This window comes from Ornithodoros turicata, chromosome 6, assembly GCF_037126465.1.
Source record: "Ornithodoros turicata isolate Travis chromosome 6, ASM3712646v1, whole genome shotgun sequence".
In the NCBI taxonomy this organism is placed as follows: Eukaryota; Metazoa; Arthropoda; class Arachnida; order Ixodida; family Argasidae; genus Ornithodoros; species Ornithodoros turicata.
The window spans coordinates 16971056-17115234 of NC_088206.1; the positions used below are offsets into that span (position 1 = coordinate 16971056).

Here is a 144179-nt window from a genome sequence, read left to right on the forward strand (position 1 = left end):
CTTGTTCGTCGTAGCGAGCATGGCTTACTTCGAGTGGTTTCGGCAGGCGGTACGCGTCGACTCCCTCCCTTTCATTCCCTCTTTCACTCCCTTATCCACCAATGAATTACGTCCTTTTGCGCTTCGCCGCGACCAGCCGCGACAGAAATACGTAAACCGAAACCAATTAATTACTGCAACAAATGACCCGCTTCGGTGGCAGATTTTTCTCTAAAAGGTGTCCACTGAAGGTCCCAAAATGGGTAGTACCCATTTTAATGTGGACGGCGCCCTGCTTTAGAAGTTACGTTTTTTCACGAAACTCATTTGAATTTTTATTTTTATAATGAGCACCTCCCACTCATTCACACGCTGTGCAGCTTGTAGGTGGTATCAGACAGATACTCGTAAAAAAAGAAAGTTCTTCTATAGCTGCACCCGTTCGCGAATTATTTAGCCCGGGGATTTAACTGAAACACCCTGTATACGCTCAGGGTGCAATAAGAATTGCCCGAGAAAGCTTTGTGATTTATCTGCAATTCGTATAGGAGAGACATATCAACAATATAGTTACATGCTGCACCTGGAACCCCACCGTCAGGTTATCGTACACTCTTAAAAATGAACTTCACCGCCTAGCACGCTCCTAGCCAACCATAACCTCGAATGATATCGTTATCTGCCCTGATTTGTTGAAAATGGGCGGCGTACGCCTTTTTTGTGACACTTATGCTGTTCATAATTGTCACAAAAAAGGCGTACGCCTCCCGTTTTCAACAAATCAGGGCAGATAACGACATCACTCGAGATTATGATTGGCTAGGAGCGTGCTATGCGGTGAAGTTCATTTTTAAGAGTGTAGAAACCGTGAAATAAATTGCCTTCAAGAACGACAAGCATTTCAACGTTATCTTCTTTGAAAGCGAACAACTTATCTTCTTTCTCGCGAATTTGCGTAAGAATTGCATTGGCTAAGCACTCCGATATTATTGCTCAGACATGTAAGCGCTCCATATTGTTGACTGCCATGGTGCATGGCTTGGCCCTCAAACGTTGGCCGGCAGTACCTTTCAAACAGAAAAAAACAAACAAAAAAACAAATTTGTAATGTTGGATGGTCCAAAGGCAGTCATCGAAGGTATACCAACATACAAAACTTGTTTAGCCGGATAAACAAAGGAATTAGATAACAGTAGTTGTTCTTCCTGTTCTCCGCTATTTATAAACACCCAGCCGGATTGTTGCCAAGTGACATTTAAGTAGCGGAGGCTTTTAATGAGTATGCGATTAGTTTCACCGGAAGTATTGAACAAGAAAAAAATCAAACGTTGACCAAAGCGGTATAAGGGAAAGATTGCGCGCAACAGTTGAGCTACGGACGACAGTTTTAAAATACGCAAGCGAGGGTTGTAGGGGGCCTCCTAGCTTAAAAAAGGAAAATAAAAAACACTGAAAGCCGCGCTAAAAATACACGAGAGAGCAAGAAAAGTGATTCCCGATTACGCATAATCGCCACTCGCAACACCATGCTGACGTTAATTAAAAGGTGCAGGCTAATCTTACTCTCGCGCGCTATTCTTTTATTTTCTCTTTCTTTTTTAAGCGACGTTTAGCCTTGGTTTAAAAAGAAATACAGAAAGTATGAGGACGCGATAATAATGGTAAGTACCTCTTAACGCTGTACAGTTAATGCTAAACGACGCCCAGCAAATGTGTTTTCGCCAGTTATCTCCGCGTGACGCTGGCGTCTGTTGCCTGATTCACGTTAAAGCTCAGCTCCGCCGATTTTCGACTGCGACAGAATGGAGCCATGCTTGGGCTGTGCGTTCGTTTCCGCACAGGGAGCATACATGTGAAAATTTTTCACCCATTTGTTTGTAGTTTTTAAGAAAACAATTTTTTAAATTTCCCTGGCACGCCGGTCCTGTGGTCGGCAAACCCTGACCAATCCCGGCTTCGTCCTGGCTTAGCCGCGCTCGTGGCCTGGCTAGCGCCAAATCGTCGATGCGATGGCGGAGATCTATGGGCGAAGGTGAATGTTTTGGGTGTGTTCCGTGATAATTGCTGTCGTTAATAGCCTCAAAGATAGTTTTGCCGGTCTTCTTTAACAAGCTTTACAGGATGGCCTCGTTGTGCAACGACGGCCGTCGTGAGCGGACATTCTGTGCCCGCACTGTGCTTCATGCTACCAACAAGACCTAACACCTAACGTGTGACGTACACTTACGCATTCTCAATAGCTTTGGCAGCGCACTATGCGCGGACTTGCTGCGCGTGCAGAAAGCACCACCAAAGCTATTGAGAACGAGAACGTGCTCGAAGACGAAGTATTCCTTATAAGAAACATGATAAAACGGTGCGGTGGTCCCCGATAGCTCGTGACAGCTATTTCAGCACGATACAGCGGCCATGACGGCGTGTAAACACAAACTGGTTGCCAGGCAGAGCTGGCTAGGTGTGGCTATCCAATCCGCGCAGTTCCAAGTATGACGTCACAAGTGGAACCGCCGCCCGGTAGTTTTTCTCAAATTTCTCACGAAGGAGTATGGAAATTTGGAAAGCAATGTGCGTTTATGAATGAAGTTGGGACCACGGTTCTGAATATCACAACGTCTTCATACTTTCGGAACAGCAGCGGAGCTGCGTTCGTTTAGGCACGGCTCGTCATCCGAAGAAAGAAAGAATGCGCTTTCTAAAGCGGGTCCGTTCTGTACAATTTGTAGAGACAACTCTGCCGCTCTTGGTGCACCTAGGGACGAAGCGATTCTCAGCAGGCGACGATGACAAGGATGACAAATCCGTCGTCTGCTATTATACTGCTACTGTCGTCTGCAAGTGCGAGAGCACAGGCAGCCGCTTTCACGGCTTTGCCGAGCAAACGCGTCAATGCGGTGTCGTTACTGGTATTTTTCAGTGATATTGTCCGTAAAAACAGATGAGATCCGGAATTAAAGTGGTCCTCGTCACTTTCTGAAAAACGGTGCCATGCTTCAGCGCTCGAATGGAAGCAGAAGACACGTTCGTCTGCGAAGTGTGACCATCTCCGAGTTTATCAATAAGTTTCGTGGTTAAGAGGGCTGTGTGTTTCCGTATTGTCCTTCTCAGACTTGATGTTGCAATGTTCGTAATGAGCGAACTGCGAAATGGAATGCGCTCCCTTCAGATTTCGTTGATGCTCTTACAGTTGAGCCATTTGTATCAAAACTCTCGGCTCATGCACAGGCATAACTACACAATGTTTCCTTCTTGAGATTAGATTGTTGATTAGATTATCGTTGTTCCTGATGATTTTACGGTTGCCCTCTTTCACATTGTACTACCACTCCTACTTAGGCCACCTTAGGCCAGTTGTATGTCTGAAATAAAAATAAATAAATGAAATAAACTGCGAAGGGCACCTCGCGCTGCATCAAGCAGCCAGCTGGCTTAGTACAATGCTCCGGACAGCCATAGTGTCAAACACTTTTAAGCCGTATTCTATAGATGAATTATTGTGGTTCAAAAAAATACACCTAAACCAGTATTTTACTCGACTGTACGCTATTCCCCATTTCGCTGACCAGCTTCTTTTGTTCCGTTCTAGAGGACACATCCACAGAATGCTCGCGTTCCAACCCGATCAGGAAACGACAGAACGCGCTGTGAACAAAAATCCATCAGTTCGGAACACCACATGCGCGCGCAAAGCCGCACACGCGACAGATGCGCTGGACGCGCGGTCGGCCCGGCTGTAATTAAAATTAATGAGTCGAGTGCAACTCGTTACGCAGAGTTGGAGGGGGGCATAAAAGAGGGGACGAAGGGTGTCAGCAACAGTGGAACGAAATTTTTTGAAAAGGCAAAAGAGCGCCCAAAATGACCGCTGTTCCGTGGCCGCTCTGCGCTCTTTTCGCGGCCGAAAGAGTAAATACATATATCGTGGTAAGGACGCAAGAAGCGAGAAGGGAAAATGTAGCACATTTACAATATGTCTAAGCGAAATGACAGCATACAGATTGAAACAGCAACAAGGAAAGTATCGATTGATTTATGTGGTAAGTACAGCGTAAACAGAAACAGGCGACAGCACAACTGCGACTGATGAGCTGATTTGATTTGTTGCTTCGGGGAAAGTCACGTGGTGGGTTGACCCATAGATTGAGTGTGGTGTACACTGAACATTTTGTCTAGAAACGTTCAAGTCAGAGGTTTAAAGAGGATGGTGGAGGAGGGTATTTTTGTATACTTTAGAGCCCTTTAAGTTGTAATGCGAAAGATAGTGTTCCTCCGCTGTAGTCCTCATTGACTATGATGGAATGCTCTGGCGAGGTTTGCGTACTATCAAAGCGTGTACATTAAATCATAATGCAATAGGCCTCTACCGAAGGAACGTCACCGTGACGTAATCGTGACGTTGGTAGACATAGCGAAACCGAAACACCGCGGACGGAGAACACCGCTATTTCTCAAAGTCGTATTCCTTCACAAAGGTCAAGGGTCCCTTTTTTGCATTAGTGGTACACTCTAAGAAAAAAAGGAGTACTTTTACTCCTTTTGGGGAGTAATTGCATTGCCACAAAAAATAGTCCCTTTCGGAAGTAAATGCACAGGAGTAAATGAATGTCACAGAGTGAAGACCGCATTTCACGCGCTGTTGTAAGAGTCCCAGGTACATAATTGGTGCGCATGCATGAAAATACTTTGAAGCAAACCGTCAACGGTGATATATCGAGTCATATAAAATCTTGCGCCATACTAGGGCACAATTTGCGAAAAAAGATGCGCTAACTGTTTCTTACTGTGTGGCTGGAAAACTGCTACGTTGTCTGAGTTATACAGCCTTATGTCGTCCAAACTGACCAAGGGCACATATTTACGTAGACTGTTGCATTCAGGAGACCATTCGCGAAGTTTAGTGACAATTTGCAGTCCTGGGGAGTAAATGTCGGGACTAAATGTTGGGTCAGGGGACTAAAATGGGGAGTAATTGCAGACCAGGGGAGTGGAAGCTGCAATTACTCCCCGTTTTACTCATTTTTTTCTTAGAGTGTAGACACAAGTGAGGTCACGTTTTTAGTCGCTGTGGTGTCTTTATTCGCGTTCTCAGTCCACCGAGGAAAGAAAAGAGGTCTCCACCCAAGAGTTGGTTGCATCCTCTCGAAAGTGAACCTCGTAATCCTACGCGGAATGTGGTTTGTTATTATGACTTAGCTGGCGCTTACTTTGTATAGAGAAACCATGTGCAATCCGAGAAAAACTCGTGCCCTTCAGGCTCCTGAAGATGGAAGAGCCTGGTAGCCATTTTTAGAACGGGCTACCGAAAAGACAGGGTTACCGGTAAAATGGAGCAGAACAAGGCCATACAACTAATAATGCATCGCAAAAGAGGATATACTCTACCCCATTGCTGGTGGTGATGTGGGGAATGAAATAATGAGCCCCTTCACAATAAGGATCGAAGTCCGACTGTGTCCAGAACGGTCAAAAGAGCTTTAGGCGCAGAGCGTTGGTGGACTGGATTCGGCCAGGGACTAAGCAATTTTGGGAGAAGGGGAGAGAGTATACAGACCCGGAGAGTGCGGTTCGGGAAGGTTGGTAGTGTGGTCAATGGAGAAGAATGTGCTCCATATCCTCTACAGCACCGCAGTGACAGCATCTAGGAGAGTCATCTTGTCTCAAGCGGTAACGCCACTGAGCTGTAAAAGCCACATCGAGTCGCATTCGATGAATTAATGCAGCATCTTGACGAGAGGTGTTTCGTGGCGTGCGGAAAGCGAGCGTTGGATCAACTTAATAATAATAATTGGGTGTTTACGTCGCGAGACAACTGAGATCTAGAGCGACGCCACAGCGGTCGGTCTGTGGATTGCTTTTGCCCACCTGAGGGTTCTTTAACGTGCGACGAAAGCTCGTCACACGGCACCCCGTATTTAAAGGGACTATGAAACGATTTTTTTCTTCGGTTCGTTCGAAAGAAGACATTTTTCTGAGTCTAGAACCGAAATTTTACTTTCGTCGCGCGAGCGGACTTCTCGGGAGCGAATTTAAACGGAGCGGCGAAGGGAGGACAGCTAGCGCCGCGCCGTGACGAGCTGCCGAGCGGAGACACAACGGGTAACTTGACGCGACCACGGCCGGCTCAGCAACACGTCATCGTGACGTGCTGCCGAGCCGAGGAATCCCGCCAGGAGCATGCGCCGTAGGATCCCGCGTATGCGTTCATCGGGAGTGGAAATCTCCATGACAGCAGCTTTCGCGCGATCGGCAGATTTCGGCAGTGGCGGCAGCCACAGCGCGAGCTCGCGGCATTACTTGCCATTGTTACAGTGCCCTAGAAGATTGTAGTGGAAAATGCGACGGCTCCCTCTCTGAGGCTCTTGAGGCGGATGCCGCTGTGGGGCGCTGGCGTAGTTACCCGAGCAGAAACTGGCGCCGGCGTATTGGGTTATCGCACTTCCTAGGATTGTTATTTGTGTGTGCGTGTCTCTCTGTGAATTATTCCTTGTTACTTCTTTCAAAAACTTTTACTAAACGACACAGTCTACCGGCATATGCCACATAAAACAGGAAGCACACGCAATGAGGGAGACAGTTTTATGCTTTCAGGTATGGAACGAGCGCAGGCTATGACGATGTAAAGTTTGCTGATAAGTACAAGACACAAGATTATAACGACCACAGAGTATGAATATATAAAAAAACAATGAAACTGCAATTAAAGGCAACATTGGATGCACATAATGTGAAGAACAAAATTAATTACTGGCAGGTAAAAATGACAAGTTATGTGCAGTGACTGAGCTTCAGATATTTTGCACAGTCGCGTTTCTGTGCTTTGGCTCGATTCAGCGACTTAACAAAAAAAAAAAAAAAAAAATGAAGCCTAGTGGTGACATAAAATGCCATAACTTCAGCACTCAGTTGCTTGCTATGTTCAGTGCAACCAATGGCATCCTGTCGAGTTCTATGAAGAAGTGCAATGACGTCCATAATGCTTTCATGGTGAAGTTCCTGCGTACTGAAGCAGCTGGTAAACACGTTTTCCAAATTTTCCACGAACCTAAGCATAAAGCCTGATGGATACAACAGGCCCCCCTTATCTTTCAGCTGAGTCAGCTGAGCTGCCTGCAGGTTCTGTACATCATTCTTGTCACTAACTTTCTACACATGTCACACTTTGATTTAGACAGAAATTTTCTGGCAACATAGCCAGCTATATAAAAAATTAGTCTCTGGTCGCTTCTTGAGGATATGCGACATGGTCTGTTGACTTTTCAATTACAAGTTCGGCGCTGCTGAGGTCACCATCTCCAATGAACTTGTCTATCAGAGTCTGCTTTACGCATTTGTATTCCTCTATGCCGTTTGTACTGAGCAGAGCATCTAACAACCCAGGCTCCGCATTTCCATTTGCAACAGATTTTGCCATACTATAAAAGCTAAGGCAAGAAACAGTTATCAAAAACTGTTGTGGTGTTGGATGTGACAGCCTGAGGATTGCCTCACGATGCCAAAAACGTTGTCAAGCGGATCTTGACTTCGTGATGTCACGATGAACTTATACCCGACGTGCCTTGTTAAGTAGTCCATCAAGGATAGCGTGCTGGCAATGGTGACCCTTAAGCCCACAGCTGTTTTAAGCTAGACAGAAAGCCGCCTGGGTAGCCAGTCTTGCAACGGGGCGCGAAGCAATGTGTCTCTAACTTCTTTTTCTTCTTCTCCATCGAGGACTAGCACACTCAAATACCGGCAAAATTTACAGGAATCTTCACTATTTTGATGCGTCACACATCGCCTTCTTTCGGAGTCACCAAAGCATCACGCAAACCACTCAAAAACAGCAAAAACGCTGCAGCGGACATAGGCGCTTCACAGTTTCTCCTCGGGAATGCGACGGCAGCGCCAGGAGATCCAGCAGCGGCCGTCCGCTCGTCCTTCCTCAGCTATCGGGCTGAAACCGGTTCCGTTCTTTCCACTATACTCTTCTAGGGCACTGTACCATTGTGCAACACCGGTGACGTAACGGGGAACCGAAGTGCGGTCCGTACAGTTACACCATCGGCAGGGAAATATGCGCGGGAGAGGAGGAACGCGGAAGAGACATTTCCAGCGCGCGCTCCTCGCAGAGTGGAGCGATTTCGTCCGGAAAAATTTGTGGGATATTAGTTTCCCTGCGGGAAGAACAGTTTCCATCGAAAAACAGTATGGGGGTTCGGGAAATTTCATAGTCCCTTTAACGTCCCTCGCGGAAGACGCCGTGTCTAAGCAACTTGTACCCTGCCACCAAGTTGCTGGCGCCCTCGGCCGGGTTCGAACCCGCGATCTCGCGATCAGAAGGCGAACACGCTACCGACTGAGCCACCGAGGCCGGTCGTTGGATCAACTCTTCTCAGCATAGATGGGAGGAGAATATCGGTTGTCCATTGGCGGGAAGCCAGAGGTGTCACGAGGCGTCGCAGAATGGAACGACGGTCTCCTCTGAGCAGTGCAATACTCGTCCGCTTCCGCTACGAGAGAGCTGCTTCTGCGGCGCTGTCGGCCTGCTCATTCCCCACGACACCACAATGGGCTGGAACCCACTGGAGAACCCGTTGCATAAAAACCTTACAAAATGAAAAACTATATTTAAACGTATGTTTGTAAGTGTGCTCTACGTGCACTCTAATACACTTTACGTGGAGCCAAAGAGCTCCGGCTAATTTTTTCCCTTATATATTAAACCGTGGCTTTCTTGTGACTTATTGATTTTTTGCTATAGTAGTTCCAGTCTACCAAGTTGGCGGCGCTGTTGTACCATCTGACGTCATTTGTTTGTGAACAGGGAGAGGTCTATTGTATCGGTGCCGAGATTAACGTCAGGGGTTTCATGCTAATGTGTCGCGCTTTGAAAAATCGAACGCTTCATATAAAAAAAACGCTCTTATGCCTCACTGGGAAGGGACCAGTAATGAAAAGCTAGATAGACAAACACAGGCTATTGAGGTACCTTCATCACAGAATTTTACCTTTTCTGCAGTTCGGGATTCTCTCATGCTTCCGAGGCTACCTAGAAGAAGCACTCACGACAACACACATTTAGTCGTACGTGTGAAGGGAGCTGCCCCAGGACGAGAGCCGCGGTTCTGGTCCTGAGGCACTTCGCTTCATACTTCCTTACCGGTTCGCTGGATTTTCTACCCTTCTACGTTTAGTCATACAATATTTTACAACCCTATGCAACCCCCTCTTTTTTTTTTTTCTTTTAATCTCAAAATGGGCGCAAAATTTGATGTGGACATCGCTAAATTTTGCTACGCAAATGAGTCAAACCCGAAACCAAGCGCATCCGCACCGCAAAAAGGACGGTGGTGGTGGCGGTGAAACTGCTTGTCGTAGTGGGTCATGCTCAGGCTGGCAACGTCACGACTATCGTGGGACGTATTAAAGGAAGCTTCACTAGAGCGACGTCCGTCTTCGTTTGATCCACGAATGTGCTTAGGAAGCAGGGCCAGGGAAGACGCAGACAGTAACAACAAAGAAAGGGGGTGTGGGTGGGGATTCAGTGCCAGAAAGGAAGCAAGGGACAGATAGAACGGAGTGTAAAGGGAAAGTGGTTTAGAGCATTAAAAAAAAGAAGTGTTGAGTAAAGGTCAGTTCGTTTTGCCTGTCGTAGGCAGAGGTTGAGATTCGTGTCTCTTAGGATGGTCACGAGGCCGGTTGTACGTTGGCGTCGTTCAGCAGACGTCTTACCGCCAAATAGGACGTCGGAGAGCGACAAGGACCTATGAGGTCCTTGAGACATGAGCTTCAAACGCTAGAAGGGCACGACCATCGCCTCTTCGGCGGCTCCTACTCCAATCTCTCTCGTCACTCCAAAGCACGTGTCTTTGCGACGTGAAATGGGCGTTGTTCTCCCAGCGATCGAGACGCGCTCGTTTCGGTTTCGGCAAATTTGCAGAGCAAACTTTTGTGATGGATATCTCAACCTATTCGTTTTTTTTTTCTTCAGAGTTTTTAAAAACACAGGGTGGATTTGAATAATGACTGGCTCGAATTATGCTATCTCACATTTCCTCGAAAACCTCCGCTATCTCCTGCTGTCCTTTGCTTTACAGAAATGAGCCGTACTCTTACCTCTCTCGGACATTTCTCGGACATTTCCACGAAGACCTCCGCCATCTCTTGCTATCTTTTGCCTTACAGACATGAGCCGTGCTCTTACCTCTCTCGAGCATTCCCACGAAGACCTCCGCTATCTGTTGCTATCCTTTACTTTACAGAAATGAGCCGTGCTCTTACCTCTCTCGGACATTTCTCGTACATTTCCACGAAGACCTCCACCGTCCCTTGCTATCACTTGCTTTAGAGAAATGAGCCCTCCTCTTACCGGACTCAGACTTCCCAGATTTTACACTTTTCTTTGATGAGTACTCATTCTCACAGTATGCCTCTCCTTGTCGATCTCTTCCTCGCGCCACCCTGCGCATTGCAAAGTCCTGAGCAAGCTGTGCTGGTTTTTCTACTGTCTCCACGTCCATCTGTTCTGTCAAAAACCCAGACCCTCACTTTGTGAAGAATCCCTCGATAAAAACTGCTCCAGGCAGAAACACTCTAAAACCGTGTCTCAATCGTCATAGTTACAAAGCACTTATACTTTTCAGAGTATTACATTCTTAGCTTAGTTCCTTGAAGAAGGGCTTAATGTGCCACCGGCACTGGCTGTGGCTGCGAACACAACTGAGCGTTCGAGCCGTAGGCCCGCACTCTGTCAACCGATAGCCCTCTGGTGACACTCAAACACTCAAACATCAAAAGTCGACAAACATCACAAAAAGTTAATTATCAAATTGGTAACCTAGTAGAGAAATAACCTCTTCGACAGGATGTTCGCCTGAACGCATTATCGGCTTGCAAAACCGGCATCTGCGCTGCTCTCGTAGCTTTTTTTTTTTTTTTTGTTGTTGAAAATCTGTAACGAATAAAAAGAACTACTTTTGCGGCATAAACTAGCACGTTGACTTAGACAGCAAAACGTAGCCCTGCATGTTCAGTTTTTCTCTTTTTTTCTCTCTGCCCGTCGTTTGCTTTGATGACTCCACGCGCTCTCAACATCCATGTATTTGAACAGTACATTACGCAATACTACTTCTATCCTGAACATGCCTGCATAATTCAAGTCATAATGGGATAGCTCTTCTACCACTCTCTCTCTCTCTCTCTCTCTCTCTCTCTGCACGGACGTGGAAAATCCGATTATCAACCGACCTCAAATCGAGCTGAACGGCGTTGAACAATATTCATAAAATGTTCGTAGCTACCAGTTGTTTCGCGGCTCTAACACTCTGAATAAAAGATAATCATAAAACATGTACGTCGTGATTTTTCTCCTTGAATGACAACCGTTTATAAAATTTTACGATTGAAAGACGTCGGGGAAACGGCGGGCTTCTGTTTGGGCTTGAACCTTTTAGGCCAGAGCATAATGATCGCAGGTGTCAAATATCTGAAGGCAGACCAACAATTTATGAGGAGGGCAAATGTATACTGGGAAATCAGAAATTTATTTTCCAACTGCGAAAATGAGCCCGCCTGGGTCAATACTGCTAAATCTGAAACAAAAATCCTCAAAGCTGTTGCCTCCCCCCCCCCCATGTTACTTTGCCTCTATTCACTCTTAAAACGGAACTTCGGTACATCACAAGCTGAAGGTTAACCACTGAACCGAACGATACCGTTATCAGTCCGTGAAAAGCGCTTTTTGTGACAATTAACATTCCTGCATAAGTGTCACAAAAACGCGTACACTTTCCGTTTTCAACAAATCAGGGAGGGGAACGATGTCATTCGAGATTACTTATGTTTCGCTAGGAGCGTGTAATTCGGAGAAGTTCTGTTATAAAAGTCTATGAGTCACTACCAGTGGCGAAAATGAACTCGTGCACTTTGCTTCCAAGTAGGAATCGTTATCTGTAACTGTTACCTCTACCACTTTCACTTTGTCTTAGCTTCTCTTCCAGTACCTTCCAGGATATTCCAGGTTGATCTAGAATACGATATTCTACAAACGGTACCCCATATCCGTACCTTATTTATTTGCTTCACGCATACGATTTAGAACAACAGTTGCCCTTTTACTCTTTCTCAAGGCGCCTCTCCCTTTTCTCAATCCACTCCCGACAATCCACTCGAAGACGTACAACTTGTGCAAAGCTCACAGCTCCCCTGGCGGCCGGAGAAGGCAAACTGTGCTGCCCCGTGCCGGCATAATTAATCGACTTCATTAATTTCCCCCTTTGTCTTTCTCCCTTTGAAGTCTTACGCCTCGGGACCTTTCTATTTAAGGAGAGGTAGCACAAACACTCCCTTCTACCTTTTCGCTAACTGCGTCTGCTTCACGGTAAAAAGGCTGCGCGTGCTTTCGATTTCAGCCTCATTAGTCTAATGTTGTACTTCTCACACGCGCGATGTGTACGTGGTTTCGAACACTATGCTTAAAGCCTTTTGCCGCATCACATAGCGACAAAAGGAGCTAGTGAAATAATTCATACACGACGGCTTCATCTTCTAATGAACAAGTACACACACACACACTCATTTGACCCAGCGCGTCCCTCAGCGCTGTAGTTATCCCCCTGCTAGAGCCACGAAATAAGCTTCGCTTCCGCGCAACGATACTGAGTTCAAAGGGCGAGCAGGAGAGACAAGGGGAGGCCATTTTGTTTCCACGCAACGCTAGTATCACCTAAGGTAGGGTGCCTCAATACTAGCTCCCTCTGCCAAGGGTGAAGACAACCGGCGTCGTCTGCTACCAACATCCGCCATCTTGACTCCCACGCGCAGCCCGCGACTGGCTAACAAAAGTGTAGCTATACGCTTAGCGACACACTACATTTTGGAGTTGAGTAAATACGGGAGATTTTAAAAAAGTGGGTGAAATCGGTACACAGCATTCATGCGTGGTAAGCGTAGGAGTCAACATGGCGGCTTTGCGGCATTCGCTTCTACACAGGGTGACACCACCCTACACAGAGGGAGCTAGTAGTCAGGTGCCTTAACCTAACGGCGCTCACGGTGTCATCTATCGAGCACTTCAACAGAATGAACGCAGTCGAGGAAAAGGCTCCAGCTCCAGCAGTGGGATCTTGTGATATTTTCTTCAACTTTTTTTAAAATTCAGTGTTAGCGCCGCGAAGCAACGCTGGCTATGAGCGGCACACAGACGTGGACAGATTGAAACAGGACAGCAGGAAGGAAGGGGGGGTTAGTATGCGTCCTGGGCCGACTTCAGGGGGAACTGTGCCGACATTCGTCTGGAATGTCTTCGAAAAACCCAGGGAAAACCTCAGACAGCACAGCCGGTGACATGATTCGAACCCGTGTCAACTCCCAGTCTCGGCGTGGAAAGCGATCATCGTAACCACTATGCCACGGGAGCTGCTTTTTCTTCAACTGCCATCATTCAATTGAAGTATGCGACTGGGCGTTGTGGGGTTCGTGTTGTGTGTGTTCTATGTTTAACTGTCTCGTGCACTGCGACTATCGAGCACGCTCCCAAATGTTGTTCCTGCTGTAAGCAACCTACCACGGTAGATACCTTGAGCTCGCCTTGACGTCCTCTGGACGGTTTCTTGGACAATACATAGATAATGCCGCACGACAATCACACACGCTTCCCTAACTCACGGCATTTGTGAACATTTATGTGTGTTACACCTTGTAAGCAAGCTGTTTTAGATACATTCTTAACAACCATGCAATATGCACAATGAAGTACACGCAGTGAACCTTTCAACTGTTTATTGACACAAGCAACAACGACACCTTTATTTGATGATGATGATGATGATGACAGTCAATATGTAGCAGCGTGTAGCCACACGTGAGCGCTGTGGGAGAGAGTGGCCGGTAAACGCGCGTGCGTTTAAAAATAATATCTGTATTGACCGTACCGTTATATTTGCTTTTACACTTGATGACATCCAGTACACTGCATGAAAGCTTGTCCAATAAACAGTTGAAAGATTCATTGCGTGTGCTTCATTGTGCTTGTGCGTCTTGGACTATCCTCTGGAAATACCTCAACCATGCAATATGCATTTTTTTAAATCAACTAACATAAGCTATGATATTTTTAGTTTTAATCTATATCTATCTATCTACGTGGTTGGACGTTGTCCTCCATCAACATTATGTGTTCCAGGAAAAAGAAATGTTATGTAGATCGCGTATGATACAGCCGCTATCTTTGTTAAGAGAAGAAAAAAACTACGTGAGGAGACGAAAATTAGGTCCCGCAAAACCTGGAAAGCCCGCTCTGGAACCAGTGAAACACAGGCTGTGGTGTCCTTCAAGCCGAATGATCATTCGCGATCCAAGAAGTCGGTACTTCATACGAGAACATAACACACCACATTACACATCACCTGAATTGACAACCTCAAAAACCAGCAACATCGGTGATACATTACATTACGGCGCGTTATGATACATAGAACTCGTGCACAAGGTAGTTTAAGACGTCAGAACAAAAATACGCCGAACGAAGCTTGAACGTATGCTCCACTGCAGCGCTGCAAAGCTTGGCAGGCAGAGCACGCTTTACAGGACGGTAACGCTTCGATGAAACGCCCGCGCTTGTGCACCAAAATTTTCAACGGCCGTTCACATGGGGTTCGTAACACCAACTCCGTATCTTTCTTCACCAGCACCGACTTCAGTGCAAGTGGGAGGGTGGATGAGATGCTAAAAGTTTTTTTTTTCTTATTCTTCATTGTCGTTTCCTTTTTTTTCTTTCCGGGCGACCCACAAGAACGTGCAGCACATTTGTCCGTTCACGTCTCCAGCTATATACTTATAGATAACAACATTTCGACTCATTTGCTGGAAACACGTGAGAAGGGTGTGTCACGTGTTACACTTGGCCGACCACTACTGCACTTCCTTTGCGTTCCCAATATCCCAACACAAAGCCAGGATCAATATCAGAATGAAGCGGTTGATGTTGCTGCCGCAAAAATAGCCGCAAGGCCTCTCTGCCTCTCTGCACAGCGTGCAATATCACGCAGTTATCCTGCCGCTGAGACTGGAGTAAGACCTTCCGGCAACCAGCATATCATCATCAAGGAACAGTTCAAGCCACGGCTTCTTCCACCAGAACGTCAGCCATTGCCTGTCATGCTCGTATGACCGTCCAACAGCCACTGGTCTACACCTGTGCATATATGATTCCTAAAATACCTTGGCGACTGCGTCCATGCGGTAAACACTGCGTACTCTCGAACGTAATCACTGTGCCAGTCCGCTACCCAATCCCGCAGATTCAGAAATTGACAGCGCGTCTTCGCGAAACAACTATGCTTCGAGCAACTTTGTTTTCGTTGCTGCATCGTGTTTCGTTGCTGTTTCCGCCATGTTTCCGTGAAATCAGAACTAACTCGCACAGTATTCAGCATTCATAAATTCCAATTTGAGGCGTCCCTTCGGTATGATCGCGTTATTAGGAAACATGTAGTACGAGCGTAGGTTGGAAGAACCCTGCGGAAACTATACGGCGAAGGAAGACGTCAAATCAAAGATCAACAACGTGGTGTTAACCACTTCGAAGGAATAAGGCGCATGGCTTATGTTCTCGGAACTGTTACCGTGAACATTATGGGAACTACTTGAACTCCCTATTGTCGTCAAGATACGAATAAGCATTAAGAGGTAGTGTAACGCTAAAGAGGTTGCATCCAGAGGTCGGAACTGCCCATGCATAAGCTCGTCGAAGTTACATGTCTTGTCTGCGCTGATGTCTCATAGATAAATAATCTGCTTAATAAATAATAAATATAATGTAAATAATGTTAATAAGTAATATAAATAATCTTAATAAATAATAAATAAATAATCTGTTCCGCTCAGAAGGTATACACGCCAGTGTAGCCCGCCTTCTGGTCCAACTTTAAACCTACCACAGCATAGAAGTGAAAACACTTTCACTGACAAAATACGAAGAACCGAAATAGCTTTCATGGTTTTTCATACGACTTACATGAGACCGAAAGAGATTGGATAGCGAATGAGATTCGTTGGAAGAGTAGACTGGCAAACTAGAACAAACCAAAGCGGAGGGATTAGTAGTGTTCCGCCGACAGCTGCACGGAGCCGTCAAAAGTGGGGGGAAACATGTATTTCCTCCTTTCCTGCCGCTCTAGTATCACAAGGCAAAAAATAAAAATGTTGATATACTTTTTTGATCCAGTTTCGTAGCAGAACAGAAGCATCGCCCCTTACTTCACTGAATACGCGCGCTAAGTAGAACATAGACACTCCGAATACTGTTACGTGGGCTTGCGCGGATTTTGCCATTTAGACACACCGCGCCGTGAGACGCCGGAACACGTAGAATAAATAAAAAGTTGGTTACCGCGTCTTCTCTGCCTGCAAGGAACGAGTGTGAACTCATGTTTCGCGAGCTCAGATATTAGCCGGCATGTTTGTCAGGTACAACTGATGGGTGTTCCTACTCACAACACTAATCTGTGTAGCGCCTCTTTTATCAGGCCTGAAGGCTTGTCGAATTCGTGTACCATATGAGATGCATCAGACAAGGAGAAAAAAACTGACTTGTTCCATCGAAGACTTCCACCACGACGAAACTGAGAAAGTCTGTAGTGCAGACTTTCTCAGTTTACAGCTCTCGTATTTTCTAGTAGTACAAACTTTGTACTACTAGAAAATGTGTTATAGTGTAGTCTTAGACTAGTCTTAGGTGACTGTCTATATATGGAACGGTAAAACAAAGATTATGCACCCCACGACTACATTCAGAGTAAATTATTACAGGATTCAGGGCAAATTATATTAAATTATATTGCCCTCCCATCCGGTCTCACTATCTTACTCCGGTTGAGCAGGCACCACTGGAGCTTTCAAATTAACTCCAGAAGGCATATTTACAAGAAGCGAACTAAAGAAACGCACGGTATGCCATTGGAAACGTTAGAGGGCAGTGGTATTTTAATTTTCACGATTTATTGATAAATAATATGACTAAAGCGTAATTTCTACGTGCATTTTCAACATATATGTACTACGTTCTCCAATGCATATCACTCAAACATATTTTATTAATTTGTATTAGGTTTCAAGTCCCGACTTTGTCTTGAAGCCTTGTGTTATTCCTCCATATCATGCATTGTATACATCGAGTTCCCGGCAAGATACTTAATTGCTTCTTAAAACCATTTCAAGTGTTTCGAACAACGACACAGATCACTCAATCGGGCGTTCTAGCAAATCGGAAACATTCTAAGAAAACGATACGATATAAACGGTGCAGTCAATTCAAAGAACAGCCAAATTATGTCAGTCACTTCGCAGGTATAAGACGGGTGACTCATCGTAATTTGGGATCCGTTATCACGAACACCTTCCGATCTATCAAAAACTAGCTGATATCTAGCGCACAAGTCCCAGAGTAACGTTACCCCAGATGTCGTTTACAGCATCTGCAAAACACGAGCATATTTCGTTGCAATCCTTGGAACGAAAAGTTAACCACCTTGTGATACGAAACAATAGTTTCACGTAAGCAACGCGTAAGACATTATCTTAATATAACTACAGTTACCAAAAAATTGGCATTGCAGCACCACTTCCACGGCACACTTTTCAGCGACTTAAAATTCCATTTTGAGCGCAAGCCCAGTAAGGGAGAGTCAGAAAAATAAACACAAGGAAGAAACGCGAAACTTACTTCGGCACAGAAGTTTCCCAGATGATCGTCCTGGCCAGGAATTTGTCTTATATTCGTACAAAGAACATAATACACACACACTGAGCACTGCTGGAACGCCAGAAAGTCACGGTAAAAGACGCAAACAAACTTTGGACACCGAGTTATGGCAAGTGGCGGAAAGTTTTGTCGAAAACTTCCCGAGCGACCATATTGCTACCCCGATCCGACTGCGGGCCTATTTTTGCACGCTTCGGAGAGTAATGCTGAGCATGCGCAGCGCAGGCCGAGCACGAGGAGACCCGTGCTTTTTATAGTTCCGCTTCGTAATGAAGCTTACCGAATACGAGAGAATTTATTTTGATGGGCCGTAGGAAGACAACATTTTTGTCTACGTAACGCTGCTATGACGCGGAAGGTCCTTGGATGTCATTTCCGTATTTCCAGCCATACGGAGCTAGGACTCGGACGCGTAGGCATGTTCTGAAGTTCAAATACATGTTGGCGCTATATGGGATATAAGAGTTTCACCGCATCGGGTTCGTACAGAATAACACGGATTTCCCTACCCCCCCCCCCGCCCCTGCATTTTTGCAACACTCCACCTGAAATTTCTCAGGTGACCCCACCCAGCTCAGCCACCAACAAGTTCTGGTAGAGAGTCCGGCGCAGCGAATTACATCCTGTACTGTGGTGGTCAGGGGCGGATTCGGGGGGGGCGGGGGGGGGGGGTCCTGACCCCACCTCAATTCCAGACTTGAACATAGGGTTCAATGGACCAATCCCAGCATGCACCTGTCACTTGCCCATAGCGGACCCCTCCCCCCTCGGAAGAATCCTACATCCGTCCCTGGTGGTGGTGGTGGTGCTGTGATGTTATAAGGAAGAGGAGTGAGGTCTGCCTGCACAGACAAGGCGGCAAGTTTCACTCCTTTTTGAAAGGGGAGTAAAAGAGAAAGTATAGAGGGTCAGAAATTAGAAACATAGGGATAAAGAAATTAGTAAGAAGAAGGGGTAAGAATAAAGGGAGGGAGGAAGGGAGGAGAAGGAAAGCGTTCACGACAGTCCCACAGAGGAAGCGAAAGCTAGGAGCGCGCCTCGCGCTTTTCTACGGATCTGGGTGGGACCCTGCGGGTACAAAATCTCGTCTAGAGAGCCAAACTTGGTCTGTAGGACCACAGTCTTCTTTGTCGGTCGTGTGATTCCGTTCATAATGTATCTGTATTCTAATGCACTGTGTTCTAACGTAATAACATGTACCAAAAACAAAAAAAAAAAGAAAAAAAAGGGAAAGCTGTGCAGAGATCTCACCATTGTGCCACAATTCTTTCCGTGTCTAAGAAAAATTCCGTAAGTTCACCAAGCATAACCCCCCACCCCCACCCCAGCAGTGAATTCCTGGGGAAATCACTGCTAAACTATTCGGCTACCCCTAGGCCCCCCGCTCTTTCAGTACACTGCGCTGGATGAGGTTTAGGATGGACATGGCGATAGTGGCTCGTCTGTGGCGAGTTCCTGCAAGAAGTTTGTACCTTCTTGCGTTGTCCATTAAGGTGGTTTTGTCCTTGTCGAGAGCTATTAGTGAGAGGAGTGGGAGGAATCAATTTTACAAGATTTGTTTACAAAGCGTATACAGAACCTACGCGTTCAGCTCTGATGCCTGAATGCGAGCTAGATTTCGTTAGGGTGCATGATGGAAGAAGATCGTCTTCTGACAGACCGTCATCTCATCGAACGTATTCGACCGCAGCTTCCTTTCTCTCTCTTTCTCTCTTGCTGCAGTAGATAGCATCCATGAACCGTTCCTTCTAGCGACTAACCCGACCGGACCCGAAGGCAAGTCTCGTGCACTTCGTTCTGGTCTGCAGTGTGGCTGCAGTCCAGCAGACGTCATGTGCAAACATAACACCGCACTCTCAAGCGGGCATGCCGTCTCCTGGCAGTGGATGACGGCTGGTGTCGGCATTCACGGGATCTGGCGCAGGCAAAACGCTCGGCAAGGTGCATGATGCATAAATGTTCCTCGTTTTCCATGGCAAAACTATCCAAAGTCCACGTTAAAAGACTGGAAATTCCGCGTTTTTCGTGCGAAACATAACACCTATAATGGTAACAAGCTGGGTGGCACGGAGACTGCTGATGAACTCATCACGCACCGCAAGATGATCCGCCATGCTGATTGGTACATGCGCCTCAGCTACAAAGTCATGTTGGTCCTGTGCATATACCGTCAGAATTAGCTCCAGGATAGACCTGCTGTCGCATCATTCCTCTGGTTCCAATTGCGGTTCCTGTTTTGCTCCCGGAGATGGACCCGCTTCTCTGTTGTTCTTTACGCTTGGTTCACACTGCTCCTTCTCTACGTTATGGATACATACCGATATGCATATATATGGTCCCCCACACAGCTTACTGCGAAAACACGTTCTTCGATTTACGGCGAAATACGTGACACTACTCTCACTACCCGGCAAAAACAAAATTGAGGTCGTTCAGCATCCAAAAAATAAAATATGTGACTTTTCGTTTCGAAATCTAGAATTTTAAAGTTTCCATGACCAAGATTACAATCCACATCTTTCCGTGACAGATGGAATCCTGGGTTGCCTTGTGACGATCTGTGCAAACGCATGTAGTTGGCCTGGTGCAGATTCGCGTCCCCTGTACCCTGCAGAGTAGACCCTGCCTTATATTTTCACATTGTACTCTCGCGTGTCTTGTATGTCGGGCTTTTCTTTATATGATTGATAAAGTGATTTCGTCTTTTTTTTTCCCCTTTTTACAGCGATTGCGGCGTCGGCGGCGTCTGCAGAAGGAAGAGCGAAAAAAAAAACGTCGAGGAGGACACAAGAGCAGCATTCAGGGACACCCCCTCTGAAACCCGGCTTGACCTGATAGCAGAGGACTACGCAAGGAAGCTAAGTTTACAGGGTGGTGCGTGAGTACGTGAGGAGGAACAGATCTGGACAGGGAGAGGAGGACATATCTGAGGCGAACAATTCCCGTTTCGCGCCCCGACCTGATAACAACACCGATAACACGCCCGGGAGCATTCGCATAAGATAAAGAATAAGACGTGATGTATAACTGTGGGAACGAGCATGAGACTTTCCAGATATCGGGAGATTGCCGGATGAAATTGGCAGGTTGGCGCCTGTGATAGCCTTCTGGACGACAAATTCACTAAATGCGAGTTCTAAGAGTGCAGCAAGGACAGCAGCTACGGTCCGCAGACGATACACAGACTACGTAATTTTATGATGATACAATCAGTATGAAATTGGTATCAAGAGTTATTACGAGCTAAAATAGAGGAAACTGACAAATTGGTGCCAGTGAGTGCCTCTTGGGCGACGATTTGGCAAAATGTCTGAAGTATATAGATTGGGCTGGTTGGTGTAAATCCACAAGCGACCAAAGAACAAACACGAAACAACAACAGAGCGACTTGTGTCTGATCTTGTCTCCTGTTTGTTCTTTGGTCGCTTGAAAATGAATGATTTGACCAAACGCTACTTCGCGGGCTCTGGCAAGGGAATCAGGTATGGGCCGCGGACTCATAGCTATTAAGCATGGATACACAGACTACGTAATTAAGTGATGACATCTTCGATATCATGTTTATATCCAGAATTATTACTAAATGAAATGGAAGATACGGACAGTTTGGCGTCTGCGAGTGCTGTGGCGATGCGAGTGGCAATAGTTTGATCAAACGCGACTTCTTAGGACCAGATATTTTGGAGCAGAACTAAATACCAGATTTGGAGATAACACTAAACAAGTGCTACGCGCCCTCGAGTACATTATTTATTTGTCGCTTAAGATGAAGTAATGCTTAGATCAGGGCAAGCAGGGCTCTCACACACGCAGGCCGCATGTGCATGGCTTGCAGTCAGCTATTCTGTGTCCCGAAGGCTCTTGACCACTAAATAGAATAAAGCTGCCCCCCCCCCCCCCACACACACAGACGCACACCAATAATGAAGAAGTGGGAATGAAACCAGGTTTTCAGGCATTGTTTTTACCCTTGCTCGATGTAGTGTTGCTCCTGTCGACGTTAGGAAGGACATTCACATTCGAGCAGTTCTTGTGACTCATGAACCTCAGCTAGTAGTTATAGCGATTAGCGATCTGGTCTGAACGTGCATTTTGATAAGCTACACTGTAAGTAATATGATAATTGAGAAGTTATAGTGGAGACAAGTGCAGAGAATGACATCATCTTAATTATTACACTAAGTTTATGGGCTTACAGCATAGCAGCAGCCTCTCCGGATATCATGCGCGAAAAACTGTATACTGAGCACAGAGAGGCGCAGTGAAAAAATAGAAAGAAAAAATAGATGGAGTAGTTATGTTGGAGGGTCATTGTATGAATATTTTTAATTATTTCTCTTTCCCTGATTTCCTTTTTCTTTTTCACGTTGAAAATGCAAGCAAAATCAGCAATACAGTGTGTAAACCGACAATTTCAGTGCTCCTGGACGTTGGGATAATCGTTCGTGAAGAACTATGTACGAAGAACTTGCAACGCCTTTCAAATTTTCAATGTCTAATTTGGAAAAGAAGCTCATTTGTCTCTGCTGGTGTGTCAAGTGAAGTGTCTCATTGACGAATTGTATATGCGAATGCCTAATAACTATACCGCTCAGCTGTTTACTGTACTTTGCTATAATTGCGGTCCTTTCCAGGGTGATTACCCCCACCCCCCAGGGAGGTGTACGCTCCCTCTGAATTTTTCCAACCACTCCCCTGTAATTCATGAGATTTCCCGATACACCTTGGCCACCAATGCATATACGCATAGATATGTATCCATATAGATATACCACCCTATGGTTCTCTCCACTTGAAATCACGCAGACGTCTTATCACGCCGGGTACCGCATCTTGGCTTCTATGCGCATTGATGATAGTGCCAGCCGCAACAACAATGACAAAGAAGAAATTGTCGTTCCTCTTCGCTGCTGATACGAGTTGCCCAACGGACCAAAGGCTGATACCTTCCGTTTGAATTCAGCGTGAGAGAGCCGCGACGGCAAGGAAAAAAACTTGCCAAGATACGGGCACAAAACTGAACTTGCACAGCAAATCGCCGGCAGTCCGAACACACGGCAACAGACACCTACGAGCACTGGTGCTAAAGTCTGAGGAAAAGACATCATATATGAAAATACATATCCGTTACAACAACAACAACAACAAATAGTTCATGACTATGGCCTGGGGTGGTTCACCGCTTGAGAACATATCCGTTACGAAGCCGTTTGAATCTCACTGTTCATGGTAATCAACCAATTGTTCTCGAAGTGCAGCACGCATAAACAAGTCCATGGTATGCTTACACCTCGACCTGCAAGAAATGACCCACAGTGACCCTAGAAGTCTGCCCAGGACGCACATTTCCCCAGGGCGTCAGTCGTGACGTTGCCCATATACGTGAGGCCGACAACGGCAAGCCCTTTCACCATCACCACCACCACCACAGTATCCTTCTGAAACATTGCATCACTTGCCAACTTCTTTGAGAAAAGTAAAAAGTAACCTTTCTGCAACCCCGGTGATGGCAGGGGCACCCATGGAATACACCACAAAGAGTCACTGGTGTATTCTGCATAGCGAAGCCATTATCAACGACTTATACTAGGCCCTTGTACGGGGATTTTGACAGTGGTGACCGCAAAATTTGGAAGAGGCGCCGGCAGAGCCCTCTAAAACGGGCAAAACCCTTTGTATCATGGTGTCAAAGGCATATTCGAGACGGCTTATGCTATTGCCCTTCCCACTGGGATTGTAACGGAGGCGACCGCAAAATCCGTAAAAGGCCGCAGCAGAGCCCTTTAGAACGGGCAAAACCTCTTTAATCATGGTTCCAAACAGATATTATCAACGGCTTATGATGCTCTTCTACAGGGATCGCAACAGAAGAGACCACCAAATGTGGAAAAGGCAGCAACAGAGTCCTTTAAAACGTACGAAACCCCTTGTATCATGGTACCAAAGGCATATTAATGACGGCTTACGCTGTGCCTTTCTACCGGAATTGCGCAAGAGGAGACCGCATAATTTGGATACGGCAGCAGCAAGGCCTTATAAAACGGGCGAAACTCCCTGTATCATGGAGCGGAAGAAAGAGAGTTACCAGTGTCTTGTGCAATCCTATTCTGCTGGAGTTATAACACAGGCGATCGCCAAATTCGGCAAACGTGGCAGCAGAGCCCTCTTAAACGAGCAAAACCCCTTGTGTCATGCTGTCACAGTCATATTATCAACAACTTATACTATGTCATTCTACCGAGATCATAACACAGGCGACCGCAAATATCGGGAAAACGATGCAGCATAGCCCTTCAGAACGGGCGAGACTTCTTGTATCATGCTGCCGATGACATGTCATCAATGGCTTGTGCAATGCCGTTCTACTGGGATTGTAACAGAGACTACCGCAAAATACAGAAAATGCGGCAGCAGAGCCCTTTAAAACGGTCGATACCCCTTGTATCATAGTTCCAAAGTCATATAAGTATACGCAACGGGTTATGCATGCTATTGCCGTTCTACTGGAATTATAACAGATGCGGCCGCAAACTCCATAAAAGGCTACAGCAGAGCCCTTTAAAACGGACAAAAACCCATTTAATCATGGTGGCCGACATTTTACACACCTATAAAGACGCGACGGCTTACGTTATGCCCCTCTCCTGTGATTGCATCGGAAACCACCGCAAAATTTGGAAAAGGGCGGCAGCAGGGCCCTTTACAATGACTCAAATGACTTGTATCATTGTGCCAAAAAGATACTATGAACGGCTTGTACTGGGATTGTAACAGAGGATACCGCAACGCTCGGCAGCAGATCGAGCCCTTTAAAACGTGCGAAACCCCTTTAATCCTGGTGCCAAGCCGTACATGGAGAGGTCGCGTTTGAAGAAACTGCTTCCGAAACGACACTCCCTAAGCAAAAAGCGTCCTAAGCTGATTTTGTAGTATGTATATGAGAAAGTAAGATCACGGGGTTTGAACCCCGTATCTTGTTCCCCTGTTGCACCCTGAGAGGGCGCGTTTTAAAAATCGCCTCCAAAATGGCACTCGAAATGGCCAAATGGCCTATTTCATCAACTTCGGGGCTTAATATATTTTTATATAACAATAATATTAAAGATGTCCAAGGCTGATTTTCTAATGTGTATATCTCAAACTAAGATCATGGAGTTTGAACCACGTACCTTGTTCCCCTGTTGCACCATGGCAGGTCGAGTTTGACAAAATCGCTTCCAAACCGGCGCTCGAAATGGCCATTGGCCAATTTCATCCACTTCGGGACTTAATATCATTTGATATAACAATAATATTAAAGATGTCCTAAGCTTATTTTGTAGTATGTGTATGTGAGAGTAAGATCACGGGGTTTGAACCCCGTATCTTGTTCCCCTGTTGCACCCTGAGAGGTTGGGTTTTACAGAATGGCTTCCAAACCGGCAATCGAAATGGCAAAGTGGCGAATTTCGTCAACTTCGGGGCTTAATATCATTGGATATAAAAATAATATTAAAGATGTCCTAAGCTGATTCTGTAGTATGTATATGTGAAAGTAAGATCACGAGGTTTGAACCCCGTATCTGGTTCCCCTGTTGCACCCTGAGAGGTCGGGTTTGACAAAATCGCTTCCAAAACGGCACTCGAAATGGCCAAATGGCTAATTTCGTCAACTTCGGGGCTCAATATCATTGGATATAAAAATAATACTAAAGATGTCCTAAGTTAATTTCGTAATATGTATATGTGAAAGGAAGATCACGGGGTTTGAACCCCGTATCTTGTTCCCCTGTTGCACCCTGAGAGGTCGGGTTTGACAAAATGGCTTCCAAACCGGCACTCGAAATGACCAAATGGCCAATTTCCTCAACTTCGGGGCTTAATATCATTTGATATAAAAATAATATTAAAGATGTCCTAAACTAGTTTTGTAATATGTATATGTGAAAGTAAGATCACGGTGTTTAAACCCGGTACCTTGTTCCCCTGTTGCACCCTGAGAGGTCGCGTTTGACAAAATGGCTTCCAAACCGGCACTCGAAATGGCCAAATGGCCAATTTCGTCAACTTCGGGGCTTAATATCATTTGATATACAAATAATATTAGAGATGTCCTAAGCTAATTTTGTAATATGTATATGTGAAAGTAAGATCACAGGGTTTGAACACCGTATCTTGTTCCCCTGTTGCACCCTGAGAGGTTGTGTTTCACAAAATCGCTTCCTAAACGGCACTCGAAATGGCCAAGTGGCCAATTTCGTCAACTTTGAGACTTAATATCATTTGATATAAAACTAATACTAAAGATGTCCTAAGCTGATTTTGTAATATGTATATGTGAAAGTAAGATCACGGGGTTTGAACCCCGTATCTTGTTCCCCTGTTGCACCCTGAGAGGTCGGGTTTGACAAAATGGCTTCCAAAACGGCACTCGAAATGGCCAAATGGCCAATTTCGTCAACTTCGGGGCTTAATATCATTTGATATACAAATAATATTAGAGATGTCCTAAGCTAATTTTGTAATATGTATATGTGAAAGTAAGATCACAGGGTTTGAACACCGTATCTTGTTCCCCTGTTGCACCCTGAGAGGTTGTGTTTCACAAAATCGCTTCCTAAACGGCACTCGAAATGGCCAAGTGGCCAATTTCGTCAACTTTGAGACTTAATATCATTTGATATAAAACTAATACTAAAGATGTCCTAAGCTGATTTTGTAATATGTATATGTGAAAGTAAGATCACGGGGTTTGAACCCCGTATCTTGTTCCCCTGTTGCACCCTGAGAGGTCGGGTTTGACAAAATGGCTTCCAAAACGGCACTCGAAATGGCCAAATGGCCAATTTCGTCAACTTCGGGGCTTAATATCATTTGATATAAAAATAATATTAGAGATGTCCTAAGCTAATTTTGTAATATGTATATGTGAAAGTAAGATCACGGGGTTTGAACACCGTATCTTGTTCCCCTGTTGCACCCGGAGAGGTTGTGTTTCACAAAATCGCTTCCTAAACGGCACTCGAAATGGCCAAGTGGCCAATTTCGTCAACTTTGAGACTTAATATCATTTGATATAAAACTAATGCTAAAGATGTCCTAAGCTGATTTTGTAATATGTACATGTGAAAGTAAGATCACGGGGTTTGAACCCCGTATCTTGTTCCCCTGTTGCACCCTGAGAGGTCGGGTTTGACAAAATGGCTTCCAAACCGGCACTCGAAATGGCCAAATGGCCAATTTCGTCAATTTCGGGGCTTAATATCATTTGATATAAAAATAATATTAAATATGTCCTAAGCTGATTTTGTAGTATGTATATGTGAACATAAGATCACGGGGTTTGAGCCCCGTATCTTGTTCCCCTGTTGCACCCTGAGAGGTCGGGTTTGACAAAACCGCTTCCAAAACGGCACTCGAAATGGCAAAGTGGCGAATTTCGTCAACTTCGGGGCTTAATATCATTGTATATAAAAATAATATTAAAGATGTCCTAAGCTGATTCTGTAGTATGTATATGTGAAAGTAAGATCACGAGGTTTGAACCCCGTATCTTGTTCCCCTGTTGCACCCTGAGAGGTCGGGTTTGACAAAATGGCTTCCAAAACGGCACTCGAAACGGCCAAATGGCTAATTTCGTCAACTTCGGGGCTCAATATCATTCGATATAAAAATATTAAAAATGTCCTAAACTAATTTTGTAATATGTATACGTGAAAGTATGATCACGGTGTTTAAACCCGTGCGTTGTTTCCCTGTTGCACCCTGAGAGGTCGCGTTTGACAAAATCGTTTCCAAAGCGGCACTCGAAATGGCCAAGTGGACAATTTCGTAAACGTCGGGGCGTATTATCATTTGATATAAAATTAATATTAAAGATGTCCTAAGCTGATGTTATAATATGTATACGTGAAAGTAAGATCACGGGGTTAGAACCCCGTATCTTCCCCTGTTGCTCCCTTAGAGGTCGCGTTTGACAAAATCGCTTCCAAAAAGGCGAAATGGCGAATTTCATCATCCTAAGCTGATTATATAATGTAATGTATATGGGTATGTATATGAGAAAGTACGATCACGGGGTATGAGCCCCGTACCTTGTTCTCCTGTTGCACCCTGAAAGGTCGCGTTTGACAAAATCACTTCCAAAACGGCACTCGAAATGGACAGTTTTATCAAGTTGTATAGTTTAATATAAAAGCGATATAAAATACAAGACGGTATCATTTCTATATTACTCACTGAAAATAAGGTTGTCTGTTCTGTCAGCCACTTCGAGTTCTGGAAAACATGACAGTTCTCGTTTCGAACTCCTTCAGACCGGCCGTACAGTCTCAGCTCATGCCTATTACGATAATACTGGGACTTAGTCCGTCGAGCGCCTGGGAGGGGAACCCTGTCTGAGTCGCAACTTTGAAGGCCCTGGGTGCATCAGGATTAACACTCGCACATCGTGCCGTGGTTGGTATGTGGCCTGGAGGACGTACTGAACGAAAATAGGCGATGACATTTGCAGAATTTGACTGCCTTTGTCGAAAAATCGTAGTCTAAACATGGGCGATGTGCAAAAATCGACGGAATCCCCATAGGCGCAATGCATTAAAATTCATTTGGCCAGGGTGCACTAGGCTTATATTCTGCTGGTGCCTTTCATGTCTCCAGGGGTTCTTTACATGGTGTTCTTCTCTATTAGGCGATGACATCTTAAAAATTTTATTCTGTTTTGCTGTTAATTGGCATAAACGCTGTCTCCCATTGAATTAACATCCTGTAAGGCAGCTTCCCGCATAGCGGCTGAGTATAGTGACGGAGTGCGCCGGCTGGGGGTGACCGCGAATTTTGGGATTGATGGCTAAACGACACCCCTAGTGATTCTGCTTCAGACGCCATGGAGATATAGGGATCTGCTGACCCACAAGTTTTGCGGCGGGCACGAGAACGCGAACGGAAGCGCAGAGCTCGCGAAGATCCACCTCGTAGTGCAGTCGAGGCCTCAAACGAGAGAGCGCGACGTCAGGACCCCAACGTGCGTGCCGCAAAAGCCGAGGCAAAACACTGTAGACGCTAAGACCCTGCAGCGCGTGCCGCCGAAGCAGCGAGGCAAGGCGGACTCAGTGGCAAGACTCTGCCATACGTGCCGCCGAAGCGGAGGCAAAGAGGCAAGCGACAGCCAAAGGAGTGACGACACGAAAGGCTTCACTAGGCAATAGACCTCTACCCGAGAAACGTCATCATGACGTTGGTAGACAGACTGAAACAGAAACAAATAAGAAGAAGAGGGCTGGATTCTACGAATAGGCACTTGTTCGCTGCCTCCTACTGAAAGAAAAGTAGGACTGAAGGTCCCCTCCCCTCAAGACCGTGGCTTTCGGGCGCGAACTTGTTCGCCCCTAGCTTCGACCGTAGTTCAACTCTACCAAATTGGTGACGCTGTCGAACACTATGACGTCATTTGTTTACAAACAGGGTGAGATTTATTCAGGAAGAACCCGTTTGGGTACAGCTCGGTGTGCGATCGCTCGTGGTTCAAGAGTGACGTCACAGCGCTGCCGTTGACTTGCCATGCACTGCTTCGACTAGTATATTGGACGGTTAAAATGACGGCCCAAATGCCGACGGTGCTGGCGCTGAAATTCGCGTTACACAACCGCACCGCAACTGTCCTGTGATTGTTGTTGTTGTTGTTCTCGTTGTTCCGTGTTAATGCCGCGAAGCAACTGTGGTGATGAGCGGCGTACAGACGTGGACAGATGTAGAGAGGACAACAGAAAGGAGGGGGACAGGCGGGGTAGTATGCATCCTGGGCCGACATTCGTCTGGAAAGTCTGCCGGAAAACCCAGGCAAAAACCTCAGACAGGTTGGATTCGAACCCACCACCTTTTAAGCACGACCTTGGCTATCACCGACGAGCGGACGCTTTTCCCACTTGGCCTTTTTCTAGCGCGCCTTTGGTCCTGGGCAAGCTGGGAGGCCCCTTTTCTAACGCTGCTACGGGCCTTCGTTGCGAAGTGTAGCTTTTTTTTAAAATAAATAAAAGTCAAATAAAAATCAATCAAAATCAAAGCGTTAATGAATTTTAGGTAATTAGTCATGTAGTAGTTTCATCCTATCGATCCGCCTCGCCGTATAACTCAACAGCAAAAACGACAGCTATATGCTGATCTCGTGACTTTTTTTTTTAATCTGGCGCAGCTAAGAAAACACCCTGACTGTTCGTATTACATTTAACTACTGCAATAACTGCTATGAAACGTAAGTATGACCTGGAAAAATTGATCTCTACCCGAGAAACGTCATCATGGCGTCGGTAGACAGACTGAAACCGAAACAAATCGGAAGGGGGAGGGCTGGGTTCCACGAACGGACACTTGCTCGCTGCCTCCTATTGAAAGCAAAGTAGAATCGAAGGTCGCGTCCCTTTCAGGGGCCATGGTAATCCCCTCAAGACCGTGGCTTTCGGGCACGACCTTGTTCGCCTCTACACTCTTAGAAATGAACTTCACCGCATAGCACGCTCCTAGCCAACCATAATCTCGAATGATATCGTTATCTGCCCTGATTTGTTGAAAACGGGAGGCGTACGCCATTTTTGTGACAATTATGAACAGCATAAGTGTCACAAAAAGGCGTACGCCTCCCGTTTTCAACAAATCAGGGCAGATAACGATATCATTCGATATGATGGTTGGCTAAGAGCGTGCTATGCGGTGAAGTTCAGTTTTAAGAGTGTAGCTTAGAGCGTAGTTCAGCTCTACCAAATTGGTGGCGCTGTCGAACACTATGACGTCATTTGTTTACAAACAGGGAGAAGTCTATTATGTGCCTTTCAAACACAATGTTGTCTTCCTGTGGTTAAATATATTTTTTTTTAAAGTACCCGCAGCGCTGTTCTTATAGGTTGAACACGACTATAAAGCTTTCATCACGACAGCTACCTCAAAAAGTAAACTTATATATATTTGGGAGATGGCTGCTGCCACAAGCAACGTCACATCCGGTTACGCTACAGTTACGTCACAGTAAGTGACGTTGTTTGTGCTGCGGTAACCAGATGTGACGGTACTGCATTTCTGGCGCTTCCTCGATTCTTCTGCACAGAAACACAGTGATTTTTTTTTGTCTACCCATTTTGCTTTCATTCACTGTTGTAATAGATCTTCATTTTGATCAGGATTACAACTTCATCAGAACTTTCGAGTGTAGGCTAAATTATTTTTCTGTTCTTGCATTGACGCCACAAACATTGCCACTTCCGGTTACGTTGCAAAGCAGTAGTAAAGTACGCAGACAGGTAGTTTATGTTTGCGGACTTGTAAACCCAGCGAAACAAGTTACACATGTGACCAAGCACAACCCAACAGTGATCTATGCGTCAGGCAACCGTGATCGTCCGGCACCACTGAAGCAAGCAACGATTGTGATTCGTCAAGCAACGGTCATGATATGCGCACGATTGATTTGCCGCTCCTATAGTAGCTACGTTGCCATCCTCCGTGAGGCCGACAACGGCGAACCCTTTCACCAGCACCAGCCATAGGCGCCGACTACGGGGGGGCGCGGGGGCCCTTGCCCCCTCGGAACATGAACTAGGGGGGCGCCCCCCCCCCCCCCCCCCGGGAAGTCCCGCTAAGAGACTGACACCAACCTTTGGGGCTCGGCGCGCCCGGGTAAAAGAGCGAAGAGGCACCAACCCAACAATGCATCCTGCAATTTGTAAAATATGTATCCGCCCACCATACTCATTATCACAGTAGAAGGTGAGGCGAAGAAACACAGAGGATGACACAACACATTGCCTGAATTTCGGCTAAATCAATCAGATCAATGAAATGAAGCAGTCGAAAAGGTACCAGCAGCTGCCAGTGAGGTGTAACGGTAGGATCTTCGGAACGCATATTCGTTGGGAGCGGGCTCAACTCCCGCTGCTCCATTTCATTGACCATATTTATTATATTGCGCGCATTTCGTGTTAAACACCGAGGATTCAATACATATTGTTCTTTTTGCACTGAGTTTTCAAAGGCGTAATGCCTACAGTTGTGCACATGTTCACTGTTTACGTTCTCCCTGTTTTTTCTTTTGTTTTGTTTTTTTCTGTTCTACCTTCCTCTTACTTCTATTCCGGTTCTGCATACATCATAGGATCCCGCCAGAGTGTGTGATTCTTCAGCTTTAGTTCTGAGTTCTTCATTATTCTTTTCGTTTTCTTTCCTTCTTTTTGTTTTCTTGTTTTCTTTGCCTTTTTTGACTTCCCCTCTCACTTTTTTTTTGGAACAACAAGCCGACATCCATCTGGCTTACCTTTCCTTTCTTTTTTTGTTCTTAATAAACATACCCCCCCGCCACCAGAGTAGTTACATCGCGGTGCGCCCTTGCCCCCTCCGGGAAAATGAAAACTCTCCGCCTCTGAGCACCACCACCACTACGTTGCCATCACGTAACCGACTTTTGCTTTTTTGAGACCCAGAGTTATGCGCATGCAATGTAGTGTTGCCGCCGCTGTACTTGACGAGTAATGCGAATTTGGTGGCAACTTCGACACAATGTTGTCTGTAGTTTTCCATTTTAGACAAGTACAAAGTACATGCGCAGCCTGGACAAAAATTTTGTCGCGAGAGTGCTGAGGGACAGAGATTCTCCCCCCCCCCCCCCCCACCTTCCCTCCAAAAAAAGAAAAAGAAAAGAAAGAAGACCGCGACACTAGCGCCGCCTTTTCCCCCTGGTGATACAGGGAGGAAAAGTTTTAGAGTAGACTCGTTAGGCGAAGAATGTGATTACATGCGTTGGTGCACGATCTTCCACCTGTTTCCGTGCAAAGCCCGGGGAACGGGAAAAATAAAAGCCTGGACCACGTTACTGTTATAAAACGCACCGACTGTACGAAGAAAACCGGAGCGTACCTGTATCATATATGTTTTTCTTTTCTTTTTTTACATTCAAACTCAAGCTGGTAGCTGTGTGATCCTGCAAGCTTATAAATTTGAGCAGTTTGGCCTTTGTATCTTCTTCGTGCCCCACGCTCAGACATTTTTCATATTGAATTTCGTCCACCAGCTCGCCTGTGTCTACGCCACTCTGTCATAGACGTAGACTTATGTCTGGGGTTGCGTAGTACTATGTGGAAAATCATGAGTAATGTGGATTATGCATTTATTTATTTTTAATTCTTAGTTACATATTCTACAGATATAGGTGGAACAAATTCCCAGATAGCGAGCGCTTGTCAGACATAGGAGAAGTATGAGATGTCGCGAGTGCATGTGAATCCCAAAATCATCATACGTACGCAGGATCCACCGGGAGTTATTGCAATTGGTCCATGTATTATGAAAGTTGTGTTGTAGTCGCGACATGTCTCTCATTAATTTAGTTCTCATTCACAGTCAAGTGTCTCAAAGTCAGTAATCTCAGCCGCAAAGGCATCTAAATCCCTGTTCTGATGATTGTTCTGATCTGACACACCTCCTCTCTTCCGAAACAGTCAAGGATATGTGACAAGTGGTAGCTTGGGTTGAAGTAATCAAAGAGGGAAAAGAAAGAATGTAATGCTCATAAAAAGAGCCAACTTCTGGCTGCTGACAAACATTCGTAGCGCTCGCTCCATTCATTTCATAAATCATTACTCCACCGGTTTTCACACCCTCTTTGTAAACCTGAGTAAAACATTTGAAACCAGAGATATCCAGCTCTATGCATTCAGGCTTTATTCTTCAGTCAGGTTTTGCTCAGAGCTAGTAGATCTACGGCACCTGGGAGGCACATTTTACTCGAGCCAACTATTATTGTTTAGAGCCTGACCGATAATATTCTGCCATGCGCCGAAAACGCGCCGCTGTTGACGGTTTCCCTTCTTCCGACTTGACGGGGGAACAATCCTTTGTCCGTTTTGCCTTATTCAAAAGCGCAACACACCTTGGCCATTCTGACACAGCGCATATACCATGTGCTTGATGGTGATGAGAGAGCACGCCACTTTGGAAAACTTAGCACAATCGCCACAAGTGGCGCTGAATGCCGTAATGAGGAACGCCCTCTGGCCCAGCCGAACAGCCCTATGGGAATGACCGCAGCTCTTGTGCTTGACGAGTACGTATACGCGTGTTCAAAAGGTTTGTACCTTGCGAAGTGCGAGACGTAGAAAAATAATTCTTTATACTGTGATGCACTCTATGTACTGTATCATGACTTTGCAAACTGGTTTACCAAAACTCACTAATAGTGAGTTTTAACAGTGGTTGTAGCCAGAGTTCGAGGTAACTCGTTACAAGTAACTAGTTACTGTAACTAAGTTCCTTTTTTGGTAACTTGTAACTTAACTCGCTACTTTTGCGCCGTGGTAACTTTCAGAGGAACTCGTTCCTTTTTCAGGTAACTTTGCCAAAGTAACTTAAGTTACGTTCCAAGTTACTTTTAACTCGTTTTTCACTCACGTCCACATATTTTCTTGCTTTGTCTCCGGTTTCTTCATTGCATTTTTTGCCATAAAACGTGATATACAATCAATGACAGTATTTTATTCAGGAAGTAAGAACCGCTGCCATTGTAATGAAGCTGAACCATTGTGCGCCCACAGGGAGTACGACGCAAAGCGTTGGAATAGACCTCTACCAAAGAAACGTCATGATGACATTGGTAGACAGACTGAAACTGAAACAATTCGGGAAGAGAGGACTGGATTCCATTTACGGGCACTTGTTCGCTGCATGCCTCCCATTGAAAGAAAAGCAGGACCGAGGGTCGCGTGCCTGTAAGGGACCATATCGTAACCCTCTCAAGACCGTGACTTTCGGGCGCGACCTTGTTCACCTCTACCTTCGAGCGTACTTCAATTCTACCAAATTCGCTTGCGAACACTATGACGTCATTTTCTTAGAAACAGGGAGAGGTCTATTGTTAGACATAAACGAAAACGATCTAAGCGTGTTGCACTACTCCGCAGGCAACTCAAGGTCTAACTCAACTGCTCACGCGCGCTGCACCTGCGTAACGCTGTTTTGTGTCCGAAGTAACTTGGAAGTAACTCGTTCTTTTGTTTAAGTAACTCAGTAACTGCGAGTTACATTTTAGGCTGAATAACTCCGTTATTAACTTAGTTACATTTTTCACACGGTAACAGTTCTTTTTGACGGGTAACTTCTCAATCTATGGTTTTAGTAAACCAGTTGGCAACGTCCCGGTACAGTTTAACGGTACGATAATCCGAAACGATATCCCGGTACACGGGACTAACGCTGCTGCCGTTTTAGTACACCGTGGAAGAAGACGGTACGGTTACTTCTGGGTTACGCTGTAGCGCTCCCGCATGGCAAATCCCGAACCTTAAAGCCTTTCGATGGCGCTGTTCAGGAGTTTTGTTATTGCAATCCACTACGTTGTATCCACGAAAGGGATACTTGTAATCGCCTTGAGCAGCATGAAAATGCTACGGAAGTTCGCACCGCCACTCGCGTAGTTGGCCTAGTCTTCTTCTCCTCGAGAAGCGCCGCAACCCGCGTGACGTCTCCGATAACACGGCACGCTATTCCTCGAGGTGATTCGTACCGGCGATACGCTAGCGAAGCTCCGATAGCGTCGTGCATGCGCATGAGACCGACGCCGGTCTCCAAGAGTATCGTATCGGAGATGCAAAAACACTTTACTAAAAAAACTGTTATTTCAGAAGGCTTCGCCTCTTTGTTCGCTCGCAAGCTGCACAACACTGTTTAGCAGTTGTTGGTCAGGCACCAGCCGGACTTACACATGCGTTTGTTGAGGTGCTGCCGCGTCGTTCCAAACGCGAAGCGGATTTCGCAAGCTCTTCGACAACCGCAACGCGCTGCCGCCTCTGCCGCTTTTCATTCAGCCAGTCGGAGAGCTTGCTTGGGAGGCGGAAGTGGCGTTCACTATCACTTCCTTTGGCGCCGGCGGGCCTCCGAGCGAACATTCGAATCACGGCGCCACTGGGTAGTTTTCCGTTTTGTGTTTGATGCGATTGTCAAAGTGACTTCTTTCATAATCACCAAAATAAAGTGTTGCCGCTGTCTTCAAAGCCGTCAAGAACGAGCGCCTGTTTACGCGAGTCACAGATCAATCAACGAAAATAAATTCAACTTGAGTGTAGCTGCGTGTGTTAGTCGTCAGAAGGTAAGCTGGTTGCCTCGCTTCTTCTGCGCTTTCAAGCACGTGGATGGAACTGGGTAATCTGCCGAGATTTTACGGCAGTTTGCTCAAACTCTGCTTGTTACCGTGCAATGGCTCGTGCATAAACACCCCGATCTTGAGATTACACATTTGGTTCCCCTGACTGGGATGCCTCCCAGTCTAGTGACAGGTTCTATCTTTTCCGACTTATCCTGTTTAGTCTATTGTCTGTCTGTAACAGAGCCACCTCCTAACCCCAACATACTCACCCTAGGCCATGGCATCAGTCTCTTCCAACTCCCTGTAGCTCTGCAATTGCCGGAACAGTTCATTCGCACTTAAAATGAGAATTGCACTGACAATATCGGATGACCGAAGCATATTTTCTCAAGCATTGATCAAAGCTGCTCACAATTTTTTTTTTTTTTTTTTTTTTTTGCAGCTGACAATTCTACCACACTGATGATAAAAAAAATACTTTTTTTTTTTTTACCAGCGTAGCAATGAAAGAGATGAACAAAAATCTGAAACCGGCACTCATTTTGCTTCTTTTACGAGCCAGCATGCATGAAGGATGTGACCATGTTAGACTGCCTGATGGGGGTATGGTGTACCTATTCCATCCTCCAGCACACTGCAGCATTACGTTTAATCTGTAACAACCTCTTCTCATAATATCAGTACAGAAGTCTCGTCAACTGCGCAGAAATATAAAATATATTTTTCTAAATTTTGTATCCCTTTTGCTAGCATGAAATATGTGTGCGGCAACTTCGCAAATGCCTCAGGAACACCCGACACAGACAGATGTAAAACAAAATACACATCTTTATTTATTGTCCTCTTATTGCTTAATCAGACCGAAGCGCAGCTTCAAACTTCAAGTCTAGTCGTTTTAGGTCCCATATTATGCGGTCTTCCCTAAGTGACCGCTATTCCACGAGAGTCATACTTTAAAAAGTGATCTGGCCACCAGCATTCTCCATGACCGTGGAGACAAAGCTGTCAGGAATCTCCATCACTTAAAAGACTTTCAACTAGAATGACATTTCTAACCATTGTCAACCCCAGAATGTCACGTACAGGGTTCTTGTGACCTGCTGTACGCATGCAAGCACTCACACACACACACACACAAACACAGTGCAGTTTGGTCCCGTTTGTCTTTGGCACAGAAACGTTTTTTTTTTTTTTTTTTGTCACAAAGTCTTGTGTACAGCTGGGCACGGGCCAGAAGAAAGGAGTGGGATACTACAAAATGCAACACAAAGTTCCGTACGCACTGGGGTCAAAGTCCTCTTGTGAGTTTGTCGACGACAGTTCGCCCTATGGGAATTGATACGAAATCAGCAGTCACAATCGAAAATGACAATCGGCTAGCCCTAATATACATTACGGGTGTCTATCGTCTGCGCACTCGGAAAACATCTGGAGATTGAACAAAAGCGAAACAGGTCGTGTGTTGCAAGACCGTGGAAAACTGAATGAAAAATAGTTGTCTAACAAACATTTACAGCGTTTAGGAAGGTCGCATAATTTTATTAAAGTTTCTGCACCTACGTCGGTTCTTTTCGTGTCCTCTGTAGAGGCAATAAAGATTTGTACCTCTCTGGTTCTCTATAATTTCAGGAAACAAATGTTTTATTGTTTACCATTGGCGTTCGGGGTTGTGGAACTAAGAAAGACGGCGAGGTCCGAATAGACAAATATTTTTGCCCAAAAGTGGAGTTAGAGTCGTTTGACAGCCGTTTGACAGCCAGAACCGTGCCGTGTACTTATTAATGATTTGGTTTTCGTTCAGGGGAATACATAATTCATGCAGTGAATTTTCATTCACTTCAGGAGAATCCAGTGGTGATACAAAGGGGGACTGGGGGGTGGCTGTTAGCCCTTTCCTCAAACATCTGTCATGATGGGACTTTTTTGCTCTCACTCTTAACCACACCGCACACAGTAAGGCTAAGAATTTTTAGATAATCATGATACTTCCTCCAGTTTTGTTCCTGTATGTCACTAAATGCTCTGGTTCCCAAACTAAAAAAAAAAAGAAACTAAATTAACCTTAAACTTCTCATTTAATAAACTTCAATTTCCGAATGACAAGGCATGCTCTCAGAGTTTTAATAAGGGAGTCCTGACCTTCTTCCTACATTGACAGTATTAGCTGTGTTTTAGATTATGTGGGATTGAGTGAAACTGGAGAGGTCAGCGGTTGCGTCTGGTGCCTAAGCGAGTGGACCAGAAACTGAGAAGCTAGAGGACAGTGAAGATAGAGGTCCATAAGGGGTATGGAAGAAGAGATAACACTACCCGTAACCCATAAGAATGTGATACACATGAGGTAGTAGAAGTTACAGTGTTCAATATGGCCTAAGCAGAAACGTTTTACAAAATGTTTAAAAAAAAAAAAGAAAACAAAGAGACGAAACAAACCCTAGGCAATAAGCACGACACAATGCTCCACCACACCCATTACAGTCTGATTGGTGTCAGAGTCCAGTTTGCAATAGAGTAGTAAGTGGCATCATAAACAGAGGTAAAAAAACCATTCCATAACGATGTAAAAATGTAAATGAGGACAAAAACTGCACGTACACAGAAGCGATTGCACCCCAAGTGTGATACTGCAATTGTTGTCTCGCTTGTTAGCACAACGTTTGCAGAAGCCGCTTTGTCATGACATGCACACATGCCACTGCTGACACGTTAATGTTGCATTTTGTAGGCTTTAAAAAAAACTCAAGGCACAAAACAAGAAGAAGGAGGAAAAAACATGCAGAAAAATAATGTAGCAGCCAGCAAATAAATGCTGTTAGAGGCCATTTTTCTTTGTTTTTTGTCCCTAAAATTAGTGTAACGTATTTCATATTTTGTGTAGCTTGCGTAGTTCTTGTCTGGTGTCACTATTTCCAAACCAAACTCTATAACTTATTTTAACTGCTCTCCCCAAATGCAAAAGGTACTATCATCTCTTCAAAAATGACTATGCCTACAGAATAGTAGAAGGAAACTAACAGTAGACTATGTGGAATGATGATCTATCACAGTCAACTACAAAGTACAAAAGCTAAGAAGAGACAGAAACAACAGTGTGGAACTATTATACACATAAAAATGCATACTAAATACAACCATACACGACGGGATAGAAGACAAAACTCATCCGCAGCTGTGTGCACAATGTGAAAGCACTTTCGGCATTATAAAAAACTGCATGCAACTTGGAATGCTTGTTTCTTGATAGGGGCGCTGGTTTCTTCAGCAGAAAAAAAAGAAAAGAAAAAAAATCTAATGAAAACCTTAGTGTCCTCTTAGAGATGTGCACGAGATCCACTTACCCGGGTTACTTTTAGAGGGGCCAAATATTTCTTTTCTCAGTTCACTTTTTCTTCAAAGTTAATTCACATTTAAAACATATGCTGCTCAATGGCTAGACAGTACACATCATTATGATTTCTTCACAAGTTTAAGGACAGCTACTCATGGACAGTTATCCTCACTCAGCATTATTTACATCACCATGTGACAAGTAGTTGCTTAGGCATTGCATCACGTAATAATCGTTGTGCGTCAGTCCAGATTGTGGTTGTTGTCATTCTGCCTGGGTCATATCAACGATGACACTACAAGCATACTGGAATGCAGGCAGGTTGTTGCCCAAACGTCCTAAGCCAGAGCATTTCCAACATGGGTACGATTCAGGTGGCTCCCCCGGGAACCTTCCCCAGATGGGGTGCTGGACAGTAGGGGTCCCCGAAGCTCATAATGTTGGGTAACAAAACAGGGACAGAGAATTTTTAATCTAATTTTTTCCAATTCACTTTTATCGTTTCACTTCTTTCAGCTAGAATTTTTCTGTAGAAACTTGAAGTGTGGAACAATTATGTAACAGAATAAATTAGCAGTTACATGTGCAACTAAAAATAGAAAGCACATACGGAAATTCTGTGCTTCGTTTCTTTCTGGCTATTACGCGATCTTTAGACCTTGATATATGGTTCACACATAATGATTCAGTGATAATCGAGGAAAGGGGGAAAATACTGATAAAAAGAGAGAGAGAGACCACACAGCATGAACGAATGAATTCCGTGACACCCGTGCATTGTAATTCACAGGAGTAGTCATCATGCAAGTATGATGGGGCTCAATGAAAAACAGAAAGCAAGTCTCCAGGGATCTCATCCATTGGCCGATTCATTTGTTTGGGCAGTCCTTGGTGGCGACTCGTAGGGCATGTTCATGAAAATCAAGCTACCGCTATAGTCTGCCATTTTGTAGATACTGGCCAACTGGAATAGAATGCCAGTGGCAAAGACAGTGTTACACTGGGTCCATCCTTCTACTTACTGCATTCTTTCTTTCACTATGCGTAATGTTGGATGAAATCAAATCCGATTGGAGGAAATCAATTTAGAGCCCAGTGTAGATACCAATTCAGTGTTTTGGTACCCAGTGGATACCAATTTGATTGCTCTACTAGAGCCCGATCTGCTTCTGTCATGTAGGCAGTTTCAAGAACGCAAGGCGTGCAGTAAAAGCCAAAGCAGGCTAGTTACACTTTTTGGGAGTAATGCCAATGTTTACTCCCCTAATGCAGTAGAGCGTCATAAGCAAATTTGAATAGGCTGCAACATTGAAAATGGGCTGAGAAATGAAAAAGTACTTTTTATGCACACTCTTATGGTATAAAAACACTGCACTAGCATCATGATTAAGTTGTCCATACTTGCAATCTTGTATCAATAAGCACACACTGCTTAAACTTGATTGACGTTCAGGATCTTACAAATGCATGCAGTAATTGCAGGGCTCTAAATAAATTCACCTCCTTGTAAGCACCAAGATCAGTTATGTTGCATTGTAGGTTATGATGGCTCATACCATAAATACCCAAATGATGTACACATGGTAGTTTGTGCAGCGAGAAGTGTGGTGAAAATAAAATAAAACAATATTTGTTCTAATGTGCCAACTGGCTGGCGATGCTTCTGAAACATACTTACTGAAAATATAAATGTGTATGCACATGAGGGGAACAGGGGTATGAGGAATACATATAAACACTAGTGATCTAGTATACTAGTAAGTACTCTGGAGTAATCGTGTCCATACATACTTCATTCCCGGTGACCCCAGGGCATATCATAATAACATCTATCAGAATAAATAAGTTGAATACTTAAACTATGAAATATCTGAACTAATAATAGATGCCAGAAAGAATACTAAAAAGCAAGAAAATATGGTTTGTGTGATATGATTTGTCTAATGACTGTACTCTTTACACACATGCGGAGGGCAACCAATAAGCATGTAACAACATCACTAAACCTCCAAGCCCTTTTTTACACACTGCATCCATGCTGGGGACAATGTTGAGTGAATAAAAAGTTTATAGAAAATTATATAATCATGCATTTTACAACAAATTGCCTGCACAGCCACTTAAGTAGCATCACAAACGCACTAGCAACCATAGCACAGAAAAAAAATTAATGGCTGGACAGTGACATCAAAGCGTATTGAAGCATTTATTCATCTCGATAGGGGGAGATTTGAGCTGAAGTAACAATTCCTTATGCTAATCTCATCATAATCGCATTATATCAGCTAAACAGCATGAAGCTCTTTGAGAAAAAAATGCACTGCCTTACCAAGCACAGCAAAAGCAAAATAGATAAAAACACAAGAGGACATTCTGATGAGCAAAAGTTTACTAGACTAGCAGATGCACTTGATAGCATAAATACTGAACAGAGCACAGGCATTCTAGACACACATGCTACACATGAGTCACACTTTTTCAATGAGATGATTAAGAAGAAATGTGAATGAATTACATGATATGGACTCCACACTATGCAAAAGACAATAGTGATTACCACAGTCACATACTGAAAGAAGCATCCTGTTACACAATATTAGTAGCACGTTGAATATGACAAGCACATGCTGAATACACTATCCTTAAGATGACAGTATCCAATGCAACACACAACATAAATGAATGATCCACTAAAGAACCCAAGTCACGTGCTCAAAGCCAGAATGTATTGTCACAATCTGCTATCAGGAAGGGGAGGGGAAACCTAATGTTTCACCTAATATGATTGAGGGGAAGGGGGGTGCAAGTTTCATCTCCTAGCAGCATCTGGCACCATCGTTACATATTCGTTGTGTTATATGGGTTAAGCACTGATATCTTTGTTTCACTAGCCCCATGGAATGTTCTCGTTCATCAGTTGAATCAAAACAACTTTTTTTTCCTTTCAGCACATTTGTTTTGCTGCACTTGTAGACTTGTAGACTTTGCAAACGCAAAACAGGAACATTTTATGCATGCCTCAAGATATCAGCGATTACTACAAATGTTTGTTCGAGAGTGCTGAGAGATGTGGAGCAACACTAATCATCTCAAATACACACAGCGGGCACATTACGAGCTAGATACGTATAAACTCTAACGCTTGAGGATCACGAATAACTTAAACATTTATCCTCACTAACGTTCAAGTGGAGGTGAAACGTGATGACCACAGACATGCTAAGCTTCCACGTATTGTGTCATTAAACGTGTGAACACCAACTGCATTTGTTAATTAATTGGCATTTGTAGTACCTTTTGGTGTGAAAGAAATCTCGATTAGCTCCTCCTAAAATCTTCCTCCTAAATTCGTTGTATGGGCACCTCCCCAAAATTGTATTGTTTGTTGCATGGTTTTGCACAGGTTTTGAGTAACGCATTTTAGGCTTGCAGCAAAAGTCACCTCAACAGTCACGGATGATCAGGAGAGTACTACTAATTACTATTGTGTTGAAGTTCAGTGTTTGTTTCATTGTGTCTTTTTCGTCTGGTCCTATTCTTACCCAGCACTGGAGGTTTTAACGATTTTAATCATTACTATTGTTTCAGGGCCTCTTCTGGGATAAAATTTCTTATTGACGTTACTGTAAGAGCTGATTAATACTCCTCATGCTGTGTAATGTCGCATGCAAACAGTTTCTTTGCTTTGAGTACTTTTCGAAGCAAAAGTACTCAAAAACTCCCATCAGCAAATATATTATTTGGAAATTATTTTCCTCCAAAAATGAAGGTACTGCAGATTTTATGCATAATGACACCTTCCTTACAAAACAGTTCATCAGATGGACAGTGAACAGGATGCTTCTCCTTACACCAAATACTCTTAGAGCAAAGACAAACATGCGTACAAAACATAATCCTGTCACACACTCACATACAGATAGCAGCAAGCTCCACTTGCAACTAGGAATGTGTTTAAGTTAGATGCCCCAGTGACAGCGCTGAACAAGGCAGAGCAAAAAAGCTGTCCAGCTACCAATTGTTTATGGTCACTTCGCTCACAGACGCTAGGGGTGCAGAATAAAGAGGATGCCTCTTTACCATGTCCTGCTGAGATCCACTATTCTTTCTTGGAGTCCCTGCTTCCAGTTCTTCGTCACCGGGATCCATGTCATTCATCTCCTAAATTGATGCGATAAAATGTGAGTGATGTTGTTGCTGTGCAATGTCGGATGAGGTTTTTCTGAGGTGAATTGATTGTGCAGTGACATGATAATCACGTGGTTGCACTACTCTGGTACAAGACACAGCTGGTAGAAAACAAAGAACCCAACAGCATACACTTTGTGGCTGTGCAGCCTGTAACTTCTAGTTAAGTAATCAGAAAGGACGTGCAGAAGCAATTTCAAGAAAATTTCAAACAATCAAATCTGTATATTTGTACAGTCACAGATAAGGTGTAATGCCAGTTGGCAATAAATTTGAAGTGCAGTGTTTTGCATTGTCATTGAGAGAACATTCCAAAGATGACATCTTTCTGATGTTTGTTCTTCTTTTCCCTCTCTCTCTGTGCTTTCTTTGTGAATAATGTGCAAAGTGTCAGTGACTCACCCAGTGCAGGAACTAGTGGCAATCAAGTGCTAATAAGCAAACTACAGAGTGCAAAGTGCAACTGAAGCATTCTACATTGGAGACTGGAGGACACTCACCACGTCTTCCCCACGCTACAAAAGAGAGAAAGGAAATGTGGGAAAGAGTGAAGAAGGAACAGTGCACATGGGTGCTCATGAGAGTGAAGACAAAAGAAAATACATTAGCAGCAGCCGTAAAAAAAACGTGCCAATCATTAAATCTGGTTCTAAACCACCACAATCAAGGTGAGCCAGCTAGAGATTATTCAACATACAGGGTGTCCCAAAGAACATGCACTGAAGTTTCAAACCCTATGTGAACAACACAGAGTGAATATTGCTAGCAGTTGTGTGCAGTAGTCACTAGGGCTTTGTTTTGTTTTGTTTTGTTTTTGTTGGGCATAATTAATTAACTATCTATTGAATATTGGTTTGAGGGCCAAAGTGTTAATTGGAAAGTTGTACAGTGTACCTTGAAAAACACCCAACCGGGGTGTTTCTATTGAGAACACCTCGGACGAGTGTTCCTCAAGGTGCTCCACAACCTCCCAATTGGCACCTTGGCCCTTAAACAAATATCTTCGAAGTTAGCTGATTAATCTTATCTGATTAATTAACTAGATAAATTAAGTTTTCTAATTATGACTACTATTAATTTTAGTTCATTAATTAGGCACAATGCATTTTTCTGTCGGCCAAGATACGTGAGTGCTAACAACATTCAGTTGGCTTCATTTGCATACACCACTCCGCCGTTGTTTCAATCTTGGTATATGTCAGTTGGGACTTCCGTATGTCAGCATGTTTGAACGAATTGAAAACCTTATTAATTGCATGATTTACAGCTATTTATGCAAAGCAGTGAAAAACACTTAATCCAACAGATAACACATTCGAGGCTTTTTGGAACAGAGGCTTTGTGGAGCAACGTGAGCGTTGACATTCCAAAAGAGGGAGGGCATAAAAAAACAGCAGACGACTCGCTTGACACACAAAACGGCTTGTCCGTGTCGTCTACTGTTTTTTATGCTCTCCCACTTTTCATGGAACATGGACCCATACCAAAACGCCCGTCTTTGAACTCTCAATGTGAGCATTGCAGGTAAAGCAGTAAATGAATTACCCGTGACACGCCGGTGTCTGCCGCAGGGTCCCACTCCAATTCCTGCGATGTTGTTGAAACTGGACGATAGGGAGCTGTCTTGCGTGGTTTCTCCTTGAAAGGGCGGTCAGGAACGTCTGCACCACATCACAAAACAAGAGTCACAAATCGGAAAACCAGACATCCAGCAAAGGTCGCAATATAAACTAACCCCTTCCATTGGTAATAGGTGACACAACACGAGGACTAGAGTTCCTGTTGTTTAAAATAGGCTTTGCAGGAGTCGCGTTGAACGAAGGTGGAACACACGGTCCGCTGGATGGACGACGAGGTGCGGACGATATGGTGTCAGCGTTGCTTTGAGGAATTGGTCGATAGTCGCTGTTACGACTGCTAAAGCTTACCGCTGTAATGAATAGAAAGCGAAGGATACCATTTGAGGTTTAATGCCCTCACACTGCTGCTGCTGTTGTACTGCTCGCGACATGGTTGTCTGAAATCGCCTGTCAGTAGTTCTGCAGCCTATATTTCCTTGATTGCCCTCGAAAATGTAGTTCCAGTATTGTATTTAAAGGTGGACCATATGCTGCACGTGCTTCTTACTCGAAATAAATGATCTTGCAACACCTCGAGATTTGAGATGGGATAAACCACGGGGAGCTGATTTTAGACAACCGTGTCGCAAGCAGTATATAAATGGGCAATAATACTGCAGTAATTTTTTGCATTTTCCAGTTTACTTGGTATTATTTTCAAGGTGTCTGGAACAGGGATCGGAACCTGAACTGAACCCGAACCGAAAACCGGAAAAAAACTTTTCCATCGAACTCGAACTGAACCTGAACAATTTTTTTGGTTGTCCTGATTTGGTTGCCCTGGCCAATTCCTCGGAACTGAACCGAAAAAATTTGATACGGTTACCGGTTCGGGAATCAGTTTAGAGGTGGAATACCTAATTGTTCTATCGACAGACTTTTTTTTTTTTCGATTATTTTTTGTACGATGCCAGATGAGAGTAAAAGTTTGTGACTGTATTGCCAGTTTTTTGCCGGAACAAATGAGGCCCCGACCGGGCTCTGCCAAAATGCTTCCAGCACTTCGCTTTTCGTTTTCAGCACATGACCACGGGAGTGCAATACAATAAAATATCAGAGCCCTGCTGCTACTCCCTGCGGATGTCCTGACAGTCTTGTGCAACGAAAAGGCAGAGAGTGAAACTGAAACTAGGCAAAACTTTGTGCGTTTCCCTAAGAACGCTTCGTCTTGTGAAGCAAGTGGTCGTGGCGAGGCAGCAGTAGACGCTTCCTGAAGCGTTTATCTCACAGCTTTCTCTTTCAGCCGTGTGCGGCGAGGGTAAGCTCCCTTTCATGTAGCAAAATTACTGCCGATGAACCGGTTAAACCAGAACCGAAAAAGGAAATGGTTCGAATCCCTGTAAGTGTCCCGACTGTTGACAGCTTTTTCTTTTTTTTTGTTTCTCCCGCAGCCGAACCTGAACCGGTTCAAGCTGATAATTTCGGTTCAGCGGACTGAACCAATATACCTGAACCCGAACCGGACCAAAAAAAATACCGGTTCCGATCCCTGGTTTGGAAATGATTGTTCCTGTGTTGTGGCTGTGTGCGAGCAATGGGCACGAATATGCGCATGGTTTCAAAAGGAAACTAGCATTCTCTCACGTATCTTGCAGTAAAAGTTGTCTAGTTGTGCATGGACAAGATACAATGTGCACAGAGTGCTGGCAAAAATGTAAAAAGCATTATGTGTTGCATAAGATAGATAAACACTTTGCACACTAGCGCATAGGAACTCTTGTACCTTTCACAGGTGAACTACTGCTCTTTCGCTTGAGAGCACGTGTTGCACTGTAGGAACCATGTCGAATGAATGACATATCCTCCTGAAGTTTTTTGTGCTTGTGCTTTTTCTGCAAACGCCAGGCGTATAAGAATACACCAATCAGCACGACGATGAGAACAATCGCCATGATGACTGCCACACCTGCCCACAGAAAGCATAGAAGTAGAATCAATTACAAACTGGCAGTGTGCGCAGTAGCTACAAAATAAACTTACGTGTACTAGTGGCCTTTGCATAGAGAAGCTTGGCTGCTTGCGGGTGAACAAAGTTGCTCTTGTACGGCACGAGGACCGGATTCACTTTGTGCCATTCTGGAACATTAACCTGGAAATGATAATTTGATCAATAAAAGTGGGGCAAAAATACAGAAAACAATAGTACACAGTTTCCAACACTCAAATCATACAGGATACATTAGTAGTCAAAATGGGATTTACTGGATTTGACCCTAGAGCACAAGGTTATATTTGTACTTTACCGCTAGACCTATCTATACTTGAAAGGTCGAAGTTTACCATCATGCTCCTTACTCATTGAACACTGCTCATAGTACCTTTTCAGCTCTCTCTCTGTTAAATTATACTCTCAATGATTATTCACTTGCCAGTTACACTTGCATCAGTGGTTTCCTATTGAGCTGCAGATGCACAAAATGGCATCCATAAATAAATGTACCGCAGAAAGAACAGAGACTATAGGGTGTCCATGTTGAGAAGTGAAACGGGGTGAATTGGGGTGGGTATGGTGGTTACACCAGGGTGGAGCCATCAACTCAAGTGCCTTCCCTAGTCTCACAGTACCTCAAAGCCCACGGTTGATTTCAAGTATACAGCATAACTTTTAAGTCTACCGACACGTAAAAATATTGCACTGACACATTACTATCACAACGGATGGAATGGGCTTTCAAGTTCACAATACTTGAGCCTTACCGCAGGTGGTTTGAAGATGACTTCTTGGTTGTCACCAATGATTGCCGCAAATTCGGCGCAGCGGCCCTCACGCAGAGTTCCGTGAACTTTCACCTTTTCCAGAGCCCCCTTCTGGTAACCAAAGTACGTCTCCAGAGGACGAATGTTTAGAGTACGCAACTCAACGACCACATCTGCGGAGAAGAAGTTTAAGATCACACAAAGACTTGTGTAGTGTGGCAGAGAGCACATAAATCTTCATGGCAGAAATCTTCGTGGAATGTTTAGGGCTATGCAAATAGTGATTTTCGAGTTCGAATGAAATACGAATCGAATAGTAAAATCTCAGTTGTAGTTTGTAAGAACTCTGACTGCTGCAAACTACTATGTCCTGGCTAGCTTTGCTACACCAGGAAACTCGAACTTGCCATCACTTGTAAAAGCGAAAGTTTGCACACCCCCTCTAAATGTTATCTTTAATTTGTGTTTCGCATATTTCATTGATGAATACATTTGTGCTAGAATTGTCTCGAAAATTGTAATTCTGGATGGAATTTAGTACCCAGACATAACGTAGTCATAACACGTAGTCAACCGTGCGATGCTGTCATTTTTCTATGCTGTCTTAGCTGGTCCAGCTAATGCTCAAAATAATTGAACTAACTGAAACTTCCCTGCCAACATATGCTAAAATATTTCTCAAAAGTGGCAATTTTCAGTGATCCCTCAAACCGCACTTTTAAACCATGCCTGCAACCCGGCAGCACTGGCAGAAGTGTAAACTAGGCTTCGCCTGATGCTCGGAGACATGAGGCGAAGCCAAATTGCAGGGTATATATTCAAGTGTGCACACGCAAAAGTGTAAAGTAAGCTTCGCCTAACACTCAGAGGCATGTGTTGAAGCCAGCTTACGGAATTTCGAACCTATTCGAGCGTTCGATAAAATGTTATTCGGTTCCAATACGAGTAGCGCGGTACCGTTATTCGGTACAGATATTGAATATTTCGAATATTCGCACAGCCCTGCTAATGTTGCTGATGTCATTTGAACCCCCTCAGTAGAAAGTGGTAAGGTGACAGACATGGGACATACTGGAGACACAGCCTTGGAAGTCACCGTAGTCTCCGAACCTCGGATCACGTTTCGTCCCTCCAACGATAACGAGACTTGAACTGATGTCCAGTCTAGGTCCAGATGTGTCCGGCGTGGTACTGGTCAGTACGTACTCCTTGCCGTCAACCTTCCTCATTGGAAACGAAGAAGGCTACTCAGTGGAAGTAACATCAAAATGTACAAATATCTGAATATGGTGAGCGTGGGTTGATAGAAGTTCACACATGGGACAACTAAGAAGACGGGATACATATAGTAGCCCTGCGCATTACGTTCTTCTTGCAGGGTCAGTAAGTTACGGCACTACACTTGTGAACAAGATCAGGTGCGATTCTGTGAGCAACATGTCATGTATGGGAAAGACGAGAACAGGTCAGCAAAAACAGAAGCTTTACAATCTTACCACTACTCGTGCATCATTTTCGACTCGTCGATACATAACCCAATGTCTGAAGCCATCAGCAAAGTTTCCTGTCTGCTTTCCAAATACTATGAATAAAAGTTTTAAAAATTGTATCAGTGCTCCAAAAAGCAAACAGAAAGTCAGAGACAAGACAAGAAGAATATTGTGAAGTTTAGGCACATGTTACCTTTTGCTGTTGCGTGATTTTCTTGTATTTGTAGTGCTCCTTCCGGAGTGACGGCAACTAAGATGTAGTGTTGGCTACAAAGAAGGAAAAAAAAAAACATTGTTTTCTGAAGGTTATAGAATCTAAAGGCGTTTCATGCATACTACTTGGCTGCATACTTGTTCTGATTTCATTTTTTCTATGCTATTTTCCTATCAAATTCTCATTCTTTGGCATGCTTACCTTTATGCTGGGATCACTGTAGAAGTGGTCAAGCCATAAATTCAGCGAATCAAGAGAGGCAAAAGTGAAAGACTGAAGAGGTGCACACATGCATACAGTTGCACAGATTCGTAAACTGGAAACTAGCCATGAAGTAACACGCTAGCTACTTAGTCAGTATGAAAAGAACCACGTGAACAGAAATAAAGAAGTGTATAGAGCAGGTAAGCCAAAGAGCATCAGCATGATAGAGTGACAAATTAGTGGTCTCTACCTTTGTGCATATTGCACGAGTAGAATCGCTTGTCGAACGCTCGCTTTTGCTTCTGTCGAGAATGCCAGCACAACGGCAACTCTATCCTGCCCCGTCGTCTCAGGCGTAAATATGTACTCTATCCATGCTTTGCCATCAAATTCAGCTCCAATGTCTGGTACGAGAACCAATTATGTCAGGTTCAGCAAATGCAATGTACAAGACACTCAAGGCATGATCATTGCGATATAACCTCACCTGTTTGGCATATATCTCCTTGGTATGATGTCATAGCACAGTCGCAGCTGGTGAGGTTGTTCTTCCAGTCCTCAACGCAAAGGCCGTTGTGTTGGCATGGCTTGGAATCGCACATCATCTTGCAACCAGGCCGAATTTGACCTGGGAGTGTGAAATATTTATAAACATTCTGAAACGCATTCACGTGAGAAAAGTAATAAATTCGGAAGCTATGGTAAGAAGAGAGAGGGTGCAGGCAAGCTGGTATAGATTCATGGTAGGGTACCGAGAGAGAGAATTTGTCGTCCGTCCTTCTTGTTCAGTGTCTCTCGGCCCCCTACCATGAGGAAGCTATGGTGCCAAGCTAACAGTGAATTCGGTGGAGTACCTTTCGTGACGTTCTGATCTGCTACGCCCTTGATCAAATCCACTTGTTCCATCCCAATGCGTAGCCCCTGAAGGCACCCAACGAGTCCAGGGAGGTTAGTGGTAGCACCCATGAAATCAACACCACCAAGATACATCTGGCTGTTGGGTACACTCTCAAAGGTACCACGAGCTGGTTTGACAAGTTCTATGAGAGACATGCGTATTAGTGACTGCGGTCGAGCTCGACTGGGGAAGGTGTCACAGAGAAAGACAGTATATGTGAGAACTCTGATGTGTACTATTCCATTCTGCCCTATAAGCTTTGCTCCATATTTGCACTTATTATGACTTGACTTATTCTTCAGGAAACCCCATTTCTTCGCAATAACGTGATATGTTTTTGCATTGCTGTTGCTAGATAATGCGAAAAGTGGATGGCACTACTGGCCCTACTACGCCCCTACTACGCCCCTACTACGCCCCTACTACGCCCCTACTATGCCCCTACTATGCCCCTACTATGCCCCTACTATGTCTCTACTATGTCTCTACTATGTCTCTACATCTACTTTTGAATGATTACAAAGACACATGCACTAAGACATAAAAAAAGAGAAGAGTGCTCTACGTGAACTCAATGCTGTTAGCATTCATGCATTGTAGTTGCCCGTATGTTTTATTGTGCATGTTTAATTAATTACATGATATTAATTAGTTACTTTTAGAACACTGGTTTAAGGGCCGGTCTGTCAATTGTTTTCAACAAGGTAAACTTTGTGAGGTTTTTTTTTTTTTTTTTGCCATAAAAGAATGCCAGCAAAGTACAAAAAACAACACACCCTGCAATCACAGCATGCAGTATTTTTTTTTTTTTGCGCATCTCCGCGTTCTTTTCTACATCCAAATTTCACATCAAGGGTACATGCAAGCATGGGCGTCGGCAGGGGGGTGCAAAAGGGGCAGTTGCCCCTCTCAAGGCACGCATATCACAACAGCCACTGATATGTACGCTGACTTTCGCTTCATACTGTTCTTTCGCACGTCACATGTACCTAGAAGTGCTGCTATCGTGTTGTGCTTGTTGGAGACTTTGTTTTATGATTTTCGCATCCCTAGCTTTAGACCCACATAGCCCCAACGGCCAGTTCCGATGCTGCGGTTTGACTTCCTGTTCGCCACCCCTCAAGTCAAATCTTACAAACCCTGAAGAGGGCCGCGAAAGAAGAATTCGGTGAACGAAGAAAATAGGGCCATAAAACATCTGTGTCCTTCTCGATTACACAAGAGGTGCAAAGAGGGAAAGAGAGAAAACACGAATAGAAATGATGCCACACTGGTGGCCTTCGAGCATTCGTGCACTGCAGCCGTAACGGAGAAGAGGGGGGGGGGGGATTCAGGTCCACACGAGCTCGTATCTTTGGTAGTGTGTTTGGAAGGAGAAAAACGAGAGAGAGTGAAATCCTCCTCCTAAGTGTAAGTTTCCAGAGAACCCCTCCCGTAGTATTTTGTATTTTTCTTCCTTTCGTCAAAAGAAAATACACAATAAAAATGCTTAGAGTTCTTCAATTCGGCGATCTCTCGCGCCAGAAATGACAGTTATCGAGGAGGCATTGGAAATGCAGCAGAGCCTTTATCGTTGTTTGTCAAATTGTTAATTGTCCCAATTGTTGTATCGCACTGTCTCTATCGCTTATACGTCCATGCCTCAGAAAGGATAAGCAGTTTCTTCGTTACGGTGTCCAAGCGTGTGTGTCTGTCTGCCAATGTTGAAGGTAAACATTGCCGTATTTCTTCTTGCTCTTGGCTGCTTGCACGAAACGAAAAAATTCATAACTAGATCCAGCAGCTATGCACATAATTCGATTTGTCGACTTTTAATACCACACTTCAACTCCGCAGAATTCGTTTTCTTGCATGCTTGATGCAGCCACCTCGACGAGTGCTGCTTCCATCCTCTGATGAACAGTAAGCATTAAAGTCCATGCAGTGATGATGCAAAGCCATAGTGCCCTCCGCAGTATGGTGGTAAACATTTCAGCCTACCAGTGCAAAGATGGAGATTGACAGAATGGCGTAAATGCAGGCTAGCTGGTGGATAAATTCCATGATAGGAAAGCCTGAGCGATGGGCAAGACACGTAAACGAACACGTGTTTGTGTTCGTTTACGTGTCTTGCCCGTCGCTCAGGCTTGCCTATCATGAAAGATGGAGATCCGTAAAATGCGGCCTTGCTTGAAAGACAGGTCAGAGCTTATTTTAAAGTAAATATATTGCAGGTAGGTATGCTGTGTAACAGTCAGGAGTGTTGAACATGTACATTAAACTGCAATCGTTCAGTTTCCGGATTTTCTCACTCAAAATGTCCTCTCCCAAAATCCTCTCCTTCTTCACTCATTTCTTGCACTGCCCCCCTCAAGACAAAATCCTGCCGACACCCATGCATGCAAGAGTAAAATTTGAGTAAATAATGACATTTATACATGTTTGTCCATCTGACAATATTTATGAAAAAGCTAAATGTCACGACAATATTTCTTACCTAGTTCTTCACCTTCAATCCAGGGATCCTTGTAGTACTTAGCCAGAAAGGATATTGGATATGGAATAGTAACGTTCACACCATTGGCATAAAGTATGGTGCTGTTTGCTCTCCTATCTACGAATACTTGTATGATTTTTCCTGTGGCCAGATCTGGAAGACGAACATACACGCAATGAGCTTAGAGGTGCTTCGGCTGCAACAGGAAGAGCCTGCAGTATACCTGGTGCCTCAACAAAGCCTTGAACAATCTGACGCTGAGAGTTGAAAGTGAACACAATTCGTTTCCTCTTCTCGAAATGCAGTTGGACGAAGTTGTTGAGGTGATTGAAAGAGTATAGTAGAAGCGCCTCCGACTGGTAGGTGCGGAAACTGAGCAGAATGTCTTCCTTGAGCACCGGGTCGGAAATATTGCCCCTGGTGGCTCGGTGGTAACACGAGCTTGACGTTATGAATGTCATGGAATTCTGGTTCAAGTCTGTGGGGAGAAATGCGCGGCATTATCAGACCTCAGCGAGTCTGAAAATTTACACATGTTCATAGGCCACATTCATGTTTGCTAACAATTGGGGAGGGGGGCAAAAAGTATTTTTCTTTCTGGGGTTCTAATATAGGGTAAAATAGGGAGATATGCAGTGGAAAATATCTAGTATACAATATGTAGTATAATAGTAGTAGTATAGGTAATATAGTAGTATAAAAGTGGAAAATAGCAGAAACAACATGAGACGTCGAGCAGCTGTGCTGTGCCCGTATGGTGGCTGAGTTTGCACTTTAGCAAATTGGTGTTTGGGATTTTCAATGTGTTGTAACAATGGTCCAAATGAGGGGGGTACAAGCAGGTTTTATGGGGTTAATGCATAGTTTATGTCATCTCCCCTTTTTGTGTTTCCCGTGATTGATTGGTTTTCATATTTAATTTTTGCTGCTTCATGTCTAATATGTTTGATCTTTCTTTGTATTTTTCTTGTATTTCGGCGCACCATTTCCCAGACCCTCAGGTTGTTTAAGGGCACTAATCAAAAATCAAATTAATCATCATCAACATCATCCTTCTCCTCCTGTAAAACATGGGGCTCTGCGTATTCATCGAGATGCTCCATTTTCGTGCAGACGCCTCCTGGGCAAGTGTTGTTATCTGCTTGTCTGCACTCTGCCATGACACATTTGAGTTGTAAGCATAAGTGATGATGCTAAGTCAATGATGAATGATATAAGTATCTTATGATGATATAAGATGAAGAGATAAGTCAAGATGCTAACAAGCCCCTATTAACTCAACTATTCTCGCAGTTGGTGCCGCTGTGAGCCAGCTTGTTCTCGCATTCACAGTTGTAGGAACCCCAGTTCTCATGGCACGTGGCTCCGTTCTGGCAAGGATTGGAAGAACACGAAGGTTGGCAGTCCATCACGATGTCGGGCACCCTGCACCAATTTGGGAAATAGAAAAACACACAGAAATCGTGTAAAGTCTGTTCCCCCACATGACTCGTATGCTCAAGAACAAAGAACATTTCTCATTGCGTTTAGACAATGCGCAATTACAATCACAGTTCACCAGGTTGTTTAGAAGTGCCCACTGCATGAACAGATTAGCTGGGTTAGATGAGCGTCACATGCGAAACCATGTAAGTTATGCAAACATGCACAACAAAAGGACACTTACCTCTTGAAGCTGCTATGGAAGGAACAACCAGAAATTCTTGATTAATTAGCCAATCGGCTGCTTACAATTAAGCTATTTCTTCATACTTCCAATAATTTTCAACATAGTATCCGTGCTATGGAATAATAATTTGTGGCTTTACGTTGCGAGACAACTATAATCTTGTATTATCGAGGCACAACAAATGGAAAACTATGTATTGCAAGTAACGCTGCAGTAACGTTGATGACCAATACAGAATTGAGTGCTTTAACAACATTAACTTCTGCTGTGCGGAACTATAGCTGTGTGGAAAGGAGATAACGTGAAATTATTTGAAGTGGTTGCAGTTTCCAGTCTATGCACAGCACAGTCTACAGCTAACGATACTTATGGTAATAGACTGTAAGTAAGTCTTTTTACATTACTGCACATAACACACACCTGAAGACAAGTGTTAACCCACCTTCTGCTCAAGTAGTTGTACAGATTAACAACGTGGTTATTGATTATCAATCCTCTGAAGCAACCAATGAAGCCTTCCTTGATGTCTGGATGTGTAAGAAGTCCCCTGAAAATATTTTTTATTTGCGTTTATAACACTGCAGAAGTGTGTCCTGCTTGGCTGGCATTCACCAAGAACAATTACAATCAACCACTAGCTTGCCCGCGTCTACACGTCTGCAGATATCCCAGTAAACCACGAATATCCTGGAGACGTCCAAAATGTGCCGCAGACGTCCAAGACGTCGAGACATGCTATGTACGTCCCATGGATGTCCGTGATTGGATCCAAACTATATATGTCGCAGATGTCACAACTGTAGCTATGTTCCATGGACGTCACATGGACGTCCAGTCTGTCTCCTCAAAATATTTTAGATGTTGGGGATATACAATTCTGTACATCCCCTGTACATCCCAAGCCGAATATCTTGGGTACATCGAGATTTGGATATTCTGAGGTGATCGCATCACGAACCAAAAAGTATGTGCAAACAGGGGCTGAATGACGTTTCTCAGAAACAAAGGGCGGTCCTGTGCAAGATTGCAAGATTTTGCTCCTCCCAAAACTGACTGTCTATGTTACGCTGAGCACATTGAGCGAAAGAGGCAGAGATGCGGAATTCTGTGGCACTTCGATGAACGTACTGAGTGTCTCAGACCAAGAGTAGTAAGAAACACAGGCGTTACCTTGTTGCAGAGTTGACACACCATGCAACCCCTCACATGACTGTTGTTTTTGTGCATAATCGAATTATACTTAGACAGCTCACCCTCAGTTTTGTTTCGGACGCGAGCAGTATCCTCGAATTCGCGGAAGCTCGCGCGACAAGCAATATATAGTATTTGTTTTCTCTTGGAAAGGGAATGCTAGTACCTTTCGAAGCTTTCTTGACTGTGAGCTTTTCCATTTCTCTGTTTGCTTTATTTAAACCGCCGCGCTCTGTGTCTGTTATGGGAAATACCAGAAACGGGCACAGAGGAGAATCAGGGAACGAAATAGTTATGTGGTGGCCACTCTCTATAGTTACGGGTCCGTTACTGGTGCCGACACCAGCCCCCCCCAACAACTCTCGCAAAAGGTTTCAAAATATGTGTCCGTGCACACGGATCGCAAGGTGGCGCCAATATCATTTGAATGTCCGAATGTCCATTAGTTGAGTTAGTGGGACGTCCCGTGGATGTGAAAAAAGCGGGGAAAATGGGCATCCACTGGACGTACAAAAGACGTCTATAGGCTCTGTGCGAACCTCCCTGGAATATCCGAATGTCACGCTCAGTATGTTACATGGACGTCGCTGGGATGTAGATGGTTTACTGGGATGTATACAATGAATGATGCTAAGATATCCCAACGTTTACATGGGCATGCCATCTACACAAAGAAGTTTTCATGCTAACAAACAAACAACTGGCTTTAGCCAATGGGCCACATGTTTCCAGCAACTGAGCACTGTAAAAATTTCTTGAGGAGTGCAGCATCTTACTTGGGAGCTCCACCAATGTACAGAGGTCCTTCAAAAGGTCCCACCCCCTCGTCTTTTGCCAGATCCACCATGACCGAATCCAAGTTAACGGTGAAGCGCATGTGGTGGACGTCGTGGTCGAGCCAAACCTGCTGCCACTCCCCGGTGTTCAGCCGACTTCGTGACAAGAGCTTCACCACACGAGCTTCTTTCTTCACGGTGTACTCAAAAGATAGTTCATAATCTACAAAATCAGTAGGATGGCATAAGATTGATCTCTGCCTGAAAGGCCAGGCCATTCACACTGACTGCTTACACAGACATTGTTGTAAAACCATTGTGTCATTTGATTTGCTATGGCGAGAGTAGCCACATTTCATCATGAAAAATACTGCCCTAGTGAGTGAGACCAAAAGGGAGAGGAGGGAATGGGGGTTGGGCAGGAGAAGTACAGGGGAGTTGGAGAGAGTGAAAGAGGAGCACAGAAATAGAGGTGTGCGCAGGTATACCCACGTAGTTTTGAGATATGCTGGTGTAAATTCAGCAGGACTGCGGGTAAAATACGAGTGTATCCGCAATGCATCCACGGATAGTGCGGGTAAACCCACAACTACTAAACCCTTAAACTAACTTTTTGTGACCCTAACTCGTTAATTAATCTTGGCATTTTCCCAGGTTTCACCTAGAAAAATACCCGAATAAGTAAACTTTTTTCACATAACACATGGTGATTTGACCCTTCACTGGAGCATCTATGTGGCTTTAAGCCAATTTGTCAGCTTAAATAGCTGACCAATTTGACACCAAAAAACAAGCAAAACTGCATGCATTCGTGTTCGGAAATGTGTTCTCTTTTCTGATGAATGTTGCGGTTTTGTGATGTGAGAGTAGAAAATCGGTGCCTCTGCAGGTTGTGGGTGATTGCGAGTGTACCCACACTGCATCTGCAGGTAGTGCAGGTATACCTGCATCAAACGACGACATCAGTTGCGGGTGAGGGAGGCACGTCTGCGGGTGCGGTGCAGGTGTGGGTACGAATTTACTCACCTGCGCACAGCTCTACACATAACGGTGACATAGCACTGACATCAGTGTGCAGGAAAACATAATGTTTATTCTATTTAAGCTGTTGGTGGCATGGTCCAGATTGTCTCTCCTCTGCAGTTGATTAGTCTCACTCTCTACCAACGTCAGTCAGCCACTGCATGTTCATGTTCTATTTTCCTATTCGTAACTGTGCAATTAGACCCAGTCCAAATCCTTTCAAGGGAACCAGGAATTTTGCTGACACATCTCGATGAAACGCCTTCTCTGGTAAAATACTGGCAAAACGCTGCCGGTAGGGCCTTTCAACCAGCCTGGTGGCAGCCCTAACTATATCTGCCATTTGGAAGCATATCAGTCCCTAAGTTTCCTCACCGCTTGTGATCATGGCTAGAAGGTAACCATGTTTCTCGTGCAGGGCAGCCTGGTACAGCACCACAGCCCGCTTGCTTGACGTACGGAAGCTGAAAGCCAGATCTCCTCTTCTCCAACCAGTCTGCACTTCCAGGTATGACGGGGCAGTCTTGAACGTGATCACATACTGCTGAGTATCTAAGATCAAGGAAGACGCTGAATATCAACCAAATCTACACTCAGCAATCAGAAAATTCACTGGCGATTTAGTGGTAAATGCGAGAGAAATGTGTTAGCATTAACCGCCTTTTCCGGTCTAACCTGACTTCTGGTTGTCCACCTCCAGTCAATGCTTGATTTCCGGTTCGACACTTTCAATTACTATAGGTAGGTCCATTTAGTTAACCTTTAATTAGCCTCAATTACTTTAAATTACCCTGTAACTATGTAATTGCCTTAGGTAACCACAGGTTCACAGGTTCATTACTTGAGGTAATCTTGAAGTTCCTTAATTACCTTGAATTACATTTACTTGCCTTAATTACTCTCAGTTCCTCCTTAATTGACATTAATTACATTTAATTACCTCCGGTATAACCTGCAGTTACCTTCATTTTCATTTAATCTTTCTCTTAATTACATATATTTCACATTCACTACCTTTAAACTCAACTTTCTCGCATTGATTACCTTCAATTACTCTTACCTCTTACTCTTAATTTCAAACTACTACAAACTACAAAGACTACTTCAGTTTCAAATCATTTGCCTCCATTTACATTTACCCTCTTATATATCCCCTTTGCATGTCCACTTATACCGCTGTCTACGTGAGGCTTCATCATCTTGCACACGGACACACACACACACACCCATAACTACGTACAGCTTTTCCCATTTTGACACTCCTAATGCTAACGCATTAATAATATAATTCACTTCCACATAATGCACTCATGTACCAGTAACCTGCAAAAGTGCTACAGCAGCCTTACTTGTGTCCGTGCACTCGAGAGGTCCAAGTGTCATGCGTGCCTCGGCATCGTGAGCCAAACCCTTAGGCTGCAGCATGTAGATACGTACAATGCCTAGGTCTTTCAGTCGGTGATAGGTGCCTTCATCCAGACGCCATCGACCGTCTGCAATGTCGCAGTTGCAGCGGCGTGACATGTTGGCGCAGTTGTTGCTCTCGGCGCACTGGCACCAACCAGGATGTTCACTGCCAACGCTCGACACGTAGTGACGGTTGGCTGAGGACTCCATCCATGTGTAAGACTGAAGCCTGTACATGATGCATTAAGTGGGTTAAGTTTCTTAGTGTGTGAGACATTATTAACAAAGGGTCCCACACAAGCTTCAACAAAGGACAAAATCAAGATCCCCCCCCCCCCCCCATGGACATCTCTGTCTTTGAAGTACCAGAGACTTATGTGTAATAGCTTTCCACTTGTGCATGCAGTAAATCAGGGGGGCTACATAGGTGTTATCATCCTTTATCACACCCTGCTTAATCTAATGTGATTGCAAGCAGGACATTAAAACGTTGCCTGCTGTTATGAGCTTATTGTACTAAGTTTGAATAAAACAGTGCCTTTACCCTAACGGAGCCTTGAAGCACTCGTAAGAAATATGTTGGTAGCACTGCTTAGAAGCGAGAATGAGTGACTGGAGCATTTCTGACGTGAACTCTCTGTATGTGATGTCCATGTAGAATCCTTCCAACCCGTACTTTCTGACAACCTAAAAAGAGTAATACATAAATAGTATCACAAGCCATATCACACAGCTTTATCACGCAGCAGAACATAACCTTACTTCTACTGCATGAAGTAACAAAAGCAACTTTCATGAAGTGTCCACGTTCATGATGATGTGAGAAATATTGGGCTCACCATTTCTCGTTGCATGTTGTGGTTGACCTTGGTAGCAATTGAGCCATCCGCTCGTTGCATATCGCATTCTACATGGGCAGGTGGGAGAGGTCCATTTCGGTCGATGTCAATCTTGTACGTTCCTGACTTGCGATACCCCACCAAGAAGAGCTCTTGGCAAGTGCGTTTGTATGTAGCTGCAGAGAAATCTCTCTCACTTTACGTGTCTTTTCAAACACAATTTACTTATGACGAATGTGACTAGTCGATCTGAAGCATCCACCTGAATCTGCTACCGCATCTTTCCCACCGAATATCATTCCCCCCTGCTACAAAGCAGCACAGTCCAGCACGGAAGGTCCGAATCCACGACAGAAAATCAACGACTCTTCTACCAAGAGCGTGGTGAAAGCTGTCATCGATCGTCAACATCTGACAGCCTCAGCAAGTCAGCCCAATGCTCGCTGTTGCCCAGCCTCACAAGATCCAGAAGCAACGACAGTGAGTCATCAGGGTTCCGGCTAAGTCTGAGCTACCCCAGTAGAGCAGGAACAGGCGCTCTGTCGCGGAGCTACTTGATCTCAAATGACAAGTGAAACAAGTCTTCTCTGCCACTGACCAAAGAAAGGCGCCCCATATCGACCAGTCTAATCGCCATTAAAGGAGCACTGAAGTGCAGAAAATTCTCCTCATGGAATTGCAGATACCGTTACCTTGACATCAAAACAAAAGGAACGGGATTCGTTGCGTCGTTTGGGATTTATGAGTCAACGAAAGTGCAGTGTTCATATTCCCTGTCCTCCTCAAGAAGGTCAACAATGTGAAGTGCGTTCCCATTGGTCCCTGCAAACTATTTGTCCAATCATTGTGGGAGATCATTTGAGCAGACCCAATCCAAGGCCTCTCCACATCGTCGGGCTCCTTGAGAGAGAGAGAGAGAGAGGGAAAGCATACATGTGCTTTCTTTCACTCATAAATCCCAAACGATACAATGAATCGATCCCATTCCTGCTGTGTTGCTGTCAAAGTAATGGGCATCTCTCATTTTGCGAAGATAAGTTTTTGCACTGTAGTACCTTTTAACTATTTAACTTTGTACTTACAGAAATGGCACGTCTTGCCCGTGTATCCTGTGCCATTACAGTTGCACTTGTACTGAGATCCCTCAAGGTAGCATTCTCCTCCGTGCTCACAGGCATTGGGGTTATTGCAAGGGTTGATGAGACGGCAGTTGTCCAGTGACACTTCGCCATGGGCGTATTCAGTGCCAACCACTTTGCGAGGGTCCACCCATTCTTTGGCCACGTATATATCGCGGATGCAACCAATAAAACCTGCACAGGGACTCGCCTTGATTTACCACCTACTTAAAGGGACAGTCGCATCCATTCCAGTCGATTTCGAAGCTATGGTGTCATTTTATCCCTCGTGGACCACTGAGCATGGTACCAGAAATCCCACTCAAAATAGCGGCGTAGTTTGACTGTTATTCGATAGAATTCATGACAAGAGCAGACGCCGGGTGTTGAGAGTATGCAAGAATTCACCCTGGAAAAAACGAGGGTGCGACCTCGAGAAAAGGAATGCCACGGCTGTGCTGGCGTCTCAGAGAGTTACGAGGCATCATTCTCCTCTGAGTGCCGCCCTCTCGCTCTTCTGCTTAGTGAGTGACGTCACGCCACCGGGCGGAAGCAGCACTGACCTTTAAAGGAGTACAGAAGGCCATCGAAAATATTTTGAGTTTAAGATATCTCATGAAAGTATGTCCGTCAATTTGCCGAACAGCACAAAAGGTTTTGATGCATGCAGTTTTTTCCCCAGAAAAAAAAAAAAGACGTACAGAAACGCAGCAGCGCTCGTTCACTCACGACTCCCCCCCCAACCCCGGGATGTAACAAGGAGGAGAGGGACGACCTATGACGTCGTAACGTCTACGCGGTCAGTGGAGGTCGGCGCCTGTCTTTATCCTTTTGGGCGTGTGGGCTTCCTTCTTTTCTGTAGTCGGTAAAAACCTGTTCCTTCGGTGGGGGATTAGGAATTGAAAGGGTGGCCCCGGGCAGGGAAGATTTCATTGTCCCGCGGGAGTTTCCCTGGCGGAAATGCTTCTTCAGAGCCCTGAACAGCTGACTAGCAGACGATACTCTGAACCAATCAGCGAGCGCGGACAGTGCAGTGTCAGCGCAAGGTCACAGGCTGGTACTGCTCTCCACCATGGTTGCGCACGCTCACTTTTTGTGGCATACTTCATTTTCTGCGGTAGTTATGACTCTGTGGGGTGAATTACTTCTCATGCTACATTTTACTGGACTGCTTAACAGTCGTATAGAAAGAAAACAGGGTGTTAAAAATGACTTCTGTGCTACTTCAAAATTTGTTTATTTAATATCTAAGCACTTTTCGGACAAAAAAAAATAGCCAGGTAGATCATCTGCCAATGCCGAACATAGTGGTATCACTTTCATAGATGGGTTTCTGGATGCGACCTCCCTTTAAACATAGTCAGTTATGTCCACAGAACTGCACTCAATATCCTTTCTCTACCTAGGGTGCATAAATCTTACCCATCACGTGTTCTCTTGGAAAGCCTCCAATGACTAGAGGGCCAATGAATTCTAGTGGACGCGGGTAGGTGTCCTTCAGTTTGCGTGTGTAGTCAATAGTCAGTTCCACGTTCCTGGAGACGATAACCGTTTGCTGTACGACGAACTAGCGTGAGCGAGACTACGTACCCATTATCGAAGACCACGCCTACTTGGTGCCACTGCCCGTCTGTTAGCTGCTTCCCTTTACTGAGGAACCAGTAATGGGATGGGTTTAGTTCATCGGGAACAATGGTGAAGATCGCTGTTCCCTTCTTGAGACGGATCTGGAACATTGGAGGTGTGACCGTAACCAGGTTAATGGCTGCAAAAGCGTGATTATAGTAATGGTTCTGAAAACAGGAACTATTATGTATAATAAAGTGGATAACGGAAATACCAGTTGATAGGTGCTCACGTACAAGTTTGAATTCATGGGGTCACAAGAAGTGCCATTTCTGGTCCTTCCCCTAGTCACTGGATGCTTACGTCATCTTCCACATCTTATCTCCCTCCCTTAAAGGGGTTGTGAAACAATTCTTCGACTTTCAGAGGAACATGTTGATGATGTGTAGATTTGTCTTTCAAATATAGTAAACAAAGTCCTATGTCAATGTAATACCCCTATGGAAGTTATATCTGAAAAATGTGGCACTGGAAGGGAGGTGCCTTCGCTGTCTCCTTCAGTCCCCACGAACACAATACGGTACATATTAAGGGAGCAAATCGCGCACACGCCTCTTCATGTGAAGGTGCGAGGCATACCTGTTTCCATGGAAACTGCCTGCTCCTCCACAGGAAAACTCTCCGTTTGGTGTCTCGCTCTGTCTATCAAACTTTGGAAAGTGCGTTATGTAAATGTTATTATAGAAGCAGTGTGCTTCAGAAACAGGTTAGACTTTGTGCATTGAACATGTGGACTACAGTATGTATTACAAATGGTGCATTAAACACATGCAGTCAGGGATGGATTCTCAGTCCCTTTAAGATATAAATGTGTGTGTGTTCAGCAATTCTGTGATCCCAGCTCCTCATTCAGTGGATCATTCGTTTTACTGGCAACCTTCCTGAAGAACCTTATGGTGCATGTTCGTACCTCCCAAAAACCTTGGCCCTTTTCAGTTCGCAGTAGGCTAGAGGCAATGACTGTTTCATTCTGATGAGTCTTGAAGTCAACTGAGATGTCCAGCCTGCGGTTGCTTGGAAGATTCAGCTTGAGCCGTGACTCGGCAAAAGGAAATGTCAGAGGAATGGTGTCCACAAGGGCACAGCCATATTCGACTGGAAATACACCACGGTATATGGCGTGTGGTTGACCCTTGCGCAAGGACTGCAGGATGTTGTCTCTGTTGAAGTACACTTCTTTTATGCAGCCCACTGTCATCAAGTCAGTCACCAACCCTAAGCAAGCAAGAAAGATGGTTGGGATGAGATTGTGCTTTATCAGGATAAGACATTGCAGCTTGACAGTGTTCAAATCTCGATTGAATGCCGAGCCTCGTGTTTTAGGCTCAAACCATTTAGAATCGGCTACAGAAGAAATGCAGCCAGAGACAAAGGACGACAGACTTAATGCAACAACTGCTTACTAACAACTGACAGAATTTAATGCGACAGAAAACAAGGAAAACATAAGGGGAAATGACGGGAAAAACTGGCTTGTTAGTCATTAATTATCTTCCTGTCCAGTGGTCTAACAGTGTGTGTCTCTTGCAGTGATAAGTCAATTGAAGGCTGGCTCACGCAAACGTCCTTTCTATGCGATTTGATATGACGCAAGCCTCCACTATCTCACGCGTACTTTGTTTTGCAAGCATTGCTTGTAGAGTGCAGTTCTGAACCCGTCTTTGGCTGCGTTTCTTCTGCAGAGAATATGTGCCAACTACCCCACATGAACTCGTTAATCCATTTAGAATTCGTTTTGACAAGAGCTCCTTTTCCTCCTCTCTCTCCCCCAAAGTAACGTGCTCTGGTCACTCGCCCGCGCTTGCTGCAATGGTTGCAGTTGAGTATGAGCTACTCAACTCAACTACACACTCAACTGTGACGTCATTCAAGAAACCTACATAAGCCATAGCACAAAGTCGTTTACTTTTATCCTGAAGAAGGAGGAGCTTCCTCCGAAACGTCGACCATCTGTACTTTGGTAACCTTTTAAATCTAGGAGTTAATTATTTCTGTTAACTAATGCATTAAACTACTAACTGTTTTACCTCCTTTCATGTAACTCCCATCTCCGGCTCATTTGATTTTTATATTTCATTATATATTCATTATATTATATTATATATATTATATATTCATTATTATATATATATATATACACACATCATGTATATCACATACTGCAAGCGTATTTTTATTCGCGATGTATTAATTTTCGTGAATCACGCATTCAGTCATTTGCGAAATTATTCGCGAGTATTTAATTTCGTGATTCCAGGGCTGTTTCCTATAGCGGGATAAACATCAAGCTGTGTTCGCGTGTACAATCTTTCGTGATTTTTTAGCGGTCGCAAAATTTGCGAAAATTAATACAACGCGAATAAAAATATGTTTACAGTATATAGTCGCCATGACTACATGACTCATTCAAAAGTAACTCGAAACATCAACCATCATCTTAAATCTCGTGTTTTTGCATCTTGTTTATGTTGTTGTTGGTTAGACACTGTGTGTATGGTTGTTTCTTACGCCTGCGATATCCCACTCCACCCATGTAACGTCCTCTACAGGGATTTTTGGGTGCCAATAAATTTAAAAAAAAAGAATTGAATTGAATGTCTGGCAAATATGTTTATCACTTGTCTTGTCTACTGTACTTGTGTACGTTTTTTTATAATTTTTTAAATTCCCTGTTAATGCTGTGATGTGACTGTGTCTATGAATGAAGGGAGTTGCCTCAGGACAGAAGCCGCCGATATTTCGAACAGAGACTGTTCTTCTTCTGGGCACCGTCCTCATCATTGGCATGGTATTTAAAGGGTTAGGTGTGACGTGTTTAAAGGTTCATGCGAATTGTGGGTCAACAGCCCGGAGGGAAGAAAGGTTCCGTACGGGTTTTTACGGCCGGAGTGAATGGCTGTTTTGTTAGAGACTCTAACAAAACAGCCATTCACTCCGGCCGTAAAAACCGGTACGGAACCTTTCTTCCCTCCGGGCTGTTGACCCACAATTCGCATGAACCTTTAAACACGTCACACCTAACCCTTTAAATACCATGCCAATGATGAGGACGGTGCCCAGAAGAAGAACAGTCTCTGTTCGAAATATCGGCGGCTTCTGTCCTGAGGCAACTCCCTTCCTACATTCTACCGGTTCGCTGGATTTCTACCCATCTGTGTCTATGAATGGCATACAGACGTAGACAGTTGGAGAGTAGACAGCAGTGTTAGTATGTGTCTTGGGCAGACTTCAGGTGGAATTGTCCGGACATTTATTTAGAAAGTCTGCCGGCAAGTAATGCAATTAAGGCATGTCTGATACCGTGTATTCACACTAGCGACATTCCCCGCAGGAGCGGAAAGCGCAAAAGACGTCATAGCTTTTTGAGCGCGAGCGCTCAACGTCCAGTGTTCACGTACACTGATAACCGTGGGGAATATCCTGCGACACAGCCACAAGATATTCCGTAGCAGATGACAGGAAAGACGCTGACGGTGTCATCTGCTAAGTGTCGTCTGCTAAGTGCGCAGTACGCCACTCCCAATATTCCGCACTGTGTGAATACTCAACATAACACGGGACAGAACTTAGTCTCTGTGCGCAGTGTTTTCGCTTTTTCTGCTAAGTGTCATCTGCTAAGTGTCGTCTGTTAAGTGCGCAGTACGCCACTCCCGATATTCCGCACCGTGTGAATACTGAACATAACACGGGACGGAAATTCGTCTCTGTGCTCGGTGTTTTCGCTTTTTCTTCCGCCGGAATATTCCTTGAGCACGTTGCTCGTGTGAACACATAGATCTAGACCAGCGCAAAGTATCCAACCTTTGGTAGGCTGTGGAACGCCTCCTATGTAAAAGTCGGGGTCGAGGTGCAAATGGTGGTGAGTTCCATTGATTCGAACTGTCTGATGTACACGGTCCAAGTACAGGGTGACCACGTTCACATTATGAATCATGGTGAAGTTGTGCCACCTGCAAACGATGAAGCCGATGTTAAGAAATCGTCGGAATGTACCTTAAGCCTTACATCTCATCGTGCAGAGCAGATCCCATTTTCACTTGGAAGGCTCCATCACCAAAGTCGAGCTCAAAATAAAGGCTTCCGCCTTTGACGCTAGCTGCAACGTGATTCTTTGGTTCATGTTCGCCGTTGCCGGAGAATAAAACCACTTCTGGAACATACAACTGTAAAGGATACGTAATTTCAATAACAAAAAAAATTAGCTGGCCTTGATAAATTCTGACCAAAATCCATATATGTAGAACACATTTCCTTTTTCTTTTTTCCTTTGCGTAAAATTGTCTAGGGTATTTTGAACGACACCATATGCCATAAAAAATGTTTATTCAATGTGCATGTTCTTGCTGTGATCTACCTCAGTCGGGTTGTCATTGTTCCTGGTGACAACACTCAGTAATGGAGGCATGGTTGGGCCCCCTAAGTGTATTTCCTCGAAATGAACAGCAAATTTAAAGAGGCACTAATATGCAAAACCAACGTGCTCTCAAATGAAAGTCTGTGTTTCAATTCGTACTATGCAAGCAAAATTTGTTCACACAGCACTGCCGTTTAGACGAAAAACGCAATGAAAACAGAGCTGTCTTTGATGGCAACGAATGGGATCCTCAGGAATCAAAGGTTGAATGCATCCAATCAGGCGGCAGGAGAAGTGCGAGCATGCCTATCGTGTGTGTGTGTGTGTGGATTTCGAACTGGTCCTGTCATAGTGTTGCGTACATGCGCGGCATGATGAGCATTGCTGCATTTTTTAATGCTGATTTACTGAATTGTAGCCCACAACAGTAAGCACAAATGTTTAGTGACAACGAATATCTTCACGTCCGTGACACAGCCCAGTTTGTATTTCGCACTATGTTTTTCACTGGAACTGCTCCATGGCCTGGCACAGCGGGGACTGAAAGCACCCGATGTGTACCCGATGCACAAGCTGGAGCAACGTTCACTGTGTAGTGCCGAGGGAAGAAAAAGTCTGGTATGATTCTGATTGTAGCTTCGTAACGGAATCGAAGTTTTGAATTGCGACAAGTGTGAAATTAACATAGTGTGTAACAAAATTTGAAGTGAATGTGTGGTGGCATTTTAGTGCCTCTTTAAGCTTATAGACTGGTTGATAACTATATTCATAACCACAAACACTCTCACTCTAACATCCAGCTTCAAACATTAGCCTCCAACCTTTACAGTAATGACACATCAGCACGTGGAGCCTGAAGTTGTGGGTTTAACCCCCATTCTTCCCTGAATTTGCACCCTGTATTGAAGGTTGCCTCTTTAGGGTGAAAACAGATTTTTTACCTGGCAAATTGCCCTCACTGAGACGTCTGCGGGAATGCACACTAACTCGTTTGGCAGAAAATGCAGTTACGTCCCCGTTTGTATCAACCCAGTATACTTTCGGTTTCAGTAACGGAGCCTGATTTCTCCCCGAATATAGCATACTGGAAGTTTTTCCACCCAAATTCGCATGAATTTAGAGTACATGTTTATTTACCTGGTTTTTTTGTCCCCCGAATTTAGAAAAAAAAAATATTTCCTGAAAACTTAAGGCTCTAAGTATAAACACAATATGAAAGATTTGCAGAGGAAGGCACACTGCCATGTGGTCTAGGAGGGAATTTTTTTAAACGTTTTTTAGAAAACGAAGTGCATGTCATATGGCACATAAAAACGTATTCTACATAAACAACGTGCAGTAAGATCATCAGATGTGCTGAGGTATGCGGACTGGACACTGAAGCGATATAAAATAGCAATGTACCCTGAACAGAATGCTTATCCTGTTGACGTCAGAGTGGACACGATCTTTCCAGTCGTAGATTCGGTAGGTCACGTAAGAGCTGCCGCGAAGAGTTATCGTGGTTAGATCTGTGAAGAACAAAAAAGTGTGTGTTCCAAGCGGTGTATTAAAGTAGCACAGAAGTTATTTTTAACACCCTGTTTTCTTCCTATAAAACTGTTAAGTAGGCCAGTAAAATGCACCATGAGCAGTAATTCACACCACAGAGTCGTAATTATAGCAGAAATTGAATTTAAAGTACGCCGCAAAAAGAGACTGTGCGCAACGGCGGTGGAGAGCAGTACAAGCCTGTGATCTGCCCGGGAACTCGCGCTGACGCTACAGGGGCCACGCTCGCTGATTGGTCCAGAGAAATCTTGTCTGCTACTCCTCTGTCGTCTGCTACTCCGCTGTTCGGGGTTCTGCTCCTGGCTCGGTCATGATTTGGCCGCTCCTTCCATCCCCAATTCTCCGGGAGAACTGGCAAAACTGGTGTACGTCGGCAAAGGGACAGGGCGCTGACCCCCACTGACCAGCGAACCAGAACGAGTAGCCCCTGTAACGTCATCGATGACGTGGCATCATACCTTCTCCTCATACCCGGAGTGGCGAGTTAAGTGTGAACGCGCGGAGCTATGTTTATGTGAGTTTTTTTGTGGGAAACAAATTGCACACATCAAAACCTTTCGCGCTATTCGGTAAAATGATACACACACTTTCGCCAGACGTCTTTAATCTGAAAATTTTTTGGATGGCCCTCTGTACTCCTTCAACGGACAATGACCTTCTAAGTTCGAGTTTTGCTACCCTCTATGCTGCCGTAAATGTAACAGTCCTGGATCAGATGCTGTTGATTCTCTGATGGACAGGGACCCAAAATACTTTGTATCAGTCATAGCAACGTTCAAGTCTTCACGCGGAGATAAAAATGTGGTGCTTACTGTCATAGCCGCACATGTGATCTTCATACAGGGTTCCGAAACAGTCGCAGCCGTAGTAGCTATAGTGGTTGACACAACGGCCACCGTTCAAACAGTAGTCATACTTCCGACACAGATCAACGCAACCAAGGGTCACATCGCCCTTTGCCGTCAGTTGGGCTTCCACTAGCCTTTCACCTAGGCGAAACACGATGTTGCCCATGCAGCCGAAGAAGCTGTCCGCGTTGTAGTGTAGGTCCATCGAAGAATTTCTTGGATCGATTGCTAAGAAAGCAACGCGGTATCGTTATAAATACTGTACAGCCGAAGCTTAAGCTTTGGATAAAATATGTGCGCAAACAGAAAAGCAACCCAACAGCTATGTATACTGCATTTTAGCAACGTAGCAGCTGAGAAGGAACTGTGAACACTCAAAAACACACCATAACTCACATCCAAAGTAGAGGTAGGACATAGCATCGTCAGGAACCCCGTAGTTTTTCTTTCGTGCCAGTGACGACAATGTCACAGTGATCTTCTCATCATCGACCCCTATCGTCATCTCTCCTGTGCTTGAAGCTGCACTGACATATACACTATGCCACTTGTCTTGATTAAGACCTGGGTGACAACAACTATGTTAGTAGATGTTGTAGCATGAACTGGTTGGTGTCGTACCTTTTCCAACATAGAACATTTCATTTCCTTCCGCGCCTAAAATGTGAATAATTTTTAACTTTCCATTCTCAAGAAGCACGTAAAGTTCATAAGTTGGCACCAAGTCCTCTTCCGAGGTCTCATACAGTCGGTGGTAGAACAGCAAGCCGTGCGGCTTCTCTGTCCTGAGAAGGAGAAGACGATACAGTAAAGCGCTGACATCAATCAGGTCATAGTATAAACCTTTTTTTTCTGCAAAAAGTGAAGAGTCAACAACTCACCAAAGCATCTAATCCTGTAGAAGACCACATTTCAACCTGATATGCTTTGTCCGCGAATCATTAGAACCAGGAAGATTAGGCTATTTACTGTCTATTCACACAAGCAACATTCCCCAGAATACTCCAGTTGAAGATGCAGAAAACATCATAGCTTTCTACTGCCACATGAGTATAAGCACTCAACGTCACCATGTCCTCTTCTTCACCATGAGCAATATCCTGCAGCTCTGCCGCAAGATATTCCGCGACACACAACAGTGCCGACGGTGTCGTCTGGTATGTGCGTAGTTCGCCACGTGATATTCTGCTGTCATACGAATGCTAACCATCAGATGTGGTGGAACTTCATCACCGTGAGCAATTTTTTCTTTTTCTTCTACTAGAACATTCCTTGGGGATGTCGCTCGTATGAGTACATGGTTACAGTGGCATTCCTCCGGGAGCACTTTGTGCCTATCCTGGTCTATTGGTCAATCAGGAGTGAGCACCTGAACCCTCTACAGAACAACAAAATCGTCACCGAGGGACCAAATCTGAATCCACTAGCGAAAAACAATCTCGCTCCAGTCCAATAGTCCAGCCAAGAGCTTCGCAGAAGTTTGCTTCACAAGATTCCGGAAGTGGCAAGAGTGATTTGTGTTCCAGCTGAATCCTAGCTTCTTTGGTAGAACAAGATAGAGCACCAATCTGAAACGACCAGCAGAACACGTAGATACGATCTGGATCGACCAGTGAGAATTCGCTGGTCGATCTGGAGCTGCCTTTTTTAAATTTCAATTTACAAATTTATATCAAAATTTGGAATCAAATTTTCAACAAACAAACAAAAAAAGCTGCTTTGGATCAGCCCGTGAAATTCGGCATGGCGAATTCACTGGTCGATTTGGAGCGTTTTTTTTTTAAGTCTCCCCAGAGAAGGGGTGTTTCACTTGATGATCCGGATTGGATTCACATATTTCGCTGTCCGTTGCAGATCTCGCTCCGTGACCGAGTGCTCTTTGTTGCTCGCAGAATTTACTGGATGCGCGCAATGACTTCCAGCAAGCTTTTGGCTGGAGCGTGATTGTTTTTCGCTGGTAGATTCGAATTTGTCCGTTTGTGCTGGATTTTGTTGCTCTGCAGTGGATTCAGGTGCTCGCTTCCGATCGACCGTACGTTGGGCATGGTGTTAAGCAATCCCGGTGGAATGCAACAGATAAAATAGTCAAATCTTCTTTCACACCCCACCCCACCTCGCCTTTCTTTTTCTTTTTGATGTGTTCGCACCCCTATATGCAAGACCCAATAGCGTGCTGGCACCCTTCGGCGTGTCCAATACTGCTTCCCTCGTTTCCCCACCGGTTGGCTGCTTGTTACACCATGAACTAGGGTAGCTGAATACTAGCTCCCTCTTGTGTACAGAGGAAGCTAGTATTCAGGCACCCTACGAAGAACCTATTCCACATTCTTCGGGATCAGTCTTTAATGCCAAGTTGTTTGCAAAAGCTTGCCTTTAATTTTGTCAGTGTCAACCCAATCACTTGATATGTGATGTCACATGTCTGTATCAGCACAGCGTCAGCAGCAGACGTTCCAGTAAATATTCTTGAGGTAAAAACAAGGTAGCGCTTACTTGAACCTAAAGGAGACAACCCTGGGCTGCTGCAGGAACCAGGACTCCGGTTCGATACGAAGAAAAGAAGACTCTTTGAGGAAAGTGAACACATGACTAGAGTTGAGCAACCTTGATGAGTTATCTGTGACAAAAGTAGCTGCTGTAGTGTGCAGGGCAGCTGCAACCCAGAACAGCAGCCATGGCCATGCTATGGACACCTGCCACCTCATTCTGGCAGAGACGCCTGTCAGAAAATAAAAACACTGCTGTAGTAGCTAACGTAAAGACAAGATGAAGGTAGGGCAAAGTATAGGGACCATTTCAGCAGCAGGGATACAGTTTTACTAGGTGGACTGCAGCGCCAGGCGGACATTTTCTCGGAGAGAGTAGGCAACTACTGCATGACTACCTAAAGTAATTAACTCTTTAGCTTGGGGCTTTCTGGCAAAAGTGAGGCAGCAGAATGGGAGATTGTCCTCTTTCAAAGCCGTTCTGTTTTGCAAAAATCCTGAAACTAGCACGTGCGTTGAAATATCTCTCACCAAATTTTGCTATGCAAATGAGCCGAAAGGGCGTGCATCAGAGGCACAGGGAGGATTGCGGTCATTCCCTGTCGGACGGCCACGTGCTTTGCAGCGATGGAGATGGGTGGAGTAGGTGTTGGTCTGCTGACCGGATCAACTGCGTTGCAGCCCAGAGAAGCCACCGGTGGCGAAGGTAATACGCTCCTTAGGCGCCCGGTCTTGGTTTCGGCTTATTTGCATGGCAAAATTTGGCAATGGGTATTTCAACGCATGTGCCCATTTCAGGATCTAAAAAAAAAAGGAGAATGGTTTTCAATGAGGATTGCCTCCCATTCTCCTGTCTCACTTTCGACCGAAAACCCCTAATTAAAGAGTTAATTGATGAATTTTAGGTAATCAGTCATCTAGTAGTTTCCACTCTCTTTGAGAGGATGTTCGCCTGGCCGAAAACTCAACTGCACAAGCGGTACCCAAGTTGCTCTCATAGCTTCCTTTTTTAAATCTGTTGTAGATTTGTAGAGGGGGTTTTACGGCTTGTTCTGCGGCATCATAAACAAAATATTTGTCGTATTTATTATAGGAGCACTGGTGTGACATGTGCTACGTTTTAATAACCAGGATCTGTCTTACAAAGTGTAAGATGTTTCCACATGTAGCGCCACCTACCGATAAGGTACTGCACTTACCTAAAAGGCGGCGACTCTTCTCCCTCGAGTGGCAATGTGGACTTGGTTATGTCATTCGAGCCATCTGAAACACATAATGAGATATGAACACTATGAAATGTTTATTATAAAGCAGTTCTGCTACATACAGGGTTTTCATTTTCCTTTTTTTGCAGAAACAGAATGTGCATGCCGGTTTACCCCATTCTATTGGAAAATACATTTACTAATACAACGGTAACAGCCTTTTAAAAAAATGCGAAAACCGTCATTTGGAGATGCGCAAATTGCCGACCGCGCTCAGACCTCCGAAATGAGCGCGGAGGCCCATTCACTGCCCACTCACTTTCCCTTATCCAAGCTTCTGCTGATAACGCAAGGTTATCTGAAAGAAGAGCGAGAAAGAAACGGGAAGGGGCGGGTGACCATCTTATAGTTGAGTGGGGTAAATCCGACGTGGGCTTCTACTGGGCTGTTTCTGTCATGAAAACCGTGTGGTTGACTTGACAAATTTCGAAGATCAATTGGGAAAATTCAATTTCACACGAATTAAATTTGATAAAAGCATTCAGAAGTAATGGCAAAATCCCCCTCGAGATATACAGCGCTTTATCGTTCAGACAAATAAATTTTGATTTTTTCTCTTTTTTTTAACGTTAGGTGAAACACTCGTAGTGCAGGAATGACATCGCATCCTTACTGCGCTTTGCTGCCTAAGGACTATAAGGAGACGCAACAGCGCGCCAGGAGAAATACTGCAGCGCCATCACGCAGCGTAGTAGCAATACGGAAGCAGAGTGAGTATGATGGGTTACATTATCTGGCGGAGGAGTGAGCGTGACCTCTCTGTATTCAACCATACTATCTTCGGCGCAGTAATATTTTGAGAGCTAACGGACTAGATTTCTTTTCCTAAGTTTAACTCAACTATAAATGCGCACAACGCAAAGAAAAAGAAAAGAAAACACTGGCGACTACGATGCACGACTACGAACACCGTTCAGTTGGATTCATTCGATGGCGTCATCCACTTCGAAGGAATAAGGCAGTGAGTTACCTTATCTTATATTACCAGTGAGTTACGCCTCGCGCGATCTATCAAAGGAGCATTGGAGTGACATTTAACGTGGCTCGAAACCGTGCCTCATTCGTCAAGCTACCCATCAGGAGCCATCATGCAAAATATTTTTGCTCTGCGGTGTATTATAACCGCACAATCAAATTTACGAAAACCGTCAGAGAACATGAGTCCTACAGCTGGCTAACCCTTTCAGTGGCTTCCATCTTTCATCGTCAGAGGAAGCAGCCGCGGACGGCCGACACGATCTCCGCGTGACGTAGGGAAGTCCCCGTGCTTTTTCCCCTTTCTTCCTTCTTAGCTGAGCTTTGCCGCTCTACGTCACGAGTCACGTGCGCGGGGACCAGGTTACGTCACGACGTTCCCTCGTTCTCTGATACGCTCTTGTCACGAGTGGGGGATTTTTTTTTTTAAAGGTGTGCGGGACAGAGGCCTCGCTCGCGCTCTGTAAGTCACCTACATTCGTCGTCCTTTCGCGGGAGCTCATTTTATTCGCGAAGCGACCCGGGTTGGAATCCTGACGCAGGCTGTGCTGTCTGGGTGCTTTCCCTGGGGTTTCCCCAGACGGCTTTAAGACAAATGTCGGCATAGTTCTCTGTGAAGTCGGCCCAGGACGCACGATCCCCCACCCCGTGCGAGAGTCGTCACGTGGCCCACTACGGCAAGCAGTTCCGCCATCACCACAGTTCGTTGCAGAACGCGCCGCAGCGATCCAAGGTCATCGGCGCCACAGTGCATGCGCATAAGCAGTTGTGAAAAAGAGGCTCAATAGACCTCTCCTTGTTTGTAAATAAATGACGTCATAGTGTTCGACAGCGCCACCACTTTGGTAGAGTTGAACTACTGTCGAAATTAGGGAGGAACAAGGTCACGCTCGAAAGCCACGGTCTTGAGGGGATTACGATGGTCCCTGAAAGGGACGCGACCTTCGGTCCTACTTTTGTTTCAGGCAGCGAACAAGTGCCCATTCATTGAACCCAGCCCTCCCCTTCCGATTTGTTTTGGTTTCAATCTGTCTACCAACGTCATGATGGCGTTTCTCGGATAGAAGTCTATTGCACATGCCATAGCCATATATCGTGCGGTATGTAAAAGTTGACAATTTACCTTGGTTTACCTTGGTACTTGATAGAAACGATGGCTTACAAAGAGAAAAGGAAGAAAAAGTGTTTCCAAATCGCCTGCCCGTGAGGTCGCGAGCACACTAAGTAGTCATCCCTTGTATTCGGAAACACCGGTCGCCGCTTTTCGAGCATAGCACGACATCTTGGTACATTTAGGTAAGGTTTTGAAATTTTTCGACCATTCTATACTAGTACAGAGGAGAAGGCTCCAATTTTAGCGCAAGCGCCCATCATAATTTTTCGGTTTTGGTTGCAGCGTGTTTTGCGGAAAATAGCTGATGCTTTTTTTTTCTAAGTAACAAGACGTAAAGTCAGAAAATGGGACTCGTACGGATATCCTCCAAAATATTTGTGGCAAATAGACCGAAATGAGCAATTTTTACGACAATTTTTAAAGTTAAATACGAAAATAACATATCTCGCAAGACATGCAAAGATATGCTATGAATCAGATAGTTTGATGCCGACACGGCGGCACAGTGTTCTGCTGGCACAGTTTCCCTAAGGCACTATAGACGAACCTCACCTACACTAACCTGTCCTATGCTTATCTAAACCGGCAAGAACCTCCGCCACCCCAGCACCCTCTGGAGCAGTTTCATTGCAGGGTTTGGGCGTACTCGAACCCAATAGTATGGCCAAAAGTAACACGTTCTTGCACAAGACAAAAAATCCTAACTGGCCTGTAGCGCGCGAGAGAGATGTATAAAACATGCGTGTCCTAGGGAAACCCCTCAACTCCTTCAGAGAGCCCCTAAGTGAAAATAACGAGGTCACTCCGTGACGTATGGAGCTCCCCGCAAGCAGCCGCAAGTAGCAGCGTCCGTAACAGACGAATTTTCAGTCGCAAACTACGTCACACGGACCTGAGTACGTCACGCCAGCTGATCGGGCCTGGGGGCTTAATCGCTTCATCGCCGTTACGGTCATTACAAGCTAACGAGTGGCGGGAAATTCAAAAAGGTGGGCACGTGACATATTGCGCGTGACGTATACCACGGCCTTCACGTATCGCGCGAAGAGCGCCGTGCACGTGTTTTATCACGTGCCCACCTTTTTAAATTTCCCGTCCGCCTTTTTGAATTTCCCGCCACTCGTTAGCTTGTAACGACCGTAACGACGATGAAGCGATTAAGCCCCCTGGCCTCCCAGGTCACATCTCTCTGCTCGTGACAGATTCAGGGTCGTATTCGTAACATGTCGTTTCGTTTCATTGCATTGCACAATGTCAAGACACCATTTAGCGGATTGGATTGGATTAGATACGAAAGAAAAATATGGAGAGGTTAGTCCCGACCCAGTCGGGACTGGCTACTCCAAAACGCGTTTGTGACCATTCAGCGGAAGTATTTTGTAAAATGTAAACAACAATGTAAAAACAAACGCCGAAGTATCATAAAATTAATTTATAGTTTTGAGAAGTGTGACGTCATGGGATTTCCCAATCTACCAACGCACTGGCAACATTACGCCTCGAAAGTAGCATAAATAGTTACCCGTCTCCTCACTGAAAAAGTGAGGAGACAGCCGCGCCCACAGCTGCTGGCAGTCTTCCAACGTGGGACGCAGCGTGGAGATCTGTTGCTAGGAGACAGATCCCAGAACTAACGTTGACGTCACTTGTTCTTGGAGCATCCCAAACTATAAAGTTTCGCGACTTCTTTCAAAAATGTGTGGAAGCGCGTAGTGTTCACTGACGGCATCTATATTTTGCGTACTGAGTCTACCAGTTGATTTAGAATAGGAATGGCTAAACGACACTTCGTTGCACCTTTAGGGTTGCAGTTCCACGGCTTACAACATGACTACTGCACAGATGCCGCGTTGGTCGAGGTACATCAACGTTCTGTTCTTTGGCGGTTTGTCCACCATATTCCTCATGGCAGGCATTCCCTATGGCATACGGTAACCTCTAGTCGGCTCTTTTGCGAAAAGTCACTATATCGAGCACTGTTTGCAAGGCACCTGATTGGATGCATGGCTCCCGACTGCGGGAATTACACGGAAGACTTGGCTTTCGTCATGGATACTTCCAAGGACCCCTGTACGGACTTCTACGACTATGTATGCGGCAACTGGAACAGAAGTCAGGTAAAATACCAGTGTGTATCCAGTGACGCTTCCTGCGGTGGTCGCTGAAACAACTACTTACTTTATGCCCTAGTGTTTTACTGTAATAGACAGAGCCACAGACCAACAAGTCCTCTTACTTCCAGATGGTACCACTCCCTAATCAGTTCGTCAAGCTCCAATCCCGTGTTGCCCTCACCGTTCTCAGAGACCTGATGTTAATCGACGAGACCGCCGAACCCCAGACCGCCGTTGTCAAAGCCGGCCTCATGTTCCAGCGGTGCGCTCAAAACGCCTTCAATCAACTCGACCATCTCGGTGAGATCAAGAATTTCATGGCGCAGTTCGACCTATCCTGGCCCCCTGAAAGTCCGAAGACCCGCTTCAACGTTCTGGACATCCTCGTCGAACTGACCTTCAATCGTGGCATCCCCATCTTCTTCTCGCTTGGTCCAAGCACGTATTTCAAAAAACGTGGTTCTTACAACCTGCATCTTACTCCCAATCTGTACCTTCTGGAATGGGCTGCGTTTCGAAAAATGCTTCGCAACGCCGGGGTTTTAATGCGGTATTACGAATTCACGGCGTACGTTCTTTCGCGCAAGCACCTGGAATCCAACTTGGCTGAACGACTGGCGCTCCTGGACAACAACCTAATCACTGCCATCGGCGTCGTGACTGGATCACGTCCAGACATATTTGTCAACTACGCAACTTTCGCGGAGCTTGAGAACGTGACCGGACCAGCATTCACTGGGGGCGAACTCATGAGAGCGGTTAACAAGAGACTGAGTAGAGACCGCCAGCTAACGCTCGATGACGAGCTAACCCTCGTCGGACAGACCATGGTACGAATCACCTGCCGCGTTATTGGGCACAGTATGGGATCGGAAACTCTCCGCGCCTACGTCGCACTGCAGCTGATGCGCCAGCTCGCCGCGACGTCGTCCTTCACGTTGTCGAGCGCGCTGTTCCCAGACTCTTCCAACAATGCAATGCTGGCGGTCACGTACATGATAGGACATTGCTTCGCCGACGTGCTCTCGATTCTTCCGTATGTGGCAGACGGGTTGTTCGTCAAGCACTGGGTGCCGGCAGGCAACATCGAAGCTGTACGGAGCATTGTGAAGACAATGCGTAATGTGACGGAAGATGGGTTCCTGAAGCTGTCCTGGATGGATGGTCCCACGCGCAGCAAATCCATGAGTCGCATCCACACTCTGCACGAATTGATAGGGTACCCGAAAGAGATGATGAGAGCGAAGGCAAGTGAAACTGAATATGCCCACATACCGCATCTGGGAGGAACGTACTTCCAGATGTCTACCGTAGCGCGGGAAGCGACGCAAGCCTTGCTCAACAGTTTCATCAAGTCGCCGCAACGGGTTGTCCGCGCTATGGAATTTGGCTTGCCAATGATCATGGTCAACGCCTTTTACATGCCAATCTATCATTTCATGGTTATCCCAGCCGCCATCATGTTCCCCCCGTTCTTCTCCAAACAGCAGCCGTCTGCTGTCAATTACGGTAGCTTAGGCCACGTGATCGGTCACGAGATCACGCACGCGTTTGATCCAGAGATGGGACTCTACAACGAACTGGGCCTCAAAGAAAACTGGTGGACAGCAACGTCACGGAAGAGCTTCGAAGACCGCGTCCGCTGCCTTGCGGAGTTCTACAACAATGTCGGTGACAGAGTGGCCAACGACGTCAGGTTCGGCGACACGGCACTCTCGGAGAACTTCGCCGATTGTGGAGGGCTGGACAAGTCTTATCGGGCGTTTAAGAGGTACTCCGACAAGCAGCTGTACAGTGTTGGCGACGTTCAGCTGACGGCGGACCAGTTGTTCTTCGTGAGCACCTGCTACAAGTGGTGCTCGGATGACAGTTACACGCAAAGGGAAGTAAGCATGTACTCGCCCCTGCGCATGCGCTGTAATGTGCCCCTGATGAACATGCCAGAGTTTGCTGACGCTTTCCAGTGCGCCAGCGATACGGCTATGAATCCTAGGAAACGGTGTGACCTTCTGTGAAGTCCGCACGAGCAGTGCTTCCGTACGGCGGCCGGATTCAAATTAGCTTATAATTATCGACTATTTGTGTTCTCGCTCACAGATAAATACGTGTCTGCCGACTATTAAAATGGTCTTGTATTGTGTAGCCTCCAATTCAGGTTGTCATCTTTGGGACGTGGTCCACACGGTGCGGTCCTTCATCGCAGTAAAATTTCTGGCGTAGGTAATATGACGTAGGTAAAGTGGCATGAGTGATTGAGTATTCAGGTTACTCGATTACTGTTTTCGTTGGAAGACTAATGCTTGCCACTTCCACCGTTCCACATTCTCGCTGCGCCTGAAACACGTGAAGAGCTCGGTGACTCACAGGTCACTAACCTCAAGGGCGCGGTCGAGTATGAAAGCTCAAAACATCGCGTATGTGTGGCTCGCAAACATAATCCTTCACTGCATCCTCGACGATTTACTTCACGGCCCTTCCTCTCGCATTTACATAACGCCTGGTGATACACGAGCGCTCGCGCGAGGTCAAATCGCGCCCTTTTGGAAATGTTTTGACTGTGGCGGTTCTGGTGGGTTAGATATGGGGATCAAAGAAAAATAGAAGTGAACCGTCGGTAGGCGCTGGAGGCGGCTTCAAGGAAGCACTTGCATTTACCTTGGCGCTTGTTCGCAGGTGCAGTAACGGAGCGGCACCCTCGTCTTAGACTTGCATCCTTCGACAAGTTCTCGTCCTCTGGATCTGAGCGGACAGTTGAGGAAAAGACAGCTAGTGCCAGTGGCTTGAATAGAGAGAGGCTTGTGTTCCATTCTCGCCAATGACACTGGCTGACTTTCCTGTCACCCTTGAATCATTCCTTTGGGCGTTTGTGAGGTTAAATGTTGTGGTTGTCATAATTGCTTATGCAGTGTCTGCAATTTACGTCTCTGGATCTTTCTCGTGGTTCTGGGACAAAGAGTCTTCGATGTCGGTGCTACAGTTCAATGTCCCGGCTGAAACCAGGTGCAGCAAGTAAGAGGTTCTGTTCGCCTCCGGCCTTCTCCACTGGAGCCTTTCTACCACGCCCTCTCTTATCTCGCGGAGCTGACCCTATATACCCCAGGTATACCATCCCGAAACCAATGGACGAACCCTCATTAAAATATGTCATATTAGCCTTGTGTACACCGGCCCACAGATATGAGGGGCGGCCCACCTCAAGGGTGGGCCAATCCTTATCGACCCTGTCACATTCACAAACGTTATCGTTTTGGAACAGTTACCCAACTGCATATGATTGAGTGTCAGGAGAGGCTTCACATAAGGCTATTTGAGGGCATTTTATTCACAATCTTTTATTTTTTTGCGAGAGAGACCATTCCAACAGCTGCGCCTTCGATTTTGCATACGGGATGGGTGCTGGTATGAGCACTAACACTGGCAGATGATCGGCGCAAGATAACGACTCCGAACTAAACCACCTGCGGTACGCGATAGGATAGCAAGCTAACCAAAACATCTGGGAGGATGAAAAAAAAAAAAAGGCTCAGGAATACGAAAAACGATACTGGCTCAATTTTGCGCTCTAGAAACAGAGCTTCACACAACTTCACAGAACTTCAGCGACAACTGTCGCTTCCGATCATTTGAGGAGAGAGCAGGGCTTTCCTCTGACTGCATCATTCGGTGCAGTGGTTGAAAGAAAGGGTGTTATGCGGTGAAGTTCTGTTTTTAGACTGTATGGAGACAAGTAAATAGTACACGCACACGAACATAACGCGTGAGTAGTGAACAACTATTAATTGTCCTGGAAGAGTTTACAGAGCGTTTACTGGATCTACTTCGAGGACTGAAGTGTCTGTCACTTTGTTGGTCTTTGATCAGCACGCGCTCTGCAATCCGTGCTTTTGAGAACACCATCGGAATGAGACAGGTGGTTGACATCACTTCCCGACTATGTGGGCCATGCCAATGAAGAGGTCCGTGGCTTGATGTCCACCGGCTAGGCCGCGCTGTGACCAGGCATAGTGACCAGTCACGACTGACGCCCTGGGGAAATGTGCGTCCTGGGCCGACTTCTAACGGAACTGTGCCGACATATATCTGAAAGCTCCTGAGGAACAGAACAGAACTTCACCACATAGCACGGTGAAGGCCAGCCATTGTACAGAGTGACACCTCTATCACTCATGATTTGTGAAAAGCGTGTGGCGTACGCCTTTTTGTGACAATTAACATTTCTGCACAAGTGTCACGAAAACGCGTACGCCTCCCGATTTCAACAAATCAGGGGAGAGAACGATGTCATTCGGGATGATGGTTGGCTAGCTGCGTGCTATGCGGTGAAGTCCTGTTTTAAGAGCGAGTCACCTGTTTGCAAGTCCGTACGGTATAGCATTCGCTGCTAGCGTGTCACTCAGAGGAAAGAATGATCGCGCAGGAGCGTGTTCCGTGAACTTTTTATCCAGCACTGTACCATAATATGGTTAACATTATTCCGCAGTCTATTTGGCCTATCTTGTCTCCCGGAAAGTGCATACATATTAAATAAACGTGTTTTGTAGGTTGGCATAGCCTCTGCCGCTGGGGGCAGCCGCAGCGGAGAAAACATCATTGTGAATTCTGTACGCCAATCAGAAGGGCGGCGCGCAGCCGACTGGCTTCGCAGACGAATGTTTGTGAGTTGGTCTGCTCCGCGCCCTCCAGCGACAGCCGCTGAGGCGGTTCACCTTTGTCAATGGCGTGCCATCATTGGTCGGTTACAGTATGACGTTTTCTCGTTTTTCCAGAGAGGGAATTCCGCCATAGTCTCAACATCTGGCGTCCGCTCTCGCCGTGTATTTCATCGAATTGCACAAAAATTACGCCAGTAGTCCGCATGGGATTTTCGGTACCCTGAGGAATAAAATGTCACCATAGTTTTAGAATCAATTGGGACAAAGACGTCCGTCCATTTTATTTACATTTATTTATTTATATTTATTTTACCCTCAGGACATACACAAAATGCCGTTATCACCGTCTGCGAACCATTTTGTCCTGGAGACGTGTGACCTGACGCGAAGTGGTCGCTCTGCAATCTCTATTGTCGCCCTCTGAATAAACATCTAAGTGGTATAGCGATTCAGGAACGTATCTCTTGAGATATGCGACATTTCCTGTACTTTGCAGATCTCGCACGCGCATAGAAGGGAGTGCAGAAGTACTCTACTCCCATTCGGTGTATTCCAGTTTCATGGGTAGCTAAGCGAAGTAATTGTAGCCCAGTGCTATAGAACAGCGTATTCAGACGGGAAGAGTGCGAAATCCGGTGAAGGTAAGTGTATGAAGAAGCATCCGGCAGAGTCAACATTTCGAACGCGAGACTGTTTTGCTAGGCCCATACTAGCGATCATAGTTCAGACTCAAGAACATCCGGGAGACAGCTTTTGACCAGCCAACAAGTAATGTAGTGAGGTGCATGGCGAAGAAATCTCCCACAACGTTCCTAAACGTTCCGCTGACGTACAAAAAAAAAAAAGATGTCGTTACCTAGACATCAATTAACACAAACGGAATTCGTCAGTCGCGTCGTTCTTGACTTATGAGCGAAAGAAACCGTAATTTACGCTTTCCTTCCTCTCCTTCTCAAGGCCAAAAATGAGGAACGGGCTCTAACTGGTCAGTCTCTGCAAACGATTTGTCCAATCATCGCAGGAGATCGTTTGAGGCAACCAATCCGAGGCATGTGCTCGTCGTCGCGCTTCTTGAGAAGGAGAGGGAAAACGTAACTTGCGTTTTTTTCTATCGATCATAAATCGATTTATATCTATTTATCGATTCCTGGGTTGCGTCGTTCGTGATCACGAACGACGCAACCCAGGAATCCCGTTCCTTTTGTGTTGATGTCTAGGTAACAACATCTCCCATTCCGCCAAGAGAAATGTTTGCACTTTATTTATTTGCTTATTTATCTATCAGAGTACCCGAAGTGCCCGCAAGGGCATTACACAATGGGAGGGAACAATGTTATATAAATATGCCACTGAAAAAGTCTGCATACATATACACATGATACAAAAGAAAACGAGAAACAACAACAACAAAAAAAAAGATGGTCCGCGGAAAGAATGGCTGAGAGAACTGTGACGTGTTGAAAGGGGCACATTGGTGAACCTTTAACGCCTTGTAAAAACAAGGTTGCAGTAACGCAATCTTGTACGCGTGCCCCAAGAAGCTTGCTTAGTGCTTCATCCTCCGAAAATTCCGCAAAGATTTCTGGGAACGAAATTTTAGAGTACGATGGAAAGCAAACACAAACACACGAACACGATACAAGCCTCAAGGTGCTAAGAACACAAACAATCGAAAATTTTAATGTTGAACATTTTCAATTGAAATTTTAGAGACTCGTCCTTGCACCGACGAGTCCGATGCGTATACATTCACAGCGAACATACGCAACATCGTCGAGAGCCACTTGGGATGTACTCGTGTTGCGTGTCTTGTTTCGCCGCTAAAAATAAAACGGACATGTATACTGTTGCAGTTACACATGCCTGTGCAAACGTGACGCTCTTAAAGCAGTACCTCACTGCATAGCACGCTCCTGTAGCCAACCCGAATGACATCGTTCTCACCCCTGATTTGTTGTGAAAGTGTGACGGTCTGGACTTCGCGATAAAACCGTTTTCAGAAACTTTTTCCAATTTTCTAACATCAAAGAGTCAGCGCGTCCTGTTACTTTCAAACGGTCGCAAGAGCTCGTGTTCCCCAACAGTTGAAAGTCATAAAACGTTATTTGACATGTAAGCAGTGTCTCTCGGTGGGAAGGGTGACATCTGCTCCCTCTTCGACAGTGTTGCTTTCCCGTAGAGGCAGCCTTTTGTGAAGGGAGCATACCTGTTTGTTACCGGAAGCGGTGGCAATTACAGCGTTCTTGGAATGCAGTGTTGGACGCACATATGTGCTTGGTTTGGCGTACGTGGCTGGCCCGGGCTGTGACATGGCGCAGGAAGTTTATACATATAAACCATGAATGACGTCGAGAAGGAGGAGAGAGTGGGGCAGTCGAACAGTCGGTCGTAGGAGTTGTCGAGAGTCGAAACCAGTGAAGAGTCATCGATATGTGATCGAGAGGGGAAGCCCGGACGGATTCTCGGAGGGGGATAGACGACGGCGGCGCCTTGATGCCTGGAAGCCACCTTCGACCTGAGGGTTCGTCCCCGAAGTCTCCTTCCACCAGCGCTGACGTCCGGCAACCGAAGTTACGACCAAGGGGCCCAGCTGGAGGCGACTGACCGGAACGAGGTGCACCCGACGACGATGTGGTGAGCGAAGAGACGGATCGACGAGGGCGGTAGCCGAGCCTCCAAGTGGGACAGTAGGCTAGCTGCCGCCAAGTCGCCGTCTTCGTTCGTTCATTCGTTATGGGGTGGGGAAGGTTAGCCATCCTGGTGGAGGCTTGCTATCTCCGCTATTGTTTGACCCGGCCGTGGACCAAGAATGGAGACCAGAGCGGATGAAGATCGACGGAAGCAGCAACCGAAAGCCATAGCACGGAAATAAATAAATAAATAATAAATAATTGGGGGTGTCGCGAGACAACTGAGATCATGAGCGACGCCACAGCGGCCGGTCTGTGGATTGTTTTTGCCCACCTGAAGGTTCTTCAGCGTGCGATGAAAGCTCACCACACGGCACCCCGTATTTAACGTCCCTCGCAGAAGACGACGTGTCTATGCAACTTGTACCCTGCCACCAAGTTGCTGGCGTCCTCGGCCGGGTTCGAACCCGCGATCTCGGGATCAGAAGGCGAAGACGCTACCGACTGAGCCACCGAGGCCGGTCCACAGCATGGAAAGCCGGCCGCGTAGGTGACTGCCGAAGTCGTCTTCAGAGCTCCTCTGCCCCGCCATCGTCCATGGCCTGGTAAAGATGTGGTGTCGTCGGGGTGCGCAAAATCTTGGTCAGTCACTCTTGCCGCGTTGCTGTGTCTCCCGTTTTTGCACACGGTTCTCGAGTTTTGTTTGTGTCGCGATTTACGTAACCATTCGTTTAAAGCATGTCATGTCATATACAGTATTTAAGTTGTGTTCGCTTTATATCATGTGTGTTGTTGCCGCGATTTGTGTTATCCATCTAATGGCGCAGAGTTTAGCTTTGTTCATGTTTTGTTGTTGTTAACGAAGTGTTATTGTTATTCCTTGTCGCCTCTGCGGGTGCCCACGCTGAGTGTATCCCCTCTTCTTCGTTAATTTTGTGCTCCATCCCCTTCGCCTACGAGGGTCGTCACAAAAGCAAGAGTCGTACGCCTCTTTGTGACACTTATGAAATTACGTTAATAGTGACAGCAAGGCTACGTCCCGCTCTGGCCTCAAATCAAGAGAGATAACGGTACTATTCGGTGCACTGTTTTGCATTGAGCGGGTTATTTGGTAAAGATCCTGTTCTTTTTTTGTTTTTTTAACTTTATTCAATAAAGAATGTGGGGAATCCAAGGCGAGAAAGCCAAGGAGGGTTGACAAGGCCCAAGGTCCCCTACATTTAAAGCAGCGACTTCGCATATTGAGGGTCATAAAAAGACGTATGTCCAGCGCTCTTGCGAGAACTTACAGCAGGAGCCGACCTGTGTTCGCCTGATAGTATATAGCACCGAACGCTGTCCGGCGCCCCTGTTGTATGTTTTTTGCAAGATCAACGGTATAGCAGCTTGCTACCCATGACCCTATGGTTAATGTCCAACAACAACAACAAATAAGTTAATGATAATGAATGGGGAAATTCGCCATGTAAGGTGCGGCCCACTACCCCAAGGCACAATGGGGCAGGATGTGATGTGTCCTGATGATGAGGTGATGAACGATGCTAAATAGGGATAGTCAGTGGAGTCAGTAAGACATCAGAACGGTAGGCAAAACCACAGCACACAAAAACACACACAGCACACAGGTACGCAGACAGACCATAGGAGACCAGTGTCCCGGAGAAAAATCTTGAAATACTCAAGAACTTGACGATGGTCAGTCTGGTTAGACCAAGGGCCGAGAATGGTTGCCAATGTGAATGGTGCGGCCGTGATCGACTGCAGGTGACACTGTAGAGCTGCTCTTTGGGAGGTGTATAGATGGCAGTCGAGAAGCACATGCTTAGTATCCGCCAAAACAGCACAGCGAGAGCAGAGCATCGAGTCAGAATGTCCAAGAAACGTTTGTCCTACGAAAAGTGGAAGATCTAGCGATACAGTGAAGGCAGATGGATGGAGACACAAAATGGCAGGCTAGCTAGTGATTGGGTGGTTGATTGATTGGTAAAAGAAAAAAGTGGAGATGTTAGTCCTAAAACACTCAGGACTGGCTACTCCAGGCCGCGTTATTTAGGGCTAGCTAGGGCTAGGGCTATGTTAGCTAGTGAACCATGGTGGAAACAACAACAATTTGCAGTGGATGAGGCAATTAAACATAGAAGGACAAATACAACATAAGCCTCACAAGGCCCAGTTGCATATACTTCAATTGAATGGTAACAGTTGAAGAAAAGGCACCAGCATCACAGGATGTGGGTTCGAATCCCACTGCCTGTGCCATTTTTCAACTGCCATTATTCAATGGAAACAAAATAATGAGACGGAGGAACACAAAAGAGCGACACAACAGATTCTCGATGCAAGAGGTTCCCTTGCGCGAGTCTGTTGTGTCTTCTTTTTAAGTGATGAGAGAGGTCAGCCAATATTTGGCTTGCTACTCTTAAAAAAATTCGCCTGGACGAAAAAACCCCGAAAATAAAAAGTTGCGTCGTCCCTGAGTGTTACCCAATATGGTTTTCGTTTCTGTCAAAGTACAGATCGAAGCAAGAGCCTCAGTTGTGGATTTCAGATATATGCTGTCCTTCCGCCGAGCCAAAGTCTTATCCTATGTTTTCTAATGTGCCCTATTTGCTGTATATGTTACGTAACGACAGACGGCTACTCGCGACTTCAACCAGAAGCCACAAAATAAGCCTCTGACTATACTGTACGTTGACAAGGCGGCTTGCTACCACTGCCTCCATAAAACAGAAGAATGAAGCAAGAAAACGAATGCAGCGCAATCTGAAGACGTCATCCTCAGCTGGAAAAATAAAGAAGACTTTAGCGTGGGTGACAAGTAATTACGCGGCGGCTAATTACTTTCGAACGTTCGTTCCCACGTTCGAGAGAGAGAGAGAGAGAAATACATGATGACGATGACGTTCGAGCTTTCTTCATCTTTACCAGCTTGCCTGCATTCGCGTTATTTTATCCCCGCATCATGCCCGTGGTATCTCTTTCTCGTTTGAATGAAACACGCAAAATGTTTCGTTTCGTTTTATATTTCAAGATAGTTTGGCGATTGAAGGAGAGAGACAAACGAAGCATGTTCACACTATTAATGAAAAATGTACCAAACTCTTAAAACCTTCAGCACATAGCACGGTGAAGGTCCACCATTGCACAGAATGATACCGTCACTCCTGATTGAAAATGGGAGACTGTTGCAAATTAAAACGGTTATCAAGTGATGTTCGGTAAACGTACCTTTACTTTTAGTTATTTATGTTTCGTGATAGTCAGAGCAGGGGAGGTGCACCCTTCCCCTGCTAAACTGCTAAAACAGAACAACAACAACTACATGAATGATTATGGGATGAGGCGATTCACCTCAACAATTGCGGTACCATACCTCAGTGCCTGTGGGTTAGTACTAAAACAACTCCGCCACATAACACCGCCAAGAGCGAATCGTCATTCAGAATGACGCCCTTCTTGTTTCCCAACTTCTTGGAGACAGGAAGTGTACGCTCTTTTGTGACACTTAATGCAATTGTGTTAATTGTCACACAAAGGCGCACGCCCCGCGCCTTCAACAAATGAGCAGTGATAACGGTACATGTGCAATGTAACTGTATCGTAACGGTTGTATAACGGTATCGTACATGTGCAATGGATGGCCTTCAGTGTGCTATGTGGTGAAGTTCACATAAGTGAGGCTAACAACGACAAGCCAGTCTCGTCACTACCACTACCACCGCTTGCAACCGCGTGCGATCGAAAACTTCTCCTGAACTTGAACGACTCGTCGTGAACACAACATTACACTGGCTATTTGTAACACAGAGTCCGTAAAAGGAAATAGACTGAACTAGACCTTCAATATCCTTGATTTCCTTTTTTTTTTTTTTTTCGATTTGTTCGTTGCTAACACTATGCATTGTTCTTTCAGTGCGAATGTGGAACTACGCGCTGAATTTGATCCAACAAAATCCAACGCAGCTGTCGTTGACACAACAAATATACTTTTCCAGCTATAGTCTATTGACAATCCACTTTCCCCAAGCACTCTTCTGACGACTTCACGCTGTCACAACGTCAACTGCGAACGCGAAGGTTTCTAACTTACGGCCACACCATGTCACGACTCCTGACTGAGAGTAGAAAAGACAAAGCTAGCAACGACCCGTTGAACTCATAACTCAGCACCAAAGGAGACAGATGACTTGACAAGAAACCGTTGGGTCTACGCTCGCCGCCATCATTCATCATTCAGGGATGTTTATCACGCATGAACACCTCGTCACAAAAGACGCGGCATCGGTGTCACCCCCAACACCCCCGACGGGGCTGGTCCCCGAAACCAATCTGCCAAACCGGCGGATCGTAAAAAGCAAACAAAGTCGCCACTCAACAACACCTGGCGGAAGCGCAGGGATTTTGAGATCAGGGTTGGACCATTCTCTCTTCCCGAAGAGGACCAGGTGGTACATGGATTGCCGGCTGCTTCGCGTTTGGCCCCGCGGCTGGGTGGTCCTTATAGTGCAGCTCTTGTAGAATTTAAAATCCGTTCATCCTTCCATGAACTGTTGAGTTTAAATTTGTTTTCGGGTCTCACGTTTTTCTTTCATCTCGGGTAAAAAATTAGGTTTTATTTCGTGACTTGTGAAATAGGGCGGAACAGGGCGATGTCGGGTGGGAAATAAACGCAAAAGAAAATGAAACGCTTCTCGACATTCAGATGAACACGTATGCAAAGCGGCTGTAGCGTTTCCCAGTGCCCGTACTCGAAAGTTCGTTTTCGGGTTTTTTCGGGTTTTACCTCAAGTAACGATGACGCAAACGGGGAAAGTAAAACTGGTTTAACCCTAGTACAGGGCTCTATTCAGGCTCTCCCTCCATATACTGGCCATGCAAGTAGACATCACGCAAATCCACAAATTTGATACAATGCTGCAGAACGCCTTCATTTTCGTGAGCCCCACGTTAACAATTCGTATTCAAGTACCTCCCTTTAGGCACTTCCGCGCGAACGACATCGCACGCAAAGATGTTCGAGCACACACTCAGAGAAACACTACCACGAAAATTACCTTTCTTTCCGAATAATTGTGATTGTGCAGATATATTTTGTCAGAATCCATCACCAACGAGCCCATGTATTGATTTAAAGGAGCAGTGAAGTGCAAGAATTTATCATTCATTCGTCGAGGAGAAACCCTTGAACGTGCACTCTAAAAAATAGACATTTTAGAATTATATCGTTTTCTTTCCCCATGTGTTAAAAACGGGAGCCGTACGCCTTTTGTGGCAATTCGTATAGCATATGCTAATTGCCACGAAAGGGCGTACGCCCCGCTCTCACCTCAGGTCGGAAGCGATAATTCGCCGTAATGGTTGGCATATAACGTGTTACACTTTGAAGTTATGTTCTTAGAGTCTACCGTTCTTGCTTAAGGAGATACTTAGAGTATACGTCAGTGCTTTCCTGATGGAAATGAGATGCGACCTCGACATGTGCGTGAATATAACAGGTGGTTTAACAGGAATGCACGCACGAGCGATTGAGCTGTTGCTATTTCGACATCGACCGACCTCATTCAACCTTCACTGGCTTCACTGGAACCTGCAGGGAAATCATGAATCGCGTGTGTTGCTCGGCATGACTTCGCATAACGACACATGCGATGCGACAACTGCACGTACCTTCTAGATACTAGCCACTGTGCCGTTCCCATGCACTGCTTCTGCGCATACACTCTTAAAAATGAACTTCACCGCATACCACGCTCCTAGCCAACCGTCATCTCGAATGATATCGTTATCTGCCCTGATTTGCGGAAAACGGGAGGCGTACGCCTTTTTTGTGACACTTATGCTGTTCATAATTGTCACAGAAAAGGCGTACGCCTCCTGTTTTCAACAAATCGGGGCAGATAACGATATCATTCGAGATGATTGTTTGCTACGAGCGTGCTATGTGGTGAAGTTCATTTTTAAGAGTGTACCTGTCACTATCCTCCATGTGCACCCCACACTCTTAAGACTGAACTTCACCGCTCCTACCCAACCACCATCCCGAATGATATCGCCCTGCCCCCTGGTTTGCTGAAAACGGGAGGCGTACGCCTTTTTGTTGTTTGTAAATTTGCTGTTTTGTTATTCTTTGAGCGCACATGTCACATCTCATTCCGTCCATTGCGCCTTGGGGTAGTGTGCCGTACCTCATGTGGCTAATTTCCCCATTCAATTTATCTGTGTTGTTGTTGAGCGTACGGTGTCAATATAGAACAAGTCACCGATCAGAAAGCCTTCATCCGGAACTTAATCATAATCGGTTGACTGGCCTTCGTGAATCAACAGTGAACCTAGCTTTACACACGCGTTCGAACCCGGCCGAGCATGTAAGCAATTCATGTGTGTGGCACACTGCGCGAGGGATGCTGCGTACACACTCTAAAATTAGAACTTGACCGGATAGCACTCTGTGCGTCAACCATTATCACGAGTGATAGGGTTATCGCTTCTGATTCGAAGAGAGAAGCGGGCGTAGGCCTCTGTCAGTTATCCTATAAGTATCCAAATTGACACAAAAAGGCAATTGCATAGTCGCACAGTCGACTCGTCACATAAAACCTCGGTGAATCAAGCAAGCCGTGTGATTGAATATCTGGTCCGAAATGTCGAAACGTCCACAACGGGTAATCAGTGCGCATTTGTGAAAACGTCGAACAGAAGCCATTTTACAGTGTTTAACTATGGCGATGTTAGATTCAATGCTGTGCTTCGTGCTTACCGATTCAATTATGGACTCCTGTCGCGTTCCTGGATGAATTTACTCCGTTCTACTGAGTACATTTTCCACTCTTATCCAATTACTGTTTGTAAATTTTGTTACATTGCAAAAAATTTGCAAAATTTTGTAAATTTTGTTGTTTGGTTACATCACTCTTTGCAGTTTTGGAAAGCAATGCATTGCATTACTCATTACCTTTTCATGCTTAGTAATGCATTACAAATGCCATTACTTACATCAAGTAATGACGTTACTTTTGCTACATTTTGCGAGAAGTCCCTAACACATTCCTCATTGGTGGCAGCACGTATTGTAAAGATACAATGAAAAAGGGTTAAAACTTTGGCTGGTTGGTGATTCATAGTTAATCATCCTTTTTAACTGTAAAGGTACGTGGTTCGACTTTTACTTCATTACACGTTACCGATGACAGTAATTAGAGTTTCTACAAAACAGCTACGTATGAATAATGTCGCCAACAGATAAGAGCTGTATGTATAATATAAATGAGCAACTAATAGATAAGAGAAATTGCAGATTATAGAAGGACTTGGTGTGCAGAGAGACTCTGGTCCTCCATTCTTCACAGAACTTCACCGCATAGCAAGCCAACCATCGCCACGGCTTATCGCCTCTGAGAGGGGGAAGCGTACGCCTTCTTGTGTCAATTTGGACATAAAAAGGCGTACGCCCCCTTCTCTCTTCGAATCAGAAGCAATAACCCTATCATTCGTGGCAATGGGTGGCGCTGAGAGCGCTATGCGGTGAAGCCATGTTCAGGTGGCTGGGAGAAACCTGCTTGGGGACTTTCCCCGGCTTTAGATGTTGCGTGAATTTTCAACCAAAACAATTAGTGACCTCATTGCACGTTACTGGCCGAAAATGTAATGGCATTGCATTACCCACTACTCTCCTTCCAAATTTCTCAAGGGGGTCGCACGTTCAAGTCACCGCTATGCAAAGGAATGGAGCTGCAGGCGCATGCCCGGGATGCCACATAGCCCCACCCCATCCTGATATTAGAACTACACTCTTAAAAATGAACTTCACCACATAGCACGCTCCTAGCCAACCATTATCTCGAATGATATCGTTATCTGCCTTGATTTGTTGAAAACACGGCGCGTACACCTTTTCTGTGACAATTATGAACTGCATAAGTGTCACAGAAATGGCGTACGCCCCCCGTTTTCAACAAATCAGGGCAGATAACGATATCATTCGAGATAATGGTTGGCTAGGAGCGTGCTATGAGGTGAAGTTCATTTTTAAGAGTGTAGTTCTACTTTTCAGAGTGTACAGGTACAGTGCACTCTGGAAACAGAATTTCACCGCACAGCACGCTCCTAGCCAACCATCATATCGAATGATATCGTTATCTGCCTTGATTTGTTAAAAACGAGTGGCGTACGCCTTTTTTCTGACACTTATGTTGTTCATAATTGTCACAAAAAAAGTCGTACGCCTCCCGTTTTCAACGAATCAGTGCAGATAACGATATCATACGAGACTATGGTTGGCTAGGAGCGTGCTATGCGGTGAAGATCATTTCTAAGAGTGTAACCAACCATATAATCCCGAATGGCATCGTTCTCACCCCCGATTTGTTGACAACGGGAGGTGTACGCCTTTTATTGTGACATTTACGTACACTGTTAAAACAGAACTTCACCACACAGCGTGCTCCTAGCCAACCATCATACCGAATGATATCATTCTGTGTCATGATTTGTTCAAAACAGGGGGGAGGCGCCTATCTGGGACAAGATAATCTGTCCCAGATAGGCGCTTCCTCCCATTTTCAACAAATCAATGCACATAATGATATGATTCAGAATCATGGTTGGCTAGGAGCGTGCTATGTGGTGAAGTTCTGTTTTAACAGTGTACACTCTTAAAAATGAACTTCACCGCATAGCACGCTCCTAGCCAACCATCACCTCGAATGATATCGTTATCTGCCCTGATTTGTTGAAAACGGGAGGCGTACGCCATTTTTGTGACAATTATGAACCGCATAAGTGTCACAGAAAAGGCGTACGCCTACCACTTTGAACAAATCAGGGCATATAGCGATATCATTCGAGATAATGGTTGGCTAAGAGCGTGCTATGAGGTGAAGTTCATTTTTAAGAGTGTAGAAGTCGGCACTTGTGCCTGTTACCGGTTTGTATGCTTAAGTCTGCTTCTACTTTTTCAACAAAACACTTCAGTTGTGAGTGACGCCTGTCCTGTCTGGTTCCTTCTGTCCTCATCCGTTAGCGTTCCTAAATTGCACAGTATGCATTTCCACCAACTAGCCCAACTTTCTGGACTTATGTGGTACGTAATTGTCACAAAAAGGCGTGCGCCTCCTGTTTTCACCAAATCAGAGGACAACACGATGTCATTCGGGATGGTGGTTGCCTAGGAGCGCGCTATGCGGTGAAGTTTTGCTTCAAGGGTGTGGGAAAACATTGACATCAGTGAGCGCAGAAACCGTGTAAATGCATTTTCCACCGTACAGAGGCTTTGCTATCAGTCGCAGCATATTCGCAGAGTTTGCGTAACATTTATTCCTCGTTTGCACCCCGCGGCCAGAACGTATGTTTTAGCACGTGAAACGTCGAGTTCACATAAAAGAGTTAATGAAGCCCGCAATTACCTCGGAAGAAAAAATAAATAAATAAGAAGAAGAAAAGCAGCCTCGCGATCCTCAAAGACCGGAGCAGTAAAAAAAGAAGAAGAAACAAAAACACGTCAGATTATCTTTCAATGGGATCGTGCTGGCGAGCGGCGGTAAATTATTGGCGAAGAATAAATAATGATAATAAAAAAAGACAAAAACCGAGCCAGTGTAGAATATTACGTGAAAGGTTGGACGTATAGTTTGCCTGCGGCTGCTAATAGCACTGTCATTATCGAGCGGACTGCGCCTCCTTATTTTTTTTCTTCAATATGAGTGATATCTTGTTGATTCACAAAGGTTGGGCAGGTGTTGCAGGTAACAAGCGATAGGCTTAACCGAGAAAAGGAGAAGAGCATGAATGGTTCAAGAGCACACCCCTTTCGCGCCTGCAGCGACTACATGTGCAGTGAAGAGACCGTGACTCCGGAAAGAACGGAAGGGTTTCAGCAGATATGCAATAAACTACTCCGGCAGAAGGTCACGTGGGAAGTGAGACAGACACGTACAAGATACCATAAAAATTACATAAAATACGACACTAAACATTCAAGGTAAAATGTAATTAAGGTACACAACAAATGCTCGCGAAATAAAAGTAATTAGAGCAGCGTACAAAATACTTCAAACCGTATTTAAAGGCTGTTCCAGATACTTGAGCATGGGTCGTCAAACAATTATATATATTTGTTTTTGTTTTTTTATGTAAATGTACTAATCCAACCTACTGTGAGGGGCACTGCTACGGAGATTATCCGTGTTTTGTCTTCCGAAACAGAAATTGTGAACAAAGCTAACACTGCTCACTTGACTATTCAGCCAAACGTTAGTTACTCATATAACCATTACAGTCCCGTGTCTTCAAGTGGAAGGCCCCGACTTCGCTTCGTGGATAAACACTTCAGAGGAAAACTTTTGGGAAGTGAATATCAAGTTTGTGGCGAGAACTCATTAAGAGAACACGGATTCCGTATAGCAAAGGTAAAGTGGAACGCATCTCTATTTGTGCTGAATGTCATGCTCCATGAGCCGGAGCCACCCCTGCTTGGACATATCCAGATCGAATCGTATTTTCGCGTTCAGCTACTTCTTCGAAAGCCTATATTAACCACGCGGCGTGGTTGGGTTTGATGGCGGCAGCCCGGAGGTTCACCTTCATACCAAAGGCGGATCCAGACACTAGTCTTTCCTTTTTTTTTTTCTTTTTTTTTTTGTGGTGGGGTTCTTTGCGCGTAGTTGGGAGGGATGGTAATCCAATTTATAAACTGACGTTTTGGGGGGCCATCGCCCCCCCCCCCCCCCCCTCCCTGGATCCGCCACTGTTTCCTATCGGAAAGCGAACAGCCATTGTCCATCATTGCTTTTACACGCGTGGTGTACCATTTCATGAGCTTGTCCCGATCAACGATTTTCGACAACGAACTAGCTCCCTTTGTGACATCGCGGTCTCGACAGAAATAACTTGGTGGCACTTTGCACGTAGAAACACCTCCCCAATCGTGAAATCAAGTACTCGCGAATGTCTTTAAAAAGAGACAGTTTGAAGATTCGCGAAAAATAGCCCACAGAAAGAAGAAAAAAATACTTTTATAGTATGCGGACCTTCGCAGCGGATTCTTGGAGGTAACAGATGAAGCGTTACGCTGGGTACATGTGAACTGCCTTTCGCCCGCGGCAATTCCACAGGAAGAAATTTGTATTTTAGTGGTGCCGTGTAATTCCCCGGTAGACCGATCTATTGATTATGCTCGAGAACAATTGAAGCCTAAAATGTCTGTACATTGTGAGTGAAGCTGTCTTTTGTTGGCAAAGAAGGCGGTTATTGTTTTGACAGCTGTTGTCGCCGGCGGAAATCTGGACAGGTTGAAATCTCAAGTTGGCAGCGAGTCCTTGAAAAGTCAATCCTGATGGTAAACGCCCTGTAGCCGCCGTTAGAACCTCCTTTTCTTTTTTCTTTTATATATATATATATATATATATCAGAGCGATATGGAGTATATAAGACACGCCTTCAGAGAGAAACTTCTGATGCGCTCTACCCCTCACCAGGCCTCACCCGTAGACATGTGCGAATATTCGAATGTTTCGAACACCGAATCCAATACGGAATTCTGTATTCGAATCGAATCAATGTTTTTGTATTTCTTTAACCGTATATATTGGAATAGTTCCGAAGCCGCACACGTAAGGCCGAAAGCGGCACAAGAGAAGGTATAAAACAAAGTAAGCGCCATACTTCATATTCTGATCCGCGTGAATTTTTTGCGTATGCTGTACACATGTTTATATCCGTACATGTGCTGCATGTGTGTATGTCCGGTCCGGTTATACAACTATAGCTTCGTATTCGATTTGGAATATTTATTCGCGCATGCCTACACTCTAGAAACGGTTACATCCCACTTCGCCTATTCCCATTTCGCCTAATCCGGATTATCGGATTAAAGAGGTCGGAGAGGTGACAGGCGTTAGGCGGAATGGGTTAAGGCTCATATCCTCCAAATGCCCATTTCCACCGACGTTCCAAATCAACCAAAATCTCGTTTCATACGAAAAAATGTTTGGAGGTTCTTGGCTTTCGGTTGATCTGGGCCCGTGGGTGGCAGTGACCCATATCCCCCAAATGCTCTTTTCATCCGAGCGCCCAGAACCACCGAAAGCGGGATACTGGAAAGGACACGCTTCTCCCGTTTGTCAGGGAGAGGAGGAAAGGTGAGCGGTTCTTGGGTTTGCGGGAATCCAATGTGCTTCCTGCAACTGACTCAGAAGTGAAGTTTGCCAAGGAAAGATATTGTTGGTGTCGATCGCGTTCAAGAAGTGATCCGATCCGAATAGAGAGATATTTTCTCTATGAGTGACTGGAGTCCAGGCACTGTGTAGGTCATGATAGTGGAAAACGAATAGTAACAAAGCGCTCACGGCACGGCTCTATGCGCTCGGAAAGCGCCACGCGATCATGCGAGATTGCTTTGATTCGACCAAGCGACCATGACTGTTCGGGATCTGGAAAAAAAAGTTGCCACGAAATGACCACCCGAATTCGCCATTGTGCTGCGAGGGTGTCCGCCTTGGCAAGAGTTGTGGACTCGGCATTACCATCAACTGTGGTTATCATCGCGACGTTTGTTTGGGTTTGAGGCGATTATGTAAAGGTGTATGCTGACCGATATCACTCGGATGCGATGCTGCTATCTCACTAACACACAAAGGTGGACACCAAATCCAATAAACTTGCCTCTAGACTCCGCGCATCCTGATTTGTTTCATCAGAAATTTGAAAATGCCCCACTGAGCGAACGCGACCACCTTCGCGTGTATCAATGAGATAAAGTCATCGCGTCCGTGTGATTCAGCCGACATACACCTTCACATAATCTCCGCAAACACAAACAAACATCGCGATGATAACCACAGCTGAGGGTAATGCTGAGACAACAGCTAATGGCAAGTGGAACGCAGTGCATCGACAACCGCCTGGAAAGTGTTTTCAGAAAAACCAGTGGAAACATTTCGGGCGTATAATTTACTTTGGTGATTTTAAATTTAGTTACCACTTGTATTTTACGAAATAAAAGTTTTTAAATAGAAGTGGATTAATGGATGTTAATTAATTTAACCCTACACCAAAGCGTTACGCGAAATTTCTTGTGTCACGCGCATAATCGATCAGAAAGACTGAATTCCACTTCAAAAACGCAGACAGCACAGTCTTGCGGTGGCATTCGAACCCACCACCTCCCAATTTTCAGCGTGGCCCTTGAGCTACCACTAACTGGCGGATGCTGTACACACTCATCCACGTATATGCAGGGCCGGCGAGAGAAATTACGGGCCCCAGGGGCGTGTCATGCCCGGGCCCCCCTCTTCGCGTCTCGATAACATAGTCTATTTCTACTTTATATTTTATTTATTTATTTATTTATTTATTTATTTGCAGATACTATACTAACGTCCTCTGGACGTCATGGTAGGAGTGAATGACAACACGTTGACAAACAACATGTATCATCAAAAAAGGGAAAAAAGAGAGAAAGATAAACAACAACAACACACGACATCAAAATATATACATTATACTTGGCTAAGATGGTCATTCACAGATTACACAAATATGATTTGAGCTTTGAAACAAAAGCTGACGCCGTTCGGGACGTGACAATACTGTCCGGTGATTCATTCCATTCAGTAATAACCCGTACAAAGTAAGAGTACCTGAAGCAGTCGTTATATGATTACGACGGGCCTTTGGGTCGTGCGGGTCCCTGAAGAGGCCCGGGCCCTGGGGCACCATCCCCGGCTTCCCCCCCCCCCCCCTCGCACGCCGGCCCTGCGTATACGCGAGTAATTTGTTTGTTGCTGCAGGTATACACTTCAGGAACAAATACTTACATCCTGGGCGTGCATGTGTACCGTGAGCCCGGGCGCCATTTCCGGTTTCCTGTATCTTTTCTTCTCACTCTCTCACTCTGTCTCTCCTGTTTTCGTGCGTATATGTTTACGCCGGTGTCAGTCCATTTGCCCCTCCCGGCACGTTCCTACGCAGCTGACGTCTATAAAGATAGACAGCCTCTCTTTCTCCCCCCCCCCCCCACCCCTCCGCCCGTCTTTATCGGGACAAATATGCGACAAAATGTGGGCCATGCTATACATGCCCCAGCCTTGGAGACGAATTGCTCAAGCAGTGCTGCCTCCGGGCGGAAGCACCTCAACGTGAGCAAATATACTGGCCGATAGCTGTCGCTGGAAAGATGATAAATCCCTCCCATTTGAAAGGTTATTACTCGAGGCTCGGACTTTTTCGGGTTAAATGCCTTTCACCGATTCGGGGAGGGGGAAGGGGGGTTCGGGTGCTATTTCTTTAAATTTAATTCGGGTATACTTTTGATACATTAGTTGTTGTTGTTTTTTAAATCCGTGTTAGCACCACGAAGCAGCTGTAGCTATGAGCGGCTTATACAGACGGGGACAGAGGACAGCAGGAAGGAGTGTGGGGACACAGGGGATTAGTATGGGTCCGGGGCCGACTTCAGGGGGATCTGTAGAGACAATCGTCTGGAAAGTGTGCAGGAAAACCCAGAGAAAACCTCAGACAGCACAGCAGGCGCCGGGATATGAACCCGCGTCAACCTGTCCCAGTCTCGGCGTGAAAGGCGATCCGTGCTAACCACTACCCGCGTGAGCTGGTCCGAATGTTATCGGTATTTTTTAAAATATATTGGTCATACATACATATCGCGCATGCTATAACATGAGATGGTGCTCCGCATAGTTTATTGTTGCATTCAAATAACGACTGTGAAGTAAGACCCGAGACAAGGAGTTCAGATAGATTCTCGTTACACAGCAAAAGTTTATTCGAAAACAGCCTCGATGTATTCAAAAACCTCCGGAGGGGAGGCAAAATAATGAATAAATAATGAATAATGAATATATAGAGGCTGTTCACAGTCATGCACCACCAGCTTGTCAGCGCCATTTCGCTTCTGTCACTCAAATAATAGTTGCATAAGACGTACGTGCGCGCAAATTACTACTAAATAGTGCACACGATACCGGGCTTGTTACACGAGATGGTAGCAGGTGGCAGGTACAGCTTACTCTTCCGAGGTACGAGTGCGTCGGCTGATGAGTCGGCGCCGTTATCGCATCTTTGGGAATGGTGAGCAGTAAGAGGCATGATTTGCAAATCGACGCGTTTTACTGCGACGATATAAGATAAAACTAGTTATTGCATGGGGACGAAAGAAGCCAGAAAACGAAGCAGAGAGACAGCAGAAACGGACTGGACGCCGTTCATAGGCGCCGCCATTTTTATTGTCACGTGTATGTCGACCGCCTATAGGCATGCTATAGCATGTTCTGGACTGTGAGCTGATATATGGTAGGGTGTATACCCTTGTGGGTATTCCGTAGCAAACGATGAATGCACCACTTCCCCAGTGAATCTCCAGGAGCTCCGCGCCGAAGGCCAGTAGCAATGTTAATTCAAAATCCTGAAACACGCAAAAATGTTTCCACGTGCTGTTTCGTGTGGATTGAAACGTGACTAACGACTCGCAAGTAAAACATATACTATATATTGCTTGTCTTGCGAACTCCCGCACCTAGCATCTCAGTCAAAACGAAGTGTGAGGTACCTAATTCAATTTCATGTATAAGCAACACTGCAGTAACGAATTCCTCGGAGTATTAGGTTACAACCAAGGTAACGTCAGTGTTTTCTACTTAGTTGATTTAAAACATGAATCGAAAGTCAAGCACGCGCTCTAATATGCCATCACTTTTCTGTATCTTCTACGGAAATGCTCCGTGTAGCATCCTTGCATCCTCAGGGGCCTTGCTCGGATGTTCAATGCAACAACATCACAATGAAAGACCTAGCAAGCTATATTTTATCGCGCGTTGAACCCAGTGCATGCAGTATCCATTGAAACATTCAATTTGTACTGTATTTGTATCCCTGTATTTTTTGTATTTTCTCTTTGTCACTGCTGGTTCGGTTGAATCTGGTTATGAAAAACAAGCCGGAATACTAATTATTCGGTGGAGGCATTGAAATGCACAACGCGGTATTAGACTAATTTACTTCTCCTATATATATCCTCCGGCTGACGGCCGCAGGACGTACACAAATGACTATCAGTGGAAGATCCTATGATGACACTCTCTGGATCTCCTCCTGACATCCCATCACGGACGAGGACGCAATGACGCTTTGAGGACGTCCTGAGGATCGCGAGTGTTCTTGGGGAATGGCCGCAGAGTCCCTTTTAATATACGGCTCTGATGGGGTGGTATCGACCCCTGGCGATGGAACTTCCCACTCATCATCATTTAAATAAAGTTCGTTCGTGTTCATGTTCGTTCTCCGGCAACTGTTGAGAACGTACATTACGTGCCATAGCATCCATACGCCAGACGCACGAACATCCACAAGTGCGATACGAAGAGCCCATGAGAGAAGGGTGTGCTATGCGTACAGGCAGTGTCATATTACCGCACATGTCCCGATAGAGAACACGATACGAAGCTACGTTTACAATACTACGGACTCTCAACACGACGTGGAATGAAAGGCTGCGCCAGCTTCCCAGCAGTTGCAACAAGACGAGGTCACAGCACGACTTTGTTTGCATCATGCGAGTAGTTACATGAGTCCCGAAGTTTCCTGTGTGGCAGCCGCACGCACACGAAAAGAGCAGTGGTATTTCGGTGTCAATGAAGCAATGCACGCGAGGATAAAAAATTCTTGTTCTTTTTGTGCGTCTTTTACTCCATGAAGGATTTTCTGCAGACGACAGAACAGACGGCCATACTTTGTCGTCTGCTCCGTGAACTGTTGGGTGATCGCGAGAAGGTGCGTTTGTGCATTTTCATTGTTTCCGAGGAAACGTGTTAGGATGACGCCGCGGCTGACAGATGATTCCGGTAGACATGAGTGCACGGAATCTTCAACCATCTGGAGTAATGACCCTAGACTACTTTATGCTTTCGTATCAGAAGGCTTTCATCGACGTGTTCTTGCAAATCTACGACTAACGTTCTGACAATCAGCACGTTTACGTCCACCAGCAGCCAGTTGTTTTTAGACGAACTCTAGCGAGCTTTTTTTTAGTTCCTGGAAATATGCATGACCCCGTCTGCCTGATGCCAAACACCACACGCACATTTTGCCACATACGCCACATACGCAGGACGACATTACCAAAAAGCACATTTTGAATGCTGGGAAACACGATTAACCATCGTGATACGACATGTTATGACGGTTAATGTTAGGTTAGGCTAAGTTGATTAGGTAAAAGGATTACGGCGCGCTAACGTTTTACGCACCATAACATTCAACTTCGGCAGCGTTTAGTACAGTGATAGTACAAGCGTCACGTGAGCATTTCGAAGTGATGTGGGAAATTTTAATAAACTACATTTGAGAAGATGGGAAAGATGGCAGAAAGGACACGAAGAAATTGTATGAAGGAGTGATAATCCAAAGAAAGTAACTATTATTATTCGCAATAACAATAATTATGTCCCAGCATGTGTGTGGTAACATGACGTCGACCGCGATCGCAGTGCTGGATCTGTGAATTCATTTCGACCACGTGAAGGCTCGAAGTTCGAAGTGCGCTCAAATCCTCGTCTCTCTCACGGAACAACGTGTCTGAGCAACTCTCTTCCAGAGCTCTGCCTCTGCTCTCTTCTAAGGAGCCTCCATGGGTTGCTGCGGCTTCATGGAGGCACATGGAGGCTCCCTACTCTTTTCTAGCAACTAGCGCCACCAAGCATGAAAAGTGTCAACTTCTCAAAGAGCACAATAGGAACAATCCGGGGTAGTTATAGTATGGGTTCATAATGGCGAATAGCATCAACAAGACCTTGCTACCTATGTCCTTGTCTTCTTGCTGCTATTCGCCATCATAAACTTCTCAAAAATCATTGGATCCAGTGCTCTTTGATAAGCTGGCACGCTTCACGCATGGTGGTGGTACGCACGTGTTCAATGGCCATTGGCTTCAATGATCACTGAGGACTGCTCTTGTGACAGTGGTATTACTAAGAAGACGAAAACCGTTTCTTCAGAATTCGCAAGAATCATCTCCTTATTCAGATAACAGAGTATGACGCTCGAACCATTATCCAGAAGTACGAACTTTGACTCGCCTCAACAACTTGCCGTACGCACGAATTTATCAAGATGTCTTTTACGCAACAGCGTCGAAGCAGTTATTTACGTTATCAGGCAAGAGACACGTTTCCGTACCTCACGTGACGACTTACTACTCGGATAAGGCCCGCGGGACGGTAACCCAAATCCGCCCGCAGAAAGCGGTAGAAGAGTTGGAATATTCCAGAGAAATCTTCGTTATCGATTCCATCAGGTGTTATACTCTCGCGCAGCTTCCAGACACCAAGCACTTAGCAGCGTGCGTCTGCAGATTTTAGCGCACGCAGTTTACGGAGTCGTGGAGGAGACGACGCTTGAGTAACTGTCAACAGGGCGACTAGTTTTTGTGCTTGATAAGGGAACTCGGAATACATGGGCACACACGCAGCCTTCATAGAATCCATTTTGCGATAAGATAAGTGGCGTCCGCTTTGGCATGAGTTTAGAAAGAAAGCCTTCTGTGATTCAGTCTGCGTGTAGTTTGGCTTTTGTTTATTATGAAATACTTGGCTGTAATGTTTTTCGGGGGGAGGGTGGTGAGGCGGGTATGGGGAGCAGCTATGAGAGCAATTGGAATTGAAGATGATCTCCAGGCGCATCTATACATGAATGTTAAGGAAATGAAAGGTGTGGGAAGGAAAAAAATCTCATATATCTTCGCTTTTTCCCCCTTTATGTCCTGTATTTTTTCTATTCTATAGAATGTACCAAAATTTGTTGCGGAAATACTTTTTATGCACCGGTATCGCTGCTCAGCTACTCAAGAAAGTAGCGAATACGGTACCGGCACCATTAGCGCTACTGGGCCACATCGACGGTTAAAAGTGTCCGGTAGATTTGCAATCGAGTCCGGGGAAGCGCGTACGAGAGATTAGAGCACTAAGGAAAATCAATAGCATATCTCCATCTAAAAACACCTTAAGACGTTTCTTCTGCGTAATCAATAATCAATAGTTTTGCTTTTGTAATACATGATATTGTGTACATGTAGTCATTTAATAAAACACAACCCAGCGGTCGCAAAGCGCTCTGGAGTAGCAATTATTATTCGTCTTTCTATCGTTTTTTTCTCTCTCTGTTGTTGCTGTTCGTTACGTATGATGGAGTAGCTTCGATAGATTGTTAGTCAACCTGAACCCGCAAGATAACCGCATACTGACTCTCCCGTACATACGTAAACGACGTCACAAGGGCAAGGAGTGTACATCTCATGATAGGAAGTGAGTCTTCACGCTCCGCTATTATATGCAACGCCCAATGTGCGTGGTCCCGCATAATAATGAGTACACATACAACGGACGCCACGAGTCAGGATGAACGTGGAAGCAGAAGCATCCCAAACGGAAATGAGGGGTACTGTAATATGAGCACTGTAAAGGTGCTCACAGTCACAAGGGACTCCACAAGCTGCATGCTCCCGCTGAAATGGTGCTAACAAAAGCTTTCCTTGTAAAAAGCTAGGAAGGATAAACTGGCATTATGGCTTGCTGCTTACACATACAGTTAGCCAGAGAAGTAGGAATATGTATAGAAATATGCCATGGAAGATAAGGTTACCGGAATAAGGCAGGTAAAAGCATATCTGTCAGTCGAGACCCAACAGTTAAACTTGAAATAATCGATGAAGAACTAAGTGCCGGTGAGACATTAATATTAGTCGTCTCGTTAATATGGACTCCGCTAATATGTGGACGAGTCGAAATATAGACGCTTTTTATGGACGATTTCAGTGTATTCATGTCTCGTTATGAAAACGAGCTTTTCGGAGAACTGACAGTGCAGTAAGGTACAAGACCTATAGAGCCCTATAGGAAGGAAGTTGTCTCAGGACAGAAGCCGCCGATATTTCGAACAGAGACTGTTCTTCTTCTGGGCACCGTCCTCATCATTGGCATGGTATTTAAAGGGTTAGGTGTGACGTGTTTAAAGGTTCATGCGAATTGTGGGTCAACAGCCCGGAGGGAAGAAAGGATCCCTGCGGGCTTCTACGGCCGGAGTGAATGGCTGCTTTGTTAGGGTGTGGAGGGGATTATGTGAACGTAGTGATCTAGGCTACAGACCGGTTACAGAAAATGGAAGGTTCACGAACACGTGGACGAAACGGGACAACAGGCAAGAATTGGCAAGCATAGCGAAAGACAAGGAGGTTAGTGGTTACGTGGGTTACAATTCGCGTGAACCTTTAAACACGTCACACCTAACCCTTTAAATACCATGCCAATGATGAGGACGGTGCCCAGAAGAAGAACAGTCTCTGTTCGAAATATCGGCGGCTTCTGTCCTGAGGCAACTTCCTTCCTACATCTCTACCGGTTCGCTGGATTTCTACCCATCTACTATAGAGCTCTATGTATTTCTGCATCATCATCGTGGACGGCATCACAGAGGGAACTTCGCCCATCACAAAACAATCATTTAGCTGCATGAACTTTCTCGGAATGTTTTAGCGACAGTTATGGCCATTTCATTTGCCCGAAGAATTGATAGTTCAACTACATTGAGTGCACAGACGTCTCAAGATCACCATCACGGGTGTCATGGCTCATGAGCCGCTGGAAACACCCTTAATTTTGTTTAGGACAATGGCTAACGGCACCGCGGACTCAGTGTTGCCGAGATTGTCTTCATACTTTGGGTTGCACACCATTATGCGTGTGAGCAAAACCACATTACTGCTTTCCTTCCTCAATAGATTTTTTTTTTTTTGCTTTTCTCAAATCCTCGATAATATAGACGACCCGCTTTATGGACAGTTTTTATTTATTTATTTTTTTTTTTGTCGCGCACAAAAGTGTCCATAATAATGGGGCATGACTGCTATAGCGGGCTTTCGCGCAAAATAGGCACTTCGTCCGGTTACGCACTCTGAGAAAAAAGGGAGTAACGAGTGAGTAACTTCCCACTTTTAATCCATTTTAACTCCCCTGTCAGTGAGATACTCCCTCTTGCTCACAGCATTTGCCAGGTAACACCCTCACTGTAACTAGTTAATCCCCATCCATGTCGAAATTTTAATCAACAAATTGCGAGTGACAACGCCCTGCTTCTCGTGCGGAGATTTTCGACTACCACATTCCAGCTATTCAGTCGTTGTTGTATCGTTTCGGTTATTTAATCGTTAGTTTTGCACTAAGTTGTCAGTTGGTGAGGACTTCACCCTTACGGGAGGACATCGCGTGGCATGTGACCTCTGACAAGCCAATTTCTTTATTTATTTCGGCATTTACCGCGTTCGAGGGAACTGCCGAATGAACGCCACTGAGGGCACATCGAATGTTTTCTTTTATAGGTAGTTCTTTGGGACTACCTAAATTCCCATCCTCCAGGTGGCAGTGCATGACTTCACATCCCTCCCTCTTCTGTACCACCATAACGCTTCCCTTTCCCTCGCATCGAGTGAAGTACATTTGTGCATACGCACGCATCACACACAAGAAAAAGCAAAACGAAAACACAACAAATACCGTGGAAGATTCCAGAGCATGTGCAGAACTTTCGGTGGCATGAACACTTTTAATGGTGTCAGCGTGATACCTGTAACTGGTGTCATAGTTACTCCTTGAGAATGGAGTAAGTATGGAACTCCATTTGGAGGGTATACATTTCACTCCCAAAGAGAGTGTTCTAAGGGACAAACTACTTACTCCCCTAAAGGAGTTGTGACGCCACCTTTTTTTTTTTTTCGCAGTGCGGGGTTACTGTTGCAGCATCTGGTACATACATAGTTGAAGCACAAATGAGCACCACAGAAGGGTGAAAATGCTTCATCAACTTCTTCATCTTCGATCAAGTACTGCGTGTTCCTCGCAGGCTGACCGCTCATGAATAGCACGCCGCCACCACTACTATACCACTACACCCTTCGTTAGTCATCTTTTTTGTCATCTTTGTCTTTAATCTACCTCATCCTTCTTTTATCATCTGGTAGTTTTTCGTTTTTTCCTACTTCTTTTTCTTTATTTCTTATTTCGTAATTTTCTTTATTTATTTATTTATTTATTTTTCTTACTTTTTTTCCTTTTCTTTATTTCTTTTTTCTTAATTTTCTTTCTTTATTTATTTCCTTTTCTTACTTCTTTATTTCTTATTTCTTTATTTTCTTTATTTATTTATTTATTTCTTATTCCTTCTTATTTCTTTCTTTCTTTCTTTCTTTCTTTCTTTAATTATTCTCTTTTCCTTTTATTTATTTATTATTATTTCTTATTTCTGGAATAGCAAGCCGACGTCCCGTTTGGCTGACCTTTCCCCGTTTTTTTTCCCTTTTTGTCTAATAAACATATCCCCCCCCCCTTCGTGTCACCTTCTTCAGCTTCGTCATTCTCTTCTTCATCATTCTCGTCCTTCTGTGATGCTTATTTGTGTTTGGCTGTTCTCCTCCCTCCTCGATGCAGTAAGGATCATCTACAATCTAGAATCTGTACGCAGTCGGCATACTTTAGTACATCGACATTTGCGCAGGTATATAACGTTATATGCCTGCGCAAATGTCGATGTACAACATCTTGACCCAATATTGGACCAACATTGGCAATACCGGCCCAATGTTGGGCTAAACTTAGAAACAGTACGTTCACCCTGCAAAAAGAAAAGAAAATAGGTCAGACAACACACAACGGCTCCTCGTTCGGATCACCGACAAAACAAAAAAGAAAACAATCATTCGCCGCCAGAGGACACGACAGCCGACACGCGAGCAGGACAATCCGCGGAATGCGAGAAAAATAAGAGAAAAAGAAAACAGACAATGGGGCGCTCGATTGCGCAAGAATTTCTGATTCGCGAGCGCGCCTTTTCTTCAAGGCCGCCCGCGGAACAGCTCCGGGCTAGCTGATTAGAGCATGTACCGCCTCTCGGGTGCATTGAAGCTGATGCTGGCTCTTGTACACTGTAAAGCATTGGGTCTCGTCTCTTGTGTTGATTCCTTCCGACTGAATGGTCACACAGAGACAGACAGGCAAGCAGACGAAGGAAGGATGAACAGAAGACGTCATAATTTCAAGGACAAGAGGGGGGAGGGAGTATATAAAAGGTTATCAATGATTTTGCAGGGAAATGGAACTTTCGTAGCTTGTCAGTACGATTTGAAGAGGAGCATAAAAAGTGATTTATTCGGCTGTTTATGTAGATGGCGCAAAACAAATTTCAAGTTACGTTGTGGCGTAAGGTCAAATCAACTTCTATTAATGATTAATTTAGGTAGCTTATTTTAGCTAATCTTATTTTATTACATCTTACACCATACTTCATTGATTAGTGAAATAAAAAGTCTACGCCCAAAACCACACGGACTTCTCCCAACGGAGCCTCCCTAAATTTCAACTCTACGTTACCACCGCGAGGCGTCTGTGGCTATGAGTGATGTGCAGACGTGGACAGATGACGGACAGAAGGCTGCAGGAAGGAGTGGGGGAGACAGAAGGGGGTTAGTCCGCGCCCTGGGCCGACTTCAGGGGAAACTGTGCCCAGGGCTCGAACTTATTTTTTTAATCAACGTCAAATTAAAGTCTCTCAGCGTTTCAAAGAGAAGCTATATAAAACTCAAAAAGAGCTCTAAAGAGCATCCTGTGGTGTTCCTCACAGAGCTATTTGTCAACCACATGGCATCCCGAACAGACTTTGCCTAACAGCGTCCGAAGAGCACCCACGGAAAACACCCAGAAAACACAACCGGTCGAATCCATCACCTTCTATGCAAGTCTCGGCCTACCCCGCGACGGACTGGGGCTGGCTACCCCTACACAACAATTTATTGTCTGATTCACTGACACACATGTTCACTTGCGAAACTGCCATGGTGATTAAGTTATTTTATGCCTTTATTTTCCTGTGTTCCCATCGTTCCTTTAACGACACGTATTTGCGCGTAGCGGGAAAAACTATATGTGAGCATAGCTCTGCATTTCGGACCTCGAAACTCACGATCACAATCATCTGATAAGGCGTGAGTTCAGGTTCCGGTTCAGGTTCAGCGCACCGACATAGCGAGTACAAGCGTGTGACAGATCGGCGATGACGATAAAAAAATATAGAGACGTATAGGTCCCACTAACATCCAGCCGCCCCAGATCGATATCAACATAGAGAGTACTTCGTGTCACCCGGCCGTCATTATCACAGCAGTATAATCGAAGCGGTGTATACAGAGATTTTCCCCGGCACCCACAGCCTATAGCTGCCCACTTTCACTACCTAACACCCTCCCCCTAAAAATCGTACAACACCACATCGCCCCCCCCTCCCCCCCCAAAAAAAAATAACAGCAAAAACTGCCATAAGAAAAGCCCGGAAAACCGGCAGATGTCGCATCCCCTATACAAAATTCCAGCTGTCGTTTACAGCCAACGTATTACGGTGGAATGTAGTAATGCCCCTAAGGAGCTGCAAGAGGCATCCATTAAGATGCAATATGATACGGAGTATTCGTGTAGCGGTGCACTTTGCTCGGTTGTTTCTGACGAGGCTACCGCGCTTTTGATTTCCAGTAAAGCAGTATACATGTGCGCAGAAGATTGCCTCGTCGCTTACACGTTTTTAACGGGTGAATGCAACAGGACTGTTAAGGTGTATATCCGAGGCTGGATATGGAACCGATAGTTGTGTGTGCGCTGCCGGGAAGTAACACTAAATGGACGTTGCCACGTTGTTTCAAGCGAATCCAATGTCGTCGGCATATACCGCTGCGTTGTAAACGATACGAGTATACGGTTCCGCGCTTTCGGTTTTTATTTTCAGGCGGATTCGGTGTTTATTTATTCTCGTGAAATCGGTGTTTTTCGGTGATTTTTCTTGTGTGCACATGGTTTACCCTGCAGTCATCGGCGAATATAAATTGCAACCGGTATAATTTCAAAAACTGTGCGTCTCAGTTACAGCCTTAAAATATAACAAACAATTCAATACTAGCCCCTGTGAGACGTCACATGCTCCACCGCGAAGTGGTGGTACCTAAATCCTGAAAGTAGAGCTTAAATTTAACGTGTACATCGATTAATAACCCCTAATCTACCGGCGTATGTTTGTCGGTGCTTTCCGGAAAGGGGAAAGCGCAGACAAAAAGGGATGGCGACTGTGATTGATTGGTAAAAGAAAGAAAAAAGAAAAAGGAGATGTTAATCCCAAACCACGACTGTACTGTCAGCTTTACTTAGCGAGCACCATTAAATACAATGTTGCTCGCTAAGTTATTATCAGGAGGGAAGCGTGGGTTTCACGGGAGGCAAGTCAAAACACGAAAACAACGAGAACACATATTCCGAAGAATAAAAATTTCTGTGCGTTGCTGTCTTACTGCAACTAATTATTGATCGACTTATACTGGAAGTTCATATACGTATGTATTGCGAGTCACTAACATGTGACAAAAATCGCATTCGTTATATCGTTTATTATGTCCGCATCAGTTTCACAGTGCACTTCAAGGTCACGTTGCAACATTATTGTTCTCGCTAGCGCATATAATGTGTTTCACGTTAATTTTCACATTGATTATTACGTCCTTTATTTTATTTATTTTTTTGTCCTGATTTCGTTGTTGTCTCTTTGTTGATCGTTCACTGTGACTGAACTTTTTGATATGTACATAAGTACATATTATCAATACCTTCCATATCACACCGCTCTAACCTGTCTACATGCGCTTCTAACTTCTAAGAACCGGGTTTCCATTAGATATCACAACATCCACATGAAACTCCTAAGAGCGGCCCAACGAAACGTCACTCTAACGCATAATTTGCATCGTCCCAATGCGAAAGTGTTCTAATAAAAGAAAACTAAAGCTACAAAACAGATAGCAAGGCATATTATGCAGGCGCAGACGGGTTGATGTGGTTGAAACTGGTCGAGCGACTCCCGGCACGGCAGCGATCATGTGTGTAGTCACGCAGATATCATATTAATTAGAATCCTGGCTGCAGGCGCGGCGGAAGCCACTTGGCAGCCACACAGCACGCCGACCGTGACAACTTCACTGATTCCCATTTTAGCTGCGTGAAGCTTCATGCCTAATCCCGTTAGAAAGCGGGAAGTGAACACGCACGCGAAGGTTTCAATGTTTACCTGTCGCGTTTCCCTTTTTGCAGCTTATGTGTCCGCAACGGCTTATCACAGTTCCAGTTGCACTTGGATTTCTGCGTAAAGGTGTCAGAAATGGAACTGCTGTGACTTTTCGTGGTTATGAATGCGGAAGGAATAAGCGCGCTTCCACTCACGCAGTCTCACTTGTTTTGAATCAAGCAGACGACAGCGTCGTCTGCTTCATTCTTCGTGGCAGACTATGTACAACTGGCAGACGAAAAAATCTCGCAAGCAATGAAGGAGCTTATCTTCTCCCCAACGGTCCCCTGACCCTTGTCTAGGACGTACAGGCGCAGTTGCTTCATTGAGGTTATCAGTCTCTCACAAGCACAACGGACGCAAGAGGATACGTGTTTTGTTCACCTTCAGTGTTTCCGAGGCCAAGATCAGCGGGTGTTGCAAAAAAAGAAGAAGAAAAAAAGAGAGAAATCCAAAATTGTGCTAGGCGTGTATATGATGAAATAATAAACAATCATCCTCTCCCACTCTAACAAGGAAAAATCGTGCATCTCCGGTTGCACAGCAACAGATACGCATTGTTGTTCTCCATTGTTCTGAAATACGCAACGCAATAAAGGATTAAGGGGCGGAAAGGAAATGGGAGAGAAAGTGTTTTTTTTTGGGGGGGGGGGGGGGAGGGGGCGGTTGCAACCAAAGATTGGAAGAGGCGCCCAGGGGCGGATTTAGGGGGGGGGGGGTCCGGATGTCCTGACCCCCTCCCCCTCAATTCGAGACTTGAACATAGGGTTCAATGGACCAATCCCAGCATGCACCTGGCACTTGTCCATAGCTGACCCCCCCCCCCCCCCTCCCTTGGAAAAATCCTAGATCCGCCCCTGGAGGCGCCTGTTGATGTTTCATACTTCTGCCATAACAAGACGTTAAAGTACCTCACTTACCCCTCGATAATTATCCGAACACGTCTGACGGTTCTTGTATCGTAAGTATGCCTCAAATAGTACACCACTTCACGTGCAGAGTGGGGTAGCAAAGCTTAGTCTCGATTAGATAACCGTTATACGACACCCATTGTATAACCCCCGTATGCATCTCTTACAGCGATAACGCATGTCGTTACCGTTACTTAAAAAAAATATTCGTAGTAACACGAGGTTGTAGGAAATACAGTTCAAAACACATCTGCCGCACTTAGCAGACGATCAACGTCGTAATGTGTGCTTCAATGCACAGTGAATGTAAAGTGATCAAATGAAGCTGACGCCAAGGAAATATCTCGGGCATTTCACTCCCTGCTTGACCTTCGTTGTAACGCCGCATCTACATGGACTTCCTACACGAGGAACAGATTGAGGAGAGTAGAAAAAGGAATAATAAACTAGGAATAACAAAAGAAACACTCCTTTCGCAACAGGCTATCGTGCGGAAAACGGTCTGTGCATTGTTATAATAAACTTCATTAACGTCACGTAGATCACTTGAAATCAGAAACACATTGCACAGCGGGAGAAGACTTAACCCACTGCATTCGCGAATATTGGCCACGAATAGTTGCCACTGTAACACAGGATGTTCTAGCCGGCAATTTGAGCGGGCCGTTGCGACCGGTTCAGCAGGCGCGATGATACGACGAAGTTCTTTCCAAAACATATGCCTTCCCTTTTCACGTGATGCAGAAGATTTGGAAGCCTGCAACAGTTTGATGTCACACTTACCTGTACGCGGTAGCACCGAAGACGATGGGTTCAACCGGCCGGTATTTTATGCGCCGCACAGCTGTTTCTCTGTGGTACGGTTCACAAAGTTATCCAAGTCGCTGTGACTGCCGCACACACATGCAGAAAATGGAAAAGGGTGTCAGGCGTCGTGGAAGTCTCGACTGGAATATGGACAACGACAGAAACGAACATAGGAAGAGGCAGAGAATACTGCGATGCGCAAACAACTGCCACTCACTCAACGCAAAGAAGGGAAGCGATGCGATACGGCGATACCAGACGATAGAGCGGAGCGGCTGCGAGCCACGTGACCAACCGGCAACTTTCGTCTCTCCTTTCGTTCGTGAGATGGCGCCACTTGGCGGCGCGGTGTTGTTTAGTGGGAAGAGGGGGACTCGTCTTATACGTCACGCGTGCCAACCTTTTTCTCACCTTTTCGGGAACATCCTTATCTCTTTCCCTGCTTCTCACCACCCAGAAACATGTCCACTGTGGTGTTTTTCTGGTATGTTTTACACGACATTTTGCCTAGTTCTGAAGCAGGCAGCGTGATGAGAGGCAGGAACCTTGACTAGGGACAACTGCGCAGGCAAATTCAATAGGTAAAGAAAAGGAAGTGTATAGGCAATGGGGGTTGTCGGGTGAGGGACCTCTATTGTTAACTTCCCCACGCTTTTCCACTGGTCGCTCCCGTTTACACGGTCCTTCCTAACAATACCACAACGCGCCGGGGCTCTGAACAGGCAAAAGCGGTTATATCTCATATGGCCCGACTGTGCATAAGGTCCAAGTGACCAGAGCACCCACATGTTCATAAGACCCGAAAAGAAATTGGGCCTTTTGAGCATTTGGGTCAAATGAGCAGGGCAGGATAAGGTGTCCAGAAGACCCTAATGCCCAGAAGGCCCAAATGGTCACATGGCCCGAAAACCAGGAAGGCGTCGGATTGACCTGTGAGGTCATGGAACCGCAAACAACAGAAGCGTATTTCTCCATTCAACTAACCTTCCCTCAACCTTCCCTCACCTGAAAGAAAGGCTTATGTTGCCTCAGGGTCCCAAAACTTGCACTGATAAAAGTACCGCATTTTTCTGTGTATAAGCGCCGTTATACATTTAAAAAAATTCTCTGAAGAAGTCCTGCGCGTCATCTAATGTCATCATATGCGCGTCATCATCCTGCGCAGGACTTCTTCAGATAGCTTTTTTTAATATATAACGGCGCTTATATACAGAAAAGTACGGTACTTTTATCAGTGCGAGTTATAAGCAACAACTATTTTTCTGTAAAAACGCCTTTCAGGTGTGACAGCGCAGGAATTCCACACTTTTCCGAGAAGCCCTACGGCTTGGTATTTTGCTCGGGGCTGAGATTTATTATGTTAATCAAGTTGCGCCCATTTTGGACAATTGCACTCGGTGAATCCTCGGAATATGCTCCTTCTGCAGCGCGCATCTGACGTGAACACAAACAATGCGCTTCTTCCGCCGTGTGAAATGTAGTCTCCAAAGAGTTCAGTTACAGAATCAATTCCAAGGTGTTCGCCCATTTGATGGCACCCATTTGGTCGAACGGCCCCGAAAAAATGGCCCCGGAAAATTTGGTGACAGAACAAACGATCTCGGAAAAAATGGTTCCCGAGGGGTTAGAGCGGAAAAAACGGTCCCATGCGTAGGCATGGTTTGCTACGTTCAAACCCCTCCCGAAATCGTACATTTGGTAGCTCGTTTGGGATAGGGAAACGAGGAGTAAACCTTTCTCTCCTATGCAAATTTCCTCCTGAACCCCTCCAGAAATATTTTTTCTGGCTACGCTACTGCCGTGCCCGGCTTGGTTACCTTCGCAGAAAAAGCGGTACTCATTGTGCGTCATAGCAGTATTCCAGAGAAGGTTGAAAATCTTTTAATGTGGCAGACGGATAAGTTATTCAATAAAAATATTAGGCACAGAGCCTACCAAATGTACCGAACGAAATGTTGAACGCTTTAACGATTCATATTTATTTGTATTTAGTTTTTCCCAAATCTATATCTTATTTGCTTGAAAAATTGTTTCCTCATTTCAGCGCATTTATTAATATTTTTAGTTCAGTTACCTTTTTCTCCTCTGTCGCATTCATTTAATATTGTGCATAGGAGGAGGAGCAAAGAAAATATCTAGGACACTCCTAATCTTCCCTCCTGGTTTTCGGGCCATATGACTATTTTGGCCTTCTGGGCACCTGGGCATTTCGGCCTTCTGGACACCTTACCCTGCCCTGCTCATTTGACCCGAATGTTCAAAAAGCCCAAATTTTTTCGGGTCTTATGAACATTTGGGCGTTCTGATCACTTGGGCCTTATGCACACTCGGGCCATATGAGATGATACCGTTAGGGTTTACTGTCGTTCTTGGTGTCCTCCGTTCGTCACCATCTGACTGAACCAAACCTAGCTATTATATTTTATATATTATACCGGGGGTAGAATGCTGTGGTCTACAGTCACTAAATAAGCTCCCCTTCAGAGGTGTGACACTGGGTTCCACAGGCGACTTGAAGAAGCCATTTTGTTTCCGCTCCACACCAGCGCCATCCAGTGGCGTAGCCATAAAAATATTTCAGAAGGGATGTTATACGGACTTTACATGGGAGAGGAGGATTTCACCCTCGTTTCCCTCTCCGAAATGACCTACCAAAGGTACGATTTCGGGGGAAAGTCCGCACCCCCGAAACCCCCTCTCTGGCTGACTACGCCACTGGCGCTACCCACAGTTGATGAGCAGAGCCAGCTGACACAACAATGCTCGAATGCGCGTCACCTCCCTCCCAGTCTCGGCGTGGAAGGCGGTCACCCTCTAACCACTGTGCCACGGGAGCTGGTAGCGGGCGCTGTTACGGGACGGACGGGACAAATGTCACCGTACACCCCTGGCAGGTAAAACGTAAACTGCGTCAAACATGTGCACAGATGCGTTGTCCTAAACGTAAAAAAGGAAAAAGGAAACGCAAAAACACATCTTAACTAACAGACTAACTATATATACGCTCCAAAACTATTTCTCTCAAATGCTCCAAACTTTAATGTCTTTTTCTGAGTTTACCAGCGGCATGGCCGAGCGGGTTATTGGCGTCCCGATCGTTGGTGGTAGCCAAGGTCGTGCTGAAGACTGGGAGGTAGTGGGTTCGAATCCTACCACCGGCTTCTGTGCTGTTTCAGGTTTTCCTGGGTTTTCCGAAGACTTTCCTGACGAAGGTCGGCACAGTTCCCCCTGAAGTCGGCCCAGGCCGCATACGAACCCCCCCCCTGTCCCCCACTCGTTCCTTGCTGTCCTCTCTCCATCTGTCCACATCTGTACGCTGCTCATAGCCACAGTTGCTTCGCGGCGCTAACACGGAACCAAAAAAAAATTCGAGTTGTTACCGCATTCGTTGATAGATGAATTTATTGCTGGCGATGCTCGATCACACATATGTTTCCTGTTCTGGGTCGCAACGTAAATGCGAGATCATACAGATTGTAACTTCCTGTGCCTATAATAAGTGCGGGGGTTGTAGCGCGTCATTCAAGGTCACGCGCCAAGACCATAAGGACTCGTACGAGGCGAGGACCTCATGGAAGGTATACTGCCGCGTGTCGACCTCATCGGGAACTATGGCGATATTTTTCTACAAGCGCCCGATGAAAACCCAGGGAAAACACAGGGGCAGCACAGCCAGTGTTCGACCCAGCGTCACCTCCCAGCTTCGGTGCAGCGCGGCGGGACCCTCTGTGGGGAATCCCATTGCTTTTTACGATCGCGCAGCGTCGCGAGGAATTGCTCAGTTTGCATACGACATGTCTTAACTTGTAGATTTCAGTTTTTTCTTGGGCTTGATGGGGCTATAAGGCAAGTTTTAAACAAACCGCATTTCCTGCTTGCCTCCGCTTGCTTGACCACTCACAAACTAGACATACCTTAAACTAGAATTTTAATCTCATTAAAGGGGTTGCGACACTTCCTTTCAAGTTATGCCCGATAAACGTAAAATGCAATTGCTTGGATCGATATGAACTTGCTTTCCAACGTAGTAGCAGAAGACAAGCAAAACACTTGCATTCCAAGTCTTGCAGCAAAGGGGGCAATAGACATAGCGTAAAACCTAAACTCATGCGGCTTTGACGTTACAGCAGGCGTCTCCGCCAGTGAGTAAGCGCGAGAGAGGTCACGTGCTTACGACTGCCAATGAGAATGACCGGAGCTCTGATGTCGGTGCTTGACGAGTACGTGAGTTCGAGGGTTTTTTCTCGCCAAGTACGCCAGGTAGAAAAATAATTCTTTTTTCCTCAGTATTCAAGTGCGCAATACAACGTGTGCATGATTTAATGAACCACATCTATCAAGGTGTCACAACCCGTTTAAGCACAAGAAACAGATGTCTCAAATCACTTACGTGTATTCAAAATTATTTCGTCTATGTTTAGGCGTCTGCCTCCTAAACAATTTTCCTTTTTTTTTTGTCAGCTATAGTGTTATCTACTAAGATAAGTTTCAGATGTATATGATAAGTATCCACCCAAATTAGAATAGAAGGCAGTGCGTAATGCAACTTCTACTAACGGCGAATATGAAAACGACGGGAGAAAGAATCATAGAAAAATTAATCTTCTTTATACTATATGGTTAGTTGAAACAGTAGACCTTCTTACATTAAACGACTTATTGTCAGGGATGTATACGGACAACACATAGCAAGGAAGTCGTGCCCTTCAGCTAGAGAACTGGCATTTTTAAATAGTCGTTCTGATACTCGAACGCTATAGAGGAGCGAAACTGTCAGCACAGTTCTTTGTTAAACTGCCCGTCGCCTTGCGCATTTAACAGGCGAACCAGTGAAATATTTGAAATATTGTAATATTTTGAAATTTTGAAAATATTTGTACAGTGCGATGCATATTGTAGTCCATCTCCTCTCATTCTTCACTAACATAGTAAATATTGCATATTGTTTGCGGCGCAACGTAATGTATATGTATTTTTTCTTTGTTGTTTGTTCCTCCTCTCTTGTATGAAACCTGATGAAGGGTTAAATACCAATAAATAAATAATAATATAGAGCTCTGAGAATTCAACCGAGGTCAATGAAGACGGGGTAATGTAAGTACTATAACCCTGCTAAGCCTGACACATTAACAAGCAATCAAGCAATACCAAGTAAATCTACTCCCCAGTATTATTCGTTATTAGGTATTTACATAAACAAGCACAAGGCTAGAGTTTGCATCGAGTTTGTAAAGAGGACTACCCGCGTCCGTACTTTTCCTGTACACTTGATGATTGACTTACAGACATCTCCAACGCTTATGTTCCAGTCGCACTGATGTCTTGCTTGTTCGACGAGTGCCTCATTTCAATCTTTCAAGATCAATCGTTTTGTTCTCAGCATTATTAAATCCACGCTGAGTTTCATACTGTTTTCTGCATTCTACATTTCGTCTTTAGCATAACAGAACCTCATGATACGGTAAGAACAGGAAGAGTTGCTGTCATCAAAGGTGTTTTCCGGTTTGAGGGCTGTTTTCTTTTTTTTTCTCTCTCTCTCTTCTTCTTTTCTTTTTTCCCTTCTTTGTATGTTATATATGTGCACACGTCACGGGACAACACCGGCAACCAATATATCACACGTGTAGCAACGATGTCATGTGATGTGATAGAAAAAAAAAAGGGGGGGGGGATTTAAGGCGCGACAAAGTAAGACTGGCTACCCCAGACCACTTAGCCGCAGTCAGTCAATTAGCCAAGTCAAAATTAGTCAAGTTAGCCGTAGTCAATAAATAAAAAGAAGGAGAAAACCTAGTAGTTGGGGCCGGGAGACGAACATCCCGAACTAGTGGGAACACCTGACACAAACGAGGGATGCAACGAGATGTGCTCGTGTACAGTAACTCTAGTAGTAACCGAGTGCGATTAAGTGCCGTCCAGGTGGCGTAGCCAAGGGGGTTCCGGGGGTTAATCCCCACATCGTAAATTTCATAGCGCATTTGGTAGAGGGAAACGAGGGGAAGTAGTCCTCCCCCCTGTAAAGTCCCCATAGAGCCCCTCCCGAAATATTTTGTTAGCGCCGCGAAGCAACTGTGGCTATATGAACGGCTACAGCCGTGGACAGATGGAGAGAGGACAGAAGGAAGGAGCGGGGGACTGGCGGGGTGTTAGTATGCGTCCTGGGCCGACTTCAGGGGGAACTGTGCCGACATTTGTCTGCAAAGTCTTCGGAAAACCCAGGGAAAAGCTCAGACAGCACAGGTTCTCGTGCAGGGATTCGGACTCGTGTCACCTTCCAGTATCGACGTGGAAATAAATGTTTTTTTTTTCTTGCTACACCGCTGGTTACCGATAAGTTCTACGTGGCGTACTAAGATAGCATACGACATTTGGAATGAAACTAAAATGTATGAAAACGGCCGCCTATTAGCTGAATCATACTTTGCAGGACGGAGCTTAGTAGCCACACGCGTATTGAAATTTCGTTCTCCTAGGAAAAATCGTGATAACTAAAGCAGATACGCTCAGACGTCTTACCTCCAACGGCCTACATACGTGTTTTCCGGCGTATGACGCGCACTCGTGAATAACGCGCACCCCTAAAAACGGGCCGAATTTGAGGAATGTTCGATGTATAACGCGCACCGCAATGGTGCTACAAGCTTCTGTACTGCCACCCGTATACATAAAACAACCAGTAAAACCAAAAATAATACAATAGACCAGTAAACCAAAGCGGTGTATCATATATGCATATGCTATATTTGAAGCGCATTTAGACTAATCCGTTAAACTCCGATGTAACAGCGTCGCTGTCATAGTATACTTCAGTCTCCTCTCTGCTTTCCGTTTCGCATCCCTTCTCAATCACGCCATTCTTCTGAAATGAATTCAAGATTATTGACTACTGAATAGCATCCTTAAGCAGCATCATTAATGAAAGATGAAAGTCACTGAAAAGGTTAGCCAGCTGTAGGGATCGAACCCACAACTTTTGGATCTTCCAGCCTCAGAACATCAGTTTCTCTCTTGTTTAACAGGTGCGGCTTGCGTCGATTTCCGTCGTATGAATGTGTGTATGAGTGAGCAAAAAATGTAAGAGTGAAAAAGGGGGAGTGAGAGTGAGTGGCTGGTTTGTCGTCCCATCAGATAACGCACCCCGAAATTCGCTGGAGAGGCGTGTCAGCATCATTAAACTTTTATGAACTCCAGTGCCCTTTCGACGGTTTTGTCAACTGACCCTAAGAGATATGGGAGAAAGCCACAGCACACTCTGGAAGAAGCTATACAATTTGTACGCCACCGACCTGAAACGGAACTCTGCAGAGAAATATTTCCGTGTACAACGCGCACAGTTAGATAACGCGCAGAACCTCTTCAGAGTACTTTTTTTTACTGTATAACGCGCGCGTTATACACCGGAAAATACTACTACCTGCTACACCACGTGTACATGCAAGTTTCAGAATTTCGAAGCATATAACATATTGTTCCACCTTGTAGTAAATGTGTCACAGCGTAAAAGTTAATAAAGTAGTAAATGTAAACGAGAGGGATGGCCGAGTGAGTAAAGGCATACGCCGGGGTGGTGGGTTCGAATCCTGCCACCAGGTGCACTGTCTGAATGTTTCCCTGGGCTCTCCGGCAGACCTTCCAGACGAATATCGGCACACTTCCCCCCGAAGTCGGCCCAGGACGCATACTTACCCCACTCCTTGCTGTTGCCCACACTCCATCTGTCCACAGATGTACGCCGCTCACAGCCACAGTTGCTTCGCGGCGCTAAGTGTGAAAGTGAATTTCAAAGCGACAATGATTTCCCGACAGCTCTAGAAAACGGCGGAATACTATAGTGTAGAAGAGAGCAGTCATATCATCAGCTCCGCCTGAACAACTGGTCAGGCATTTTGTGCTCCACGTTAGGGATAGCCTCTTCCCTAGGTTGTGCGCCAGAGGATACTGCTCAACAGCGAGCGCTTCACAACAAGTCCTAAGATGCACAGGAGTACTGTTTGGGACACGGCTGTGTAAACTCTCCAGCCCGTGGCCGAACAGTCCCCTATCGGCACGAAGGAACTATACCAATACCCTCCCCGAGGGGAGGCCGCGCCCAATTGCTCTCCTTAGCAGACGACGCTGAGTATGCGATGGTACTCTCTCCCGACAGGTGGCGCTGCGTGGCCTTACCTCGGAGACTGTAATGATAGGGGCCGTGCGACACCTAAAGGGGGCGCGCTGCTCCGTCGCGACAGCGCCGCCAGTGGCGGTCTTGGACGTTATCGACGTGATACCACGCCGCCCGTTCTATGCATTCTCAAGTGGAACCGTAGCTTGCGTGGCGACCGCCGTAATTAGAAGGGCTAATTTTCGAAGTGCAAATAATGTGGAACCTTTCTGGGGCGCGAACGAAGAGAATGAAGACAAACTGCACAGAAGCAACAACCCTATTTATAATGCATCTAACAGTACGGAAGGAGACAGCCACTCGCGTCTGCCCGGTCAAAACACCTGTAAGTGATACGTCAAGAGGATGGTTATTTGACTCCTCACAAAATTGCTTGCTAGCGAAGGCTATATACGTGTATTCCTCTGACTCCAGCCATTTGTAATATCATGTTTTTGACTGAGTCTTGTATTCCTTTCGTCGTCTTTGCACACACATAGCTTCGTCACTGAAATTTACATCGTGCGTTCGTTTTATCCATACAAATAAACACGTGGGGTCACAACTTATTGCCTGAACTTGTACTGCAGTTTTTCCAGTATCTTCAGATACAATAACTCTAAAGAGATCCTCAAAGAAGAAAGTATATGAGTTTTACCTCGGATACCACCGCAGGCTTGCGGGACGACAGCTGTGAAATGGTCGGTGAGTAAATACTAAACCTTTTGGACAACCTAGAACTCCTGTTCTCACTGTGAGACTCGTCATACCGGGAGCAATATCGGCTCTGGGCACTGGCGATGAAACACCTCAATAATTATCTCGAAATAAGTTGCCGTTTGGTCGGTGCATTTGACGGTGATACAGTATCCAGCGGCGTTTCACCGTCACGAAAGTAGCAACTGTAAATCATTGATCATTTTGCAGGTCCTCATTCAGTTTAATTGAAACTAGAACAAAAGAAATATATTCGCTCATGTTGTGCACACCTCATGCAATGGCCGAACGCGCGTCACAAACGCTATTCGCTGCGAGTCTAGTGACCTCGGTGGTATTGGAAGCGTAGAAATCACGAGAAATGAAGCATCTGGTCCCTAATGAAGAGTTCTTTTACACTCTTAAAAATAAACTTCACCGCATAGCACGCTCCTAGCCAACCATGATCTCGAGTGATATCGTTATCTGGCCTGATTTGTTGAAAACGGGAGGCGTACGCCTTTTTTTTGTGACACTTATGCTGTTCATAATTGTCACAGAAAAGGCGTACGCCTCCCGTTTTTAACAAATCAGGCCAGATAACGATATCACTCGAGATCATGGTTGGCTAGGAGCGTGCTATGCGGTGAAGTTCATTTCTAAGAGTGTAGGTGCTGGCACAGTTAGCGATGCTGTGGAAAAAAAGATACCCGCACCTCACATGTAAACAAAGCTGGCTACACGGCGGCTATCACGCAAGGCACTTTCTCCGGAGGCCGCACCGCGGCGCCACCAGTTTGTCGCACAGTCCCTATAGTCGTATGGTTCCTTCGTGTGCGACATCGCCGATAGGGGACTGTTCGGCCACGAGCTGGAGATTTTAGACAACTGTGTCCCAAGCAGTACCTTAGACAGATGCACGTATCGCACTATCGACATCAAGAGTCAGTTGTCTATATCGGCAAGCGTTATTCCACTCTCCTTCCCATTTCCTTCGCCAAGACTCCCGCGAAACAGGGTTGCCAGATTGGGCTATAAACCGCCAAATTGGGGTACCTTTTGTGACAGTTGGCGGGGTGTTTTTCATCTTGGCTGTTTGGCTGTTTTTGGGCTACCCAACGTTTCACGCCCACGTGCTCTCGCGGGCGACTGCACACAACGACTGCCACCACGGTCCTTCTCTTCGCTCTATATTACAGCTTTTACGTTTTGTAAGCACGTGGCAGGCACATAATGCACTGCCGTCTGTCGAGACTAAAAAAAGTAATGATCCTTTGCGTTCCCAGGTCGGACGTGTTAATGGGCAGCAGAATAGATATAAACAGATACGGAAGACACATATGTCGGAACCATTTTTCGGAATTCGGTGTTCATGTGGCGGACACAGGTGGTGATACTGCAACGCAGCTTTTGTTCGTGTACAGTCAGAATTTCCAAGGTCAAAGGAACCAATTCCCGTCCAACTTTATTGTTCTTCTAAAAGTGTTGAGTTTGAATTACTTGCACAAACTGGAGAGAGTATGTAGTGCCTTGGGCTCGCTGGTGTTCCATTATTAAAAGCCCCAAAACTAATGCTGTTGGAATATTAAAGACTAACAGGTCTGTGCACACTTCAGTAACACGGTAGACGCTTCCGAAACTGTCAGGTCTCAGTCTAAGCCTTCTTTGCTTGCCACTGTCTACGCGGCAGTCGAACGCATATTCAGCCAAGTCACGTTGATGAAGAAAAAAAGACCTTAGGAATAAGAATAACAGCAACAACTTTATTTTATGAGACTATGAGATGAGGCTTGAGAACATTCTTCACGTGAAGTTCGCTCTGTGAAAAAAAAAAGACGTTTCTGTAAAGACTTAGTCGCCGCTCATAGCCACAGTTGCTTCGCGGCGCTAACACAGAATAAACAAAATAAAATAAATACTTTGTGCCACCCGACGCCTTCCTGAACAAGTTTACAAGCGAACTAATGTATCCATAAACCAAGAGTTTTGCCTGTGAGCTTCTCATAACCCATGTGCAAGTTACATATTCTCCAGGTTTTGTGAACAGAGTAATGAAAATGGTTTTGGCTATTTCGGCTATTTTTTTTTCTTTTATGCGTTGGCGTATGTTGGCTATGTTTGGGCTATTTTCTGAATCTGTCTTGGCGGGAGACGAGTTTGGCATCTGGCAACCCTGCGCGAAACACCTCATCGTTGCAAAGCGGTGTCGGTATAGTTCGTCACTCCAAGCGCCTGGAATGGCTGGCACGACGAGTAGAGCCTGGTGCCCGTGCGTACAGTCCAAGCTCTGATATCAGAGAAGCGCGAGCTACGACTATTCCCATAGGTAGTCGTAAGCACGTGACCTCTCTCGCGCTGCCTCATTGGCGGAGACGCCTGCACTGATGGTGATGTGATAAAGAAAAAAAAATAGGGATGAGAGTCGCGACGAAGTCCAACTGGTTACCCCAGGACGCTTGCATACAGAAAATACAAACAGATGAACGAGTTAAAGTGATGATTTCAGCTTAGCTGTATTTTAAAAAATTCACCCAAGTAAAATGTCGGAATCGCTGGGGACATACACAGCGCACACTCAGCAAGTCATAGAATGTCCATAAGCGGGTTGTACGTAGAAAATCTTCAGGTGCCCTCAGCGCCTTGACGGACGACTGAGGACTGAGTTTCGCGGTGTCGAAGGCTAGGCAGTCTACACGGGACAGGCTCGTCTGCACTGATGTCAAATGTGACCCGGTTGTTAGTTAAGAGAAATTGTCCCCTTCTCTTCTTATTATTATGAGTTAAGAGTTGTTAGCCATAATCTAAGAGTTGCTACTCTAAAAAAAAAAAAAAAAACAGCGGCTAAGGGTTGCCATGTGGCCGGTATTTCATTGTTGGTCGGTATCATTGCTCGTTCTGCAGGTTGAACGGTAACACCGGCAGCCTCTTGTATTTGCAGCCCGGTATTTGCAGCTGAAGGCCTCTCTAGAGCCTTTTGCGACTTCTCCTTCAACGATCCACAGGAGTACGAAGAAATCTGGAGCGAAGGCCCAACTCCGCAGTCACCCGATAAGGAAACTGGAATACGGACGCAAGGTAGACAGCCTATGGTCTCTACTTTGTCCACACCGGTCGTTCAACTGGTGTCTGCGTTCCAGTTTTTGTCCTCCTGGCTACCTTCTCAAAACACCAGTTCAACGGTCCCCTAGAATTTTTCTTATTTTTCTTCAGTATATCCGCTACACTCTTCTGTTTCGAGGGGACAGTATCAGTGGTTGCGTGAAGCCAGTTAGGAGTCTGGTTGGAACGTACGACCACCATGTGTTCTTCGTCTGCAAAGAAGGCGCGTTTGCGTCGATAATTTTTTCAAGGTGAGTGGCGATCAAATTCGGATTTTGGCTCTTGTTCTATTACGTGTAGTGTTGTTTCCTCTTTATGTTGTAATTCCCAACATCAATAGTCCAACCAAAGGCAGTAATATACCTATTTTCGCGCATTATCTTGAGCGCGAGCACTTTCTCTCTCTCTCTCTGCGCCTCCTCTCCTTCCACCATTTCCCTCACCTCTCATTCTCTACCTTTAACCCTACCCTCCCTGTGACTGGTACCTTTCACGGTGAAAAGTGGCAACCCTACCAGTGGCTCTTTTACGAACCCGTATGGCAGTTCCACGGTTGGCAACACAGTCGTTCCTTGCATTCTTCTTCTGCTTTTTTTTTTTTTTTTGCTTCGAGAAAGAGCAGCGCCAGCTAGCGTGGTCACATCACCACTGAAGGATGTTCTGTCGGTTTTATCACCTGTTGCAGTTGCACTTGCCCCAATTGCATCGAGATAGTTGGCCCCATCGACGACAAGAAACAGAAACATTAGTGCAAACTAAGCTGATAGCCAGGGTCGATCGCTTCCCAGCATACCTACGCGATCGACAGCGATGGACTGTCCCAGAGGGCGAGACGTGCTGGGAAGCTCCTCAACCGGTGGCGTCAACCACGCCGATAGAACCGACTAGCTGGTGCGTTGGAACGCTCCGGTATTGGTGCGTGGTCGTTGCCGTTCATGGGCCACTCTTATTGACGTGATAGTTGTCGGACGACAGCTTCGGAAGTTCTAATTCGTCTTATAGAGACATGATCAGTTATCTTCCAATCGGAGACGTACCTTGCCCACAAACACCGGACTGCATTTCCAGTCAGTTCTTCTGGGTACTTCGCCACATTTACGCTTCCTGTTTTCGTACACCCTCTGTAGACATAGGCACGAACCTGTGCGTGCGTAGTAGAACCAGTGTTGCTTGAAATTGCTTCGTCAATGTCATCATTGCATCTCTTCCAGCGTATCCAAGCAATTCTACTCACTACTTCAGAAATCGTGGTCGACGCGTCATCCACGTCGTCCACACATAACCTGTTGGTAATGTGCATGCAGATCTGGACAAACGAGGATAATTCTCAAATTACAATCATTTTAACGCGTGCCCCTCGGCGGTGCTGGAGGAGGCAATCAGTAAGCAAGAACCAGGACCGAACATGAGAAAAAAAAGAAAGAGAAATTCACTGTACTCTTTGGCGCACTGCCAGACGCGTACGAAACGCGATAGCATTGTGGCGGACGGACGATGGTCCATGCGCTGCCATCGTACACGAAATCCGTGCAGCGCAATTGGCAAGCGCGACGATAGGCTGGTATTGGCCCCGTGTAGGAACCACAGATCGAGAAGTTACCCGTCAAAAAGAGCTCGTTACGAGTTACCGTGTGAAAAATGTAACGAAGTTAATAACAAAGTTCTTCAGCCTGAAATGTAACTCGCAGTTACGGGGTTACTTAAAAAAAAAAAAAGAATGAGTTACTTCCAAGTTACATCGGACACAAAATAGCACTACACAGTTGCAGCGCGCGTGAGCAGTTGAGTTCGACCTTGAGTTGCCTGCGGAGGAGTGCAACACGCTTAGATCGTTTTCGTTTATGTCCAACAAGTCGAATACTTTGCATCTTGCTCCTTGCGGGCGCACAATTGGTTCAGCCTCATTTCAATGACAGCGGTTCTTACTTCCTGAATAGAATACTGTCATTGATTGAATATCACGTTTTATGGCATAAAATGCTATGAAAGAACCGGAGAGAAAGCAAGAAAATATGTGGACGTGAGTAAAAAGCGTCTTAAAAGTAACTTGGAACTTAGCTTCAGTTACTTTCGCAAAGTTTCCTGAAAAAGAAACGAGTTCCTCTGAAAGTTGCTACGGCGCAGAAGTACCGAGTTAAGTTACAAGGTACAAAAAGAAAAAAAAGAAAAAAAAGGAGCTTAGTTACAGTAACGAGTTACGTCGAACTCTGGTGGTAACACGGGTTTCGCCTGCAAATGCGTTCACTTCTTGTTCTCACTGTACTCTTTGGTGTGCATTTCTAAACATCTGGCTGAGTGTTATGGTGGCACGCTTTGTCGCACGCTCCACGCTGCTTCCTTGGGCGTTTATGCTTATTCGCTCGGAGGCGCTCGGACTCATAGTGAATACACGGCTCGGAGCGAGTAAACATAAACGCCCCTAATAGCATTATAATTCAAAAAGCGCACAAACAGAAGACACAACTTGTGAACAGCAGCAGCGTCATCACTGCCGTCGACCAATCATCTTCTTCATCAGCTGTGGGCGCGGAGAGAGGCCACGAGAGTTCGTCGGCCAGCGTCGACTCATCAACATATATGAACTCTTTAATTCGGCCCTTTACCAACCTACAGACTTAATAAACGTCATTATTGCCTTTGGTAACACGCCTGCTGTTCCGTACCTTTATTCATCAACATCTGTCCTGGCCAAATGGGGACGTCAACTCGACCGCCAGGGACCAGCGGGGACACGCCGTCTTCCCATTTGTGCCAGGCATGGCGCAACCGGTAGGGTCCGCAAGTGAGAGAACCTTCATCAACTCTATATAATCCCACGCTTTTAAGATTCACTCCTAGGGTAGCAATATGGGCGGCGTCCCGCTTATGTTCCACATTTTCGGTCACCGTGTCTGCATCTCCCACAGCAACAGCATGCGGCGGTGAATGACCCACCACAGCATCATCCCATTTATGTGTGTGTCTTAGAGCAGCATATCCGGCACAGACCTGCGAACTATATACATGTGGGAATGCTCCGGAGCACATCGCCTATACGCCATTGGTTCCCAAACTTTGCTACCTTCCGACCCATCAGAACTACCGCGTTGCAACCTCCCCCGCCCCCCGATTTCGCGATGCCACAAGCTTTTCGATTGCAGCGCATGAATAGTGATAGGTCTGCCACCACGAGCTTTTTTGGGGCGCATAATAGTGGGCGCGAGCATGGTCTATGGACGTCTCTTTATAGTTTTTGAACCGATTCGCGATCCCCCACTGAATCTGTCTCGACCACCTGGGGTTCGCAACGCACAGTTTGGGAAGCACTGCTCTACGCTGCTCCGCGGCGTTCCTGTTGCAAGATTACGTGGGCGACATCACGTGAGACACGTTGTGACACACTGAGTGACTAGCGGCATGGAGCAGTGGGTGGGTGACGTCCGGTCCCTCTGAAATCAGCACAGGGCTCACACTTACCCCCTGTGCCCACTCCTTCCTGCCGTCAGCTGTCCATACCTGTACGCCGCTCAAACCGAGACGCTAACTGTGTATTCACACGAGCGACATCCTCGCGGAAGATTCTAGTGGAAGAAAAAGCAAAAATACTGCTCACAGAGACGAGGTTCCGTCCCGTGTTATGTGAGCATTCACACGGTGCGGAATATCGGGAGTGGCGTACTGCGCACTTAGCAGACGACACCGTCAGAGTCTTTCTTGTCGTCTGCTACAGAATATCTTGTGACTGCGTTGCAGGACATTCCCCACGGTTAACGTGGTGTACGTGAACACTGGACGTTGAGCGCTCGCGCTCAGAAAGCTATGACGTTTTTCGCGTCTTCCGCTTTTGCGGGGAATGTCGCTCGTGTGAATACACGGTAACACGCATAACAAAGAAACACACATGATGGAGCTGTGCACATCGGACGCGCTAGGCAAGCTGGAATCTGCCATGTTCAACACTCTTAAAAATGAGGGGTGGGTGGGGGGTAATGGCAGGTTAGGCTCGCCGTTGTTGGCCACGCAGAAGTGGGCGTCGTCACGACTATAGAAAAAAAAAAAAAAAGAAGAGAGAACACAAAACACAAAGAATCTGACCGCATAGAACGCTCCTAGTCAACCATCATCTTGAATGATATCGTCATCTGCCCTGATTTGTTGAAAACGGGAGGCGTACGCCTTTTTGTGACTGTTCATAATTGTCACAAAGAGGCTACGCCCCCCCCCCCCCCCCCGCCACGTTTTCAAGAAATCAGGGCAGATAACGATAATTCGAGATGGTGGTTGGCTAGGAGTGTGCTATGCGGTGAAGTTCATTTTTAAGAGTGAAGATCAGCAACGTGATGCCATCCACTACACTCTTAAAAATGAACTTCACCACATAGCACGCTCCTAGCCAACCACCATCCCGAATGACAACGTTCTCGCCCCTGATTTGTTGAAAACGGGAGGAGGAGCTTATTTTGTGCCGTGCATAATGGCCACAAAATAGCTCCTCCTACTGTTTTCAACAAATCTACACTGTTAAAACAGAACTTCACCACATAGCACGCTCCTAGCCAACCATCATTCCGAATGATATCATTCTGTGCACTGATTTGTTGAAAATGGGAGGAGGCGCCTATCTGGGACAGATTATCTTGTCCCAGATAGGCGCCTCCCCCCTGTTTTGAACAAATCATGACACAGAATGATATCATTCGGTATGATGGTTGGCTAGGAGCGTGCTATGTGGTGAAGTTCTGTTTTAACAGTGTAGGGCGAGAACGTTGCGCGCGTCGTAAATATTTTTTGTTTACGACTGTACCTGTGCTGCCAACACCCAGGATCGCTCGAGTCACGGAGATGACAGTGTTGCCGGGTCAGATTTGTTTTTTTTCCTCGCTTTCGCTACCTGGGTAAATTTACCTTGCAGCAACTCCAATACATTTTACACTAGACTCCTCGCATCCTCATTTGATTCATCACAAATCTGAAAATGTCCCACTGAGCGAACGCGACCACCTTCGCGTGTATCAGTGAGATAAAGGAATCGCATCCGTGCGATATCAGCCGGCATACACTTTCACATAATCGCCGCAAACACAAACACCGCGATGATAACCATAGCTAACGGCAACGCCGAGTCAACAGCTCATGGCAAAACGGATTCGCCTACAGCAACAGTAGGACAGTCAAAACACTATTCGCCTTTATTTCTCGTAAGCGCTAGGGTTGCTCTCTTCCCCGACTTTAGCTTGTGGCGAAGTGGCGTTCCAGTTAACTCTGCTTCGAGCTGTACATTGAATTCCCGCATTCTCGGGAACCGCAAGCGTGTCCTTTGAAGTATCCCGCTTTCGGTGGTTCTGGGCGCTCGGATGAAAAGAGCATTTGGGGGATATGGGTCACTGTCACCCGCGTGCCCAGATCAACCGAAAGCCCAGAACCTCCGAATATTTTTTTCGGAGGAAATGAGCCCTTGGTTAATTTAGGGCGTCAGTGGAAATGGGCGTTTGGAGGATATGAGCTGCTACCACTTCCGGAACCGTTATCGTTTGTTTGTTTGTTTGTAAGAAAAAAAAACAAAACAAGGAGAAACTGAACTCGTCTCCCGACTTGTTCTGCTACTCCTAACAAAAATTCTCACCCCACCCCACCCCCAAAAACTACTTCTCAGGTGCTCTACTCGCAAGTTCGCTATTCACTATTCAGAAGTCCACTATCCACATGTTCACTAGAAGTCCACAATTAAACACTATTCACAATTATCCCAAGATCATGCACAGAGGATGCTAGAAGGTTGTATCCATCCCACAGCTCTGGACAAATTTCACAAGTGCCGCCAAGGCAGCATCCCTCGTGTTCGGTGCCCAAAGTCCCAACACCTTCACTATATCGAAGACCCTGCTGTCTAGCCGAGCAAGTGTAGCTTTCAGTGTAGCTCTTTGAGATGCATACCTAGTGCAGTGCATTATAATATACTCACTCTCCTCCATCGTTGCACAAACTGAACAATTCGATGAGTCGGCTCTTCCAACTTTATGAAGAAAATGACGGCCATAAGGCACATTCAACCGACACCGGTGTAAAAACGTCTGAACAGAGCGCGGTAACGTAGACGGAACACAGAACTTCAGCTCCGGATCTACGCGATGTAGCAGCGACGAATCACTCTGCAATTGCACCCATCGCTGTCTGCACATTTCCTGCGACAATGACCTTGATGAAGATGTAGCATCTGACGTTGAGTATGTCATCGGATGTAGTGTTGAAGATAGGTGTGCTATGTCCGCTAGTTCGTCTGCTGCTTGATTCTCTCCTATACCCAGTGATGGCCAGTAGTTAACTACATGTAGTTAAACTACTAGTTAAACTACCTGATTGTAGTTAAAAGGTAGTTACCAACTACTTGCAGAAATGTAGTGGCAACTACTAGTTAAACTACTATTTCGACTAGTTATAACTACAGTAGTTAGGTTACAGCTGGCGCCAACTACTTCCGGTTTTGCCGCAAGCTTTACGGTACGATTGTGCTTCCGACTTTTGTACTTGCTTGATGAGAACGGAGGTGCAGAACACTTGTGGCCGTGCATGTGCACTAAATCTTCACTTTTATGGCTGCTTGTGGTTCATATTTAGGTGACCAAGAACACTATAGAATGGGATTGGTGCTGATGGACAACGTTAAGTAGTTATAGATGTAGTTAAGATACATTGCAGTAGTTAAAGAAGTAGTTTTAACTACCTCCCCTGAAAAGTAGTTGAACTACTAGTTAAACTACTCCATCGCGAAGTAGTTAGTAGTTATAGTTAAACTACTGTAGAAGTAGTGGCCATTACTGCCTATACCCACATGTCCAGGAATCCACAGCAGAGTTATTTTGTGGCCGGCGACTCTACATTTGTTGTATTCATGGAGTATTTGGCGAACTGTTGGTGTCATACAGCCATTTCCCAAGAATGAAAGCATGGCTTGGAGTCCGGCTTTTGAATCGCTGTATACCACCCACTCGGCAGGTGATTGTTGTGCTACTACGTACTGCATTGCCAGCTGGTTGGCCACCAATTCTGCTGTTGTTGAAGTTGTTTTGTGCGACAGTCGTGCCATTCTCTCTTTCCTGTGCAGTGGAACCACAAAAGCAGATGCTGAGCCTGATGCCGTCGTCGATCCGTCAGTGAAAATAGCAATGCTGCTACAGTGACGCTCCATCATAGATAGACAATGCTGCCTCAGCACTGTCGTGGGCAAAGTGGACTTGGGGTGGTGTACTCCAGGCACGGAGTTGCAAATCCGGGGTAGCTCTAGAGTCCAAGGGGGATGCTGAGTCGCTCTTGGGGGCTGTGTTTTTGGCAAGTTGCGCCGGTAAGGAGCAATGGCTTTGTAGAAGTCAGAATTTCGGCATTTCAATTTCCGTGCCAGGGGGTGCTTGTCATGGCGCAGATTCAGGCGCAGATAGTGGCGCACTATTTCTTGCGTTCTCAGCACCTCTACAGGCAGTTCTCTAGCTTCTGCTATTGCCAAAACATTGGAGGTGGCTCGAGGTACCCCGAGGCAGATTTTCAGACCTCTTGTTAAAACTCTCTGTAGTGTCCTCTCTGCTGTGTTGCTTATCCCATATAGTATATACAGGTAGATGGTAAGCCACCATTTGCCGAATAAGCGCCCGATGTACCGTAAGTATAGGGACTTCGTTGACATTCCCCAACGGGGGCCGGAGAGACGACGAAGCACGTTGACCCGTGCCTCAGACCGCTCCTGAAGATGTTTTATTATGTGAGCAGACCATGATAGTCGAGCGTCAATAACGTCGACTCCCAAGAAGCGGTGATGACACACTCTCTGAATTGGTAGACCATTGAGAGTCAGTTGAAGACTCTTCATTCTTTTCCGAGTAAACGGGAGAAATACAGTCTTCTCGACAGATACGTCCATGCCTCTGTCCGAGAGGAAGGATACCGTGCAATCTAACGCGTTCTGGAGTCGCTGTTGCAAAGCAGGCAATTGCCGCCCCAGACGTCCATATACATATATCGGCAGCGTAAATGCTGATGTAGACGTTCTTGGGTAAACGGTGCGGTAAATCTGCCATGATTACATTAAACAGCAGAGGGCTCAGGACCCCACCCTGCGGCACTCAGCTACCGAGGTCGTGATAATCACTGTTCCCGTCCTCGGTCTGTATGTACACAGACCTTCCTTGAAGATAGTCAGCAATCCACCGCAGAGCCCGACCCCTTATCTCCATGTAGCACGTGGCCGTAGCTCACCGTATCATATGCGTGTTTAATGTCAAGGAAAGCCGCCAGAGTAGTACGGTTTTGGGCGCGTTCGTGTTCAACAAAAGTGACAAGGTCCAAAACACCATCCATAGTAGCCCTGCCCTGTTGGAAACCAGACATACATTCCGGAAGCATCTTCTGACTTTGTAGGACCCATTCTATTCGACCAAGGATCATTTTTTCCATGACCTTACACAGGCAGCTTGATAAGCTAATTGGTCTGAAAGATGCTGTATTCCTGGGAGATTTTCCTGGTTTCAACAAAGGTACCACTTTAGAGATTTTCCAGCCAATTGGGAGCTTGCCATCGTTCCAACTCTTATTAATGATACCTAACAATGCCTTCAGAGCGGAGGGTCCTAAGCCAGCGATATGTTTGTATGTAATACCGTCCGGACCTGGGGAAGACTTGCTTCGCCTTGATCCTACACTGTTAAAACAGAACTTCACCACATAGCACGCTCCTAACCAACCATCATACTGAATGATATCATTCTGTGTCATGATTTGTTCAAAACAGGGGGGAGGCGCCTATCTGGGACAAGATAATCTGTCCCAGATAGGCGCCTCCCGCCTGTTTTGAACAAATCATGACACAGAATGATATCATTCGGTATGATGGTTGGTTAGGAGCGTGCTATGTGGTGAAGTCCTGTTTTAACAGTGTATGGCTGCCTCCAGCTCTGTTAGACTACGGGGCGCTATCGGTTAGCCCAGTGCTCCGTATAGCATTTTCCACAGATGACTTGTATGCACGCGGCAGACCGTTATCGTAAGGACCTTATGATCTGGTAAATCTCTAATCTTCAAAATCTACCCACTGAACCGGTGTCGCAATAAAGAAACGAACGTGTAGCAGCACTAGCTGCACCAACATCGCCTTTGGCCACATGACCCTGTTTGTGCCCTGCCATCTCGCGCTCACGAGACGCGAGCTAGTTACTTCTTCTTCTACTCGAGCGACCGGCCAGAACGGTCAATAAAATAGTCTGGTCCGACTTGACGCTTTTTGTCTCCTGGCCTCACTCAACACGCGACAACTGGTGACCCGGACGTGATGGCCACTGGACCCCCTTCTGCTACTGGCCCTCTCCCAGGACCACCAGGCCACTTTCCGCCAGTCCAGCAAGTCCCAGGACCACAGCAACAGAACGTTGCGGTGCCCGCTATTGCGGCGCCCCTGTTGCCCCCACCTCAAGTTTCCGCCGTCGCTATCAAGCTGCCGACGTTTTGGGCCGCCGATCCCGTCGTATGGTTCGGGCAAGCTGAGGCCCAATTCGCCCTTCGTCTCATCAGTGACCAACTGACGAAGTTCTACCACGTCGTTGCCGCACTTTCCCCTACTGATGCTTCCGAGGTGCGCGACTTGGTTGCCTCCCCACCGACACAATCACCATATGACGTGCTCAAGACTGAATTAATTCGCCGGACATCTATGTCGGAGCAAAAGCGATTCCAGCGCCTGCTGACCCAAGAAGAACTCGGAGATCGCGCGCCTTCTCAGCTCTTACGGCGTATGCGCCAACTGCTCGGCGACCGTCCCGACAGCGCCGTAATCGACGATTCCCTGCTCCGCCAACTCTTCCTCCAGCGGTTGCCGCCCAATGTCTGCATGGTTTTAGCCGCTGCTGGCACCATGAGCCTGAACGACCTGGCCAACCTTGCCGACAAGATCATGGAAATGGCACCACCGCAGATCGCAGCTGTGGCCTCGCACCCCCCTTCTCCGCCTACGGCTACTGGTTCCAGCTCGCCGCAAGCAGTGGACCTTTCTCAGCTCGTGGAACAGATCTCCAACCTGCAGCTGGAGGTTGCAGCCCTCCGCCACTGCAGTCCTTCTCCGTCTTCACGCCGATCCCGCTTCGCGCATCGACGTTCCCCATCTCCAGCTGGAATTTGCTGGTATCATCGCCGTTTCCGCACCAAGGCTCGCAACTGTACACCACCATGCACCTTCCAGGGAAACTCCCGAGCCAGTCACTAGATATGGCGGCTGGTGACTCTGGCACTCGTCCATCCCGCCTCTTCTTTGTTCTTGACAACAATTCCGGACTAAAGTTTCTTGTTGACACCGGCGCTGACGTCAGTGTACTTCCGTCCTCTCTTTTTCGTTCACCACGCAAGCCAACGTCCCGCACCCTGCAAGCTGTTAATTCCACGCCGATTGCGACGTACGGAGAGCATTCCCTCACTCTCGACTTGGGCCTCCGCCGCTCCTTCGCATGGATTTTCCTTGTGGCTGACTTGCAGTACCCTATTCTGGGAGCAGACTTTCTGAGCCATTTCGGTCTCATGGTGAACATGAAAAAACGCTTGCTCTGGGATGCAGAAACCCGGTTTCGCGTCAACGGCATTCCCTGTCGCCATTCAGTGTGCAGCCGCATCGCCCGCTTCAAGGCTGGAAACTGTCCATACTCCGCCATCCTGCAGGAGTTCCCATCCCTCTTGAAGCCATGTAACACCGAGCGGCCCGTGATGCACACAGTGACTCACCACGTTGTCACTACAGGTCCTCCCGTGCATGCCCGTCCTCGTCGCCTGGCCCCCGAGCGCCTCGCCATTGCGAAAAAGGAATTCCAACACATGCTCCAGCTTGGAATCGTCCGGCCTTCTTCCAGCAGTTGGTCATCGGCCTTGCACATGGTACCGAAGAAGACCGGAGATTGGAGGCCGTGCGGCGACTACAGAGCCCTTAATAAGGTTACTGTGCCAGATCGCTATCCCATCCCGCATGTTCACGATTTCGCCTCCAATCTCCACGGCATGACCATGTTCTCCAAGGTCGATTTGGTAAAAGCTTACCATCACATTCCAGTAGAACCCTCCGACGTTTCCAAGACTGCCATCGTTACACCATTCGGCATGTTCGAATATCTCAGGATGCCCTTTGGTCTGCGAAACGCCGCCCAGACCTTCCAACGGTTTATGGATCAAGTGCTGCGCGGCCTTCCCTTTGCGTTTGCCTACATAGATGACATCCTCGTTGCCAGCGGGTCCCCCGAGGAGCACGAAGACCACCTTCGCGCGCTTTTCCAGCGTCTCCAAGAGTTCGGCATTGTTGTGAACGCCGAAAAATGCGAGTTCGGCAAGCCATCGCTGGAGTTCCTCGGGCACCTAATCAGCAGCGACGGCATCCGCCCTCTCGACCACAAAGTTCTTGCCATACGCAACTTCCCAACGCCAACGTCACTGCGTAAGCTGCGAGAGTTTTTGGGAATGGTGAACTTTTATCGACGATTTATTCCCTGCTGTGCGCGCATTTTGCGACCTCTGACAGACATGCTGCGCGGCACGCCATCTTCAACGCCGTTTTCGTGGACGGAAGAAGCGAACACCGCTTTCCTCACAGCCAGACAAGCCCTTGCAGACGCTACTGTCCTCGTCTACCCGAAACACGGCGCGCCAACTAACATCATGGTTGACGCCTCTGACCATGCTGTTGGCGGTGTCTTACAGCAGTTTATCGACGGGCAGTGGAGACCTTTGTCCTTCTTCTCGCAGAAGCTCTCTCCAGCGCAGACCCGCTACAGCGCGTTTGGCCGTGAGCTGCTCGCTGCCTATTTAGCCATCCGCCACTTCAGGTATTTCGTCGAAGGAAGAACGTTCTACATCCTGTCAGATCACAAGCCTTTGACTTACGCGTTCCTGTCCAAGGCTGCAGACAGTTACACTCCCCGTGAAGCCCGGCAGCTGGCCTTCATAAGTGAGTTCACCGTCGACATTCGCCACGTGAACGGAACCGACAACCCTGTAGCGGATGCTCTGTCCAGGATGCACGTCGATACTGTCAGCTTTCCGAAGTTGACGATGGACTATTCTAAGATCGCCGAGGCGCAACAGTCAGACGAAGAGCTGCGGAAACTGCGAGACTCTGCCACCACTCTTTCTTTCGAAGAGGTGCCTCTGCCCGGATCGCTCCTCAAGTTAACTTGCGACATCTCCACGGGCAGACCCAGGCCGTTCATTCCGCAGGTTTTCCGTCGCCTTGTCTTTGACAGCGTGCATGCCCTAGCCCACCCTGGTATCCGCGCCACGCAGAAGCTGCTCACCACCCGCTTTCTATGGCCATCGATGAACGCCGACGTTCGGGCATGGACCCGCGCTTGCCTCGTCTGCCAACGTGTGAAAGTCAACCGGCACAACAAGGCACCTTTAACAGCATTCCCGCTCCCTGACGCCCGATTTTCGCACGTGCACATCGATCTGGTCGGCCCGCTTCCCCCGTCGCATGGTCATTCATACCTGTTAACATGCGTTGACAGATTTACGAGGTGGCCAGAAGCAATTCCCATCGCCGATTCCACCGCCGAGACCGTTGCCGAAGCCTTTTTGCACGGCTGGATAGCCCGTTTCGGTGTGCCTGCTACCCTTACCACAGATCGCGGCCGCCAGTTTGAAGCCAGGCTGTTCACCCAGCTCTTGGAGACCCTCGGCACACATCGGATACGAACCACCTCGTACCACCCCCAAGCAAACGGGCTCGTTGAGCGTTTTCACCGTCACCTTAAGGCCTCCCTCTCCTGCGCGCGTGAGCGTACCCAGTGGTTCGCCGCTCTTCCTACAGTGCTGCTCGGTATTCGGACGGCCCTCAAGCAAGACATCGGCGCCTCCAGCGCAGAACTCGTCTACGGGACGTCACTACGTTTGCCGTCAGAATTCTTCCATCCTGTGCGCCCCGAAGCAGCCGAGCCATCGTCATTCCTTCACCAACTCCGTTTGACAATGTCCCAGCTCTGCCCTTCCCCAACCCGACGAAGCCTTCGTAGCCACCCCTTCATCAGTCCCGAGCTTGAAAGCTGTACACATGTTTTTGTTCGCCGGGATGCCGTTCGTAAGCCTCTTCAGCCTCATTTCGACGGCCCCTTTCAAGTTCTGCACCGATACGCCAAGTTCTACCGTGTACAGCTTAATGGCCGCGAGGACAACATCTCCATCGATAGGCTGCAGCCCGCTCACCTAGACCCCTCATCTCTGGCGCATTTCACCCAGCTGGAAGTTTCTTCAGATTCAAACAAGTCTGACACACAGCATGACGATCGTACCGCCCCCTCAGCCATATCTCGATCTTTCCCACTGCGCCCAGCTTCAAGCAAGCACGTATCGTGGGATCTGCACCGCACTATCCAGCCTGCAGCTTCAGCATCATCTTTCTCCAGGGGAGGGAGGATGATGTAGCAGCACTAGCTGCACCAACATCGCCTTTGGCCACATGACCCTGTTTGTGCCCTGCCATCTCGCGCTCACGAGACGCGAGCTAGTTACTTCTTCTTCTACTCGAGCGACCGGCCAGAACGGTCAATAAAATAGTCTGGTCCGACTTGACGCTTTTTGTCTCCTGGCCTCACTCAACACGCGACAAACGAGAGGAAGAGATAGCGCATCGCGAGAATGAGAAGGACTCCTCTCCACTGACGCTAAGCTTCACCGATGCTCAAAAGTGCGTTAAAGAAATGCTGTGGCATTTAAAAAAGAAAAGAAGTGCGTGCACTGCCAACACCACCTACACTCTTAAAAATGAACTTCACTGCATAGCACGCTCCTAGCCAACCATTATCTCGAATGATATCGTTATCAGCCCTGATTTGTTGAAAGCGGGAGGCGTACGCCTTTTCTGTGACAATTATGAACAGCATAAGTGTCACAAAAAAGGCGTACGCCTCCCGTTTTCAACAAATAGGGGCACATAACGATATCATTCGAGATGATGGTTGGCTAGGAGCGTGCTATGCGGTGAAGTTCATTTTTAAGAGTGTACATACAGAAAGCCTGCGCGCTCGTCGACTTGACGTAACAATTAAGAGTCAGCCAATAAGGATCGTGTTTTCAACGGCCGTAGCCAATCACGAACGTGCTTTCAGCGGTCGTGGCCATGAAGAAGAACCACCTTCGTCTGCGAGTTGTGATTGAACGTCTCCGCATACTACATGGGAAAACTTGGAAATAAAGCGCAAAACGGTCTCAATCTTTCTCAAAAGTGATTTTCTGGAAAGCGTCTCGCACTTTTTGTCTAAATATTTAGGTCTGCGGGTTCCATGTGAGCTGCATTCATTTGCGGGTCCTTGAATTCGCAGAACGGTGCATCGCAGTAGCAGACGAACTCTGACTATATGTGTCCACGTAGCGAGGGAGGGAGAGGAGGCAATACGGAGGCTTTCTCTGTCTAGGCAGTGTTGGCACTGCATGCCCACAGGTGGCGGCACAGTAAAACGTTACTACCAATACTTTTGCATGTTTTTTTTTTTTTTTCTCAATTGAGAATAATGAGTTTTCACTCCATACATAATTGACGAAAGCTCCGAGGACGTCTTGCGGTATTTTTTTATGAAGCGGAAGAGCTTCCGCGCTGTATCTTGGGAAACCCGTGCTATACGTACAGAAAGTACAGACGAGACAGTTTTTGCTCATCCGCCTTTAAAAACGGGATCTCTGTTTGAAAGATAAAGTGGCAATCCGAATGACGTTTGCTGTGGAAATATGCGTCAGCCGTGCCATGTCACATGGAGCGAGGCTGCTCTTCATATGCGGAAATCCCATCTTAACTGTCGTTATGTACTTTCTGCTTTCTTTTACACACCGCGATAATTTGCCGGTGGAAATGAACACACAGGCATACGTGTGTACTGTGATACGCGATATCCACCATCGATACTCATGATAAAAGATGAGTGCGGTGCACGGGTATACCCGCGAATCTCGTGGGCACCCGCGCAAGTTTGTTCATGAGTACACATTTCCGTGTTATCGCGGGTTGCGGGTAAGGTGCGGGTAAACCCGCACTACCTCCGCGGTTTACGCGGGTATACCCGCAATACCCGCAGGCGCAAAACCAACCCGTCGGTTTTTTGGTGTATGGCCCGATTCATGGCGAACATTTAGTCCAAAATACTTTCCAAAACGTTCCATATCCAATTCATCATCTCAAAATAAAGTTGTTGCTGTTTGCCACATTGGGTTAGCATTGGCTATCTTTCGACACCAAGACTGGTGCACTTGGCATCAATAAGCTGGCAACCATGTCAGCGGTCGCCACAACGTACGCGTTGGAAAAGTGGCTCGCTAACGCACAGTGTCCTCAGCATCAATAAGTCATTTCGTGCTGCCACGATCATGCGGCATAACTGAAAGATGCGCACGCATTGGGCTGCGGGTATATCGGCGGGTATGCGGATAGGCGTCAGGATATGCGGGTGCGGATGCGGGTTGAGCCAATGACATTGCTGCGGATGCGGGTTGTGTCTCCGCGGGTGCGGGTACGAATTTTCATACCCGCACTCATCTCTACTCATGATCGCTATAGCCCCTCAAAGGGCTACAACAATTAGTTTCTTCTTCATTCGGAGAAAGGGCGAGTTGATTTTGATTGGATCACTAAACCTCAACACGGTGTGATGCCGAGGAGTCCTAACACACTGCGACCTTGCCCTTGCAGAAGGGTTGGGACCGAACGCGCCATGGCACCTCGCGATAGACCATGGCACCTACGCGAGCTTTGGAAACACGGGTGCTGGTCAATTCTATCTCAACCGCGCGTTGTCGTGGGATAGCGGCTGCAAACAATAAGAATGGGGTCTAAGTCGCAATGTCGCCACGCACGTTCCGTATAGGGGACAGCAGTCCGAAGCTTCTGATGCAAGACGGTTGTGGGGCCAGCGAGAGAGCGTCAGGGGCAGCAACAATTTCACAGCATGAAGCAAAGGGTACATCATGCTGCCATTGCGTCTCCATCCCGATAACGGCCATAGCCGAAAGCAAATAGCTGAGATCCCCATAGGGTCACGTGATGGAAACAGTAAGTGCTGAATACTGGCACTGCCCGCGTCGCCGGCAGTGTCCACAGTATGTGCTTACCGGGGATCAAACCCCTTTGCCAAGAATGATGCTAAGCGATGTTCGCATACCTGTGGACTCAAACACATGAGACCAAAAACCAATAGTGTCACGTGCCATCCAATCAAGAGTGAAACATGCCAGAGACTTTTCGGTGGATATCACCACCTTTACCACCTACAAGAAATGGAGCTGCAGGCGACATATGAAGTCACCACATAGCTTCAGCAAACACACAGTTAAGGGAAGAGGAAGAAGAAGAGTGCGGGAATGAGAGCTATCTTATCAAAAAAACAGGTCACCCTACGTTTTGATAGGCAGGGCGTTTTGACAGGCACTTTGGCGCTCAAACCAGAGCCGACAACAAACAGGCAGAGCCAAAGACTTATTTAAGGAATTTAGTTAAGCAATTGTCGTTGCGTAAAATGACCACAATGACAACGAGGAACCCATTGCCGCAAAGAAAACGTTAGGTTGACATGGGAAATTTCGGAGTTCAATTCAAGAAATTAAATTTCCATCGATCGAAATGAAATAAAAATGGTACCAATATATGGCACATGTTCCTGGCAGAAAAAAAAAATCCATTGACCGCATGTCTCACCGTTGCCTACACTCTAAAAACAGAATTTCACTGCATAGTACACTGTACACCAACCGTTGCCACACTCTTAAAAATGAACTTCACCACATAGCACGCTCCAAGCCAACCATCATCCCGAATGACAACGTTCTCGCAGCTGATTTGTTGAAAATGGGAGGAGGAGCCTATTTTGTGCCCATTATGCACGGCACAAAATAGGCTCCTCCTCCCGTTTTCAACAAATCTAGGGCGAGAACGTTGTCATTCGGGGTGATGGTTGGCTAGGAGCGTGCTATGTGGCGAAGTTCATTTTTAAGAGTGCACGAATGATAGGGTAATCGCTTGTTATTCGAAGAGAGAGAGGGGGCGTACGCCTTTTTGTGGCAATTGTGGATATATGAAATTGCCACAAAAGGGCGTACGCCTCCCTCTGTCTTCCAATCACAAGCGATAACCCTATCATTCGTGGCAATGGTTGGCGCAGAGTGTGCTATGCGGTGAAGTTCTGTTTTTAGAGTGCACGTTATTTATTACGAATTTCTATCACGGTCGCTGGGCCACCTTGTATGTTGATTCTCTAAGGAAAGGCATCGAGAAAGTAAGTACCTCCGCTTTGATATATTTTAAACGTCTTTGAAACCTTTCTGCAGCATATGGGTTCCCTGTTTCAAAATTATTATGCTATGGTACAGTCAGAGCTGTACACGTTACTAAAAAAAGGAACTAAATACGTTACCCGTTACTCGTAAATAAAAGGAACGCGGTCTCGTTACTTGGAAGTAACGAGTTACTTATACGTTACATTTACATACCAGACAGCGGAAATAAGAAAAAGCACCCCCTATCTATATTGCCTACATATGTTGTCTTGTATGTTGTATTGTTGTACACTGTCGACTTGCGCTTGCATAAAATAAGCAAGGCTGAATGTACACCATACGGAGAACAGTGTTGAAGGCGGTGACCCGTAAGAGGGATTTCCAGGGAAAAAACGGAGTTCATTCACAAGGAGGCCTTCACATGATCATTGACATGAGTTCCCGTTTAGGGGACAGCAAGACAAGACACTAAACGCCCTGGGCGCAGTGAATATTGAAAAAATGAACACATTGAGTGTGCTGAAACACTGTGGACACTATAGAGCAACGAGAAAGACGTTGCTCTTTGGTATCCTTTTCTCTTCGCTGGGGATTTTTCTGCATGCTTGAACCTCGTGGAATACCGCCATGTGGGCGAGAAAAAACACAACTGGCGGTCGTGGTTGGTGACAGTGAGCAAAAAGAAAAAGAAAAAAGGAACGAGAAACTTGCAGTAACGCGTTACCAATTTTTGTAACTAAGTACGTTCCTAGTTATATTTTTTAGAAAGTATAAGTCGTTACTTAGTTACCAAAAACAGTAACACGTTACCGAGTAACGCGTCCCTTGTAACGCGTTACGTACAGCTCTGGGTACAGTGCTGGACAAAAGTTTACGGAACACGCTCCGACGCATTCCTCCATCAGAGTGACACGCGCTAGCAGCGAATGGGAACGGGCGAAATTGTAAACAGGTGACTGGATTGACTAATGGCACACGTCTGTTAGTCCGTACAGTCCCATTCGTTGCTTGCGTTTCACCCTGAGGAAGGAATGCGCCGAAGCGTGTTCCGTGAACTTTTGTCCAGCACTGTACATCTTTAGCAACGTAATACGTGTCTTTCTTTTTTTTTTTTTTTTCATGTGTCAAAGATACCAGAGCTTTTAGGCGAACATGGTGGTCAGTGTGTGGATTAATTTTTGCCCACACGAGGGTTCTTTAACGAACACCCTGGAGTCTGAGCTCCTGGTACCGGTGGCGTAGCCAAGGGGTCCGGGTTTCGGAGTTTCAACCAGAGATCACTCGTGGACGTGAACGCCTCAAGATATGAATATTCCTTGACGTAGTCACAAGGCAGGTTTCGCTTGCGTTCCCCTTACCGTCTGCGTTGCAACAACATTGCTGCGCTATAAGAAGGACAATTGTGTCCTTCTCAGTAACCCTTCTCCACAAATCTATACGGTATATCTGTAGTTTCCCTTTCTTTTCTGAATAACGCATCCTGGAGTAGCCAGTCCAGAGTGACTCGGGAATAACAGCATAGCATCTCCATTTTTTTTTCTTTGCAAATCAAATCAAATCAAATCAACCCTTCTTCACTCTGAGGAGCAGGCCAGCAGGACAACCATGATTCGACGGGGCGGTACGCCAACCATGATATAAATTCAGAGTAAATAACGTAGGCAACGGAAAGATATGCAGTCGAGAGTTTTTTTTTGTGTTTTTTTTTATGCAAAGGAAAGGATGCCACATATTGCTACCATTTTTATTTCATTTCAATTCATGGAAATTTAATTTCTTGAATTGAACTTCGAAATTTTCCGAGGCAACCTAACGTTTTCTTTACGGAAATTGGTTCCTCGTGGTCATTTTACTCATTATTGCCTTCGGCAACCGACAGAGCCTCCACTCTTAAAAATGAACTTCACCGCATAGCACGCTCATAGCAAACCATCATCTCGAATGATATCGTTATCTGCCCTGATTTGTTGAAAACAGGGGACGTACGCCTTTTCTGTGACAATTATGAACAGCATAAGTGTCACAAAAATGGCGTACGCCTCCGGTTTTCAACATATCAGGGCAGATAGCGATATCATTCGAGACGATGGTTGGCTAGGAGCGTGTTATGCGGTGAAGTTCATTTTTAAGAGTGTCCCCCTCGCGACAACACCAATAGTGAGCGACGTTTTCATGTGGTTACGCTGCGGTATCGAACTGAACCACGCCACGCTTTTGGGGTACCGTAATTACAACAGGAAAAAGTACGGATAGGGCATCCGAACTCCATGCAGTCCTGAATAAAGCGTCCTTGAGTAGCCAGTCCCGAGTGGCTCGGGACTAACATCTCCATATTTTTTTTTTACAAATCAATCAATCAATCAATTCATGCACTCGGAACGCTTCGCGCGTTCTCAATTATCCTCACTAATTTGGGCGATCGACGCCTTCGCCTACAGCTTGTGTATTGGCACCTGAGCTTCACAGTAAGAGTCGATACCTGTAAAAAATATCTTCTGTAAAAACGGTACCGATATGTGGCAAATATTTCTGGAAGGAAAAAAAATCCCTTGACCGCATGTCTCTCTGT

At 45.8% G+C, this 144179-nt stretch overlaps 3 protein-coding genes across 6 annotated transcripts; 2 read left to right on the forward strand and 1 right to left on the reverse strand.

Moving 5' to 3' along the window:
- Positions 1-36621: 36621 nt before the first annotated feature.
- On the reverse strand, positions 36622-112672 carry LOC135399287 (axotactin-like). 4 transcript variants are annotated; one of them, XM_064631129.1, is made up of 36 exons: positions 112405-112672; positions 73015-73078; positions 71823-72048; positions 69951-70114; positions 69726-69893; positions 69294-69557; positions 68335-68441; positions 66582-66739; positions 66378-66526; positions 63487-63791; positions 62541-62677; positions 62373-62485; positions 60915-61145; positions 59833-60008; positions 59538-59680; positions 58936-59222; positions 57962-58138; positions 56564-56786; positions 55039-55143; positions 54210-54352; positions 53151-53405; positions 52928-53080; positions 50408-50593; positions 50041-50181; positions 49804-49957; positions 49329-49402; positions 49142-49227; positions 48718-48865; positions 47646-47818; positions 46929-47037; positions 46672-46854; positions 45065-45259; positions 44875-44990; positions 43830-43844; positions 43222-43302; positions 36622-37139 (listed from the first exon to the last, which is right to left on the reverse strand). In XM_064631129.1, the coding sequence occupies exons 3-36, from the start codon at positions 72032-72034 to the stop codon at positions 37065-37067; spliced, it is 5406 nt and encodes a 1801-aa protein (XP_064487199.1). In that variant the 5' UTR covers positions 72035-72048; positions 73015-73078; positions 112405-112672; the 3' UTR covers positions 36622-37064. The 4 variants fall into 4 exon arrangements, with proteins under 4 accessions (XP_064487199.1, XP_064487196.1, XP_064487198.1 ...); XM_064631126.1 differs by having other exon boundaries at positions 36622-40105; XM_064631128.1 differs by lacking the exon at positions 43830-43844 and having other exon boundaries at positions 36622-40105.
- Positions 75245-79425, forward strand: LOC135397667 (neprilysin-11-like). The gene is made up of 4 exons (XM_064629276.1): positions 75245-75351; positions 76973-77100; positions 77157-77286; positions 77412-79425. Exons 2-4 carry the CDS (start codon positions 76997-76999, stop codon positions 79296-79298), a joined length of 2121 nt encoding a protein of 706 aa, XP_064485346.1. The 5' UTR covers positions 75245-75351; positions 76973-76996; the 3' UTR covers positions 79299-79425.
- Positions 112673-133658: 20986 nt separating the features above from the next.
- Positions 133659-134585, forward strand: LOC135397508 (uncharacterized). Its single transcript, XM_064629112.1, has one exon. The coding sequence runs from the start codon at positions 133659-133661 to the stop codon at positions 134583-134585; it is 927 nt and encodes a 308-aa protein (XP_064485182.1).
- Positions 134586-144179: the final 9594 nt, after the last annotated feature.

What these genes read in the sequence shown, in the direction of transcription:
- LOC135399287 (XM_064631126.1), bottom strand. Translation starts at nt 72,034, where the DNA reads ATGAGGTGGCAGGTGTCCATAGCATGGCCATGGCTGCTGTTCTGGGTT. An exon ending in CGGCACCAACTGCGAGAATA is followed by an intron (nt 53,406 to 54,209) that starts GTTGAGTTAATA and finishes TTCTCCCCACAG; the next exon opens with ACTTGAACCAGAATTCCATG. An exon ending in AAATCACGCAACAGCAAAAG is followed by an intron (nt 49,228 to 49,328) that starts GTAACATGTGCC and finishes TTTTATTCATAG; the next exon opens with TATTTGGAAAGCAGACAGGA.
- LOC135397667 (XM_064629276.1), top strand. Translation starts at nt 76,997, where the DNA reads ATGACTACTGCACAGATGCCGCGTTGGTCGAGGTACATCAACGTTCTG. An exon ending in GGCATTCCCTATGGCATACG is followed by an intron (nt 77,101 to 77,156) that starts GTAACCTCTAGT and finishes ACTGTTTGCAAG; the next exon opens with GCACCTGATTGGATGCATGG. An exon ending in GCAACTGGAACAGAAGTCAG is followed by an intron (nt 77,287 to 77,411) that starts GTAAAATACCAG and finishes TCTTACTTCCAG; the next exon opens with ATGGTACCACTCCCTAATCA.
- LOC135397508 (XM_064629112.1), top strand. Translation starts at nt 133,659, where the DNA reads ATGGCCACTGGACCCCCTTCTGCTACTGGCCCTCTCCCAGGACCACCA.